We start from the raw sequence: 144,179 nt of genomic DNA on the forward strand, positions 1-144,179 counted from the left end.
ATTTCCTGGCCTTGTTTTAGCTGAAAATAAAGAGCTTCTCCATTTTTTATATTTCATCTGGAGAAGTCCACATACATACTCATCATTTACACTGTTGAAAAGAGATAACGAAGTTATTGGACCTACGAAATTCTTTCCTGAAATCTCCAGCTTTGTCTCTATCACCAATCCCATGGTTTCCAAATATTGTTTATTCCTCTTTGTTTCCAACTTTTGCATTCCAATCACCAATAATTATCAATATATCTTGATTGAATACTTAACCATTTTTAGACCTACGAAGTTGTGTAGTCCATCCATCGTCTTTTTTTCCCATCCATCATCTTTTGATGCTTCCTGAATCATTCAGTATTTTGCTCATAGAATCTTTTAGTATTACAACTAGAACCTTGCATTTTTTTCATTCCCTCCCAACTCAATGGATGCTGAACATGTTTTTATGATATCAGAAGTTATATTACATATATTTTGAAGATCAGGAGGGTTTCAGTCGAGCTTTCAGACTAAAAGCAAACTACAAAGACGGAATAGGCCACTGAAAACCTTATGAATAGCATTGGAGCATTGTCAAATACTGAAACCCCCCAGACTAGCAGGGGAGCACTGGTGGATACAGTGCTGAAGATGAGCCCCTCAAGTTTGAAGGCACTCAGAACCGGGCTCTGCCGAGCTTCCTCCTAAAGTAGAGTCAACCATGACGATGCGGTTAAGGAAAGCTTGCAGGACAGCCTTTGGCTGATGGCACATGACTCAAAATGGCAACAAACAGTTATAAACATCTACAAATAACTGGAACATGGAATGTATGAAGTATGAATCTAGGAAAAATGAAAGTCATAAAAAATGAAGTGGATCTCATAGGATGAATACCATAGGTAGTAGTGAGCTGACATGGATTGGCATTGGCCATTTAATTCAAACATGGTTTACAACACTTGGAATGACAAATCTGACATTTATCATCAAAAAGGACATTTCAAGATCTGTCTTGAAGGATACTGCTGCCTGTGTTAGGATAATACTGAAATGCATACAATGAAATCTAGTCAATACAAATATTATTCCATTTGTTTCACCAACCACTAATTCTGTGATGAAGGATTCTACCAACAACTTCAGTCTTCAAAATGCAAAGAGGAAGGAATAGGAGTTAAAAATTGTTGGTCTTGCAAATTCTATCATTCAATCTCCAGCATTGTTTCTATCACCAAGGCCATAACTTCTGCATCACAAATACCTTTTTTTAATATATATTTTTAAATTTTATTTTTATTTTGTTTTAAATAATTTTATTGGGGGCTCATATCACAATCTATCCATCAATCCATTGTGTCAAGCACGTTTGTACGTATGTTGCCATCATCATTTCAAAACAGCTTCTACTTTCATTTCCCCCCTCCCTTTCCTACTCTGCCTCCCTTGATAATGTATAAATTAGTATTTTTTTTTCATGTCTTACACTAACTAATGTCTCACTTCACCCACTTTTGTGTTGTTCACCCCCCAGGGAGGGTGCTATATGTAGATCATTGTGATCTGTTCCCCCTTTCTATCACTACCTTTCCCTTCCCCTCCTATGGCTACTCGCAATATTGGTCCTGAGGGGTTCATCTGTCCTGGATTCTCTGTGTTTCCAGCTCTTATCTGCACCAGTGTACATGCTCTGGTCTAGCTGCATTTATAAGGTAGAATTGGAGTCATGATCGTGAGATGGGGGCGAAGCATTAAAGAACTAGAGGAAAGTTGTATGTTTCTTTGGTGCTATACTTCACCCTGACTGGTTCTACTCCTCCCCACGACCCTTCTGTCAGGGACGTCTGTACAGATGGGCTTTGGATCTCCACTCCACATTCCCCCTTATTCACAATGAAATGTTTATTGTTCTTTGATGCTATACCTAATCCTATCGACACCTCATGATCACACAGGCTGGGATGCTTCTTCCATGTGAACTTTGTGTCTCAGCTAGAGGACTGCTTGTTTATCTTCAAGCCTTTAAGACCCCAGACACTCTATGTTTTGATAGTACCATCAGATTTCTTCACCACATTAGCTTATGCACCTATTATACCTTCAGCAATTGTGTAGGGAGGGTGAGCATCACAGAACACCAGGTTGTTAGAACAATGTTCTTGCATTGAGGTAGGGCTTGAGCAGAGGCCCAAAGTCCATCCACTTCCTCAATGTATTGCCATATAAATATATGTACCTAGACCAATACCTCTATTTTTATGAATTAATACATTTACATAAGTGCACACCTATGTTTATATCTGTATCCGTAGCTTTGCTTTCTAGATCTTTCCTGTTTCCTTTTACCTTCCTCCTGCTCCACCATCATGCTTGCTCTTCTTCTGGCTCTTAGTAATTCCTCTCAGCTACATGGCTGTTGCTCCAACACCGTGGGAATCTCTACCTCCTCCTCATTGTTGTTTTTAATTCCCTAGTTGTTCCCCTGTCTATGGCGTTGTTTCCTGGCGGCTCCTGTCCGCCTCCTACCCCCAGATCCCTCCAGATCTGTCAGTCCCTTTGCTCTCTTCCCACACCTAGGGAAGTAGAAAGCCCGTCTTTCTCCCTCTGAGCAGCTTTTGCTTTGAATGGCTGATCTTGCTGTCAGGCCCCCTGATGCTGCATAACCAGATGCCTCCAGGGTTCCCAGCACCGCCCTGGAACCCTTAAGGAATGAGTAAGTGCTTGGTCATGATGGGAAAAATGAAAAATCCTTAGCACAATCTTCTAGTCCTTTGTATCCCTCATCAATGCAGTTTCCCAATTTTCTTAAAATGTCTTCATTGTATTCTCCACTCGCCATTGTATGACCCCATGATCATCCTCTTTCCTTCGACTGATCACACTCACCTTTTGAAATCCCAAACAGACACCACAACTTTCTGAGCTGACTTCTTTGCTTTGAGCTTAACGATCCAGCAGAGTCCTCCTGAAACCAGTTTTACTGGACTTAAAAGTAACACAACAAAAAACAGCATCCTAATGCGACTAAGCGGAACTGAAAATGTATTATTGACGGATTTGTCTGCTGCCATCTGCCGATCAGAGACATGTTTAAACACATTTTGTTTGGAATAAGGTTATGCATGTATGAACCGGAACCCCAGTAGCAACACTGTTTGACTATATTGGGAGAGGTGGTGCATAATTGGTGTTATTTCTTCCTTCAGTGTGTGTTGCACTATTTTAAAACTTTCCAAATAAGAAATCTCCAGGACTAGATGGTTTTGGTGCCAAATTCAAATGCTTTAATGATTACAGAAATACTCTGTTTACTACATCTTGGCTGCATATTGATAGTTTTTTTTATTTTTGTGGAATTGATCCACTTTATCTAAGTTGCCAAATATATATGCTGAGCACTTTTTAAAATTTGGTTTTAGAATATTTAATGACAGCCCCTACTTCATCCCTGTTATAAGGATTTTGTGTCTTCTCTCTTATTTCATTTGTTAGGCTTGCTGGATGTTTATCAACTGTAGTGATTTTAAAAAATACTAACCTTTTTGTTTCATTGGTTTTCTTATTGTTTTTCTGTTCCAATTTTATTGACTTTTGCTCTTATCTTTATTATTTTCATCTAATTGTCTTGTGTTCACTTCTTCTTGTTTTTCAAAGTGGAAACTTAGATAATTGGTTTATCTGTATTCTGATACAAGCTGTAAAATGAAATGTTTTTTCATGGCTCCTGGGAGCAATACGCTGCTGGTGCAGACAGTGCTTGAGGCTGGCGGATCCTGTTGTAGCGCTTGAGTTCGAGATCCCCTGAGGGCCTGCCTCACTGAGCTCCCGAGCTACTGACTGTTGCTGCAGACTCTGGCTATCTTGCCTGAGGGACCACTCTGCCATCTGCTTCCTTGACCTTGACCTTGGCAGCCCTCATGAGTTGAAGGACTTACAGTTTATTAACTGTTCCATGAAAGTGATTTGAACTGATCCCCCTGTACTGCTGTGTGGACTAATTAGCTGTTATCTTCCTTCTCACTGTTTCAACCTATCCACACACACACACACACACACACACATCAATCTGTCTATATCTATAATAACACCTTAAGTGCCCAGCACAGCACCTGACGGGGTTATCCAGAACATTGCCAGTAAGTACACTGTGGCCACTTCTAAGAAGCTAAGTCAAAAGTACTAGGGTTCCAGGTCATATCTGCATGGGCTTATTCAGAATAAAACATGCTTCATCATGTCTCTGCGAGCCGTGGATAGCTGCAAACAAGTTCTCTAGGTAATACACTGGCGCCAGTCTCATTGGGGTGCTCTAAAAAAAGTCCAATCAAACCGTGGGAAAAGAGAGGAGCTGATGCCAAGGGCTCAAGCAGAAAGAAAATGTTCTGACAGATAGCAACTGGAAACACAGGGAATCCAGGAGAGATGACTCCTTTAGGACCAGTGATGAGAGTGGCGATGCCTTGAGGGTGGAGAGAATGTGGGGTAGAAAGGGGGAACTGATTACAGGAATCTACGTATAGCGTCCTACCTGGGGGAGGGACAGCAGGGAAGAAGGTGGGGGGAGACATCGGACAGTGTAATATATGACAAAATAATAATAATTTATTAATGATGTAGGTAGGGGGGAGTTGGGAGGGAGGGGCAAATGAGCAGCAGATATTAAGGGCTCAAGTAGAAGGCACATGTTTTAAGAATGATGATGGCAACAAATGTACATATGTTCTTGACACAATGGATGGATGGATGGATGGATGGACTGTGGTAAGAATTGTATGAGCCCTCAATAAAATGACAAAAAAGAGAAAATGTTCTGAAAACGGTGATGGCAACATATGTACAACTGTGCTTGACACAATGGATGTATGGATTGTTATAAGAGCTGTAAGATGCCCCTAATTAAATGATGTATTAATAATAAAAAAAGATAGAAAGAAAACAGTGGCTTTCAAGGGGATCTGCTCCTCCGCTTAAAATCAAGTCAGCCCAGAAGGCTATGGGGACTGTTTCGAGGATTCTCAAGGTCTTTTTTTGATACACTTTTTTTTCAAACGACATAGTATGATCAGGTGGAGTTACTAGGAAGAATTTTAAGATAATGGAAATCTGCACCTGTCAGCAAAAGGCCAGGAAAGTTGTGCCAAGGAATTCTTTCCAACACGGCACCTGCTCATTCTTTAGGAGGAGTAAAGGCTGTGTTGTGAATGTCACAGGGAGATGTCACTACCGTGCAGCCCTTGATGTTGCCCTTTCAGACCTCCTTTGGTTCCCCCAACTCCAAGAACACAGTTTGGGTCCTTCAAGAATGCCCAGACTGCCATGTGGGATATGGAAATCTTCCGAGTCCTGTGGAAACACCATTTTCAGAGTTATCTAAACAGATGGAGGCTCTGTTGAGAAACAATTGCTTCACGTTTTTAATATTTTTGCTTAATGAAGGCTTTTGGATTTGATTTTGTAGCTGTCCCTCTTGGCTCACGATCTCTGTCTCCTGGAAAATTTAAGGGTAAAAATTTTAGTCATTTAGACAAGTGAAGCAAAGTAATATTTGGAAAAAATCACCTGCATGGGTTTTTTCTAATTTAGTCTTTACTTATTTTGATAACGGCTGTTTTCCATCGGCAGAGTCCCAGCCTTCCTTTCCTTGTCCTGCCTCTTGCTGGACCCCTGAAACCATGATTTAAGCATCCAGAGACTCAGGCCAGGGGTTTCCTGGTTCACGTTGTTGCTGTGGTTAGGTGCCATTGAGTCGATTCTGACTCATAGCGAATCTATTTACGACTGAAGGAAACACTGCCTAGCCCTGCACCATCCTCACAATTGTTCTTATGTTTGACCCAATCAATGCAACTGGCTGTGTCAATTCATCTCGTCAAAGGGCTTCCTCTTTTGCGCTGCTCCTCTGCTTTACCAAGCATGATGTCCTTCTCCAGGGCCTTGTCTCTCCTAACGTATCTAAAGGGCACGAGACAAAAGTTCACCATCCTACAGAGAAGAGCTGGAAACACAGGGAAAGAGGACCGATAAAGAAAGCCCTCAGGACCAATAACGATACCAGGAGGGTACGATGAAGGTAGGGAGAGAAAGGTGGAGCTGATCACAATGATCTACAGATAACCACATCCCAGGGGAACGGAAAACAGAAAAGTGGGTGAAGGGAGACATAGGGCAGTGTAAGACATGAAAAATTTTAAAATAATTTATCAAGGGTTCATGAGGGAGGGAAGATGGGGGAGGGGAAATGAGCTGATTCAAAGGGCTCAAGTAGAAAGAAAATGTTTTCAAAATTATCATGGAAACATATATACAAACATGCTTGACACAATGGATGGATGTATGGATTGTGATAAGAGGTGTAAGAGCCCCCAATAAAATGATTATTTTTTTTCCCACCATTCTTGCCTCTAAAGAGAATTTTGACTTTACTCTTGCCAAGTCAGAATTGTTTGGTCTTTGACAGTCCATGGTACTTCCAATATTCTCCACTAGCACCAGAGTTCACATGCATCCGTTCCTTTTCAATGCCCAACTTTTACAGGCATGTGAGGCGATTGAAAGCACCCTGGTTTGGCCAGGTTCACCTTAGTCCTCAAAATAACATCCTTTCTTTTCAACATGGTAAAGATACCCTGTGCAGCAGATTTCCCGACTACTTTGAGTCTTTTGATCTTTTGACTGCTGCTTCCATGACCATTGGTTATGGATCCAAGCAAGATGGAATCCTCGACAACTTCAATCTTTTCTCACCATGATGTCACCCACCAGTCCAGTTGAGAGGACTTTTATTTTCCCTACATTGAGCTGTAATCCTTGACCTTCATCCTAGCTCCTACTTCTCCATAGAAGTAAAGCATCTGCTTTAATTTTCAATGGTTGCTATAACAAGTAACCACCAACTTGGTGGCTTGAAATGACAAAAATTTATTTTCTCATAGTTCTAGAGGCCACTGGTCCAAAACTAACATCAAGGTAGGGGCAGGGCCACACACTCTGAAGATTCTTGAGGAAATCCATGTTTGTCTCTCTCCACTTCCTCTGGCGTGTCTTTGTCTTTCTTGGTAAGGAGCGGTTTCTTTTGAGATAAATGTAGGTTCACATGCACCTGTAGTCTTTCTGTAGTTTCCCCACAGTAACATGTTTCAAAACTCTCTTTTATTGCTCATTCCCTTCCTCTTCACCCATGTCAACCCACGTTTACCCTCCAGTAAGTAATTCCCAGTCCCTTTCCCCTCCCACTAAAAGGATGTTTCTTGTAGTGTTAAGATAGTTAAGGTTTATTGTGTCAACCTGGCTAATAAATTCATGTGGACTTTATTGAAAGGCAGAGCAATAAATGGCTCGGTGAGCCTTGCCTTTTGAGTTCTCGGGTCTCTTGCTTTCTGATGGTCGGACCAGGGTGCAGCTGCCTTAGCTAGTTCCCTGCTTTAGCTGGCAAGGCTCACTTCCTGCAAGACATCCCTGAGGAGAAGCCACATGGACCTACCCTGATGCAGTCCTGGATGCTAGAGAAGCTGTGTGGAGACATGTTTACATGCTCACTGATTCGACTTTCCTCCTACAGTCAGCATCATTGCGTGTGTTTTGTGAGATAGAGGAGGACTTTGTAGATAAGTGTCGGACATATGGGCTAATGTTGACCTTGTGGGCTTGGGCAGCACTGGGTTGGGATGCTTTCTTAATGTACACTTACCCTTTATATAAAACTCATATATATATACATATATATATATGTGTGTGTATGTGTGTGTGTGTGTGTGTTTCTGTGGATTTGTTTCCCTAGCTTACCCAGACTAACACAAGTGTGAACATCTTACCTTGACTTTTGAAAATAGTGGTCTCATACCTTATCTGACCTTTTATGAGTCACTTATTTCACTCAGCATAATGTCGTCTAGGCTTTCCCATGTCATGAGGTGTTTCACAGATTCATTGCTAATTTTCCCGTGTTGCACAGTATTCCCTGGTGTGTGTGTACCATAGTTTGCTTATCCATTCTTCCACAGGTGAGCATCTCAGTTGTTTCATCTTTTTGCTATGTGCAGTGCTGCGGTGAGGACTGGTATGCATGTACCTGTTCATGTCGTGGCTCTTATGTCTTTAGGGTGTGTACCAAGTAGCGGGAACACTGGGTCCTATGGTATTCTTCTTCCCACTTGTTTAAGGAAGCACCATGCTGCTTTCCACAGGGGTTGAACTATTTTCAGCCCTACCAGCGGTGTAAAAGGTTTCTAGACTCTTCAAACTTCTGCCAGCACTTGTAGATTATATTTTTAACTTTAACATTAATGTTGGGATGAGAAGTTATCTCATTGTTTAGATTTGCCTCTCTCTAATCATTAATGATCATGAGTATTTCTTCATTTGTTGGCTGATTGAATGTCTTTTTGGCAAAGTATCTGTTCATGTTTTCTGTCCATTTTCTGGTGGAGATGATGAGGCTCTTTATAAAATTGAGAAATTAGTCCCTTGTCTGATCCTAGCCCCACCCCAGCTAGGCTATGGGATCTCTTGTGATAAAATCTTTGATATGCAATGGTGTCTTGACTTTTAGTTGTCTTCTGTTGTTTGTGTGTCGTCATTTACAGTTGAGGTCCCCTAAGTAATGAGGTTCTCACTTACACATGTAGATCCCCTAAGTTTATTCCTATTTTTTCATTGATGATATTTATAATTCTATGTTTTACCTTTAGGTCTTTGATCCATCTTGAGTTTGTTTGGGAAGATGGTGTGAGATACGAATCCTGCTTCATTTTTCTGCAAATTGTAATCCAGTTTGGGGCAGCTGGTATTTCTTAGCTTCTAATTCTCTGCCTCAATGGCCCCATCGCTTTCTCCTCTCTCTTGTGGTCAATTTACTTTTCACCCCCCTCTTGTAAGGTCACGTATGCACAGGGAGGGCCCATGTGAAAAATCTAGTCTCATCCTCCCAGCTCAAGATAATTAACTTAGCCAGATCTGCAAAGTCCTTTTTGGTCATATAGGGTAACCATGTTAATTTATAGTTTACTGGGATTCAGACATGGATATCTTTGGTGGACATTATTCAGCTACTATAGCATCTACCAAAGAATCTAGGACACCGATGAAATGGGATAACAGAGACATTCCTTATCTTGTGAAAAACGTCCTTTTTGATCTATATTTTTAAAAATCTTATCTTTTTGCCACTTAAAAATTAATATTTTGCATATCAAGTATTCATATGAATGAATTCAGACTGATATTCTTTATAGAAGATTTAAAAAATGAAGACTAAAGAAAAGGTCTAATTTATCATCTATCAATCCTTTTTACATATCATCTTATGAATAGCCACCACACTGAACCATGGTTCTGAAACTATTATTATTTTGTCATAGGAACAAAACTTAATTTCAGCATCACATCCTCTAGATGTACATTAAGTTTTATTCAAATAAAAGTTTTAAACACCTGAATAACTTATGGACACAAATAGAATAGATATTGAAAGGCTTTATGTTGCTTTCATATATAGGGCCTAGACATTTCAGCAAATGACAAATAAATCAAAATTTAACATAAGGAACTAAATCTACAACCAGGAAAAATCTATGATTTAGGCTTAACAAATGGGCTAAATGACATTTGCAGTATTTGTCAGCATTCATTTGTATGGATTCATGTGGAATCATCAATTAGTTATTTGGCAGCCACAGATAATTGAACATTCCTGTAGGAGATTATCTACAATTGACCTCTTTTGTCAGAGTTGTCTTAACGGTGAGCCTGTCTTTCAGGCCTGACAGAATCTGGGGGTTAAGTAGGGCATTTGGTTGAGAGGAAGACCTTCAATGAGCTGGATTGACACGGTGGCTGCAACAATGGGCTCAACCCTAACAATTGTGAGGATGGGGTCCGACTGGCGAATGGTTCCTTCTGTTTCCTTGTGATTCCTTCTGTTTCCTTGTGAGCTGTAACCCACTCGACAGCACCTAAGACAAGAAGCAGCTATGTTTGGGGGACCATTCTAACTCTAAATTGAGGGCAACTGAAATCTTCCTCAGTGTGATTGATTACTCGACAACTTGATATCACCGGACAGAAAACGCACCAACACAGAATTGTGTTTCTTTAGCAGGAAGGTGATTCATGCTGTGGTGGTTAGATTTTATGCCAACTTGATGCTACCTGTGTAGAGGTAGGGATGGAGTCCAACCTGGCAATCAGGTGAGAGCCTAGGGATGCCTTCTTGAGGGGTGGGGCGGCCTTTTAATAAAAGAGACAGTGAGAACATCTTTTCTCTTGCCCTTCACCTTTCTCCTGGGTTGGATTCTGCTTCCAGGGTAGCCCAAGTAGGCGCCAGGTTTCACTGATCTTGGATCTACATGATTCTGCATCCACTGGCCCGTGACCTCCCTGCTTCCAGCTTCTGCTTCTTTGGTCTGCAGCTATGGAGTCCGCAGAGGCCTCTGGGTAGCATTGGACCCGCAGGCTTGAGTTGGACAGGGTTGGTTCACCTTCTTGATTTATAACCACTTCTTGACATAAAGTTCCTTCTCATACATGTGTCACTGGTTTTATTTCTTTAGACAACCCGGTCTAATATACTTTTTTTCATTGAATGCTATACAAGTGCTTTCTAAGCTTTGAGCATATGCTGTAAATGAACTACTTTTCAATTATCTTCAGTTATCTTATTATGACAATCAGTTTTTGTATGAGCTACATAACTAGTCCAGATCAAATCCTTAAATCTAATACTAGTCCATAAATTCGATACTAGTCTATCAGTTGCTCTTCAGATTCATGCAGCCGCAATCAATGATGCAGGAAGGTCACAGGCCGGTGGGTGCAAAGTCGTGTGGATCCAATGACTGTGGCCACAACACAGGGCTAGCAGCAACCAGGCTCAGCCAGTAGGAAGACAGAGAGAGGTGGGGAGGCTCCAGGACCCTCCTTATGAGAAGGCCACTCCCATAGGGAGGCCTCTTCAGATTGTGACCTGACAGGTTGAATACCCCCCCTATACTTTTATAAATCTTTAAGTTGACATGAAGTTACGTAACTACCACAGAATCTCTGCTGCGCTAGTAGAATAGAGACTTAAAAACATTAAGTGTTTATAGGGGAAGTTTGTTTTTCTTGAACACTTAGATTATGGTGAGATTTGTATCCTTTCCATCTATTTTCTAATTCGTTTGTTACATAGTTATACAAAATATCTACTTTAATAAATCTTTTTATTGGGGGCCTTAAAAATTGCATGGTTACTTTTATTCACTCCCACAGTATTGAATTTAGTGTTGCATACCCTTATTTTGATCATGTCAGAGTAATTATTAATCCACTAGAATGAACCATTTGAAATAATTTTTAAATCATTTTATTGGGGGTTCGTACAATTCTTATCACAATCCATACATACATCTATTGTGTCAAGCACATTTGTTGCCATCTTCATTCTCAAAAAGTTTGCCTTCTACTTGAGCCCTTAATATTGACTCCTCATTTTTATCCCTCCCTCCTCACTCCCTCATGAACACTTCATAATGCATGAATTATTATTATTATTTTGTCATGTTACACTGTTCAACATCTCCCTTACTGGGGGCTTTTACAGCTCTTATAACACTCCATACATCAATTGTATCAAACATATGTGTACATATGTTGCCATCATCATTTTCTAAACATTTACTTTCTATTGGAACCCTTGGTATCAGCTCCTAGAATATTTTATTAATTACTCCTAATAAGAATCTAACATTCATTCAAATATTTATGAAAAAAATACTCACTCAATGTCTTATAATATGGGCACAAGTAAACAGTGCAATATAAATGTTATACTGCCCCACTTGTGATTTTTTGGGGGTCTTATTTTGGAAACACACACACACACACACACACACACACACAGGATTGGAAAGAAACATACCAAGACATGTGCAGAAAGGCGGACCTCCTGTGGCTTCAGCAGGGAGGAGAATCCATCTCTACACCAGCCAAAGGCCAATTGCCACACGGAGGAGTCAAACCTGCCTCTACCCTCCATGTTTCTTTACACCAGCTGTTCCCCCACCCCAACACTCCACTTTTCTGCTACGTTTGATAGTTCCTTGAAACGATCACAGAGAACTCATAAACAACACGTAAGATATGAGGGTTTGGTAAGGACGTTAACGGGTTGCTGTTAAGTCAGGATTATCAAACATGAAGGACTCAGTCTTTCGTTCACAGCAGCACCTCTCAGCCAGCAGGCAAGTCTCTGTGGTCCTCAGCCTCTCAGCAACTTTGCTCAGAGATCTCTGCTTTGGTTGGTGGGCTGGTTGAGCCTGCCTGCTGCTTTGCCTCAGTCTCTTGGTCTCTGGTCTTGGGGATCCGGCTCTGCTGCCTCCGTCATTTCAGGCAGGGATGGTGAGCAGGCTCCACTGGGGCTTCCTCTTCCCTCATGTACCCCCCTTCTGCGCATGGTCTCACCCAGGCCTTCAGTGGGACACACAGAGACGTGTATGTTGTTACTGGGGTTAGGTGTCATCCAGTCGCTTCGGACGCATAGCGATCCTAGGTACGACAGAAGGAAACGCCGTCTGGTCCGCTGCCACCCTCAGCATTGTTGTTTGAGCCCATTGCTGAGGCCACGAGGTCACTCCATCTTCTCAAGGACCATCGTCTGTTTTGTCCCTGTCTAGGGACTGGTCTCTTCCAATAGCTGGTCCAAAGTATGTAAGACGACATCTTACCAACCTTGCTTCTCAGGAGCCTGCTGGTTGTTCTTCTTCCAAGACAAATGTGTTTGTTCTTTTGTCAGTCCCTACACGTTGAATAATTTTCACCATAATTCAAATGAATTGATCTTCTTTGGTATTCCTTATATAATATCCCACTTTCCATGTTTTTGAGTCCCCCAGAGACATGGGGAGAAGAGACCTGCTGAGCATTTTCACTTCAACACAATATGCACCAGGGTTACCTCTGCACGTTTCTTCTTTATGCGGGTTCCATTCCCCACTTGGACGCCAACCCTGGGGCTTCTCTCAACATTTCACTCTGGAAATGTCAAGCCTTTTGAGTGTGGATAGAATCTGTGCTTGTGGGATCACATCCTGACAATGCCCTGACTAGGCGACATAAAAAGGAAATTATCTGGGTAGGCCTCACTAATCACAAGACTCTTTTAAATGCGTAGTTTTCTTCAGTTTATGGCAGAAAAAGAGATTTAAGCATGAGCAGGCCTCAATGCAGATGGTGCCTAATGACATCAAGCAGGAAAGGAAGACCTCAGACCCCCAGCTACAAGGCACTAGCTCCTGCCAGCAATCTGAACGAGCTTGACGCAGATTCTTGCCAGTCTCTAGACAGGGGCCCAGCCTGGCCAGTACTTTGATTTTAGCCTTGTTATATGTCCTGAAAAGCGCTGGTAGTGAGGTGAGTTACATGTTGGGCTGCTAACCGCAAGTTATCAGTTTGAATCCTCTGGCCACTTCATGGAAGAAAGCTGAGGTTTTCTGCTCCCACAAACATTTCCGCCTTGGCAACACAAAGGGGGAAGTTTTACTCTGTCCTTCAGGGCCCCTCTGAGTTGGAATTGCCTTGATGACAGCGAGTTATGCGTCCTAAGCACAGAATCCACTCCAACTTGCCTCGACTTCTGACCTACAGAGTTGTGAGGGATTTTAAGCTACTAAGTTCATGGTCATTTGATGCACCCAATAGAAAACTCAGGCAAGGGGACTATGGATGGACATGATGTCCAGGAGGTGGGACTCCCGGGTGCTGCCTTAGAGCCTTTCTGCCACAGAGCCCAGAGATTAGCTGTCTTACCTGGATCTAACAAATTCCTATTATCAATCAATAGTAAGCAATGGTTGTCTAGGTTGCTGAGTTTTACAGTGGACTGCTATGTGTTACAGCTTGTTGTGAGCACTTGTGAGACGAGAGAGAAACCAAGCAAGCCTTGTTAAGCGAAATGTCTAAATGCAAAGAGAATGAAGACTTAGAAAGAACAGAGGGTCGGAGTACGAGTGCATCTTATATAATAACGAGGTACCACTTACTGCGCACGTAGGAGCTCTCTGTTCAGTCTCTAAACTAACCCTCTGAGGTAGTTTCTAAGATCCAGTCATTCCACGCTCTATTTCCTAGAGACAGGTAGCCTTGATTGCAGTAACCCTCTTATCCTCAACTGTTTTCATCTATAAAGTGATGTTGATCATACTACTCAAGTCACAAGATTAAATTACCCTGTAAACTGGGAACTCCAGTGTGAGTAATAGAAATCATTACTAGGAGCTAATGAAACTCATTTATAGTGAACTTTACTGTATTAACATTTGGCTTGTGAGAGCGGGCAGTCTATGGCAGTGTCAGCCTTCCTATTTGATCAAGACAGAGCAATTGGCCACACACACACACACACACACACACACACACATGAATCTAACTTTATGCTATATTAAACTCTGGCTTTGGAATTAGGGGAGGGGAGCTAATGTTTTTGAGGGCCTCTAAGGCTGGTGGAGGAGCCCTGGTAGGATGGTAGGCTACAAATTGAGCTACTAATCACCAGGTCAGCAGCTCAAATCTACCAGCTGCTCTGTGGGAGAAAGATGAGGCTGTCTAGCTCTGTAAAGATTTAAAATCTTGGAAACCCCACAGGGACAATTCTACCCTTGTCTTCTATGAATCAGAATCAACTTGATGGCAGTGAGTTTCATTTGATTTGATTTAAGACCAGTGGTTCTTGAACAAACTCACCATCTGCTCCGTGGAAGAGAGATGAGACTATTTGTTCCTGTAGAGATTCACGGTCTCTATCTAGGGTTGAAAGGAGCCCTGATAGTGTAGTGGTTAAGAGTTGGGGTTGCTTACACAAAGTCATTAGTTCAAACCTATCACCTGCTCTGTGGAAGAAAAATTAGGCTTCCTAATCTTGGAACGCCGTAGGACAGTCCTACAATGTCATACAGAGCCATCACGAGTCAGACTCATGGGGTGCTGTGAGTTGGAATTCCCTCTATGGCAGTGGGTTTAGGTTGGTTTGGCTGTGTTTCAGGTACCTACCATGCTAGGTGAATTGCTTACATCATCGAATTTCGGGTTATTTGGACTGGGCTGGAGCTTGGGTGGTTTAAAAGCGTCCTAGGTGAGTCTCCTGTGTACTCATGATTGAGAACTCTTGATATACGGACCTTACTGTTTCTAAATCTAAAGGAAACCTTCTCAGACAGGTTTTGTTTATTTTATAATGAAATGGTGGCCTATAAATATTAACTAACTTCCCCAAGGCTATAAACAGTACTGTAAGTGGAGGGAGCGAGGGAAGGCACATTGAGCCGAGGAGGAGATAAATGCTCTCACCGAATCAAGGGAGATGGGAAACTGAGGGGGAAAGCTGATGATGTGCACTTCATGACCGATTTCTTTTCATACCCCTGTATCTTCAGGAACTTTGTTTTTTGCCTACTTCAGTCTCTCCTGAGCACTGGATTTCAACTACAGGGATAGTTAGCCTATTATGATGGTTATCAGAGTTAGCCCTACCATATCTTTGTATCTACAAGTTATCAAGACTCCTGGCACATTCCCGAGTGGTCAAAGTTGGTGGCACGGCAGCCAAATCCTGGTAAGGGTTCTGGCTTTGGGTCAAATCCACCTGAATTGGATTTTGCTTGAATTTAACTGTGTGACCTGATAAGGCATCTTATTCTTTGATCTCAGTTCTGTAAACAGAGTATAGGGGATTTGAAACCTTTCAATCAATCACTAGTCTATGCACTCTCAGAAGACAGATGAGGAGTCTACTCCTGTAAATGTCTACAGTCTCGGAAACACCACGGGTTGGCCTGGATTCGAAAAGCAGTGTTTGTTTTCTTTATTTTTTTAAAAATATGTACCCTGGAAAATGGGCAGATGAAAAGTCCTATCAGAATTCTGGAATTGACCCCTTTTCCTAACACAAATGGAGACATGAAATCTAGTTGAGCCTGGCACTTCTGTCCTTCCATAGGTTCCCAGACAGTTATGTTTCTTGACCCACAGGCCGGCCGCAGGAAATCATTTTGCTCTACTTCCCGGGACAGACGGGCCTCAAGCACTAGCCCTGGACCTGGGTCTGTACTCCCAACCCCGCCCGTCCAGTTTGGGGGAGGAGTTGCGGATTTCATATGACACGGGATTGGTTCACGGTCAATCAGTGCGGCTCCGCCCATCTCACCGGAGGCGCGAAGGTGGGTGCTGCCCGTCCCCGTCCCGCAGCCCCGACCGAGTAGACGGGGCGCAGGTGGTGGGGACGGAGGGCGGGCCCTTTAAGGGGAGGGCCGAGGACGGCCTGAGCGTGGCCGCTCCCCCCGCCCGTCGGGGTCCGCCTCCAGAGCAGCTGCGGCCACGGCCCGGTCACCCCGAGGGAGCAGCAGAGTGTGTTCCGGCCCCGGGCAGCGCAGCGAGCGGCCACCATGGTGAAGATCGTGACCGTCAAGACCCAGGCGTATCCCGACCAGAAGCCCGGCACTAGCGGGCTGCGCAAGCGGGTGAAGGTGTTCCAGAGCAGCGCCCACTACGCGGAGAACTTCATCCAGAGCATCGTCTCCACGGTGGAGCCGGCGCGGCGGCCCGAGGCCACCCTGGTGGTGGGCGGGGACGGCAGGTTCTACATGCAGGAAGTCATTCAGCTGATCGTCCGCATCGCCGCCGCCAACGGGGTAAGGGACACGCCGGCGGCTCGGCGACGTGCGCGACGTGCGGGGCCGCGCGCTCCCCGCCCTCCCCGCCGCGCGCTCCTCCGCCCGGGGCCCGCGGAGGTCGCCGAGGAGGCCGAAGCGGCCTCCGCACGGGCCGATGGGCTGGCGAGGTTCGCGGAGGGCCGGGGGCGAGGCCAGGGCCGCCGGCGCGACCGTAGGAGGACCGCCCCCCGCCTCCACGCTCCTCTGTCCCCGCCTCCGCCGCCTCCTCCTCCCCCCGGGTCCCCTGACATTTGCTCCCCCCCTCCCTCCTCCTCCTCCCGGGTCCCCTGACATTTGCTCCCCCACCCTCCTCCTCCTCCTCCTCCCGGGCCCGCTGACATTTGCTCCCCCCCCTCCTCCTCCTCCCGGGCCCCCTGACATTTGCCGCCCCCTTTCTGCTGGGGGTTTGGTTACCGCGCTCCCCCGCTGCCATGCAGGCTCAGCGGCCGCTGCCTTGCTCAGCACCCCTCCAGGTTGGCAGCCATGCCCGCCAGAAACTGGCGCTTCTCGCGGGCTCCGAGCCCGTCGCTTGGGGGCAGGGGTGGTGGGGCACCCACCCCCGCGTGCGATTGGCCCGCAGGAGTGAGCCGATCGGAGCCGAGCCCACCTCCCCACCCGGGAGCTGGCCTTACGCGGCGGGGTGGCCCGGGCGCGGGCTTCTGAAAAGGCTGCTCTTTGCCCCGGGGCGCGTCTGGATGTGGTCGGCCGAGGGGCCCGAGCGGAATTTTCATGAACAGAAACATACCCAGGAGCACTCTTGGGCAAGCTCTAGAGGCTGGCCTGGAAATGAGTGCAACACCTTGTTCCGGCCCACGCCTCCCCTGCTGAGAGACGTTAACCGAGACTTCCTTGGGCAGGTCCGCTGAACTATGTGAAACTTGGAACACAGGTTTTGCAGGAACCTGAAATGGGAATATTTGCAAATTGGGACCAATTAATTTACTCACGTTTATAAGGCATTTCAACGAGTTCTAAGTAGCATGTTTTCTTTCCCTGTTTACAAAAATACAGGATAACACCCAACTCTTCTAGAACTTATTCCCCTTCCTAATATTTTTATTCATTTTGGTAGCTGTTATATATTATATATTATTTTAACTTAGTACATAAACCCTCCTCCCAGCCTCTAGTCAATTCTGATGGATAGTGACCCTAAAGGAGAGGGTAGAACTTCCCCTTTGGGTTTCTGAGACAGTAAATCTTTACTGGCCTAGAAAGCCTCATCTTTCTCTTGTGGAGTGACTCCTCGTTTTGGTCTGCTGACCTTGTAGCTAGCAGACGCATGGGTAACCCACAGTTTACCACACAGTAAGTGCTTTATTCTCCTGCAGCCCTGTACTAGAAATGCTATATTTCTAAAAATGCATTTATACTAATGAATTTGTGAAACCATGCTATAGAGCATCTCCAAATGCATGTAAATCCAGTTCTGCTCAGCCAATTCTAGTGGAGCAACTTCAGGGAATGAATGGATTCGTGGAGTTAAAGACCTATTTTCCACTTTCTGTACATCTAAACTAGGCCCTTACTATCCCTCCCTGACTGGGGTAAACACTTATAAGGATCAGCCCGTGCCATTGAGTCATGTTGTTGTTCAGGCCCATAGCCACTCTATGTACAAACAGGGCAAAACACTGCCTGGTCCTGCAGCCCTCTCACAGTTGTTCCTATGCCCAGGCCCATTGTTGCAGCCACGGCGCTAATCCGTTTCGTCCAGGGCCTTCCCAGTAGAGGTTTCGCGAAACTAGATCTTTAAGGGAGCTGACGGGATTGTCTTTCTTTCAGAGTGGTTGGTAGTTTTGAACTGCTGACTCTGCAGTTAGCCCATTTGCTAAGTATCCAAGAGGGAAGGCTACCTGGGCTTGCTTTCAGACAGCCACCAATTCCCGTGAAAGAAGACAAGCAACACCTGCATCTCAATTGTGCGTGCCATCCAGTCCATTTCGAGTCCCTGTTACTGCCTGTGCTGAGTCTGTGTTTCCTTCCTTCATTCTTTCCGCAGATACCACGCCCAGACCACATACAGAATAGTCTGTGAAATAAAGTTACAGCAGAGTGGGAGTTTTAGATGTCCACGTGGAATACTGTCCACGTGAAAATGGTATGCCTGGGGGAGGAAGGAGTTAGTTTAGAAGACTAAAAAAAAATGTTCTCAAAGTTCATCACCTTTTAGCCACTGCCCTTTTGCTCTTCCCACTTTGGGCCAAACTTTGTGAAGGTTATCTGTGTTCCCTGCCTATTTCCTCCCCCCCAATTCCCCTTCTCGGTTCACGTACCTCTCCCTAGGATTCAGCATTGACTCCATGGCAGTGGTTTTGGTGTTACATGCTGTAATCTGCCCCCCTCCCACCATGCCCCTAAAGTAGTTCTCCACTACATTACGAAGAACTCTCTGGTTCCTGGGTCCACTGAACACAATTTTTTTTAGGTTTTACTACATAAAATTTCTTTATTTTTAATTAAAATTGTATATCACCAACATTCTTTAAATTTATGAAACCATTCTCTGCTGTTCAGTACACATTGGCATGGAAACAATTTATAGAAAGATAATGGCTACCTACAAAAAATTAGTTTTGATTGTTGTCTCCAACCATCCCCTCATACTTTGGGTCTGCACCCAATGTAAAAGAAAATTTAACTTCTCAAAAATTTTATATTCAGTCTTTTAAAAAAAGTACTCTCACTTCACTGGCGTAGCCTTTTATAAAGGACTTGAAGTTTCAAATTTAAAAAATTTTTTAAGATAATAGGATAACTTTGGAGTCCTCCTGTTGTTGTTACACATTGGGCTGCTAAGTGTAAGATCAGTAGTTCGAAACCACTAGCCCCTCCATGGGAGAAAGACAGGGTTTTCTACTCCCACAAAGAGTTACTGTCTCAGAAGTCAATAGGGGCAGTTCTCCCTGTCCTATAGGGTCTGTGGGTCAGAATCGACTCCGTGGTGGTGGGTTTGGTTTTTTTTAGAAGATCACTTTGCTGCCTCGTTTGTCATCCTTGAGCAGGGACCGTGTTACTCTTTCCTATATTGTTTCAATCTTAGTTTGGATGCTGCCCAAGCTAGCACCTCCATTGAGTCCGTCTTCAGCTTTCTCTCCCTTGACTTTCCAGGGAGAAGACAAACTGCGTTCGGCACTGCTGCTTTTACACTCAACTCCCTGGCCTCGATCACTCTCTCCTAATGCCACTCACGTCTCTGAGAGTTCCTCATGGTTGGCTTGTGCTGCTCACAACAGCTGTTCCCTTCTGTCCTCAGCTCTGATTTTATTTCTCTCTCTCTCTCTCTCTCTCTCTCTCTCTCTCTCTCTCTCTCTCTCTCTCTCTCTCTCTCTCTCTCTCTCTCCTCATCAGGGATTTCCATGTGCAGCTCCTTAGATAGGGCTCTGTGAGATACGCACTTGGCTGGTAAACACAAGATTAGTGAGATGAGGCTTTTTGCTCTCATTAAAGTTACAGTCTGGAAGGAGGGTGAAACGTGGAGCTGATACTAAGGGTTCAAATAGAAAGTAACTGTTTAGAAAATAATGATGGCAAAATATATACAAATGTGCTCGATACAATTGATGTGTGGATTGTTATAAGAGCTGTAAGAACCCCCAGTAAAATGATCTTAAGAAAAAAATTACAGTCTCAGAAATCCTAAGAAACAATTTTACTCTGTCCTGTGGGGTCGCCATGAATCAGGTTTGATCCAATGGCGTTGCGTTTTTACTTTTTATTCTTTATCGGATATCATTCAGGGCAGATATACCTTCAGAAGCTGTCCCCTCACAACTCTCTTCCTGCTATTTTCTGACAAACTTTGAAGGCCCTTTGTACAATCTGTATCAGGCTCTGAGGAAGTGTACTACGTTACTACGTAGGATTTAAGTAATCTAAAGACGATTTAAATTTGTAAGAGGACGTTGGAGGTTATCTGCAAATCCTATGCCACTTATAGGAAAAGGACTTATGTATGTGCTGTAGAGGTTGAGGTCGTGGAATTAATATTCACCTTCTCCTCTCACCCTACCATCCCAAGGGGTGACTAGTAGGCACAAGTGTGCGGTTCTGACTTAAAGCAACCCGCTGTGTGGCAGGAGGACACTGCCGGTCCTGCACCATCTTCAGTCATTGCTGTCATTGAGTCCATTGTCACAGTCACTGTGCCACGCCATTTCCTGAGGATTGTCCTCATTCTCACTGACCAGGATCCCTGCCCTTCTCCAGGGACTAGTCTCTCCGGATAATCTGTCCACAGTATGTCAGCTGCCATCTCACCGTCCTCACTTCGGAGGAGTGTTCTGGTTGTCATACTTCCAAGACAAATATGTTTGTTCTTTCGGCAGTCCACGGCACTCTCAGTATTTTCCCCCAGCACTGTCAATCAAAAGCGGCATTTTTTCTTAGTCTTCTTATTCATTGCCCAGCTTTAGCATGCAGAGGAGGCAGTTGGAAACCCCTTGGCTTGGCTAGGGTGCACCTCAGGCCTCAAAGCGAGATCCTTCCTCTTCAATAGTTGAAAGAGGTTTTGTGCAGCAGATTTGCTCAAGGCAGTGTGTGACGTCTTGACTGCCGCTCCCAGGGGTGTTGGTTGTGGATCCCAAGTAAAATAAAATCCTTGATAACTTCAACCTTTTCTCTGTGTATCTTGATGCTATTTGTTGGTCCAGTTGTGAGGATGTGGGCTTCCTTTATATTGAATTACAATCCATATGGAAGGCCGCAGTCTTTGTTCTTCATCAGAAAGTGCGTCAAGTCCTCTTGACCTTCAGCAGGCAAGGCTGTGTCATCTGCAGATGATGCGGGTTGCTCATGAGATTACTTCTCACCCTGGCGCGTCATTCTTCTTTATGTAGTCTAGATTGAATAAATATAAGGAAAGGCTACAACCCTGTTCACATCTCCTCTGAGTCTGAGCCATGCAGAATCCCCTTGCTCTTTAGCAATGATTGTCTCTTGGTCTGTACAGTTTCTGCATGATGCACAATTAAGTGTTCTGGAGTTCCCATTTTTTACGATGTTAGCTATAATGTTCTGTTGTTCACACAGCTGAATGCCTGTAGACGTTGATGGTTTGGCTTCAGACAACATTGCCAGTGATATTTCTTGTTGTTGCTGTCGGTGAGGCCATTGAGTCAGTCCGGGCTCATAGTAACAGTGTGCAAGAGAACAAAACACCCCCAGCTGCTGTGCCATCCTCACCATTGTTATGTCTGAACCCATTGTTGCAGCCCCCCCCCACACCCCACCCCGGACAGGACAGTCCATCTTGTTGAAGACCTTCTGCTTGGTCACTGCCCCTCTACTTTACCAAGCAGGTGTCCTTCTCCAGGGACTGGTGTCTCCTGAGTGAGATGTCCAGTGTACGTGAGTTGAAGTCTTGTCACCCTGGCTTCCATGAAGCATTCTAGCTGTGCTTTTTCAGAGACAGAATTGCTTGTTCTTTTGCCAGGCCGGATATTCTCAATACTCTTCTCCAGCACTGCCGCTCACACGCACTGATTCTTCTCGGTCTTCCTTACTCAGTGTCCAGCTTCTACTTGCATCTGAGGTGCTTGAAAAGACCATGGCTTGGGTCAGGTGCACCTTAGTCCTTAAAATACCCCCTGGCTTTTCAACACTTTAAAGAGCTCCTGTGCATATATTTACTCAATGCACTTGACCGCTGCTTCTGTGAGCATTGAGTATGGGCCCAACCAAAATGATACCCTGGAAAGTTTCAATACTTCCTCCATTTATCATGATGTTACCCATGGACCAATTCGAAGGATTTTTGTTTTGTTTGCATTGGGTTGTAATCCAATCCTTGACTTTAGAAGCAAACACTTCAAGTCCTCCGCATGCCAGCAAGCAAGGTTGTGTCACTTGCATATGGCAGGCTGTGAACAAGCCTTCCTCCAGGCCTGATGCCACATCCTTCTTCACATAACGCAGCTTCTTTGATGATGTGCTCATTAGACATATTGACTAAGTATGGCGAAAGGATACAACTCTCTGACTCACACCTTTCCTGATTTTATACCCTGCAGTCTTGTTTTGTTTGTACAACTGCGGCTTCATCTGTGTCCAGGTCCAGCATGAGCACCAGGAAGTGGTGTGGAATTCCTGTTCTTCTCCAGGCTATCCATACTTGGTTAGGTCCACACGGTTAAGTGCCTTGGGATAATTAGTAAAACACAAGTAAACATCTTTATGGTGTTTTCTTCTTTCAGCCAAGGTCCCATCTGATATCAGCAATGATATCCCTTGTTCCACATCCAGAAGACTGAATCCAATTGGAATCTCTGGCAGCTCCTTGTCAATGTACTGCTACAGCTCTTGTTGGATGATCTCTACAATTTTTACTTGCATGTGATATCAAGATACTTTTTCATCATTTGCGCATTCTCTAAATTGCTCTGTAAGTAGCACCTATCACTCATCGGTGACTATTAAATGTATTCTCATCAGTCATTTATTATGTGCTTGCACTTACTCTGATTTAGGTATTGTACTTAGCAATTGGATACACAGTATTTCTTCTTTTCGTTAGGAAACACTAGTCTACAAAAGTCGTAGACTAGACAACACAACATGTTCGATGTTAAAATAGGGGTGTGTCCAGGATTGATGGACCTATAGGCGCAGCAAGTAGAATAAGGGGTTCAGGAGGAGGGAGTACAGTGGTGGGGGGAGGGGGTAAAGGGAGACGGTGTCAAGCAGTCCATGTAGAAAAAGAATGGTTGGAAACCGTGGGAGCCACTGTACAATCATACTTGACATGATTGAAATATGGAATGATATGTTATATGTATCAAATCCCAACTAATAAAAAAAAAAGGAAAATAAAAAAAAAATAGGGATGTGTGCCAGGTAATGAAGAGGCCAAGAGCTTGCGGGGGTGGGGGAGGTATTTTGTATGAAAATCGAGGAAGGATTCACAGAGGAAGTGGTAGATCTGAACCTTCAAGGATGAGTTGAGCTTCCCAAGGTAAAGTTCTTAGGAGGCAGGACCTTTTAGGTGGAACAAATAAAAGTGGTGATTGGGGATTATATTCTTGGCCAAATTGATTTCTGATTCTCTGCATCTCGTATGTAAACATCAGGAATGACTATACACCCAGAGAGGTCGTTGTGAGAACACTGGCCTTCCTACCTGACTGCTGCTTGAATGGCCCTTTGAAGAACCCTCCGCAGACCAGGTCAGGGCTATTTGTAACTAGTGCTCAGCTGATGACGAGCCACTTCAGTTTATCTAAATACTCAACTTGATGTTAGCCATTTGTCACCAAAATAGCTTCATTATCAACCCCCCCTGCCCCCACTGTATTTCTTTAGTCCCCAATGACCCTGGCCAATATATGAGCAGACTTTGACCAGTGTGTGGGAAAATGGGATTAAAAAATAATGGATTTCTGTAGCCAGCTCGTAAGTCAGGAGTGCTGGTGGCATGGAAGCTTATGCATCGGGCTGTGTGTTTGGCTGGGATTTCTAGAGAAACAAAACCAGTGACCGGTATATATAAGGAAGGACTTTATATCAAGAAAGAAATCTATATCAAGGAAGTGTGCCAATCTAGTCTAACTCAAGTCCGTGGGTCAGAGGCTCGCTGGAGGCCCGCAGGCTCATGCAGCTGCCGGCCGATGAAGCAGGAAGGAGAAGCGGGCAGGCAGCTGGGAGATCACAGGTTGGTGGGTGCCGAGTGGCAGGGATCCACGGCAGGGTACTGACAGCTCCTAGGGTTGGCAGGGCCCACAGGCCACTGGTCCTAGACGTGAGACAAGGGACCCGATCAAGCAGCAAAGAGGGGCAAGAGAGGAAGAAGTTCTCCACAGCATATCTCATAAAAAGGCCACACCCCCAGGAGGTGTCATCAGGTTGTGATATGATTAATAGGTTGGACCCCACCCCTCTCTTCACTGAAGTGCAGCAAGTTGGCACAAAACCTTACCATTACAGGCTGCTAACCACAAGGTCAGCAGTTCAAAATCTCCCGCTGCTCCCCAGGAGGGAGATGAAACTATCCACTACAGTATGGAGTAAGAGTCTCAGAAGCCCACGGGCTGTTCTCTGTCATAGGGTCGCTGTGACTCTGGAGGGACTGGCTTAGTGGTGAGCTGAGTTAAGTGATTCCATGATAGGACCCACTTGAGTGCAGGGGACAAAAAACGTAACTCAGATTAGCTTCCAAAGCACTTACTGACCCATGTAAATGTAAAATGCATGTGAAGTTGGACGCTGAATAAGGAAGAATGAAGAAACATTAATGCATTTGAATCATGGTGTTTCCCAAGCACATTGGAAGTTCGACACTGTCAAAAGAACAAACAAGTCTATCTTGGAAGAAGTACAGCCACAAAGCTCCTAGGAACTGGATGGCGAGACTTGTTGCAGACCTTGGACATGCTATCAGTAGAGACCAGTCCCTGCAAAAGGACATCATGCTTGATGAAAGAGAGGGCCGTGAAAAAGAGGACGGCTGAGACAAGATGGATGGACAGAGTGGCTGCCAACAACCTTGTAACGTTCTAGGGAGGACATTCCTGGTCTCTCAAAATCACCCCCGCGTTCAGTATTAGGAATTGAGGCGGCAAGACGGCATAAAAGATAAGTGAGGATTTTGTTGCTTTGAAGGATAATTTATCATTCATCCTAAAGAAACGAAGATCAGTCTCGTCATTAGACCTTGTGAAGAAGCAGTTTTTTTGTTTATAAATCAGTTCACAGGGGACGGTAACAGTGGTGCTGTGGATCCTTTGGCCACACCGAGGAGACTGAGATCTTTAAAAATTTATTCGCAGCAGCGGGCTCAACTGTAAGACCAAGTGTGAGGATGGTGCGGGCAGGTGTTGCTTCATTTTGTTGTAAGAGCATCTCTGTGAGTCGGAACCGACCCGATGCCACCCAATAGCAACAACAGTTTATTTCAGGTTTTTAAATGACTAACAAATATGCAAAGGAATACAAATAAAACCCAAATTATATTGGAACACAGTGACCAAAATATTCATAAAATGAACTTGTGATCTGGCCGTGTATGTGCTTCTAGCAAGTTATATGTTGGGCTACGAACCACAGGGTCAGCTGTTCGAACCCACCAGCCTCTCAGAAGGAGAGACTTTCTGCTCCTAGGAAGCTTTACGGCTTTGGGAAGCCACGAGGGCACTTCTCAGCCCTACAGGGTTGCTGCGAATTAGATCCACCCAATGGCCTTGAGTTTGTTTGGGTTTTTATTGTGTTGAATAACAAGATGTCTTACCTTAATGAAATAATACGGTGCTGAGTTAAGGAGCTCAATATGATGCTGAGTTAAGGAGCCCTGCATTCAACACATGATCCCCTTCTATTTCCAGAATGGGCCTCAAATATAGTGCCCACAGATTAAGGGTCTCCTGTTCTCAGACCAAGCCAGCTGGGCTCTGAGAATTTCACTTTACACTGAATGAAGTTCTCTTTCCTCTGGGAAAAGCCACATGTTGAATGTTCTTGAGAGGCCAGCTATAAATGCTGTTGACAGGATGTGTTTTTGGCTATCCACGGTGTTTACTTTGAAGGAAATGAAAGAGCAATAGGGAGGAAGACGGAAGGTCTTGTGCAGGTCAATGCTTTCCGTGTGGAGGTACCTTGCTCCCCTTTCAGACGACCTTGTGTCCTTGAAGCAGGGATGACTTGTCTTTGGTTCACCTTTTAATATGCTGTCACGTGCACATTACCAAAAGCTCTTTAAATTGTGACAGATGTTAAGAGAGTTATTCCTTTGTTTACTCTGCCCAGTTTTGAATGATCACGAAACAGATAAGAATCAAATGACTGCTCTTTCCCATCTAGGATCATGTATTCCTGTGGAGGACGAGATAAAACCCAAGAAATGCATACACATACAAGAGCACTGACTTAGAAACAACGCCAAGTTCGGAGAAGAGAGAGCCCGTTCCGGACTGGGGAAGGAGAGGCAGAACTGGCATCTTGTGACTTGACGAGCTCAGATAGTGTGCGAACAGATAAGAGGGGGTTCTGCTTGCAGCTGAGGAGAGCAGTGGGGAGTGGAAAGGAAGAGAAATAGACAGGGCTTTAAAAAAATTATTTTTCTTTTAGAGCTGAGTACTTAACCACTTAACAATCTCTGTTACATAAAATATTTAAATCACATTGGTCAGGAGAGAATATTCTTGCTAAGAATAAAGCCATCTCGTCGTTCTTCATCAAATCAAATGAGCGCAGCACTGAGGACTAAAAAGGAACGCGGTCTCCTTCTCACAGTAAGGCTTCTTCTGAGAAACGAGCTGAGACCCAGAAGTGCGAAACACTGTCTGGAAAATATTTCTTGAGTCACTTACTAGACATCGTGCTTGGTAAAGTGGAGAGGCAGCTAAGTGTTGAAGACCCTCGACAAGATGGATGGACACAGTGGCTGCAACAGGGAGCTTAGACACAAGAACAGTTGTGAGACACAGCCCACGTCGTGGGGTGTTTCATCCTGCTGGATGAGTTGGAACCGACTCGAGGCACCCGACAACAGATGAGGTGCTGGGCCCCATTCGAGGGACTAGATTCAGCAGTGAGCAGAACAGAGGTTCTGTTCGCACTGAACCTGTCTCTTATTGGCGGGAGACAAACAACAAAGCCCTATTTTCCAACTGCTGTTTCTTCCTCTCTGTTTTAATAAACTTTATTGAGATATAGTTAATATAGCCATATAATTCACCTATTGAAAGTGTGCAACACTTGTTCGTATATCGCCAGAGCTGTGCAAGCACCCCCGGGATCTAATTTTAGAATACTCGTGTCCTCCTGAACGAAACCCCATACTTCCAAACAGGCTGTCCTCCTTCCTCACCTACCTCTCCAAGGCTAAGCCACCGCGGATCTATTTTCAGACTGTCTTAATGCCTGCGTGGACTTTACATGGACTGCATGTCCAGGTTTGGTTTCCAGACAGCACTTAGATTTAGCAGATGAGGCCCCAGAGCCCGGAGAGGCAAAGGTTAAAGGGTTCTGCTAAGAGCAGTGGACTTAGGGCTCAGTGCGTCTGTGTGTACTGTCCTGGGTACTGGTCAAGAAGCGATGCCTTTGAATGGCGGTGTGTGAAGAATTATGCTATTTAAAGAATGTGAACTATACTATGGACTGTCAGCAGACTGAACAAATCTGCCTTGAAAGAAGTACAGCCAGAATGCTCCTTAGCATCGAGGATAGTGAGACTCCATCTCAGGTACTTTAGAGATGTCATCAGGAGAGACCAGTCCCTGGAGAAGGATGTCATGCTTGGGAAAACAGAGGGGCAGCAAAATCCAGGAAGCATCTTAGTGAATGGTCTGAGACAGTGGCTGTAGCACTCAGCTCAATCACGGCAGTTCATTGTGAGGACAGTACACACGGATCCATCAGTGTTGTCTTCTTTGTTATGTAGGATCGACTCCCAGGCACCCAACAACAGAATTTAGATTAGAAAACCTAACAAAGCACATTGCTCTGTCATCTTTCAACTCAAGACAACCCCGTGTGGGTCAAACAAGACAGGTGCTCCGCAGGTTCTCCACGACTGTATTTCAGAAATAGATCAACACACTTCTCCGTGGTGACTCTGCCGGGACTCAGACCTCCAACTTTCAGTCAGCAGCTGGTAACCATGTGCACCGCCCAGGAGAACGATGACCGTGGGAGTGCAGAACAGGAGCCCCTGCCCCAGCCTGCAGTGGACGGGCCGGGGAGTAGGGCTACAGGGGCCTCCTGCAGTGGACAGGCTGTGGAGTAGGGCTACAGGGGCCTCCTGCAGTGGACGGGCCGCGGAGTAGGGCTACAGGGGCTTCCTGAAGTGGACGGGCCACGGAGTAGGGCTACAGGGGCTTCCTGAAGTGGACGGGCCACGGAGTAGGGCTTCTGCAGTGGACGGGCCGGGGAGTAGGGCTACAGGGGCCTCCTGCAGTGGACAGGCCGTGGAGTAGGGCTACAGGGGCCTCCTGCAGTGGACGGGCTGCGGAGTAGGGCTACAGGGGCTTCCTGCAGTGGACGGGCTGCGGAGTAGGGCTACAGGGACTTCCTGCAGTGGACGGGCCGGGGAGTAGGGCTTCTGCAGTGGACGGGCCGGGGAGTAGGGCTTCTGCAGTTGACAGGCCGGGGAGTAGGGCTACAGGGGCTTCCTGCAGTGGACGGGCCGGAGAGTAGGGCTTCTGCAGTGGATGGGCCGGGGAGTAGGGCTACAGGGGCTTCCTGCAGTGGACGGGCCGGGGAGTAGGGCTACAGGGGCTTCCTGCAGTGGACGGGCCGGGGAGTAGGGCTACAGGGGCTTCCTGCAGTGGACGGGCCGGGGAGTAGGGCTACAGAGGCTTCCTGCAACGGGCCTTCGTTTTGCAACAGCCTCCCCATTCCAAAGAGGACTGAGCTGTCAAAAAAAAACGGAGGCTAAATCTCTCCAGAAGGATAGGTTCTTCATTTTCATGAGTGTAAGCAATCAGGCTTCTTTCTTTTTTTAACAAACACATTTGAACTTATATATCCAAATTATTTTCACACTTTGCCAAATCGACACTCTGGGCACCAAGCGCACACTGACTGCAGCGATGCGTCTCGCGCTCAGAGCGTTCTGTACCTCCTCTAGGGGAATTGCATTTCAGCCAGTCAGTTTATGGGTCACCTGGGAACACCAGTCACATTATTTTATAGTCATGCCTCATTTTTCACCTGAAACCACAGAACAAGGTCTGATCACCCAATTCATTCATTAGACGTGGCTCCCACCAATTTTTTTTCTCTTTCCAAAGTTCAAATCCATTCTCAAAGGATGAATTTCAAAGAATATGCCACAGACCGTAAGGACAGTTGCCCCACAAAGAGTGCTAGAAGTGTTAGTGTGAGGACCGCATTGTTTGAATGGGGATGAAGGAAGGCGCGGGAGTGGAGATGAGTGTACTCTGGCATGTCTGCTTAAGGTTATTTGCAGATTGCCACCAATGTCACGGAGCAATCTATGTATCAGTTGTTGAATAAGGGACGTATTTGCTTTGTAAACTTGCTTTTAAAAAAATCATTTTATTAGGGGCTCATACAACTCTTATCACAATCCATACGTACATCAATTGTGTAAAGCACATTTGTATATTCATTGCCCTCATCATTGTGATAACATTTGCTCTCCACTTGAGCCCCTGGCATCAGCTCCTCATTTTCCCCCCTCCCTCCCTCCCTGCTCCCTTCTCCCTCATGAACCCTTGATAATTTATAAATTATTATTTTGTCATATCTTACACTGTCCGATGTCTCCCTTCACCCACTCTTCTGTTGTCCATCCCCCAGGGAGGAGGTTATATGTAGATCCTTGTCATTGGTTCCCCCTTTCCACCCCACCCTTGCTTTGTAAACTTTCACTTAAACCACCATGGCACATTAAAAAAGAAGGTAAAATTAGTTTCAATGTTTGATATTGTTAAAAGCACTCTGCCCCTTAAAAAAGATCTTGGGAGACCGTTCATGCTGAGGGAGATTTGAGGGCTCTGATTTATACAATCAAAATCAAACCAAACCTCACTGCCATGAGTCGATTCTGACTCACAGGGAACTGGTAGAACTGCCCCTGTGGGTTTCTGAGACGAAATCTTTACAAAGTAGATAGCTTGGCTTTCTCACACAAAGCAGCAGGTTCTTCTGAACTTCCGACCTTGCAGTTAGCAGCCCAACGTGTGCCCCCCCCCCCCATGCCACCAGGGCTCCTAAAGCAAACCCACTGCCACGCGCCCATTCTTGTTCCTGGAGACCCTACAGGAGTGGGTGGAACTTGGCCTGTGGCTTTCTGAGACTGTCACTCCATATGGGGGTAGAGAGCCTAGTTTTTCTCCCATGGAGTGGCTGGGGGCTTGGGGCTACTGAGCTTATGCTTAGCAGGCCAACACGTACCAACAGGAACCAAACACCCACACCCACACCCACAATACACTGCCATCAAGTCAGTCGTTTCTAATACTTTAAGTATATCTGGGAGCGGACAGCCTCACCTTTCTCCAGCGGAGAAATTGGTGGGTTTGAATCACTGATGTATAGCCTACTAGGTGGCCAGGACTCTTCAAACAATGGGAAGGATTCTTAAAAGACAAGTTGATCAAAAGATGACTAACTATCTGACCTTGGCCGAGGAAGTGAATCCCACTGGCTCTATGCAATAGAAATCTAGAACCTAAACCCTAAGCCCACAACACATGTACAAGTATGCCTGATACAATTGATGTATGGATTGTAGTAAGCAGTTTAAGAGCCCTCAATAAGGTAACTAAGAAAAGTTTAGGCAGATCATAGTGCCTGCCATTGTCAGGGGTTAGTAATGATTCGGAGAACTATTATGATTATGATTATTCCAAACATTGCGGTCATTGGAAGGCAGAGGAAGGGAGCAAAGAGATGGGTCAAGGGAAGGGCCCTATTGTGTCTGCCATCACCAGTGCCCCCGCCTCCCGGATGTCTGATCCTGTCTGTGTCCACAGTGCCACCCCTTGGGTTTTATCTAGGTGTACATTGCAATTGCAGACCTGTTGATTCGCTTGGTTTGAGTCAGGTGCTGGCAGTGGAAGTGGACCATTCAGGATGGAGCTGTGGAACGGCTGTTGGGTCCAGGCCAGTGTCATGCGGCACGCAGGGAGCCATAAGAAATGTATACTGGCATTGCAGACGAGCTGGGATGCATGGTTTTGGAACCGCCTGCGTGCCAGGCTCTGTACCAGATGGTTGGGCATACAAAGGTGAAGGGCCAAGGTCCTCGATCTCAGGATATTTACACTAGCAGATGAGATAGGCATGCCACGGATAATTACAGAAATATCCATGTGTGACTAATAATGAAAAATTTGCTCTGGCCGCTGTAACAAGTTACCAAGATCTAGGTGGCTTAAAGCAACGGGAATGAATGTTCTCACATTTTCAGAGGTCAGAAACCTGAGGTTAAGGTGACTGCAGGGCCCTGCACCCTCTGGAGAGGCAAAGGGAGAATCTCTCCTTGCCTCCAAGAGTTCCGTGGTCTGCAGATGCCTACCTCTAGTCTTTGCCTCTGTCTCTACTTGGCCTTCTCTCTGGGTCTGGTCTTCTCTTTTGTCTCTGATTAGGATACTTGTTACCGTATTGGGGATCTGGGTAATGCAAAATGATCTTATTTTATGCAAAATGATCTTATTTTAAGGGCCTTAACTTAATTAGATGTGCAAAGACCCTTTGTGTAGTTAGGTTTTTTGTGCCAACATGGCACCTGTAAGAAGACATGGATAGAGTTTAGCCTATCAATCAGGTCACAGCTTGATGACCTCATTTGGAGGTGCCAACAAGATAACTTGCCCTCTGGAGGCAGAGCACTCTCCCTGCCTTCACCTTCCTGTTGACGAGATGCTGAGACCTGTGTGAGCCCCGGAGATGCATCCACAGCCATTGGCTGCACATGACTTTGCACCCACCAGCTGGTGATGTTCCTGTATTCTGCATCACTGCATGTGGCTTTGTGAGTCTGAAGAGGGCCTTACATTATCGGCTTGATCTGCACTGGGCTGGGATATTTTCCTGATATAAAATTACTTCTTGATATAAAGCTCTTTCTTACACGTATATAGTGTCTCTGGACAGCCTTTTATAAAACAAGGTCTTGTTACCAGCTTCTGGGTGGCCATGTGTCTGGGGGACTTCATTCTACTCATTTCAACTAGCATAAGAGGAGAAAGTTGGGGGATTCTGGAAACCCAGGGCAGGGTCTCTCATCCACGCATTGAGGAGAAGGGTCAGAGCAAGGATATCTTCCCAGATCAAGTAATTTTCTAGGCCAGCGCAGAAAAATAAAGAGGAGGCAGGCATAGATAAGGGTGAAGTAAGGGTTTGGGCGCAAGGTGACCGCTAAGTTAATGCATAGAACCAAATACCTGCCCCATTAAAGGTATAAGGATGGTCATCACTGACAGGAAAATTTCAGAGCACCACAAACCACAGGGCTTCTGTAGACACCCTCTGACATAAGGCCGAATGGAAAACGCCACTGGTCAGCTCCCTGGATTTTACCCAATTACCCACTTCTAAATGTTGTTAGCTGCGGTTGAGTTGGCCCTCCACTCATGGCGATCCCATGCATCGTGGAACTAAATGCTGCCAAGCCTGCGTCCTCCCCGTGATTGGGTGTAGATTGGATCGTAGTGATCCACAGACTTTTCATTGGCTGATTTTTGGAAGTAGATCGCCAGGTGGTGGATCTGGTGCTGGAAGCTCTGCTAAACGAGTGCAGCACTATAGCCTCACACCAGCCTCCACGGCAGATTACAGGTGTGGCTACACATGAGGGGCATGGGCCAGAAAGTGAACCTGGGCCTCCACCTGTGTGGAAGATGTGAATTCCACCACTGAAACAAACCACTATTCCTCCCTGGAATTGAACACTTTAATCCAAATCTCAGTGTTTACTGTGAAATACCATGTCTTCTGCTTCATTTATATGAAGCTTAGTATCCTAGAGACTTGAATAGTTTTGGGAATTCTAATGCACAACCGTGACTTAATCATGGTCACTCACTGCCATCGAGTCAATGCTGACTCACAGTTACCCCCTGTGGGTTTCTGAGACTACAATTGTTGACAGGAGTAGAAAGTTCAGTCTTTCTCCCTTGGAGCTGCTGGTGGTTTCAAACTGCTGACCACATGGATTGCAGTTCAGTGCATCACCACTGCACCACCAGGGCTCCTACCTAGTAGGTTAGTTTTAGAATTCTGCTGTTGCTATGGGAACATATCATCCGTGAAATAAGCCTCCTGCCCAAACAAATCTTTACCTGTGTGTTTTTTTCTTTCTAGCATCTCAAAGTCCAAAACTCAAATGTGCTAAAGAATAACCCAAAGGACACAGGCGCGATGCCATTGTGGGGCTCGGAGTGAACCCGACTCTTATTGCATCACTTAGAAGTGTGTGACCCTAGGCAGATGGCTCGAACTCTGTTTTCTTATTTGCGAACTTAGAAGACTATGTCACAGCAGTGTATCTAGGAAATAGGAAGAGCCTGCATAAGACATTACCCACCGCAACACCTTACATACAGTTGGGTGTGTTCAGATTGCTACACTGGTGTGGCAGTCACCTAATCTGGTGTCAGTTTAAGGATTACGAGTGTAGGGGTGGAGGCTAGGCTGTCAACGTGGAGATAGCCAATGAGACTTCTGTGTGGGCATGGCCTTCTGAGAATTCTGGGAAATCTGCGATTCTTAGAGGCGGAAGACACCTCTCTCTCTCTCTCTCTCTCTCTCTCTCTCTCTCTCTCTCTCTCTCTCTCTCTCTCTCTCTCTCCCTCCCTCCCTCTCCCTCTCTCTCTCTCCCTCTCTCCCTCTCTCCCTCTCTCCCTCTCTCTGCTACTCCCTGGGAGACATTGCAGATAAGCCACATGGACACAACCAGACCTCGGAAGCTAGAGAAACAACAGAGAGACCCCTGCCAGCACTGAGATGCTTACAACGCCACTGGACCCCAAAACTTTCTACCCACTGGCTTGTGATCATCCTGCATTTGGCTTCATTGCATGTGTTTTGTGACTCTGAAGAGGACTTTATAGATTGATATTGGACATGTGGGCTAATATCTGACTTATGGACTTGATCTGGACTGGACTGGGATGCTTTCTCCATGTCCAATTGCTCTTGTATATAAACCTCTTTCTTATACACATATGTGTGTCCATGGATTTGTTTCTCTAGTCTACCCAGACTAACACAACTGGGCAGATGGGGTTTTGATGGAAGACGTAGGCATTTTAAACCTCTTGCTACTTGACTCCCAGCCAGCTCTCACATTCTCAGTTGGCCCTTCTCTTCTTCCCAGCTTGTTAATGACCTAGCAGGGTGTTCCTTACCGATACCCCAGAACATTCCAGAAACAAATATCTTTCACATAGTTTGTGCTCTGCCCCTGATGAGGGACACCAACTCTGTGGTTTCAGTCTGATGTCGTTTGCCTGCTAATTGGCCTTCTCATCTCAAAGGAACACATTGAGCACCCAGAGTAGGCCAGACTGCCCCCAGCAGCTCAAGTGCAGCTTACCCAGGGTCAGTCAGTGTTCAGTCTTTGCATAGCAGGACCGATACCAATCTATGTATTCCTCTTCAGACTCACGAAGCACATGCATTGACACCACACGCAGGAAGATCACAGGCCAGTGGGTGGGAAGTCTTGTGGATCCAGTGGCAGTGTAAGCATCTCACCACTGGCAGGGGTCTCTACTTGGCTCCTCCAGCTCCAGGGATCTAGCATAGCTCCATTGAGTCTTGTCAACAGGAATGTCTCCCAGGGAGTCTGTATCTGGCTTCCAGTGGGCTGTTTATCTCCGTGGCGCCTCCAAGTCAGGTCATCAAGCTGCAACCTGATTGAAAGGCTAGACTCCACCCCTTCAAAGTTGACAGCAGATTATGTAAATACCACAGGCTCTCCAGTATTGGTGAAAGGGCTGGGTACTGGCTCACCTAGCACCCTCTTTGCCTTGAATGTTCTTTGGTCTACATCTCTCTGGCTCTCAGTCAACACCTTTCCCTCCCACAGTGAAATTCACCTTCTGGTTTGAGCGCCGTAAAGGGGCTCACGGGCTTTTGCCCACAATTTTCCAGTGTATCCCCTTGAATGTGCAGGCTTCGGGCGTCAGCCACCGTGACCCTGCTCTCCTTCCATTGCTAACTCTGCATTCTAGCCCGCATTGGTAGCGCGCTCCTGTGTTCTGTAGAAACTTGCTCCGAGGCTGCTTTTCAGACCGAGTGCCCCCTCTTGCTTTGCTGGGGTAGAGTGGGGATGGTGATTTTATGTAGCCTTTGAGGTTGGTTTCAGGAGGGGAATCTGGCCTGCCTGGGAAATATCACCACCTCTGTTCATTAGAAAATTCTAGTCACTTAACTCTCTCTGCATGTTAGTTACACAGTCTTCATAGACTGCCCACTGTGTGCAGAGGTGTAGCTAAGGAATGGCAGGTGTGGCATGTATGTTGGGTGTCATTGGACGTGTGTGTGGGGGTGGGGACCACGGAACAGTTTTTATTCCCCACCGCCATTTCTACCGTGAGAATGCATTCACCAAGTTAAAATGAATACTTTAGTATTGGCGAGCCCTTCCAGGCTTCAGGAGCCTGGTGCCCGAGTGGTTTATGTGCTTAGTCACTAACCCAAAGGTTGGGAGTTTGAACGTACCAGCTGCACTGCGGGAGAAAGCTGTGGATGTCTGGCCTTGGTAAAGACTCATAGCCCCCATGGGGCAATTCTGTTTGGTACCCTAGTGTCAGTATGGGTCCAGATTTGCACTGGCGCTGGGCTTTCTGACTTCAGGTCCTACCTGGTTCACACCTTCCATCCACATCCGGACAGCAAACACTGCCTCCTGGAAAGTCCCTAGGGGTTAGGGGCTATTTTCTAATGTGACCTTCCACCCACCTGAAGGGGCCCTGATGACTGCGGTGTTGGAGTGGTGCTGAGAGCAGGTTTTAAAAGGTATATAGTCTCTCTTTCATGGAAATGGATAATTTGGGCCCCCAAGGCAGTGCTGATTGTTAGGTGAATTGTCCAAAGTTGTTTTAACCGAATCCCATAAAACACAGAGAGACATCACATTGACTTTGAAGTGATTAGGCTTTGTTCACTAAAATCAATAGTTATACCTGTATCTTGGTTCAAAGGGAAGCATAAAAACGTTTGGCTCCGTCTTCAAACAGGCAATTAGTGGAGATACCTCACGGAGGAGGGGCTCCATACACTCCCAAAGGAAAGAGTCACATCTTCAAGTGTCGTAAGTAATAAAGCAAATATTCACCCAAAGAGTCAAGGTTACCAGTCTAGGGTAGATGCTGTGTCAGTGTCTTTCAAGGATGATGGGCGTCTTCCAAGGAAGGTCATTGGCTCTGGGACTGTGGTCAGGGGCACTTCCTTCGGCGAGAGAACACCACTAACTAGTGTGCCTGTGGGCCTCTGAAACTCTACAGCCGCCATGTGCAGGGAGAGGCCAGTGTGACCAGCTCAAGCTGAGACAGTGATGTCCTGTCGTCTTGCTTTGCTGCTTATAAATCTATTTTTTAATCATTTTATTAGGGGCTCATCCATCCATTGTGTCAAGCACACTTGTACATCTGTCACCCTCATCATTCTCAAAATATTTGCCTTCTACTTGAGCCCTTGGTATCAGCTCATTTTTCCCTTCCCTTGCTCCACGCCCCCCTCCCTAAATGAACCCTTGATCATTTATAACTTATTTTATTTTGTCATGTCTTACTATAAATCTGTTTTATCAGTCTTTCTCTTCTAACACGTGTGCCTCGTTTGCTGGTAAGTTTTGGGTGTTTTCCCCTTACATCTTGTGGGTCTGTCGCACCTGGGTCATGACTTGTCTGTTCTTGTCAGACTCACAATCTAGTAATGTTCAATTTTCAATTTACCGTACATTCTCGTGTATAAGCTGTTTTTGTGGTATAATTAGGTGCCCCGGCTAATATTCAGGTTGGCTTATACTCGAGTATGTACTGTATGCTTGCAGCAAACGTGCGTGAGATGCTAAATATTTAAATTTGGTGTCAGATGTTTGCACAAGGACATGATTTCACTGTTTGCCATTTGCTTCTGACTATGTGAAACCCCATTCCAGGTACTGAGGGTCCAGAATAGTAAGGTCCAGTCACTCCTCACCACTGACACGGGAAGAGGCTTTATATTGTGTCGGTGAGAAGAACCAAGTACATTGGGGCCAAGGCGTGTGTGTGTGTGTGTGTGTGTGTGTGTGTGTGTGAGAGAGAGAGAGAGAGAGAGAGAGAGAGAGAGAGAGAGAGAGAGAGAGAGAGAGAATGCCTGCTGAGTATCTCTGAGTACCTTTCATTCTACTAGCCGCCCTGCTATAAAGGGACCAACTGCCTTTGGAGCTGGACTTGAGATTTTCCCATCAAATGCAGGTGGGTTATACTCAAGCTCATGTACTTTTCACTTGAATAATACCCCTTAGTAGCCACCGATTTCCCCTTATTTTGTGCCAAGAGCAACTACGTGTGGTTAACACAGGGAGCCACATTCTAACCCCGAGAAGCATGAACATTATCCTTAAAACTGGCATCGAAGTCTGCCTCTTCCACTTATTAGCCCTGAGTCACTTCGCTTCTCTAAGCCTCGGTCTCTGCATCTCTAGAACTACGGTAGTGAGGGCATCTACATGGCTGAGTCGCGTCTATGCCTGCTGGAACCGCCATGTAATGGTAGGAAGGATCTTGCTGTTGTAGGTGCTGCTGAGTCTATTTTTGACTCATGGAGACCCCAGGTGACAGAGCAAACAACCCAAAGGGTCCCGAGGTTGAAATCTTCACACAAGCAGATCTCCAAGGTGCTGAGTGGGTTTGAACAGCCATCCTTTTGGTTAGCAGCCACACCCTTAACTGATGTGTTACCAGGGATTCTGCTAAGGATGTTACATGATCACATTTAATCTTGGGAAAAAACGTGCTGGGGATATTTTAAACGGAAAAAACTCAAGAAAAATTCAAGCCTCAAGTTACAATATCAAAAGATTCTGTGGGACAAATACTGAGTGATGCAGCAAGCATCCAAAGAAGATGGGAAGAATACAGAGCCACTGGACCAGAAAGAACTCCCTGACATCCCACCACTTCAGGAGGTAACATATGGGAGAGAACCAGTGGTGCTGGAGGAAGACGTTCAAGCTGCACTGAGTCCAGCAGTTGACGGAACACCAATGGAAATATTCCAACAAGCTGACGAAGCACTGGAAGCACTCACTCGTCTATGTCAGGACATTTGGAAGACTTGGGTAATTGTTAGGAAGAGATCCCTATTAGTAACCATCCCAAAGAAAGGCGGCCCAAAAGAATGCCCCAGCTATAGAAGAGTATCATTGATATCACGTGCAAGTGAAATTTACTGAAGATCGTCCACAGTGGTTGCAGGAGCACATTGACAGGGAGCTGCCGAGGTTCAAGGCAGATTCAGAAGAGGCAGTGGGACAAAGGTTATCATTGCTGGTGTCAGATTGATCTTGGCTGAAAGCAAGGACATAATGGGTCATAACCAACAGGGATAACCTTGAGAAGAATGGTAATTCCAGACCACTTGACTGTGCTCATATGAACTTGTCCATGAATCAATGGGGCTGTTGTGAGAATAGAGCATGTAAATACTGCATACTTTAAAACCAGGAAAGGCGTGGGACAAGGTTGCATCCTCTCACCATATTCATTTAGTATATATGTAGAGCAAATCATCAGAGAAGCTGGATTATATGAAGAAGCATGTGGCATCAGGATTGGAGGAAGGCTTATGAACAAGCTGTCTTATGCAGATGACACAACCTTTCTTGCTTAAAGTGTGGACTAGAAGCACTTGCTGATGGAGATCAAGGATTGCAGTCTTCAGTATGGATGACAGCTCAATGTAAAGAAGACCAACATTCTCACATCTGGACCAATAGGTAAGATCATGATAAATGGAGAAAAGGTTGAAGTTGTCAAGGTTTATCTTACTTGGATCCACAATCAATGCTCATGGAAGCAGCAGCCAAGAGATACAAAAATGAGTTGCATTAGGTAAACATGGTTCACAAGACCTCGATAGAGTACGGAAAAGCAAGGATGTTACTTTGAGGATGTGCCTGACCCAAGCCATGGTATTTTCAATTACCTCAGAGGCATTGAAAGTTGGGCATTGAATAAGGCAGACCGATGAAGAATTGATGCATTTAAATTGTGGTGCTGGAGAAGTTTATTGAAAGTACCATGGACTGCTAAAAGGGCAAACCAATTTATCTTGGATGAAATATGGCAGAGTGCTCCTTAGAGCAGGGGTCCTCAAACTGCGGCCCGCGGGCCACATGCAGCCCGCCGAGGACATTGATCTGACCCGCCAGGTGTTTTTGCCCCGTTTGTTTTTATACTTCAAAATAAGATATGTGCAGTGTGCAAAGGAATTTGTTCATAGTTTTTTTTTAAACTATAGTCCGGCCCTCCAATGAGTCTGAGGGACAGTGAACTGTCCCCCTGTTTAAAAAGTTTGAGGAAAGGATAGTGCGACTTCATCCTCCCTACCTTGGGCATGTTATCAGGAGAGACCAGCCGTGGAGAAGCACATCATGTTTGGGGGAGGGGCAGCCAAACAGGAAGGCCACTGAGGGAAGGCGCTGACACCGTGGCTGCAACACTGGGCTTGAGCATGGGAACACTTGTGAGGCCGGCCGGCCGGGGCAGGGTTTCCGGCGTGCGGTGTGCGTAAGGCCGCTGTGGGTCAGAGCTGACGACGGCGCCTAACAGCAACAGCACCATGTGTTCTCTTTCTTCAACAGCTCCTAGGTTTTTGGATCCAGGTTTTACTGGGAAGGAAACAGACTGCTAAGTGACTTGCCCATGATCGCTACTACACCCAAAGCACCCAGAGTTGGGGTTTAAATCCCGGATCCCACTTAACCAATTTCCTCGAGGCAAGCACTTCAATAGCATTTTCTGCGGCTAGAGCTCAGGAGTCCCTACGCATTTTACGTACAGTTCCATCCTTTTAGTTTTCTGTTTTCCCAGTGCCTCGATGTGATTTAAGCCTTAAGATCCACAGAGCGTGCCATCTATCTGCCGGTCCTTGGGGCCACCAGTGGCGATGTGGGAGTCGAGAGTGTTCATTTATTTTTTTTCAAAAAAGTTTCTTTTTCCTTAAAATTAAAAAAAATTAAATGGATACATTGACTGCAAAGGTGTAAGTCCTACTTACTCAGCCTGTGTGACTCTCCATGTATCTACACCAGTGGTTCTCAACCTTCCTAATGCCATGGCCCTTTCATGCAGTTCCTCATGTGGTGGTGACCCCCCAACCATAAAGTTATTCTCGTTGCTACTTCATCACTGTGATTTTGCTACTGTTATGAATCGAGCGACCCCTGTGAAAGGGTTGTTCGACCTCTAAAGGGGTTGAGGCCCACAGGTTGAGAACCGCTGATCTACGCAGTCTGTAAGGAGACTTAACCTCTTTTGCCTTTAAGGCCTGAAAAAGTGCCCACTATTCTTGAGGCCAGTGCTCTAAAATCTGTTGCTGGTTATTTTGCTGTTCAGTTGCTATGTGCACCAAAATACGAAATGACAACACAGCATGACGGTCAAGAGACAGGTTCAGGAACCTAATTGTGAGGTGCTGTGGAGCCGGTTCCGAACCATAGCGACCGTATGTGCCACAGAACAAAACACGACCTGGCTTTTTGTTGCTATCTTCACAAGTGTTGTGCTTGAGCCCATTGTTGGCCCCAGTGGGTCAATCCGTTGTGTTGAGAGTCTTCCTTTTTTTTTTTTAATAGCCTCTTCTTTACCAAACATGATGTCCATCTGCAAGGCTTGGTCCTGCCTGATACATGTCCAAAGCAGGTGAGACACAGTCTCGCCATACTTGCTTCTAAAGAGCATTCAGGCTGTTCTTCCTCCAAGACAGAAGGTTCTGACCTGGGCCCATATTAAAGATCACCTCTGGATGCTCCCAGTTTCCTCATCCCGAAGATGGGGAACATAAGTAACAGGATCAGCCTCCTAGGGTTGTCGTTCGAGTGAAAGGATTTCGTGTTTAGGGAGTACTTTGTTGTGTTGTTAGGTGCCATTGTGTTGCTTCTAATTCTGTATAACAAAACGGAACACTTCCCTGTCCTGCCCAATCCCATATCTGTGGTTACGTTTGAGCCCATAGTTTCAGAACACTCGGGCTACGGTAATTATCTCCTTCAAGTCAGGCATTGTTGTCCTGCTTCTACAGATTCAGAAACAGAGGTCAGAAAGAGCCAAAAATCAGACTTAAGCCGCAACCCCAAGATTCAGATAAGCCCTCTGCTGGGCGCAGGGACTGTGCTCCGTTCATCTCCAGCCCTCTCCTTCCCATCACCTATTCCTTCTTCCTAGGGCCTGGCCCACGGAAAAAAGCTTAGTCAGTGTTCACAGCACACAGACCAACCCCTACAGTGGGCTCAAGGAATCCTGGCGACTGTTGAGCAAGTGTTGGACTGCTAACGGAAAGGTGAGCGTGGTTCCAATCCACCAGCAGCTTCACGGAGGAAGTGAGGCTGTCTGCTCCCTTAAGGACTTACAGCCTCCCAAACCCTCAGTCACTAGGATTTAGGATTGACTCAATGGCAATGGGTCATTTGGTTATCAATTTTTTCCTCCTGTGTAGATAACATTGATTGAGTGGCTGCTTTATCACCAGGCATGCCTTTCCTCCCATTTATTTATAGAGCCTCGTCAGGGAGATTTTATTATTCTCATCTTCCTGAAACTCAAGGTCATAGAGATTCCATAGAAAAGGCCCTCTTTGTGGCCACTCTCATTAAGTTCCTTTATAGGCGATGTTCTACTGGACCAGACTGTGTTCTGGCAAAATTCCTGAATAATGAGGGACAGAAAGTAACCCCTCCCCCACTCCTCTCTTCTTAAAAGCCCAGAAATCTCGCCATACTGTAAGTCTGTGATGCAGGGGCACTAACACTGCCCACTGACAAGCTCCAGATGACAGCACCCCCATTGTATTCCAGGCCTGCAGTGTCCTCTAGAATTGAGCAGTGTAGTAGCTGGGAGAAGGAGGTGTCCTTGAGGAATAAGCCACAGCTGCTGCCTTGAGAAACTCAAAAACCAAACTCACTGCCATCGGGTCAATGCAGGCTCGTCGTGACCCTATGGGACAGGGCAGAACTGCCCCTGTGGGTTTCTGAGACTGTCACTCTTGGTGGGGGTAGAAAGCCTCATGCATCTCCTGTAGAGTGGCTGGTGGCTTTGCACTGCTGATCTTGCTGTTAGCTGCCTAATGTGTAACCACCACTTGCCACCAGGACTCCTTGTAAAGTTGCTTACAAGTTCTGCTTGTTTTTCTAATTTCTACCACAAGGGGGAAACATACAACCACGAATGATTTGGAAGTCAAGCCTTTGTTTTGTTTTTGACATTTTAACTTTCCTCCCTCCCCTGATTTTTAAAAATCATTTTGTTGGGGGCTCGTACAACTCTTATCACACACACTCCATCCATCCATCCATCCATCCATCCATCCATCCATCCATCCATCCATCCATCCATCCATCCATCCATCCATCCATCCAGTCAAGCACATTTTTACATTTGTTGCCATCATCATTCTCAGAACATTTTCTTTCTACTTGATCCCTTGGTATCAGTTCCTCATTTTTCCCCTCTATTTTCCCGACCCTACCTCCCTCATGAACCCTTGATAATTTAGAAATTATTATTATTTTTATGTCTTACACTGACCATGTCTCCCTTCACCCACTTCTCTGTGTCTCTCCCCCTGGGAGAGGGGGTTATATGTATTTCATTGTGATCAGTTGCCCCTTTCTCCTCCCACCTTCCCCTTCCCCTCCTGGTATGGCTACTCTCAATATGGGTCCTGAGGGGTTTATAGGTTCTGTATTCCCTGTGTTTCCAGCTTTCATCTGTGTTCGTATATATGCTCTGGTCTAGCCGGATTTGTGAGGTAGAATTGGGGTAATGATAGTGGTGAGGGAGCCTTCCCCAATTCAGTGGTTTCTGATGCACAGTGGCCTCATAGCCAGGGCAGAACTGCACTATGGGGTTCCAGGGCAATGCATTGGTATAAAGCCAATGACTACATCTTTCTTGGGTAGAGTGGCTGGCAGGCTTAAACATCAACATTTCAATTTGCAGCCAAATGCTTAACCCATGTTCCACCAGGGTTTATCGACAATTTAAAAACTTAACCCTAGCTATAGTCAAGCTATGAGAAAGTTTTCCAGTGCCACCAAAAGAAGATTCTTAAGGGCGTTCGGTGACCATTTACTCGAGAATGGCCCAATAGGAAACAAGATACAGACAGGGATAAAGAGTTTGGTCTTTATCCAGATGAAGAGCTGATGTGGTAGGGCACTGAGGTTGGACCCAGAAGAGTCAGAAGAAAGCAGACGTCTCTTCATATGCAACCCGAGTGGAAGGGGTGCCCGAGCTCTGTGCATCTGGAAATTGGGAGAGTGTTTCTAGACTCAGTTTCACTTACCCCTCTGGTTACAGAAGGATAGAATTTGGAGGTGGGGGAATGCCTTGCCTACTTCTCCCTCTCCTCTGTGCTCCCACAGCTCTTCTGCGAGCCCTGGGCAGATCCCCCTAAACTCCATTGTGTAATGAAGGTTGATTTATCTGCCTCTACTCGACAGCGAGCTTCAGGAGAGCTTGAGCCATCTTGCTCTTTTTGTGGCGCACAGTGCCTGGTGGTTTATGCAGAGAATCAACTCGTGCAGCCAAGATCACAGAGATAGATAGATAATAGATAGATAGATAATAGGCTGACAAATGCTGAGCAACATATGGGGCCAGAGACAATGGGTTTAAAACAAAAAAAAATTGTTAAACCAGATTTCTTTTTGAACCTGGATTTTGTGCAGCTGAGAGACATGGGACTCCTTGTATGAAGGGGAGCAGTGCACACCCACCCCGTGACCTGTCAGACAGGCCGGGGTGTGCTTCCATCTGGGGACCAGTGGGAGCAGTGCTCCTCTGCGCGCTGACACAGGGACCATTGCCTGGATGGGCTTGACTCCTGTTTGTTCTGAACCGTGGAGCTTTTGTCACGCTTCTGGCCTGGCATGCCATCAGAGTTGAGTGGAACTCTATTTCTAATTCATGGGAAACGAGGGAGCTTCAAACGTGTCGTGGAAATTGAATGGAAAGATAAATGGAATCTAGCTCTCACAACACAAAGACATGAGAAACCCTGCCTTTGGCATTCAGGGTACTCATAAGAGCCAGTGTTCACCTCCAGACTCACTTGGCCCCGTTCCATGGTATCCTTACCCAATGAGCCTCTGTGGTGAACAACAGCTTTTTAACCCTGTTCTAGAAAGAGGAAATGGAGGCAGCAAGAGGTTATACCTTGCCCAGGACTCGACAAACAAAAACCAAAGCTCACTGCCATTGAGCCGGTGCTGACGCATAGTAAGTAACCCCATAACAGACTGCCCCTGTGGATTTGTGGGGCTATGGCTCTTTAGTAGAAAGAGTAGAAAGCCCCATGCTTCTTTTGCGGAGTGGCTAGAGGTTTTGAACTGCTGTGCTTGTGAATCACAGCCCAACGTGTAACCGCAGCACCACCAGGGCTCCTGCCTTGTCCCAAATCACCCAGCTAATTATACCCCACCTGGGCGCTTGCTGTCGAAGAAGGCTCAAGCATAAAAGTGAGGCGGTGTTCCCTCTTCCTCCTCTTGCCTCTATGGGACAGCAGGTAGAGCCTGGCATTCAGGACCCAGGCATTCTAGAGCTCCGACCAAGAGAGAAAAGAGGTGTAGGTGGTTGGAAGTCACAGTCACCAAATCAAACAGGAGTGAGCCATCGAGAACACCGTATCCTGGGGCTGTCACCCGGAAACCAAGGGCAGGATGAGAGGAGCCTGAGACAGTAGGATCCCAGGCTGCTTCTTTTGGTGGTATCTCTATTTATTGTATGTAGCACACCTAGGTCAGGGTCTCCTCCTTCTGCTGAGCCATGTGTCCCTGTTTGTTTGATTTTTAGACTTGTCTATAAACTCATTTACTTAAGCTCATGAATATCCTGAATTCTTTTCTGAGTCTTCCCATACAGCTAGGACCCATCTTTCAGACATGCATAAATGACAAGGCTGCCTGGCATATATCAGCTGGCTCTCCATCACGTCCACCTGCTGTCCGCAGGCCCCACTGTCCCTGCCCCACAGCTCCCGTGTTTTACCCTTCTTTCCCGGTCAAGTGCTCATTCAGTCTGACTAGTGTACTTTTGAGCCCTGCTTCCAGATCATGGCCTGGAACCAAGGTCCTGCCCTGAAGACATGGACCCAGACTTCGGGGAGTTCTTTGTGAAGAGGAGGAATGAAGATAGTGTCTAGAGAAGGGGTCAGAGGAAAGAGAGGGAGTGGCTTCCATGTTGGAGGGCAACAAAACCAAACCACTGGCCCAAGGAATCGAAACTGAAGTTATGTGTTGGAGGGCCGGCAGAACATTGGACAAGATCCCATTGACCAGATTTTCAAAGCCCCAGGAAGGATTCCTTTTAGTCAGGTTGAGTTATCTGTCTTCTGGTCTGTCCTTGTACAAGCTATTCCATATTGCCACCACTAGTCAATTTTGTAAGATCTCATTGGCTTATATCCTGCTTAAAATTTCTCTTAAAAATTTTTTTTTCATGCTTAAAATTTTTCATGGCTCCCCATTGCCTGCAAAGTAATTCGTATGATTCATGAGACTTGGTAATCTTGCCCCAACTCATTCTCCAGCCTCTTGTTGGCACCCTAACCTTTCCAGAGCTCAGCTCTGTCAACATACCCCTGTGTCGGCACCAGCGCCTTTGCCTGAGGAGGGAGTCCTGCCAACTTTGTTTCTGTCTCTGCCCACACCGAAAAGACTAGTTCTGTGTGCCTGTCTATCACTTTCTAGTTTCCAAAGACTTTCTTAGCTGCTAAACCCAAAACAACAGCAACAAAAACGGACAAACTCACTCGCATTGAGTCAGCAACACTAAAGAACGGAGAGGAACTGCCTGCATGGGCTTCCGAGACTGCCTCGACCGTCTCTGGGGAGCAGCTGGTGGCTTCAAATCGCTAACCTTGTGGTGATTAGCTCGCTGTGTAACCACTCCGCACCAGGCGTAGGTGAATCACTTTCCACAAGGACCTCCTGTTTGGTAAAATGAGGGCGAACACAAATGAAGGGCACCTTTAATGGGTGGGCTCAAGCACACCCATGATTCGGAAGCTGTCGCAGACAGTGCTTTGTTTGGTTCCATATATGTGGTCACCATGAGTGCTGGTCTCCCTGACCACAGCAACAACAGCGACCAGCACAAAACTTGTGTGAGGTGCATATTATTGCCCCCCACAAAGTAAACTACCCCCCAAACCAAACTCCTGCCATCGAGTCTAGAGAGAGTCATCGAGAGCCTGGGTGTCCGAGGCTGTCATTGTGTGGGAGTAGAAAGCCCCACTTTCTCCTGAGGAGCAGCTGGTAGTTTCAAGCCGTTGAGCTTGAAGATCGCAACCCAGAGCATAGCCGCTACACCACCAGGCTCAGAGGGGAGGAGGGATCAATATTTATTAATACCTGGCTGTGTGTCAGACACACCTCTACATATTGCCACATATGCTATCTGTTTTGATTCTCACAGCCACCTCAGAAGCTATGCCTCTTTGGTAAGCTCAGTCAGGATAAGTAACTTGCTCAAGTTTGCACCTCTAGTGTGTTTTATCAAAGATTTTAATCAAAGATTTGAGACCTAGTTGTATCTGTGGTCTTGCTCTTCTGTTGCAATGCCTAGCTGGGGCTGACATTGGTTAAATGCTCAGGGAATATTGTTAGAGAAACGAAGAACTCTTTCTTAGCGTGTTCTTCCCACCCCTGGGGACACATGCCCTGTCCTCCCTAGTTTAAGGGCAGGCACCTCAGGCCGGAGGTCTGAGTACCCCTGAAGATCTGAGCAGAATTGGAAGCTGTCTTCCTAGTGTATGCATCTAGGGACAGGGTGGCAGTACCGACTCCTATGGCATTTGTTACAGAAGAATTCTTAGTCTGGCAAGGTGAACCTGCTCAGGCTCTGGGCCCAGCCTTTGCCTGATGCCTGGGACGTAGCTGCCCATGTGAAAAAGCTTTGACTGAAAGAATAAATGAAGTGTGGGCAAGTTTGCAGTTTGTGCTACATTCAATCAGGGCGGTATCACTTCCATCAGAACAGGAGCGGGGAAACTCTGCCAGGCCGGGAGCGAAGGGGTTCATAACTGCAGTGGTGAAATTGATGGGACCCGAGACCAGTATGCAAGTGCCTTGTCTGAAGGGAGCCATCCTTAAATCCCCCATATGGTTGAAATGTAATTTGTGTCATTGTGAAGGAGTGCTGGCAATGCAGGCAGATTCATTAGGCCAAATTGGGTCCGCTCTGCTCGACAGTAACGTTTCTGAAGATGAAGTTCAACCTTTGCTGGGGACCTAAAACAAATGAGTTTCTTAATAACGGCCCCACTTAGTCTGTGCGTCTTAGGAAGCTTAATGTTTTTAATGCCTCTTCCCTTTTTCCCACACTTCACAGTCCATGTAACATCGCTGCATCTGGTAATATTTTTATATGGAGTTGAGTTCCGTTGTGTTCGTAAAATCCCGACTCCGGTCCATTGTTAGACGAGAGCTGTTCTCAGGCCAGGGGAGGTTCTTTGTTGGTTGTTTCGCTGTGTGCACTGACAAACACCGCGCCAGGCACATGCAGTGCTCCCGCTTTAGTCTCCTAGCCCCACAGCATGGGAAAGGTGCCGAGAGAAGCAGAGCCCATGCTGCAGGGGGCTGCACTGGTGGGCAGAGACGCTGGGGCTGGAGATGTAGGGGAACCCTTGTACTGAGCGCCCCGAATCTACCTGGGCACTATCAGTCATGTGGTTGGCAGCTCTGTTATTCCCCATGAAGAGATTATTGTGTTGATATTACATAAACCTGGAACTGTTATTGACTATGTCAAGACACATATGCAGGCCCAGCTTGCAGGCTTGTCTAAAAACAAACTCTGGTGTGGAAGCTTCAAAATCTGATTAAGAAAGCATCTGTTGTGGCAAGTTGAAAAACAAAACAACAAGTTGAAGCAAACTCCTCTTAATACCATTAAATTTTTTAAATTTTAAAATGAAATCAGAGCCCAAACAAGCTATATAAAGTCATTGTCTTTTAGCTCACTGGTGCTCAGTTGCGTAGTCCTGCGTTACGCAGTGTCTTACTGTTTAAACATGGGGCTGCTAATTGCAAGGCTGGTGGTTCGAAGATGAGGCTATTTGCTTCTATAAAGATGTACAGCCTCAGGGACTCTGCTTAGCAGCCACCATGAGTCAGCATAAATGGCAGTGGTTTGGGTTTTTTGGTTCCCTTGGTGTTGGCCTGCTTTCTGCTTAGCTCTCTTGCCAACATGTTTAGTTTCCTAGCACTGCCGTAATAAAGCACCACAAATCGAGCGGCTTATGAAAACAGATTTATTGTCTGTTCTGGAGACTAGAAGTCAAATTCCGGGTGTGAGGGGGGTGGCGGTGGCAGGGGCAGGCAAATTTTCTCCAAGGCTCTGAGGGCAAGTGCCTTCCTTGTCTTTTCCGGTGTCCCCAGGAGCCCTGGCATCCCCACAGTTGTTTTCTTTTTGTTTTTTGGCTTACCGCTGCTGCACAGAACTCCACGGTCGCAAGCCATCCCCCTCTGTAGGGATCTTTAATTCTGCATAAGGGCACCGATGAACCCGCTTTCTCCAGCACGGGTTCCACTCAACTTAGCGGATACCATCTTCAAAGATCCTCTTTCTGTACACGGTCATCTTCACAGACCAGGAGTTGGGGCATAGTTTTGAGGGGTGGGAGTAGGGGTGGGGAGACACAAGCCCATCTGTAACGGCTCCTGGAAAACAGGACATTCTTCCCTCCCAGAAAACCGTTGGTTGCTTAGGATGCTTGTTTACATGACAAAACTAAACCCTCGGCCCTCACGTGGCTTCTCACTCATGACTGCCGCGTGTAGCTGCTCCCTGGCGTGGCTTTCTCCCACGGCTGCTCAGTTTGGACTGCTGACCTGCGACTAGCAGCACAAAGCTAACCAACCGTGCCTGACTGACAAGTTCGTATAGAAATACCTAACATTTGTGCTTCTCGAATGGCTATGCTTTTAAAAAAAACTGACTCCTTCAAAAGAAAAGCAAATTCACTGCCATTAAGTTGATTCCAACTCAGGGTGAGCCTACGCCCTGGCGGCATAGTGGTTACTATACTATATAATTGCGCTACTAACCACAAGGTCAGCAGTTTGAAACCACCAGTTTCTATTTGGGAGAAAGATGAGGCTTCCTGCTTTTGTAACTCTTTTCAGTCTCAGAAACCCACAGGGCAATTCTGCCCTGCCCTATAGGGTCTCTATGAGTCAGCACCGACTCAATGGCAGTGAGATTTTTTTTTAAAACATGTTTACCAAAACATTGACCATAGAGGCACTTAATTAGGTGCCTTCTGCTGAGCTGGAGAAAGATCACACTTATTTGCATGTCAGCAGAAAGCCGAGGGATCACATGGGATTGGATGGTGAACTCATGCAGGGAAGACACTTTCAAACCTCTGAGGCTCTCTCAGTGCGAAGCACTTCCAGTATTTTACTAAAAAAAACAAAAACAAAACAAGTTTCCTAAAAGCCAAGTCTATCTGAGACAGAGAAAATGGAAAAGCAAAATTTCATCTTATGATCATACTATTTTTCTCTAATTCATAAATCGATCAAATCTCACAAACTTGGCTGGGGGGGGTGGTGGGGGTGGTGGTGGTGGCGGGAAACAGCTGTGTTTCTTTCTGTTCTTCCCTTGTCAAGATTTGGGGCACTCCCTCCTTCCTTTCCTCCAGAGTTCAAGAACCAGAGTGCGACTGGTCACGTGGAGCCCTGTGGGGCAAACCCCTAAGCCCCGTTGGTGGTTGAAGGGTCATTCAGAGGTTTCTCGGGAAATAAGCCGGATGGTCTGCTTCCTAAAAGCCCTGGCCTTGAAAGCCCTGCAGAGTGGCCTGATTGTGGACACGTGGGGCCGCCATGAGTCAGGGTTCACTCAACAACAGCTACCACCCCACCCACCACTCAGGCATGTTTGTCAGAATCTAGGCTTCTAGACGTTGAGCATGGCGAGTTGGTCTTTGGTGGCCAGGACATACATCTGTCCTGTTAGCTGAGTGTTTTTTGCCCCTCCAACCTGGATTGCATGTGAGATGGTAAAAATCCTCACAGATTTCCAAATACCAGTGATGCCAAGAAACCAGAAGTAACTGAGCTCCCTAACTCCCATTTAAAGATTGACCTTTTAACGTGCTAGATGGCATGGCACAGCTTCAGCTGCAGACGGCCTTCTCCATCATGAATGCCGAGTCTCCTCTGGAAGAAGTGGCAGGGGCAGTGAGAGCCACACCAGGGTGTCCTGTTCACAAATGTGCTCTCAGGACACGGCTCAGAGCTCTGCCTCTGCTGGGGCTCCCGGAGCAGAACCTGGCAGCCGTCTGGTGTTGGTAACCGAAGGAGCTGCCTGCAACACCCTGCGGAGTGCGCTCCACCCCACGGGGAAGCGAAGCAAAAATAATTGAGGGGTATTTGGCTTGGTTATGTGGGCAGAAGTGTTCTCATCAAAACAGCTTTGAAGACCTGCCGTGTGGGGGTCTGGGTAGGGGCGTGGCTCTTCGGTGTTTTTTTTTTTTTTAACCAACCAGGGACAACAACAGGAAAGGAACGAAAGGTGTCTGTTGAGGATGATCCGCTAGGGAAAATCTGTATTTCCAGTTTCTCAGCCGGCACCATCGCAGCCTCAGGCTTAACAGACTCCTTGGGGGATACGCACCTTTGACTGCATTGTGGATGTCCTCACTGAGTCGAGTGGTGGAAATGAAAGATGAGTGATCTTGATGCCTGGATTTCTGGGAAACATGGGAAAATGGAAGAAGGCCCTCTCCCTCTGTTGACTTTTACGACGGCTCCCTACAGCGACCAGAAGCCAGGAACTAGTGGATTACGGCAGAGAACCTATTATTTTGAGGAAAAGCCATGCTATCTGGAGAATTTCATCCAGAGTATATTCTTTTCCATAGACCTCAAAGAGCGCCAGGGAGCGTCACTGGTGGCTGGTGGAGATGGGAGGTACTTCAATAAATCGGCAATAGAGACAATAGTGCAGATGGCTGCAGCCAATGGGGTTGGTATATTTATTGTTACATTTCTGACTCCCCAAACGATCTCTTAATCTTGCAGGCAAATACCCAAAAGTGCTGGATTTAGAGTGGGGTGTGCACTCAAATGTATGAACAGCCAGCTACACTTCGGAGGTTGTGCGTTGTGAAAACACCTCTGGGAGCGCCGTAGTTTGATCAGCAGACTTGGGAGAGTGTGGGCTTACCTTCTTAAATGTTGTGTACCGTCCCTGCGGTTAGAAGAAACACCTGTTGCTTTTTGTTTACATGCAGTCAGAACACACGCGCAACTTGAAGCTGTCTTACCTATATTCTAACCAGTTTCCAGGGGCACCGGGTCCCATGTACAGGCTCTAATGAGTGGCGGAGAGCGGAGGGTTTTTGTTTCTTTCAATGGCTTCCTCTGCTGAATTTCAGTCACTTGTCAACCAAGAAAGCAAAAGCCAGGGCATGCTGCTGTTTACAGTCTGCGGTCACCACGAGGAGATGCTGGCCAGGGGCAGCAGACATGAGGTGTGAGCCTTCCAGGAAGACTTGGGATGGGGGGGGGGGGGCTGCTGATGACGACCGCCCCTCGGTGTGGTGAACTTGGCAACAGGGCTGAGATAATTGTTCCTGTGAGCCTTAAGGAGGGCCGGCTGGGGCTCTGCAGCATGGCTGGATGTGCCAAGTCAGAGAGGCTTCTGCACCTGAAAGCACTGGTCTTGCTCCTCCAAGCTCCTGCAGAGCCCCCTGCATTACAGAAAGGCAGGCTAAATCAGAACATAGCTGGGTTTGTTCTGGCAATTTCGTCTCGGGATCCGAAATCTAAGACTTTGCAATTATTTGGGCCACACAGCACTTCAGCACCCAGGGAAAAAACCCTGATGTGTTTCCTTTCCAAAAGGGATTCTAATTCTGGGAACATCGAATTTAGCATTGCAGCTGAATGTGCTGGGCTCACAGCCTCTTTTCAATAACATAACCAAGCAGGTGTGTTGGCAAAAGCCCAATGAGAATGGAACCAAACCTAACCCGCACCACCAAACCAAGTTCAAAAGTGTTTGTAGATCCTGTTGTTTAAAGGAGCTACTTCTTTTGATACCGGGTTTCAGAATTTGAATGCCTCTCATGTAAAAACTGCTGATAAAGCACTCAACTGTGAAATTATTATGAAGCACACACATTTTTAAGACAAAATGTGATGTGCTGTAAATTTCATGTTTGAGGTGAGCTGTAGGGGAATGGCATTAAGATGCTTTTAATCTTGGGAGAGGGAATGAGTGGAGCATTATTTTCTCCGCATATATCTGGACTGTTGAGTGGATCTGGTGCACTGTCCCCTTTGCTGTGTGATATATTTGGCTTCATTTCATTTTTGTGGCGCGCTGAAGGATGTGGAAGAGGTGGTGGGAATGTGTAATTCCGGCAGATCCTTTGGCTTTTTTCAGATTTACGGCCCGAGGTTTGCTAAATAATACATGGGAGTGCTAATAATTGACTGCATATGGTGGCTGCCTGTTCGTTAGCGTTGTGGCGGCCCGAGCAGTACTCCAATTCTTTTCAAGGACATGACTTATTAAAAGGAGCTTTGCATTTAAAGCGGCCATACCACCCAAGGAAATTACTTAAAACATTTAGTCTACTGGTACAGCACTTTAATCTGATTAAAACACACACACACACAGCAACCACAACCAGTGGTTCTTATCTGGTTTGCTATTTTCTCGTTCTGGGGTATCTTCGATCCTCACTCTTTGGGCACCCCTTTGACACTTACTCACAGCTGGAAGATAGGACAATGGGGAGAAATAGCTTTCTGCCACAGATTTTGGTAGAAAGCAATGGTCCTTCTTCAACGTAGTCTGTACCCTCTCCAGCCACGAGAAGATCTTTGAAGGACTTAAGAGCCTAGTGATCTGAATAGAAATCATTTTATTTTATTTTCCCCAATAGTATATCTTTGTCTGTTGCATGTGTGGATTACAGATGGCACTCTGCTTTCACTTAGAAGCGCTCTGTTTTTACTCTCATGGAGCTTTGTGCATTCCCAAGAAGTTCTAATGCATACAGTGAGATGTTGGTGGGGCCCACCCGGAATGTTGATCCCTCAGTCGTCCCCTGAGCTGTTAGACATAACTCACACCGGAGAGCAGCATTAGGGTGCATGACTTGTAGGACAAAGAAAAGGAAACGCAGTGTGTTGGGGTGTAAAAAAGCTGCAGCCCCCAGTTTCAGATGTAAGGGAAACGGGAACATTTGCTTCCTGCCATGCTTGACTGTAAAAATCCGTTGTATTAGGGTGACTAAGTCCCTTGGGAGTTGTGGGAGAGGAGGGAAGGCAAGTGAGGCTGTTTGGTGAAGGACTCTGTGCCAGGCTGAGAGGGACTTGTCTGTGTCAGGGGCGCTTGGGAGCTGCTGCTGCTGCTACTGCTGTTAGGGGCCTGGGCCTCGGCCATCCTCACAGTCCTTGTTGTGTTTGAACCCATGGCGGCAGCCACTGTGTCAATCCATTGCCTTACCGTTCTTCTTTCTAGCTGAGCTGCTTTACCAAGCACAATGGCCTTGTCCAGGGCCTGGGAGAGAGTTTCAGTCTCGCAGACCCACAGGCGTAGTGCTACCCTGTCCTACAGGCTTGCTGTGAGTTGGAATTGACTCGATGGCAGTGAGTTTGTTAGTGTGTTTTGGTTGGTCTCCCCTGATAACTTGTCCAAAGTATTTAAGATGAAATACTTCTAAGGAGCATTCTGGCTGTACTACTCTCAAGACAGATTTTTTTATTTTCTGGAAGTTCTCAGAATATTCTTTGCTTACTCCATACTTGTTCTTTGGTCTTCTTTGTTCGTTGTCCAACTTGCACGTGCATTTGAGGCCATTGAAAATACCCTGGCTTGGGCCAGGCACAGGTTGGCCCTCCAAGTGACATCCTTAGGTTTCACATTAAAGAGGTCATGTTCAGCAACTTTGCCCAATGTATTGGGTTGTTTGCTTCTGTGACCATTGACTGTGGATCCAAGCAAAATGAAAGCATGGACAACTTTGATCTTTTCTCCATTGATCATGATGTTTTCTCTTGACCCAGTTGTGAGAATGTTGGTCTTTCTTTACATTGAGTTGTAGTCCATATAGAAGGCGTCAACAAACCAAAGGCACTGACATCAAGTCTAATCTGATTCATAACAAGCCTGTAGGACAGGGCGGCCTAGCCCCTGTCCATTTCTGAGAGTGTCATTCTTGGCGGAGGAGAGAGCCTCATCTTCATTCCGAGAAGAGGCTGCTCATTTCAGGCTGCTGAGCATGTGGTTAGCAGCCCAACGCAAAACCAAGGCTCCTGAGGAAGGCTGCACTCCTTGATCTTCATCAGCAAATGTTCCAAGTCCTTCTAGCTTTCAGCAAGGAAGCTAGGAGAGGTTTTTGAATAGACGAGGGACCCAGCCAGAACCTTGTCTGAGAACGTTGAGCTGGGTGGATCTGAACAGGTAGGATGGGTTTCACATGAGTAGAGCTAGAGAGGTACAGATGAAAGACGCACAGGTGAACTTGAGTCGGTAGCTTCGCACGCATCTTTAAGGAAAGGACGCCTGTCTGCACTCTTCAGTCCTCTGCCATCCTCACAGTTGTGGTGTTCTCTAGCCCATTGTCGCAGCCACGCTGTCAGTCCCTATCATTGAGCGTCTTTCTCTGTTTTGCTGCCCTTCTGCTTTTCCAGAGACTGGCCTCTCCTGATAACCTGTCCAGAGTACGTAGGGTCAAGTTGTACCCTCCTTGATGCCAAGGAACATCCTTGGTATACTTCCTCCAAGACATGTTTGTGTGTTCTTCTGGCGGTCCATGGTACTCGCAACATAGCCCTCCCAACATTGGGTTACAGTTGCTAGTCCACCGAGTGATTCACAGGAGAGGGGCCACAGGGGAAGGGGAGTACTTTGGCCAAGTGCAACTCTTTGGGGGCACAAGACAGAGAAGGTGCCCTTGAATTCTCTTGCTTCTATTTCTTGCCTTTCCTTCTTACTCTTATCCTTTGGTTTAATCCTGCCTGCCTGCGACAAGATCTCACCACTAGGAAGGGTGGTGGAACTAAGGAGTAACTTGGAGGATGCAGCTTAATATTCATCCACCTCCTCTTTCACGCAAACATGTAAAACCTAAGGGATAGTGAGTGTATAATTTGCTGTGCAAATACAATGACCATATAATTCCACCTGTTACTTTGGCTACTAAAACTGCCTCACCCCCTAAACACTGTCTATGAAATTCTGGAGCTGCCTGATCCGACTTTTGGTCTGATCAGGACTACACTTGGGTCCTGCCAGATTGAGCCAGGAGAGTTCAGTGCTTTCCTTCCCAGCTGTTACCATAGACTTGTCACATGACCTCGCCAGGTCATCTATCTCCACGCCTTTCTATAACTGTTTGGTTCGATTGTTGTTGGATAGATGTCAGAATGAATAGATGGACAGGATTTTGACAACTCTGAACCTCAACTGCCCTTTCCATCCAGTGGGCATGAGAATGGACTGAGCCCCCTGTGGTTCGTTTCTGCGTGATGGCTCTGTGGATTTATTGCTAGTCAAGTGTGCTCTGGATGTCTGTTCCTAGATTGGTCGCTTGGTCATTGGACAGAATGGGATCCTCTCCACCCCAGCTGTATCCTGTATCATTAGGAAAATCCAAGCCATCGGTGGAATCATTCTCACGGCCAGCCACAATCCAGGAGGACCCAATGGAGATTTTGGAATCAAATTCAATACTTCTAATGGAGGCAAGTCCACTTTATGTCATTTCAGGGTGGTGGTGGGGATAAATGCTTTTGTACGAGGTCCTGATGCATAATAAACACTTGGCTGCTAGCCAAAGGTGGGTCCAACCACCAGTGGCTGAGTTGGGGAAAGACCTAGAAATCTGCTCCTATAGAGACTATGGTTTAGGGTGCTCCTCTCACAACACACAAGTGATGAAAGCAACCGAAGGCTCCGAGGAGAGCTGCGTCCCCAGGTGGAACCGGCCGTACACACCACAGCCTTCCCTTAGCCCCAGAGCAGAAGGACTACATGGTGCCTGGCCACCATGCACACAATGGCACGGCTCACATAGGATTGGAGGAAACGCAGAACAAAGCCCACATTCCTTAGAAAAAGAAAGAAAGGACAGACTTACTGGACCGATGGAGATGAGAATTCCGAATCAACCATCCTAAGATAACCTTTGAGCTTGTCTTTGAAACTGTATCTGTAGGTTACCTTTCAGCCAAACAGTAGATGGGCTTAGAAGTTAACTATCACCAGCGAGGAAAGGGCTTCCTTAAACAACCGCTTTTGAGACCCAATGGTTGACATTTACTCAAAAGCAAAGAAGCAAGGGTGAAGGGGGCCGGGAGGCTGCCTCAATGGAAGTAGAACAGTCAGAAGGGCAGCAGGGCGCATGCAGACACCGTGAAAATATTGACACACCAGCGGCACCAAACGACTGTGTCAGAAAGCTATCCCCTAGAACACAGTAAAGTGTTATTTTAAAAGATTAAATAAGCGTGTTCATATAATTAAATAAAAAGATTCCAAAACAACTCAGCGCCAGTGAGGCGATTCCAACTCATGGGGACCCTGTAGGACAGAGCAGAACTGCTCTTGGGGGATTCTGAGACTGTGAGCCTTTACGAAAGTAGAAAGTCTCCTCTTTCTCCCATGGAGCGACTCGTGGTTTCAAACTGCTGACCTTGCAGTTAGCAGCCCAAGCACGTAATCCACTGCACCTCCAGGGCTCCTGTGGTACAGTTGTTCCCTGTCGCACCACGTCTCTATGAGGCAGACGTGACCTGACAGCTCTTAGCAATGACAACGGTAAATAAAGGTCGGCAGACGGACTCCCCCCCGGCTCTCATGTTCTTGGCTGTGTAAAAGGATCACAGGACACAATTATCATTTTTTTAGTGTCTTTTGCACAATATTTCTGAGCTGTTAGTTTGGGGACAATCTATTCCTGAAGCTAAACCAGTGGTGGAGGTTGTGGTTCTAGCCTCGAGTGTGGGTGTCCCTGTTGCCTCTCTGTGGGAGAGAAACCAGTCTTACCCGACTACACGCGGAGACGAGCTGTACACCACGAGCGGTCGTGAGACGTGGGGTTTTCTTTGAGAAAATGCAGATACTTGGCTGCCTGGTGGTGGAGTGGGGGCCTTGTGGGTGAACAGGAAATGGGGAGCTTAGAAGTCTTCATCTTTTCATGTCAGTGGCACAAAATGACCCCCTGTTTGCTATTGGGTTCCTAGGTCCTGCTCCAGAAGCAATAACTGATAAGATTTTCCAAATCAGCAAGACCATTGAGGAGTATGCCATTTGCCCCGACCTGAAAGTGGACCTGGCCGTCCTGGGAAAGCAGCAGTTTGACCTGGAGAACAAATTCAAACCCTTCACAGGCATGTTTGCTTTCTTTCTTTCCCCTCTTGTCCACTTCCATTTCCAATGGGAGGAATTTTCCTTTCAAGGTAATCATAAGGCCCTTGATCGTTGGAAAGATTGTGGTCACTAAGCTTTGCGTCGTTGAATTAGCACGCCTAGAATTGGGGCTGGGCGTCTAGAGTCCCGGACTCTCCCAGGGTGGCAAGACTAACTGTGTGACCATGGATAAGTCATTTCCAACTCAGTTTCTCTACTTGTAAAGCAAATGACCTTGACTAGAGAACCTCTGCGATGATATCCACCGCTCACATTTATTAAGCTCTTATTCTGTGCCGAGTTCTGCACAGTAGCCTTGTGAAGACAGCAAGCACTGTGAGCATGCATGGTTTTGTAGCCGAGGAAACACAGGCCCAGGGAGGTTAAGTAACAGTTCATGGTCACAAGTCAGGAAGTAGTACAAATCAGGAGGGTTGTGTGAATGACTCTGGAGCCTGGATTGCTGTAGGTGGAGTCCATTTGTACTGCGCGAATCCCTATATAGGTTTTCCAAGACCTCACCTTCCTCCCACGGGATGGCTGGTGTGTTTGAACCACCAACCTTGTGGCTAACAGTCCAACACAACGGGAGGGTGCCACCAGGGCTCGGTAATTCAGTAATTTGTCTTACTGCATATTAATTTGTTTAACCGAGTGCACGCTATTAGGCTTCACTTTGAGGACTAAGGCGTACCTGACCCAAGCCTTGGTATTTTCCCATCGCCTTATATGCATGTGAAAGTTGGAGACTGACTAAGGCAGGCTAAGGAGAGTCGATGCGTTTGAATTATGGCGCGGATGACGGTTCTTGAAAGTACCGTGGACTGCCAGAAGAACCAGCACAGCTGCCTTGGAAGAAGTGCAGCCAAAATGCTCCTCAGAGGCGAGGACAGTGAGACGTCACCTCACCTCCTTTGGACATGTGGTCAGGAGAGACAGTCCCCGCAGAAGGACAGCGTCCTTGCTAAAGGAGAGGGGCAGCAAAAAAGAGGAAGGCCCTGGATGAGACGGACACAGTGGTCGTGCCGTAAGAGCGATCGTGAAGCTGGCGCGGGACTGGGCAGTGTTTCGTTCTGTGGTCCATTGCATCACTGTGAGTCAGAGCCGACGCTGCAGCACCTAACAGCAACAGCGTTGCATTTAGTAATCAGTGAAACAGATGACTGAGGAGCAACCTTTCGTTCGTTTGCTTTCTTTTAGGGGGATGGGGAAACAGAAAAAGAGTACAAGCCCCCTACCTAGTCATGGCTAACATTCTGTTGTTGCTTGACAACGTGCGACAATACTTGAAAGACTAAATGTTTACGTTCATAACGAATGAAATGAGCAGGAGGGGCTTGGCGATGCGATTTGCATCTTGACTTTGTCTGAACACATACCCTTTGCTCTGGACCGCAGCTGCAGAGAATGCTTTATTTTGCTTGAACCTGTCATCGGCGCTGGCAATTCTGTGTGAACAGGCTTACAGTGGCACTTCGCTGCGGCTCAGAGACATGCTTGGGATTAGACACACCAGTGTGTCTCCTTAACATGTCATGTTCTGCACATAGTCAAGAACCCTGAAAAATCTAACAATGACAATTAAAAAAAATTTTGTGGACAGTGATTTATTAATCCCTCTTCAAGGCCCCCTACCCCGATTTTGGCCATTAAGTCCTGATGGCCATGAGCTTGGGAAAAGGAAGGGGAAGAAAAGTAGGCATTGGCTTTTCTCTTCAGTGTGACATAAAACCCACCTCTCCGGTGATGGGTAAGGAGCAGTTTTACAGCCAGACAAAACTCAGTGGGTGGGCAAGTGACTTAACCTCTTGGGCCTTGAGTTTCCTCATCTATAAAATAGGACTTCTTACGGCAATTGTATTGACTAAGATAGCATGTTAACAGCTCCGGGATAGTGAAGCTGCTCTCTAACGACCCTCTTAAAGTAGCCATCACAAGTTTGCAAGTAATAGGATCATTCCCCACTCCAGTATTTCGAAAGATGTCTAGCTCTTCCTTCATTCGATGTTGCTTGTTCTCATAGTGGAAATTGTGGATTCGGTGGAGGCTTACGCCACGATGCTGAGGAGCATCTTTGATTTCAGTGCACTGAAAGAACTGCTCTCTGGGCCTAACCGACTCAAGATCCGCATTGACGCCATGCATGGAGGTAATGGGGCTATTTCCGATTGCATTCCGCTCTCTACTGCATGCATCGTGATGCTGGGACCAGCCTTTCCCCAGACTGCTGTCTGGTAACCTTGAAGAATGTGCAGTTAAGCATCTGAAGCAGATAAACTTCTGTGGCAACAATATTAGAGACCTCTCTTCTGCCCAGCTAGTCTGAAGGTTGATGTTTCCACATTAAGCACCAGGATGTAAGTTTTGAGTGACATGCATCTGTTGTGGCTTTTCCCTCCCCCACAGAAGATACCTGTCATTCTTCCAAAACCCCAAACACCCCCTTCCTACCCATGTATTCCTGCCATATGGTAAACAGGATCCTGAGTACCGCCCCCATGCGTCCTCTCCCACGCCCTCCACATACACACTCCTTTTCTTAGGAGAGGGGAGGAGCACCCTGAGGATCAAATTCAGGAACAACAGGATGGCTGTCTCCCCCACATCTTCCTCTGTTGGTTGTGTGGTCAGATCAGCGTATGTGGCAGTGGGTCTTGTGAGGCTGAGCCACTGAGGTTTCACACATGTACGGCATGGGATTTCCTGGGCCCGTAGTTGGTTGCTTGTTTTTGTTTAGTACTTTAGGAATTTAGAGTCATTGGCTGGCAAGGATTTTCCTTGATGGAGTTCAACCTCTTGCCTAATCAGGGACATTTGTTTCCTATCTGTGTTTGAACGACTTTTGAGAATCTCATTGAGGGCATTTGGTTACACTGTCAAAACATTGGGTGTTTTGTTGTTGTTTTGCTGTTTTATTAACCATTTAAAAAATTTTTAGATTATTTTATTGGGGGCTCTTACAAATCTTATTCCAATCCGTACATCAATTGTATCTGACATATTTGTACATATATTCCATCATTCTTTTGTAGACATTTACTTTTCATTGAGCCCTGGGGATCTGCTCCTCCCCCGTGGCCCCTTGATAGATCATACAGATTGTTAATTATTTTCAAATCTCGCTTCCCCTCCGGTTTCTGTTGTTCTTCACCCTGGATGGGTATGTGTGCCATTCATTGGGATCGGTAACCCCCTTCCTCCCCACCTCTCTCCCCATTCACCTACCCTTTTGGTATCTCTATTCCCATTCCCGTTCATGGGTTCCATGTGTCTTGTCGTGAGTTTTCTCTCTTGCCTATACCTGTGTACATGCTCCCATCAAGTCCAGAGTGGGAAGCGGCACTGGGATCATGATAGTTGTAGGTGAGGAGGCTTCAAGGGATCAGAGGTATATTGCGTGATCCCAAAACATTGTTAAGAAGCCTTTTCATGGGCCAACATCGCCTGTCCCTGGAACTTGTCCCCTGGGGCAAGCTTATAGCTTGACTTCTGGAGTCACACAGGATGGGTCTGTTTCCTTATTCAGAAAGAAGCTCTCCTGTCATTCAACAAATCATTCAGCAGTCACGTGTTGAATCACTGCCACACGTACCCCTAAGGCTAGGCAAGAACTCAGTAGATGGCTTCCCTCAGAGAGCTTGCAGCCTTGTGGAGAGATGGCATGACTCACAGCTACCCCCCCTGTACGGCCAACCAAAGGAGAGTTGAGTGGATTTTCTAGTCTCTCTGGTGGCTGCAAGAAGGTGCGGTTTGACTAGGGTTATCAAGAAAGGTTCCCTGGAAGAAGGGGCAGCAAGCCCAGCCTTTATGAACAAAGGTCTAGAGTGTGGACATCAAGAGACAGGGGCTGTCCTATTGGAATCAAGGCTGAAGAGCAGATGTCACATCCGTGGAACGAGAACAGAGGTCATGATGGGCCTTTGGGTAGGAGGGGCGAGCCACAAGTCGACTTCCTTGGTCCAGCCATGTCTAATCCTGTGGTTTCCGTGTTCCTCACAGCTCTGACTGCCTTGGCCTCCTTCTGTGGTGTGTCAACACCCTTCTTAACATGTGGCTCCGCTTAGGAGACAGTCTGCTCTGCTTTGACCTCTGTGGTGTGTGGGGTGGGCCATGCCTTCTCTGATGCGAATGTCTTCCCCGCATTTTAGAGGTGAATGTTAGTAGTTAGACCCAGCGTCACCATGAAAATAAATGACTGATTTTGTTCTTTTAATTTCCTTTCTCTTCTTTCCCATTGCCTTTTCCTTTTTCCCTAACTGGATTTGTTGGTTTGTTTTGAACCAGTTTGTCAGGACAGACGGCTTGGTCTAGTAGGAAGATCACAGCTTTGACTTCCAGTTGCCACTCATCCGAGCTATGCAAATTGGGTCAGCTCTTCACCTCAGAACCTCCGTTTCCTTCTCCACATCTGTCAGTTGGAGATGTTCGCAGGGTTCTACATTCATTCATTCATCAGCCCTGTGAGGTTCCACATTCATTCATTCACCTATCCCTGTGAGGTTCCACATTCATTCATTCACCTATCCCTGTGAGGTTCCACATTCATTCATTCATCTATCCCTGTGAGGTTCCACGTTCATTCATTCATCTATCCCTGTGAGGTTCCACGTTCATTCATTCACCTATCCCTGTGAGGTTCCACGTTCATTCATTCATCTAGCCCTGTGAGGTTCCACGTTCATTCATTCATCTATCCCTGTGAGGTTCCACGTTCATTCATTCACCTATCCCTGTGAGGTTCCACATTCATTCATTCACCTAGCCCTGTGAGGTTCCACATTCATTCATTCATCTATTCCTGTGAGGTTCCACGTTCATTCATTCATCTATCCCTGTGAGGTTCCACGTTCATTCATTCACCTAGCCCTGTGAGGTTCCACATTCATTCATTCACTTAGCCCTGTGAGGTTCCACGTTCATTCATTCATCTAGCTACTAGCACTATCCTGGCTTTAGAAATGGGAAAGCTGGGGCACAGAGAGTGAGTGAGTGACTGACCTACAGCCAGTGGCTGGCAGACGGGATTTGAACTCAGATAGTTTGTAAGCACTGAGTGTAAGCGCTTCCCGAGTTGTTTGGGGACTGAATGGTAAAATGAAAAGCACAGTTGTGTAGGAGAGTCCCTGTGAGAGTTCACTTCCATCTGGCCTTTCCCTGCCCCCATTCCTTACAAACTGCCCCCCACCCCCGCTTTCCCCACGAATTCCTCAGTATTCCCTAATGCAGAACCTTTTATCCGGTTTCTGCTGGCCCCTGAATGCCGCCTGCGCGTTATCATCTTGTTCGTACCACCCCCCCCCCCACCCGGATGCTTCGGCCTCCACCCCATCCTCTCTTGCTTTAGTGCCGTGTGCTTTCTGCTTCTTCATGCTTTGTCTCATGCTTCATGCAGTGGTGGGACCGTACGTAAAGAAGATCCTCTGTGAAGAACTGGGAGCCCCTGCGAATTCGGCTGTCAACTGCGTTCCTCTGGAGGACTTTGGAGGTCACCACCCGGACCCCAACCTCACCTATGCGGCAGACCTGGTGGAGACCATGAAGACAGGAGAGCATGATTTTGGGGCCGCCTTTGATGGTGATGGGGTGGGTACAAGGGAATTAACTTGAACTCTGACACCGACCAGGCCTGACTTTGCAGGGAAAGGTGGGTTGCTTCTGCCGGGCCCTGGGAGACTGGTGGGTGACATCCGAGGGATCCTCCTGTGCCAGGCGTCAGAAATAATGTGTAACCCAGATGCTTAACTTTAGAGATTCAAGCTTGCTAAGTGCGGCAAGGTGGTTCCGTCCCGAACTGGTTGGAGTCTAGTTACTTGTTTCTGCTCTCAACCAGCAGTTTCCGTAATTTTATGGAAAGGGCTTGGCCTTACATTATGCCCATTCTCTCTTTGTTCACAGTAGCTGAATGATGAAGCAATAACTTAATAGCTCCTGTCAGGACTCTAGTGAAAAATTAACTTCTTACCTCTCCTTTACAATCGATTCTTAGAAGTAAACAGCCGTATTATTTCTCTTGGTACGTATGCATTAGGTAGGAAAGGGACAATGTCTCATTCAGGTCTGCATTACTGGTGTCTGGCAGACCGTAAGCACCGACTGTGCCTGTGGTTGGAAATGTGCCTTGCATGTTGTTGTTTCATAGCACCAGTTAGAAGCCGCTAGTTCCAGAAAGTGGACTTCTCTAATTGTAAAATTTGGGGCAATGAAAGGGATGCCCAGTAGATACCATTTTATATCATAATGCCATGCATGATGGGAGCTTTCCCTCCGTCTCCTCAGTTACTCGAGATCCTCCCTGTACCAGACACCCAGGAAACAGGTAGGCTGGCAGCCTGTGTTGTTGGGAGGAGCACTGAGTGGACGGGTCCTGACACAGCAGCCTCTCCTGGAAGCAATCTGTCTGCCTTTGGTCCTCAGCGGATGCCTGGTAGCTAACAGTTCCCCCGCTCTCGCAGTGAGGGAGAGGCGACTGGCTGTGGAGTGTGGAAAAGGGCGAGGAGGGTAAAGTTGGCAGGCTTCTGGGGGCAGTGTAGAAGATCAGCTCAAAAGGAGCTGGAGCCTGCACTTGTAATGGAAAGCGCCCAAGGCCCAGATGGTGCTATAGACATGCATGAAAAAGAAAATGTAGTGTTTAAAACGCAGTGTAAAGAAAAGCAGCCCTTTCCCATTCTGTTGTCAGAAAGCCCTCCTGTAAAGAGTTTGGCGTCTCCAGCAGTTGCGTTGAAAGTTCTCCCTTTTCACCCCCCTTTTCCCCAAGGATCGGAACATGATTCTGGGCAAGCATGGCTTCTTCGTGAACCCCTCTGACTCTGTGGCTGTCATCGCTGCCAACACCTTCAGCATTCCGTATTTCCAGCAGACTGGGGTTCGAGGCCTGGCACGCAGCATGCCCACCAGTGGTGCCCTGGACCGGTACGTCTCTTTCTTCCCTTGGCCCTCCTTGTTGTTGACCATGCTGATCCATACTGTGCGGTCCATTCCCCGGGCCTGAACACCTCACTTCCCCTAAGCTCAGGCGTCTGGTACAGCGCATGTGCTAAATAAATATTAATTGTACGAGGGAGTGGGTGAAGCTGTCCCCTCTCTGTGCTTCCGGAGCACCCTGCACGGCCTCCATCCAAGCATTTACCATACTGTGTTCTGACAGCCTGCTCGTTTTCCTTTCCTCTCTGCTAGATTATACACTAGGCTGTGCATTTCTAAATACAAGGGACTATCTTATCTGCCGTCCTAAATTCTGCTTTACCAGAGGATCTGGCCTGTAGTAGGATACACATGTGCACACATAGGTGTGTGTGTTTGCCAAGAAAAGGGATGAATGAATGGTTATTGGATGGATGGCATTTCCATCCCCCCCAAGGGATCATTCTAGAAGCTTATTTACCTTTAGCAGTATGCACAGAGTTAGAAAGAAAGGAGTTTTAAGTAATTTCAGTGTTTCGACAAAACTTTCACAGGGAAATCCAGGCCCACCTTCATCATACACACATACACATGCAAACATAGCAAACATTCATTTGGTCTCAAATAAAAGAACAGGTCAGATAGAAAACACATGCATGGAACCCCCCTACTCCCCACGCTCTCAGCTTTTATAAGCAAGGAGGAAACCAATGAAAATAAGTGGTTGCCATCTCAGATGTGTTTGCTTGCCTCTTATTATCACCTCATTATACAAGGACTGTAAGGTAGTTTTCCAGACTATATGTAAAACAATTGAAAATATAAGTAATAAAGCCAATGAGCCTCGGACAATACTAATGATATCATATGCCCAGTGTTTGCTGAACGACTGTAGAGAGAGACGCAGGAAAGAAGGAAGGAAAGGACAGAGGGAAGGAGGAAGGGAGGAAGTAAGGTGAAGTAGAGACATGAAACATTTAAATCTGGACTCTTCAAATAATAGTTAATATTTAGTAAATATTACTTGAACCAGATACTACGTGCATTTCATGATTTAAGGCCCTTACTTCTCAAACTAACCCCCCAAAGCAGATGCTATTCATAACTTAATTTCACAAGAAGGAGAAGAGTTGACTTTTACGAGTCACCTTTTATTGGTAAGTGACTAAGTCAGAATTTGAACCAGAACCTTTGCTCCCTGCCACTGGCCATGCGATGGCCTGCATGGGACTGCAGGGTTAGTGCGGCAGCTGCGTACTGTCTTGAGAACATAGTGACTACTATCAACATAGAACCAGCTGAACAAAAGCTGTCACGTCAATCCTGGCTCATCACAATTCGCATGCAGGTTTTTTACGACAGCAAACTTTTATGGGGGCAGACAGCCTCATCTTTCTCCTGCAGTGCACCTGGGGGATTTGAACTGCTGACCTGGTTGTTAGCAGCCCAATGCCTAACCCTCAGTTCCACCAGAGTCCCTCATATTTATGTTTATAAATATAAGACTTTAAATTCATAAGATTAGAGTACACTTTTATCTTTGGAGGTGCCCTGGTGGTATAGTTGTGTGCATTAGGCTACAATCCACAAGGCCAGCAGTTTGAAACCAACGGCAGCGCCACCAGAAAAAGACGGGGCTTTCTGTTCCCGTCAATAGTTACAGTCTCGGAAACCCACAGGGGTCTCCATGAGTCAGCGTCAACTCCATGGCAGTGAGTTTTTGTTTTTGTACCGTTACCATCCCACCTGACACTCACTCACCCTGTTGTTGTGTGTGCTGTGGAGACAGTCCGAGGGCCAGAGAAGGAGGTAGCCCAGAGCCCATTCAGAACTGGAATTGGTTCCCAGGCATCTGCCTGCAGCTCCTTGGAGCCATGCCCTAACTGTGGTCCCACCACTGCATGTAGACCCAACAGGCCCTCTTAACAAATTCTCTACCATTCAGGAACAGTGCAATTCCAATTTTTAGAAAAATTACTCAGCTGCATATAGAATCTCAATGGATTAAAGTTTATCCAGATTAAAGTTTAATGTACTTTCACACTTTTCAAAACATGTTGTGAGGGAGTTGCCACAAATTGAATTTTCCTGAAAGCTTAGAACCGAAACACGGCATTGCTTTGCTAGGAATAAAGCAAATTCCTTTAGAACACTGAATGGAATGTACCAGGTACATTCTCCTGTTCAAAGGAGAAGAACTCTTAAAAAAGAAGAACAAAGTTCTCAAGGCACTTTTCAAGAATCGGACGCTACATGAACCACGCCTGTTACCACTGGGTCAGTTTCCAGGCATGTTGGCTCCTGCCTTGCCGAGGAGAACTGAACTCCTTACGGTTTTGTGGGGGGCGGGGGAGGGGGGGCTGTCATCTTTATGGAAGCAGGTCCCCAGGCCTTTATCCTGTGTTGCTTGCTGCCGGGTAGGTTTGAACCCCTAGCTGCTTGGTGAGCACAAACCATAGGTGCCACGCAGGGCCATTGGTGCTGTACAGGGAGACGTGAACGATGCGCAGGAGGGAAATGGGACCACCGAGCAGGGCATGTGAAGCCATTGTGAGTTGGTGACCCCTTTGGGTGACTCCTCCGTTGGCTCTTCTGGTGCTGAAAGGAGTGCCGATGGGTCAGCCCTGCTTGGGTGGCCTCGGCTGATCACAGAGCGTTCTTGGCCTCCTTTCCCTCTCTATAACATGAAGCCTTCCCCAAAGCAATATTCTCTGATATTCTAATAATTGTCTGTAATTAGAAGCGCTTTCACGCATCATTCTTTGGTTCTTTATGGAATGGGTGTAGAGGTAATTGGTATCCAACACACAGCCTTAGATTGGCTGAAATATGTACAAACACATGATATGACTGTTACTTCTGAAATACTAGACTCAGTGACCTGAATTCATCTTTCCTCTTCTCTCGCCCGCCCTCCTCTCCCAAAGCCCCATATAACAGCCCAGTGTGCACAAGTTTTCTCTGACAGCCCTCCACCCATCTTAGAATGATGTGTACCTCTGAGTCAGGCTCAGCGGGACCCTCGGTTACAATAATTGTTGCTGTTTTCCATCCCCCACATGGCCCTGCTGACGGTCCTGCTGTGATGTCACTTTGATCTCATTCCTCTGAAGCGTGGCGAATGCTACAAAGATCTCTTTGTATGAGACCCCAACTGGCTGGAAGTTTTTTGGGAATTTGATGGATGCGAGCAAACTGTCCCTTTGTGGGGAGGAAAGTTTCGGCACTGGTAAGTGATGTGCTCCGCACTAACGTTGTCTAGCCTGTGAACACTGCTGAGGTGAACGCTTAGCCTGGGAGGCAGCACTGAAAGAGCAACAGGAGCGGATGTGCCCTGAATGAAGACAGCATTCATTTATTCATAGCAGCCCTGCTGAAGTGGACACATGTGAAGAGCCGAGGGCCCTGCCGCCCGGCCCGCGCGGCAAACGTTACTGTCAGGGGCTCACATCCACCGCGGCCGGAGGTTTGGGCCTCCGCGGGGACACGGCCGTGGAGTCCACAGGGATTAAACAGAGAGAGACATGTGGTTTCCCCTTCCCTTTCTCTCAGTAACCCCGAGAAAGAGTTTTCCTTCTGAGCAGAAACGTGCTAGAAAGAGATCGTTTTTCATTTCAAGGGAGGGTTTCAACCGAGCTTTGTGGTCTCTTTCACTGGCCCAAGTTTTCTATGGCAACAAGTTATGATTTCTCGAGGCTAAGTGAAGGGTCGGGGAATGAGGGAGCCTCCAGGAGATGGATGGACACAGTGGCAGCAACGCTGGGCTCACACGTGGCAGCGATGGTGTGGTGGCACCGGACCGGGGAGAGTTTGGGTCTCTTGTACGCAGGGTGGCTTCGAGTTGGAACTAACTTACCCAACACCTGACACCCCCCCCCCCCCAGAACAGCAACACATGAAGGGGGTTAGTGGGGTGAAATTAAGATGCTAGGTTATCAAACCACTAAAAACATATATATTCTTGTCTGTGAGTGGTACATGGGAGAGAGTGGAGCACACTGTGTTTTGGGGATGCCCCCACCCCAAGACTTTCATGGCCTATGCTGTGTCTTCTCCTTCCTCCTCCTGGTGGCCTGTATATTGACTTGAAGTCCCACTTCCCTCATGACTGTCTGCCGCCACTCACTCTACCCATCCATTCAGCGCTGTGCTTCTTTCCCAGCTGTTGGTCTCCGGACAGGTCGTCAGGGACTTCAGTAGCCACATCTTTTCTCCTCTCTCGTTGCGCTACATGATGAAATGCAAGGTCCTATAGCACACCACACTGTCACCCTTTAGCAAAGAGAAGGAAATCAACATCAAGCGTTCTATCAGTCGTGCAATTGAATGACAATTTATGTTCAGTTCAGTGGGGGAAAATGTTAATTTTGTTTATTTTCCTACACCTCTGAGGGTGGGACGAGTAGAATGAGCTGGTAATATTGAGACTCAGATTTACAAAATTCTAAGCAATTTGATATCCTTGAAGGAGTGGCATTTACTCCTTGGCAATGGATAGATGGAGGGTGTTAATTAAGAAAGATGGAGGAATCTTGGGGTTGGGTTGGACCATGTCCACAAAGACAGCTGGACAGTTTCCCAAGATTATAGCCTTTGGGTTATAGATTCCAACGGCATTATTTAGTCCCTTACTGTCTCATAAAATATGTATGAAATAAAAAAAATACGTACAAAATCAATAACCTTTCCAGCTTATATTGATGGATTCCGACTTAGGACTGTGATGCTGCTCCATAGGATACTAGATAAATGACCAGCAAACCTGTGAGCTGCTTTATCTCTAGAAGATTCTTCTAGAATTATCCAATTTCAGTCTTGGTGTCCTGTCTTCCCTGTGAAGGCAGGTACCATACCTAAACCTTGGTCCTCGCTCCCCTGTGCCGTCTAGAACAGGATGTGTGGAAGAGCACTCATCCTCGGAGAGAATTCGAGGATAGAGAGAGTTGGGAACCTTGAAATAAACCTCTCCACCGTGTGTGTTCATAATTAGCATTGAAGATCCCAGAGCGTCTTAGGTAAGGCGTCCCAGGGTTTTGCATAGACATGGTTAATCACAGCATCTTTATCTCTGTGTGTGGTACACACGATAACACCTTGTCCCACACGCCCATGGGGGGGGCGGGCACTGGCAAGATGAGCCAGGGTCCCAGAGTCAAGTAGGAGGCCCTGGTGTTGACTGGTGGGAACAGGGATGGAGGCAGAACAATACAAGCGACTTCTTTCTCATGTGAGAGCCTTCAAATACTGGAAGGCAGCCCTCGGAGCCTTTCTGCTTCAGATTCACCACCCTTAGTTTGTGTCCACTTCCTAATGCCTCAAAACACATCAGTGGTCCTCTTAGGAGGTCCTTCCCATAACTGAGCTCATATCTTCCAGGGTTGATCTGACTAGGGAAGAGTAGGGGAGGGGAGTATTTCTCCTGGCCTTGACATTATTGCTTTTCTTGACATAATTTTTACCTGTGTTACCTTCTAGAACATTCCATAATTCCACTGCACTACGTAAGATTGTGGATAATTAAACCCTTTAAAGATTTCACTCATTTGTTTAGAAAAATGCTCCATATTGTATTTCCAGAAGTGATTTATTTGAACCTCGGTAATAGACTGGATGACTCCCTGTTAAAGTCTGTTCGCACTTGGTTGCTAATGCATTCTACAGGTACTACACGCCAACGATAGTTCCATCTTTCCTTTGTTTTATCTAGTGAGAGAAGACTTCATGAAAATAATTCATAAGCTTTCTGGGGGAAAAGGATATCTATTCTGTAATGTTCTGAGACCAACATTTTAAAATTAGGCTAGGTTATCTATGCTCTTACTTAACTGTCTGTGGCTGATGCAGTGATTTAGCTGGATGTAGGATCTCTTGGTTTATGGAGGAGCTAGTGCCCATCTACAAATTCCCTGTTGGTGTAGTCCTTCCAACAGTCCCTTCACAGAGTGTCTGTCTCTGTGTGGTCTTCATCGAAATCTGTGAGCTTGGCAGATTTGAATTCTGTACCTTAGTGAAGCATTGTACATTTTGCTTCTGGACTTTCCCAGGGCAGAGGAGGATCAATTTCTTCACAAAAGCCTCTATGTATTTTCAGTTCATTTGGGTCAGCTCCCCTTTGTATTGGCTCCCATGGTACACCTACCTCTCCTTTATACCTGTTTTTGCAGCTGTAATCTTTTCATCATTTCTGACTAATTAATTACAGCGTGGGGGCTTCACTCAAGCGTAAACCCCATGAGGCCAGGAATCACATCGGTTTTATTCTCCATTGTTCTCCGGAGTTTCCCAGAGTGCCCAGGAGATGCTCAGTCACTGCTTGTTGGAACCAGTATTCATGTAGGTAAACTGTAGCTTGGCACTGGCAAGGAAATGGCCTTTCTGTTATCCAGTGTAATTTCATTCTGGATCACACCGCCCTCCCTCCCCCCCACCACCACTAGGGGCTTTTCTTGAATAGAAATCCCCTCCTGAATAGAGAACCCACACCTCAGCTACTGCAGCAGTCTGGGACTCCCGGAAGCACTCAACTCCATTTCACAGTCTACAGTCAGGGGCCCCAAGGCATGTTTTAGAAACGAAACGGAGTTGAACCGTAGAGAGGTGCAAAGAAATCAGACTTCAGAAGAATTAGGTCATCATATTACAGCAAACCATTGATATTTAGAAGAAAAGAAAAACATAACACCCCAAACCCCATATGTAAAATTACTGAGGTTACCAAGTGTACAGCAGTCTGCTCCTGGTGGAGCGGCAGCAGCTTTCCTACGTGATCACCAAACCACAGAGGAGACTTTCTTCGTCATCAGCACCACAGAAGCCAAGGATAACGACGTGCTTGCCAGGCAGTCAGAAAGCATCCGGATTTCCTAGCATTTGGGGCATCAGCACTAGACCAGGGGAACCTGTTCTTTCTGGTTGATCTCTTGCTGGTTGTTTTTCCTTCTGACTGAGATGCATAGTGTACACATTTATACATTGTGGTGTCAGGGCCAAGCGTCCCCTTGACCCTGATGGGAAATTGGGAGGACAGTCCAAAGTGAAGTAAGTCACTGAGGAGAGTGAATTATGGTCAGGGCAGGGCTGGTTGTTGGCAACGCCCTTCTCCATGGTTAGGAGGTGCTAGTGAGGTCCGGCAGGAGTTCCTGGGCGGTGGAGGTGGTTGAGCACTGGGCTTCTTCCTGAAAACCTGCTGGTTCTCACAAATCCAGAGGTACCTTGGAAAGAAAGGCCTGAATATCTGCCTTCACTTAGTAAACACTTGGTCTTACTATGAGTTGGATACAACCTGATGAAAACTGGAGGCTGTTTGCTTAATATTTTATTGTGCCATAGGTGAATGTTTCCAGAGAAAATTAGGTCCTGTTTTCACATATGTTTTAGAAATTGTTCCTTGCCCATGGGAGTGTCAGCATTCACAATGTGTCAGCATTCTCATTATTTCTTCCTGTTTATTCTGTTTCCCTTGAGCTGACTGCTCTTCCCCTCGTTGCTGTCTCATCTTTACTTTTGCTGAATTTTTTGGGAGGAAGCAGTGTTGGATTTTAACAAATGCCTTTTCTGCATTGATTGAGATGACCATATGAATGTTTTCCTTTGTTTTATCTCTATAGTGAATTATATCGACTTATTTTCTAACATTGATCTTCGGTATTATTAGCTATTTGATTATTTACCAAGTCAATCCAAAGTTGCTGCCATCAAGAGAGTGCTCACTCACAGCGACCCCCTGTGGGTTTCTAGACTGTACCTGTTGTCGTGAGTAGAAAGCCCAGTTTTCTCCCGGGAACTGCTGGTGGTTTCAGTCTGCCAGCCGGGCGATTACAGCCCAGTGCTGAACCACCACACCGCCAGACTCTTGATTATTTAAGGGAGCACATTACTAGCAAGTGATCCTGTTTCTTGTATAAAGCAGTCTGCCATTTGGCTGCAAGGTGACCTGCAGAAATAGCTCTACTTCCAAGTTCAAAGGACTTAGGGCAACAGTCTCGAGGGTTCTTCTAGTGTTTGTTGGTTAGGGGATCCCGCTCCTCTCCCCCCTCCTTTTAGGAGTTCTAGTCTACATTTTAGGACCTTCTATTTTGCTCCTGGTCAGAACAGTCGCTGGGAACCATCTATTTCTTCTGGCCTCAGGTTTGAAGAGTTGGCCCCTGTTTTACTTAAGCTAGCCCATAACCTAAGAAAGAAATACCCTCTACTTTACTCTATGAGGTCACATAACCTTGATATCAAAGCCAGACAAAGACTACTAAAAAGGAAGATTATAGGCCAGCATCCCTCATGAACCCAGGAGCAAAAATTCAGGCAATAGAGTCTAACATTCTATTAAAAACTATATGTCATGATTAAGGAAAATTCATACCATAGATGGTTCAGTGTCAGAAAATTAATTAACATAATTAATCACACAAGTAAAGCAAAGGAAAACATTCATGATCATCCCGATTAATGCACAAAAGACATTTGTTACAATCTGACACCATTTCCTCACAAAACGTTTCAGTCAGTCGTGTTGTACTGCCATCCATTTCACTTCAGATTTTGATGATTTCCATCTTTAGGTTTTTTTCTTTCTCAACGTGACCAGTGGCTTTACCAATTTGCTTTTATCCTTGCAAAGAACCAATTTCTCGTCTCCTTGCTCTTTTCTATTGATGTGCTGTTTTCTCTTTCATTTAACTCTGCTCCGGTAGTGGTTCCTTTTTGCTGGTGACTGGACTTCTGCTGCTACTCCTTTTCCGTGTGGCGTGTAGGAGTCCGCTCTTGGTGTGGTCCTTTCTTCTTTCGGTGTGTACACTGAGTGCTACAAACGCTCCTCGGTGTACTGTTCTTGCTGTGTCCCAGCGGTTTGGGTTTGTTGTATTTTCATTCCCATTTGAATTGTTTCTTCCATTTTTAATTTCGTCTTTTACCCAGTAGTTACAAAGTGGAGGCTTATTCGGTTTCCTTCTATTGTTTGCTTTCCTTCTTCTTTCTGCTAGTGATTTCTAGTTTAGGACATTATGATCAGAGAAGCTGCTGGTGCTTATGGCTGGTGTTGAATTTATTGAGACTTGTTTTGTGGTCTGAGTCTTGAAAGTGAGCCTTGTACATTGCGGATGATGCTGAGTATGTGTTTTGTATATGGCGATGCTTGATTGCATTATTTAGATGTTCTGCATCTTTGTTGAAGTTTTTAGCTCTGTTGTCCATCATTGAAAGTGGTATGTTAAAGCCTTCTATCCTGTCTTATTTCTCTTGTGAGTTAGTTCTATGTATTTTGGAGACTTATCATTGGTTGTGTAAATACTTGATATGATTATGCCTTCTTGGTGGGTTGGCTCTTTAATCATTATATGAGGGATGGTCTTTTTTAATAGAGAAATATGAAAGCATCGATGCCTTTTTTCAGTTAGTTAAGTTTTTAAAAAATTAAAAATCTTATCCTTGGCAAAAGTTTTTTGGCAGTCAGTGAAGATATACTAACTAGAGAGCATCTCGAGCATATCCACCAAACTTGAGTAAAGTACTCAGACATTTAAGAGTCAAAATACCCCTTGCCATCATATTAGTTCTGACTCAGGTGTGTCAGAGTAGAACTGAATGCCACTGGGTTTTCAGAGACTGATTTTTTTTTTTTAATTAGAGTGCCAGATCTTACTTCCACATGCCTCTGGGTGACTTTGAATCTCCAAACTTTCTGTTATTAGCTGGTTATGTTAGCTGTTGCACCACCCAGAATTCATTAAAAGCAAGTTCTCTTAAATTATAGCTTGGCAAGAAATAGAAGAATCAGACTGATTCTGTGTAGATTCAAAATTTGAATCCTGTAGATTCAACGATTTTATTTCTTAGAAGATAAAACTGATACTAGAGACTAGTAGCTTTTACTTTCATCTTTTTTTTTAAGTTGGGAAAGGGGGGCATGTTTTAATCGCATTGCCACATCATTGCGGGCATTTGCGGGACTGAAAGAGGTCACAGTGATCATTTGAAAATAAAGACAGGCTCCCTGGAAGGGTCTGTGAGACCTGCGGGGGTTCCCACAGCACAGCTGTTACCTGTAACACACAACAGACAGGTCAGGGACTCTTGATGCACACTGACGCGGCTGAGCAGCGGGAGCAGTCCCTTCTACCACCTCAGCGCTGCTCCCACCAAGTCAAGAACTTTGTATGTTAGAATTGTCTGAGTACTGCCTTCTCTTAGGCACTAAACTGCTGGTTAAATACACACACAAACACACACACACATGTATATATATTATTTGACCATATAATTCTTTAGTGCCCTGATTTCAAAATCTTTTAAAAAATCATTTTATTCAAGGCTCATACAACTCTTATCACAATCCATACATACATCCGTTGTGTCAAGCACATTTGTGCATTTGTTGCTCTCGTCATTCCCAAAACATTTTCTTTCTACTTGAGCTCTTGGTATCAGCTCCTCATTCCTCCTCTCCCTCCCTGCTCCCCACTCCCTCATGAACCCTTGATTTATAAATTATTATTTTATACTCTCTGATGTCTTCCTTCACCCTCTTTTCTGTTGTCCATCCCCAGGGAGGAAGTTATATGTAGATCCTTTTAATTGGTTCCCCCCCTTTCTACCCCACCTTCCTTCCACCCTCCACTCTCACCACTGGTCCTGAAGGGAACATCTGTCCTGGATTCCCTGTGTTTCCGGCTCCTATATGTACCAGTGTACATCCTCTGGTCTAAGTGAATTTGTGAGATAGAATTAGGATCATGATAGTGGGGTGGGGTGGGGGGGAAGCATTAAAGAACTAGAGGAAAGTTGTATGTTTCATTGGTGCTACACTGCACCCTGAGTGTCTCATTTCCTCCCTGCGACCCTTCTGTAAGGGGATGTTCAGTTTCCTACAGATGGGCTTTGGGACCCCAATCTGCACTCCCCCTCATTCACAATGATATGATTTTTTGTTCTTTGATGTCTGGTCCCTGATCCCTTCGACACCTCATGATCACACAGGCTGGTGTTCTTCTTCCATATGGGCTTTGTTGCTTCTGAGCTAGATGGCTGCTTGTTTACCTTCAAACTTTTAAGGCCCCAGATGCTGTATCTTTTGATAGCCGGGCACCATGAGCTTTCTTCACCACATTTGCTTATACACACATATGTCTTCAGCAATCGTGTGGGGAAGGTGAGCGTCATGGAATGCCAATTTAATAGAACAAAGTGTTCTTACATTGAGGGAGTACTTGAGTGGAGGCCCAATGTCCGTCTGCTACCTTTATACTAAACCTATAAATATATGCATGTAGATTTATTTTCTCATCATCATATATAAGTATATTTACCTATGTACATACCTGTATTTAGACCTCTATAAATGTCCTTTATGTCCTAGTTCTTTCCTCTATTTCCTTTTATTTTCCTCTTGTTCCACTATCATGCTCAGCCTTCATTTGGGTTTCAGTAATTTCTCTAGGTTACATTGCCCTTGATTAATCCCTACCAGACCTCTTAGACCCTCCTTGCCACTGATTTTCGATCACTTGTTATTCCCTTGTCCCTAGGTTGTGGGGTCAACCCAGGTGGAGTCAATACCACCTCCTTTCCCCCACCTCCCATTCTCCCACGCTCCCGCATTGAGTCTTAGGGATAATTTCATTCCCAGAGGGTTAAAACTGAAGTAGTAGTTGAATCAAAAGTTATATTGAGCAGACCCTATTTCATTGAGCAAAGGCAGAGAGCAACTCATCAAATCTAAGGAAGTTAGATATGAAAAATATGTGGAATTTAATGCACACAGATATATTTTCTTATGGAATTAGTTGCTCTACAGTGAGGTATGCCTCACTGTAGGTAATTGCAAAAAGAATAGAGTGGACTGTTAAGTATTCTTTTGCAAACAAAGTATTGATTCAGAGATCTGGTATTTTAAAGCTTTATGCAGAAATGTGCAAATAATAAGGAACCATATTTTTCCAAGTGATATTTATTCAGAAACTATTCAGCCTGTTATTGCATGACAAGTAATTTTTTATACTTGTCAATGCTACATACAAAATTAAAACCCCTTTTCCATTTTCTAAATCAATCAATAATTTACATTCAATGTGATTATCAAGAGATGTGAATTTATTACTGTCGTTTTGTGTGAGTGTGTGTTAATTCCTTCCTATCATTTAATTTTCTGTGCTGAGTATTTTTGTGTATGAATTTTCTTTTCATATCCTTTGTTGTTAATTTTGTATTCTAAATCATCTTCGCTTCTCTTTGTTTTGGTGAGTAGAATTATTAATTTTTCTTGGCAGTTACCCTGAAATTTACCTTTATCATATGTATAGAACAACATGTTATATCTTGTTATCTCTTTGACTCCTCCCCATATGGAAGTTCTATAACTACACTCTTAAATTTCTCTTCCTATTTTGAAGCTGTCATCTATAGATTGACATCTCTGGTTCTTTGTTTTTTGTTTTGAAGCTTTACTTAACTTTCAGGAATTCTTTATCTGGGCTGATATGTGGGTCCTGGTGTTAGGTGTCTTCATCTCAGGTTGTTGTCTGATATTGCTGGTTCTTTGTCTGAAGTACTCCATTTAATATTTCTGTGAGGTTGGTTTGGATTTTACAGAATTACTTTACTTTGGTTTATCTGGGCATGTTATAGTTTCACCATTGTATTTGAAGAACAGTCATGTGGGTAACTAATTCTTGGTTGGCAATTCTTCTCTCGGTGTTTTATATATGTCATGCTGTTGCCTTCTCGCTTAGTGGTTTCTGCCAGTAAATGAAAGCTTAGTCGTATTGGTGCCCCCTTTTTTGCTGAGATTTCGTTTTTTAAGGGCTGCTTTCAGAATGTTTTGTCTTTTGTTTTGGAAAGTTTGATTATGATGTGTCTTAATGACTTTCTTGGAAGTCTATCTTTGTGAGGTTCATTGAACTTTTTGGATGGAAACCTTTTTGTCTTTTATGGTATTTAATGAAGTTTAGTGCCAGTAAATCTTCAGTCCTATATTCTCTCCACTCTTTCTGTTCTGGAATACCTATTACTTGTAATTCATTTCTCCTGACTCGGTTCCATATAGCTCTCTAGCTTTATTCATTTTTCTTAATTCTTTAAAACAAATTAACATAAAAGATTTGACCTCTATTTCACTGATTTTTTTTCTTCTATCAATTTAATTCTACCTCGATGCCCTTCCATTTAGTTATATAGTCCTGTTCTTTTAGTCCTAATTTTCTAGATTTTTAGCTTCTGTTTTTTTGTGCTTTCTAATTGTCTCTTTATCTTGTCATTTTCTTCTTGTATTGTTTTTCAGATTTCTTCCAGAGTTTTGTCGGCGCTTCCCTTTTTTCATTTTTCCCTGAATGTTTTATTGTCAATTAGGTGATGGTTTGCAGGGCAGATGACTGCTTCCCTTGATCTCTCTCTAAGCATCCTGTACGTAAGATAGCATGTGTCCAGACGGGACCGGCATTGCTGATGAGACGATCTGTCCTGCTAGTCACTGACATGTGAGAGCAGGGAACATTCATGCTGGTCCCTGGGTTGGTGCTGTGTGTGCACACCGCTGGCTTCCAGGTGGTCAAAGTGAAAGTACACTGGTCTCCTGTCACCAGTAGGTGATATGAGAACCTATACTTCTGGTTGCTGGGCAAGATGGCTGGAGGGGCCCAGGGCAGGGAGTCATGCAGCTCTGGTTGCCAGCTTGGTAGTGGCAGGAGCCCACTTTTGTGATTGCTGGGTGGAACTGCTCAGGGATAGTGAAGCGGGCTTGGGTCTCCTGAACTTCGGGGGTGGTGGTGAGTGTGACTAGGCTTGTGCCATTCAGATGGGACTTCTTGAACCTTGAGTAGGGTATGGTGGGTATGATCAGTCTTGCACACATCCTGGCTCCACCCAACTGTCTCAGGGCACATGGTCATGCAGATGGCAGGCAGGGTGACGGCTAACTTTGGACCAGTTGTTTTGGGGTGAGGAATACGCTAGTTGTTATTTTTTGGGTTGACATTTCACTGTGTGGCTCCTGGATAAGAAGCCAGGTTCCTCCTCTTACAAGCAGTATCTGCACTAAATCATAGCTCCCTTCCTGCTTGCATTCAATACAGGCCTGGAGTGTTCATCCACCCCTGTGTTCTCCTACTCAACTCCCCTGCAATGTGCACCCCCTGTCCACATGCTCTGCTTCTCTAAGGCTCGCAGGAGCTAGTCTGTTTCATTTGCTCTACAGGCACTTCCCTGTGGCTCCCTGGCTTCAGAGCCAAACACTCCGGCACTCTCCCTCACTGAGGCGTGCGTGCCCTCTACCTGGCCGCATACTGCCCACCTTGTCATTTTCCCCGAGGTTGTTTGCTTACCATATCTGCTACCAGCTGCACTCTCTTTGTTGTTGTCTCCCAGGTTCCTCACTCCGGGTTGTTGGGATTGTGGTTTGATGCAGTCCCCGAAGGGGATGTGGCTCCATGCTGGAACCCTGGCCACGGTGGCGCTAACCGTCTGTTTTTCCACTGACTTCATTCTGACTATCCTTCCTGTTGGTGCTCAGCCTGTTTATTCACCTCTCTGCTTGATTTTCTGGGATCTGATGTCATTATTTTTGAGATAATTTTACTTAGTTTCTTGAGCTACATGTGCCATATTGCCTGGAGTCTGTTTTGTTGTTGTTTGTTTTGTGATAAAACATCACACAGGAGGCTTGAAGCATAGCATCAATACTTGACCATTTGCTTTTATTTTATCAAAGATCCTTCCATTGTGTGGATTGGCCTGCTCCACAAAGGTTTGAAGTTCCATTATCTTTACATTCTGTTTTTTCACAAACCTTTCAAAGCCCCTTCATATACATGTGCTCAGTTATGAGGACAAAGGATCTATCTTCTTCTTCTCCATATTTGCCTACCTATTTGGAACACGATAGTCACTGGTCCGTTCTGTTGAAGATAAAGTAGAGTGTATATGAAGGACACAGCTCCTGTCCCATCGGGCACCCACGCCCTTCCTCTACAGGCACCTGATGGGAAGGAAACAGTCTCAGAGCAATGCCGGAGTGGTTGCTAAGTGGATATCTGGCGGAGCCCCAGAGGGAGCCACGGCAGAGCTGGAGTAGTCTGAAAAGGATTCCCGTGGAGCTCACCCTTCGGTTCACACTGAAGCCGTCACCCGTGCCAGGAAGGCACGGAGAGCAGGGCTGTAGAAAGAGCAGGTCTGCCGAGTCACCCTGCCAGGCAGCTGGGGTCCTGGCCATGCTTTGGGGAAAAACTCGTATTGAAAACTGGCTGTGTGCCAGGCACAGGCTTGGAATACAACTCAGAGTTTTGGGTGGGGTCAGACACGTAATGATAGAATAGGGGTTAAGTACAGGGTGCTGTACTAGGACCTAGAAAAGAGAGACAAAGAAGGCTAATGTGTGGGGTGGAAATTTCCAGACAGAAAGAACAGCATGTGTGAGGGTCTGGAGAACAGGGGGACAGCGCGTCAGAGACAGGCAGCAGACACGCATGTGTATAGAGCACTCTCTGTTGGTGTGTTGAGCTTCCATGTCCCAACCTCATGGCCACCAGGCAGGGGCAGGAGCCAGGGCATCTCCTGAGGTGCTCCTACTAGTAACTGCAACTCAATCCCTAAGCTGCTAGCTCTTCACTCCCTCAGCAAGGGCTGACATTTTTCTTGGCGGAGACCCAGAATGTGCCCTGGCTGAGCCGAGTTTGTACTTATCACAAGGTGCTGATGAGGCCAAAGTGAAGTGACAGGTGTTTGAAGATGCTGAAAGGGCGGAATTTGCATGTACTCAGATGGTCCCCGGGCCGGGCAAGTCTGAAGAGACCCAGGGCAAAGCCCGCCGCTGCCTCTGTGTCAGCTGGGCCCTCTGCTCCTTGCTGACTGCGCTCTCGCATTCCTCACCGCTTACTCGTCTTACTGCCTTTGCCTTTTCTTGAAGAAAGGGGAAATGATCCATGTTAGTTATGGGAAGTTTCGAAAAGGAAGCAAAAAATACAAAATAAACTGACAGCTCTCAGGTTGATGGGACTCACGGTGACCTTATAGGATAGGGTGGAACTGCCCTCTCAGAGTTTCCAAGAAGGTAACGTTTATAGGAGTAGAAAGCCTCTTCTCCCTCCCAGAGACGGACGACGGATAGAAAAAGCAACAGCTGTGATTCTGTTCTACAATGAAAAGAGCCTCACGGGCTACATTCTTGCCGGTTCCTTCCCAATATGTACGGTTAGGGAGCATTATTTTAAAACTTTTAAGATCATGGTCTTTTGTGGTTCTATAACTTCCAAACCAAGACCAACCACATGCGTTGATTTTGTCTCATAGCAGTCCTCTCTAGGCTTGCCAAGACCATGCATCCTTATAGGAGCAGCCGGTGGGTTTGAACTGCCAACCTTTTCCTGGAAGCCCATCACCTAAACCACAGCACCCCAAGGCTCTAGCATTTATATAGTACATAGGAATTTATAAAATACTTCTCCTTAACCACAGTAAATTCTCACAACTGTATCAAATATGTGATTTTATCCCTATTTTACAGTTAAAGAAACTGAGGCTCAGATAAATTAACTCTGAAGCACTCTCCATGGAAGCACATCTGCCAAAATGGTAGCTTTAAAACACCTGCACACCATTGCCTTTTGCCCACAGGAAATACATTACTGATCATCAGAAAGAACACAGAATGATAGGAAATTTGCCCAACAGTTTTGAATATTAATCTTAACCACTTAGAGTCTTGACGCATACCATGTGATTAAAAAAACAAACTCCAAACTCAATGCTGTTGAGTCAGTGCTTACTCATATCCACCCTATAGGATGGGGAGAACCGACCCCCATGAGTTTCCAAGATTGTAGCTCTTTACAAGAATAGATAGAGGAATGGTATTAATCAGAATTTCTGAAGCCACTAGTGATCTTGCAAATGCACTAGGATATTTGTGTATGTTACTCAGGGTATGAATTTGCCTTATACGATTTGGGTGAGTGATTTAGCTTTATCCAAGTATGTTGGTCAGATTTTTAAATTTGTTTTCATTTCCACAGAAAAGAAAAGGCTAGATCCTTCATGCAGAGTAGGAAATGCATAGATGAACACTACCCTGTATACTTTGCTTTGGCCTAGCCTTAAAGAAAGAAAGGGGAAAAAGGCAAGAAGGAAGGGAGAAGAAAGCCCAGAGGATCACAGACAAATAATTCCAAGCTGTATAGTGCTGCCGCGGATTCTCCATATATTGGGGATGCTGCCAAATTCTTGTTTCTCAGGATGAACTGTTGCCAAAACATGTCATCATTTGCAAAAGCTGTAAGAGGGAGAAAGCTAACTTTTTATTCCTTAAAATGCAGTAAGGGAAAAAGAAAACACTTCCAGAATTTGTCATAAAATGCTAAAAGTGTCGCCCCAGTTTTCCGGTTGTGCCCGCTTCCTTTAAGGGTTGTTGCTCCTAAAAGCAGTGGCGGATTGACGAGAGTATCTTGTTGAAGAAAAAGTTAAAATGTTTTTCTCAAACACAACGGGATAGATTCATTCACGAGTTCATTTGTGCACTCTTTCACGATTAGGTAACCACCAGGCTTAGTTAGGAGGATAATTAAGTGAGTGTCTCTGCCCTCAAGAGGCTGATGGTTGGTTGGGAGACAGATTGAGGATCCAGTGGTGCAGGCTGCAGGAGACTGGAGCCACACCACAGGTCATGGGCAGGTTGCTTGCTGCAGGAAAAGAGAAAGAAGCTCTCAATTGTTTGGAGAAGCAGGGAGCTAGTCTTGCAGAGAGGTGAGGACATTGGAGCTGGGTCTAAAAGGGTGAAGTGGGGCTGAAAGAACAGATTTACTACAAGCCGACAATGTAACCAGCAAATAGCTGTTCTCATATGGTTTCAACCTTATTTTCTTAAAAAAATATTGCCAGCTTTTGATTCTGTTAATTGATTATCAATTTGTGTTGACTATCCTTTGGGCCTGTTTTTCTTTTGAGATCTGGCCTTTTAATATTGAAGTGTTTGTTGTTGTTGTTTTTTGTGGATAAGCTTGGTGGAGAAAGATCTGCAGGAGAAAGACGTGGCAGTCGGCTGCCATGAAGATTCTCCTCCTCACTGCCATTGAGTGGATTCCGACTCTGTGATTCTCTGGGACAGGGACACCTGCACCTGTGTGTTTCCAAGACTGTAACTCTTTACAAGAATACAAAGCTTCATCTTTTTCCCTCCATAAAGGTTCCAGCCTTGGAAATTCTGTGGGAGCAGTTCTACTCTCTCCTGTAGTTGTGATGAGTCTGAATTAACTTGACAGCAATGGGTTTATTTTTATTTCATTTTATTGGACTTACTTATAAGTGTGTTGGAGACATTGTGTTGACCACAGCTACTTGCTTTCCTCGCCAGGTTCTGACCACATCCGTGAGAAAGACGGGCTCTGGGCTGTCCTTGCCTGGCTGTCCATCCTCGCCACCCGCAAGCAGAGTGTGGAGGACATCCTGAAAGACCACTGGCAGAAGTATGGCCGGAATTTTTTTACCAGGTGAGTCGCAGCCTGGCTGGGTGCCAGGTAGGATGGGAAATTTGGCAGGGAGAATGTCCTAAGTGGTCATGAAACCCGAATTTTTCCAACCTCTGCCAGTCACAGCTTCTTAAATTAATTCTGGATGGGGTTCAGTCAACTTTTATGTCAGCCAGAAAGAAATATTGAGGCTTAAAAAATTAGTTTAACATATTCAGTGGTAGGGGCCTCACCTTGTCCATGTTGGGTTCAAATCCCAGTCCATCAACCTCGTTTTGCAGCCACCATTATGCTGAACAGGTTTCTGGGCTGAGAGAAAAAAGGCCGATGGGCAAAAAAACCCCAGCCATGTGCAATTTGCATTGTGCCTGGGCTGGCTGTGCGTCAGGGCCAACTCAATGACAGCTAACAACAAGGACAGGGACCATACAGGAGGCCTGGGCACCAGGCAAGCACCTCTGTTGTTGACGAGCTGGAAAACCCGTGTAACTGAGAGCAGCAGTCACGGATGCTCTTTGAGTGTATCACAAAAGCAGGGCCACGCCTGGGTTTGCTCTCCATGGTCTCGTCCAAGGCCTAACTCATAGTCAATATTTTCCGAATTGACAACTGACTCGGTAACTAAATGAGTGGTAGAACCCAAATGGAGTAGGCTCAGACAGGTTGTTCAAAGGCTCATTCTTGAAATGACGTTTCCATTTGAAAACCATTTAAATACGTCTATCAGTTTCAAATATAACTGCTAAACAAGTATGGCAGATGAAGCCCTTAAAGCCCGGCCTTCATGACTAGTTAAGACTCCAGGGAATCCTCTACTTATTGAACAAATGCCCCTTTGCATGATTATTTTAAAACAGGTACTGATGAAGCAACTGGCATTCTGGGAGTTGACGCGACCTGCCCATAGTCGCGTAGTTAGTGACCGAGAGTGGCTGGTGTGTGTCATGGTGATTCCGAAGCCCGGAGTCTGTCCATTAAGCCCTCTGTGCCTAGGACTTATAAGAGCACTTCTTGGGAACGCCCAAAGGTCACGGATGTACGGTGCCAACACCTGGTTGTAATTTCTTGCTGTTTATCATTTTAACTTGGGTGGAAAAGAGCTGACATCAAGATTAAGGGGACTGTTTTGTCCTTGATGCATAGAATCCTGGAGCCAGAAGAGGCCGGCCTTCATTCTTGGTATTTCTCATGTCTCAGAGGTGTCATCTTGCACATATCATATTTGTTTCATGATTGCAAATAAATATAGACTCTGCTATCTTGAGCCTCTTAAAAAAATAAAATAACTCACTTGGGAGGGTGTGCATGAAAAGCCACTTGTGAGGGTATTTAACCTCGTAAGAAAGAAATCAAGAGAATTCTTCAAGGGAAAAAATATATTTGTAGGATTAATTTGTGATGCGTACCCCTCCCCCCACCCCCGGAGCCCCCAGCCCCTGCTTGGCTCTTTCTCAGGAGATCTTGCTTGTTGGGGTGAATCCATAGCTCATGACCAGAGTTCACTCTCACTGAAATGATGGAGACACTGCAGATGTAACGAGTTAGGCTTCGGCCCCCTCATCTGCTCAGTGAAAACCTGGCCTGGTTTTCCAAAGCTCCTATGGAGGTCGTTACTCTCCCAGGCCAACTTCCCAGCAGCCTCAGTCAGGTCCCACCGCGGGGAGCAGCCCCAGCCGTCACTGCAAAGGGCTCCGGGGCCTTTTTGGAAGAGAGGCAGGTCGCTTACATGTTTATGTGGAGCTCTCTAGAGATAGTGGTGCTTTCCATGCTCGCTCCTCAGGAGGTGGGATTCACTATTAGATAGTGTCTCTCAAAAGCCTGTGAAGCTCCTTAGGGCTTTTATCCCACAGAGAAGTCAAAATGGGGCGGGGGGGGGTGGTTCTGCTTACTCAGACGCTCTTCACTTCCCCTGGACTCCACGCTAGTGATTTTTCAGCTCTTCCTTCCCTGGTGGGCTGCTAGCAACCAGGTCAGCGAGGTCAGCAGGTCGAAACCACCAGCCCCTCCGAGGGAGGAAGATGAGACTTGGTAGTCCATCAAAAGGTAGTCTCAGAAAGCCACAGGGGCAGCTCCTCTGTGCTGTCAGATCGCCATGAGTCAGAATTGACTTTGAGGATTTGTTTTTTCCATTTCTGTCCTGATCTGTCCCCGGACCGAAAAGGCCATTCATTTATTTTCCAGCTTCTTCTGAAGTTGGGGGTTGACATACCTTTGTAAGATGTGAATTCAGACCGTGGCCTCAACTTGGTGGCTTCTTCCAGGTACGACTACGAGGAGGTGGAAGCCGAGGGCGCCAACAAAATGATGAAAGACTTGGAGGCCCGGATGTCCGACCGCTCTTTTGTGGGGGAACAGTTTTCCGTGGGTGACAAAGTTTACACGGTGGAGAAAGCAGATAACTTTGAATACAGCGACCCAGTGGATGGAAGCATTTCCAGAAATCAGGTAAGAAAGGATGAATGGATGTGTATATGGGAGCGAGGCCTGAGAAAGGGCTTCATCTCTGATGGCTGAAAGACCCTTTTCGGACTTATGTCCCTAGGGGAGCTGTTCTCAACTGCCCTTCTACGGAGTCCCGTATGACTCACTCAGGTACAAGTAGTGCAATTCCCTACGCCCTCATTCTGGAATTATGAGCCTCAACGCCAGAGGGATTTTAACACCTCCAGAACTGTATGCGATCCTGTGGAAGACATGGTGTACCGTGTGACATATGTAGTGTAAAATGGAGTATCACATGTCTGTGCAGAAAAGAGCTCCGGGATCTAAACGGCAAAAGAGAGCATCTGCTTGATGCGGCAGCCCCTCCTTTTCCCTCGGGAGATTGTATCAGAGAGCCAGAAGGGAGAGCGACAGTGCTGTAGAGATTCTGTTGACAGTCTCTCTAAAATGAGGGCAAGACAGATAAGCCACTCATAAGTTTTGGCATGTTGACTCTTATTGCAATACAATTTACAAGAGCAGTGCAGAGCAAGACACTGCATTTCCAGAACCCTCTGCTCACCTGAGGACCGTGGGTGCTATCAGTGAGGGAATTAATAAAGGCAGGTGGGCATAGGATTTGGGAAGTTAGGGTTGAGGAAAGGGCCCTGGATTAGCCACCAGACAATCTGGATTCTGTCTGGATTCCCTGTGACCTTGAGCAAGACTCTTCACTAAGCTTCAGTTTCCTCATTGGAAAAAGGCAAATAATAATACTTGTTTCGATTTTACACATCATGAAACTCAAACGAGGGAAAACTGGCTGTGCAAGTTCTTTGGGGATTTCTTCTAGAGCTAGAATTCAACATGGAAAGAGGGGAAACAAGTAGCATAGTGTACTTATGAAAATGCCTGGAGGGGTGAGGAGGCATGCTTGATAAAAGTGTATACTGTGCATATAATTTGTGTGAAAGTGTAGTGCCTGTTGTTTGAACGCCCACTGTACTTGGTTCTGTGCTAGAAATGGGGCATACAGAGCTGAATAAGCAAACCCTCCCAACTGTGGTGCGTGTGGTGATGGCCATCAGAATCTGACCTCGACATACCCCTCCCGCCTGCTCTCTCCATGCTCTCCTCTTGCCCTTACCCACACCCATTTGGAGCCATTAGGAGACCCTTGACCAGGCCGCATGCTCTCACTTCTGGCATCAAATTTGATGGACACGAAGCGCATGCTTTCCTCTCCGGGCGCACCCGCCCTGTGCTGGCTAAGTTCCCCATGGCAGTTCTGACAGCTCTGCGTAGACATCTTCCCCCCCACCCGTCCCCCAGACAAGCCTGGACTAGTTGCCCCTCTTATGTATTCATATGGTATTCTGTGCTCATTCCAATGGAAGCACTCACCACTCAAGCACTGTTTTTCCTGCTGAACTTTGGCAAATCAAGGGCAAGATCTCCTTTTTGTTCCTCAGGAAAACTTCGGGATAGTGCCCAATGTGCCAAAGGCACTCAGTAAGTATTTGTGGGTGGATGGATGGGTGGGTAGGTGAAAGGAAGAAAGAGAGGAGGGGGATTCCGTAGGAATCCTTTGAAAGACCCTTGGGTTAAAGACCTAAACTAGAGAATTTTCATAGTAGAAAGGTCTGCTCAATAAGACCCATTTCTTTATGTTCAGTCATCAAGAGGTATAGCGGTGGAGGCTGTGAGATCGACGGCACTAGATCTCAAGTCTAGTACATGCCTCTCCTTTTAGAGATTTACAGATGAGGGATTCAAGACGCAGGGAGGTCACCGGCTTTCCCAGCTAGTTATTGACTGGGTAGAGTTCAGCGACGAGCACCAGATGGGGAGTCGTGCCTTTCCTGCTCACCAGTTATTTGAGTTCCGTAGTTTCACCCTGTGAGGCCCCTTTAGTCATCAGCCGTTGGTGGGAGATGGACCGCGAGCCACAGTTCATAGATGGAAAGTAGTTTGTGCCTGCCCTGTGAGACCTGGGGTCACCTGTTCTCTTTGTGAAGTGATCGTTGCTTCACAAACAGTTCTCTCTCCTGTCTACCTGCACTCGCTTCTGCTTTGATTCCAGTCCATTCTGTCGTGGGCCTCCTGAGCTGGAAGGTACTGATGGGCACCCTCCGTTACTCTCCTGATCTGAAAATGGAGTTTCTGCATCTCGAGGCATTGCTTATGAGTTTATTGTGCTTCAAGCAGAAATGGCGAGTCCATAAATCACAGAAAAGTGAGGAGGGGAGGGAAAGGCTCGTGCCAAAGAACATCACAGGGATCGGGTCTCCCACCTGACCCTGGGAATGCTCCTCCCAACTTAGCTAAGTCTCCATTATCTGGATGCAGTGCCAGGTTGACAAAAGGCAGATTCACGAGGCTCAATTGCTGCCTTTTATCAAGGATCTAATCCTGCGATTGATCCAGTATGGATGGAATTAGGTCTTCAGACAGACCTCTTGTGATTTGCCAGCTTTCTGGCTCCCTGCAGCCTGTGGGAAAGGTCTCTCCTTATCTTCTCCAGGGCTTGCGGCTCATCTTTGCAGACGGTTCTCGAATCATCTTTCGACTGAGTGGGACTGGCAGTGCAGGGGCAACCATCCGACTATACATCGACAGCTATGAGAAGGACCTCACCAAGATCTACCAGGACCCTCAGGTAATGCCCAAGACCTGGAGGATGCAGAAGGACTGATTGTGAGTCCATTGAACCCAGGTGGAGCAATCCCTGACTCCTGGCATCAGACTTGCATCCACTACCCTCACCTTCTCCCATATCTCTTTCAAGACTTCAGAACAACATAGAACTAACAAATAGCTGAGGTTTTCTGTTTGCCAAGCCATTTGCCAGGTAAGCCCCTTACCTGAATATACCAACTTCATCCCCAAAGAAGGTAAAATCTATTATCCCTACTACATACATGTGAGGAACCCGAGGCAGAGCAAGGTTAAAGAGTGGATAAGTTCACACCCCTGACTGGTGGCCGATTCAGGATTTGCTGTTTTGGCCTGATCACGGGCCCTCTGGTGTAGACTTGGTAGTAGGGGAGAGAAATTCCCCCTGAAAAACTGAAGGACTTGCAACCCAGGGGAGAGTCCTTTGTCCCCATTCAAGGACTCTTTAGAATTCAGAGAACAGCCAGCAAATTGGAGGAGACAAGGGGAGGGCAAAGACACAGGGAGAGAGCCTTCCAAGCTATATCCTCACAACACGTCTCTTGGAAGATGCTCCTGAACCAGTTTTATGGCCCAAGAGAAAGTGTTAAGGAAATGTTGGATGTCACACTAGCCCCTTCTTGGCAATTCACAAATAACAAATGCACAAAAAAACCTAATCCATTGCCATCATCAAATTCATGCTGAGCTCAGGTGACTCCATGTGTGTCAGACCAGAACTGTTCTCCCCAGAGTTTGCAGTGCTTGACTGTTTTTTCAATTAGAAAATACTGGGAAGTAGATCACCCAGCTTTTCTCTCCAGCTTCTCTGAGTGGACTCCAACTGCCAACTTCTCTTTGCGCTCAGCAAGCAAGCCGGTGCCATCTGCATATTGCAGGTTGTTAACGAGTCTTCCTCCAACCCTGCTGCTGAGTTCTTTGTTTGCTTGGCACAGGGCGGGGAGAAGCATGGTGAGAGGGTACAGCCCTGACACACACCTCTCCTGATTTTAAGCCACACGGCACCAGCCTGTTGTACCGGAACGACCCTGTTGTACCGGAACGACGACCTCTTGGTCCACATACAGGTTCTACATGAGCTCAAGACGTGTTCTGGAATGCCCCTTCTTCTCATTGCTGTCCATGGTTTGTTATGATCCACAGATGAATGTCTTTGTCTAGTCAGTGAAACACAGGTAAACATCTTTCTGATCATCTCTGCTTCCAGCCAAGTTCCGTCTGATGTCAGCGACGTGATCCATCATTCAAAAAAGAACCAGTCGACATTCGTAACACGTAGCACATGTTTAAAGACTCTGCGGAGACTTACAGCAAAGCACCTGCTGTTTCCCTGCAAAGATTTTTTCACTTCACACCTGATTAAAATCCTGTGAAACTCACTTGGAACCCCCAGGCGTAATGGCTTAAGGGGGGGGGGGAGGGTGTTTGGAGGCAGAGAACCTATCTCAAATTCGGTTCCTGTCCCTGACTAGCCCTGCCCTGGGAAGTCATTCCAAATTAGGCTTCCCTTGCCGATAAAACGGGCAGAATAGTGCCCACCACACAGACGAGCGCTGGGATTTAAGGAAACAGGAGGTGTAAAATGCTAAATATAGCATCTGCCACAGAGGAGTGTCTTTAGGGAAGGCCATGAGTGTTATCACGATAAGTGTCCTGAGAGGGTAACAACCCCGGTGCACACTTTTCCTGATTTTAAACCACGCAGCGGTCCCTTGCTCTGTTCCCACAACTGCCTCTCGACCCATGTGTAAGTTTCCGCACGAGCACAATGAAATGCTCTCAATTCACATTCTTCTCAAGGCTTTCCAGAGTTTGTTAGGATCCCCACAGTCAAATGCCTTGGCATAGTCAGTAAAACATTTTAAAGAACAGTGAATCATTCTCTTTAAGATAATTAATAGTATGTTCTGTGAATTTCGCCACGATTAAAAGGCACGGGGATGTGCATCCTAGTTTACTAGCTTTGTCGCATGGACTGTGAAATCAGCTCACTGACATGGGATATGCTGGCGCGGCCATTGCGGGAGAGAGCAGATGTTTCTTTGGAGGTTTAGCGTTTGAGGAGCCCTGGCAGCGTAGTGGTCACGTGCTCAGCCCCTTAGTGAGTACCGATCGAGAACACCGTGGCAATCGGTTCCTGTAAAGAAGTACAGCCCTGGCAACCCTCTGGGGCAGCTATGCTCTGTCCTGTGAGGTCACTGTGAGGCAGAAACAACAGGACCTAGAGTGGCCTTGGTTTGGTTTTGAGTCTGAGACATCAGAGCAGAGTGGTGGTAGAGTTGGGAGCTCAGAAGTGAGGTCAGGCTGGGACAATGGATCCCTGAGTAGAGAAAGTGATGGAAGGGTTCTTCTCATTGTGTCTCCCTCAGGTCATGTTGGCCCCCCTGATTTCCATTGCTCTGAAGGTGTCCCAACTTCAGGAAAGGACGGGACGCACGGCCCCCACGGTCATCACCTAAGAAGACAGCCTGGCTGTAGTACGTCCCTCCACTTCAGGACCCCGCTGATTGAAGAGCATGGACAGAAAACCCAAGTGTGTTCACCCAGCCTTTTAGGATTCAGAGTTTCCACTAGTCAGCTGTTGAAGAATGGGGGCGACGCAGGAAAGAGAACCCAGGAACTTATGCTAATGTCAGTTCCTTATCATGCCCTTATGCACTGTTAGCATGCCCTTATGCGGCTCTTTGTACCAGGTACTGTTTGCACTGCAATGTGAGATGGAGCTCGACCATCAGGGACAGAGGCCAGCTTTCATCCTTCGGGTTGTACCGTCATAATGACACTGCAAGTCCCTTTGTCTGTGGTGAATCTATATCTTCCTTTACTGTTTACCGATAATCCATCAATTCAGTGTCTGGTGCCTTCTCTACAGTCAGTTCGTTCCTCAGAGTGTGACGTACACATGGCTGTCTTGTTTTGCACATGTTCCCATTCAGTATTTTGGGATTAAAGCAAAAGAAGCTGCTCATTCTTCATGTCTTTCTTCTCCCACCACCCCTGAACTGAAAAATGCTACTGATTTCAGAAAGACAACATAAGGTTTGGGTGGGGGATGGGGGGGACAGTGGGCTGGGGAGTGGGCTCTAGTATTGTGTTTTGATGGCCTACCTAGAGAACAGACCTTCTCTGGGCGAGGTTTAGAATCCTTAGACTCAGGAGTGTGGTTGTCAAGTTGTAGCAGTGTCCGCTGAGCACTGGATCCTCCTGAGATGGCTATAGACTAACCTTGACGTGGTCGATGTGGGAAGTGGGGAAGGGAGGTGATTTTTAGGAGATGAAGTAGCCCCACTGTACCATTGCCCTGTGATGTCAAGATGCCGTGATGCCTGTGAGAAGACTCCAAGAGCAGGCTGACTGGTCATTTGGCTGGAACTCAAACCCACATTCGTGTTATTCCTCTTAGAACACTGGCATCTGGTCCATGAGTCTTGTAGTACAGAACATGGACTTTGGAACCAACAGACCTAGTTGGAATCCCACTTGAGACCTGGAGCGACTTTGACTCTCATTCCCCTCATCTTCACAATGCAGATGAGAGTAACTCCATCTTTACAGGGTGTTGAGGACATGGAGTGAGCAGAACTTTGAAAAGCAGTGGGCACAGTACTTGGCTTGTGGCATATTGTCAAAGACGTGGGATCGCGGATTATCATGCATAGATTTTAAGGCACTGTCCTTAAAATAACTTTTTAAAATTAATCATTTTATTATGGGCTCTTACAGATATTGTAAAAACCCATAATTCAATTAGATCAAGCATAATTGTACAATTGTGGCTACCCTGTTTCAAAACATTGTCTTTCTTCTTGAACTCTTTGATGTCAGTTCTCCTCCTTCACCACCCTACCAGGACCCCTTATTATTGTGGTGAGGCTGGAAGAAAGGAAAAAGAAAAATAGGAAAAAATAAGAAAGTAAAAATTGTGGTTAGGTATAAATATAGATAGGTATATATGTAAATATATAAAATATAAAGAAAGGTGTGTGTGTGTGTGTGTGTGTAAATACAACAAGGAAGCAGATGGACTTTGGGCCTCTAGTTAAATCTGACCTCAGTACAAGAACGGTTCTAATAATGAGATATTGTATGATGCTCATTGTCCCAACATGACTCCTAAAGACGGTGTCTGGCTATTAAAAGATATAGTGCCTGGGGTTTTAAAAGCTTGAAGCTAAATAAGGAGCCATCTAGCAGGGAAGCAACAATGGCCACATGCAAGAAGTATACCACCCTGTGTGATCATGTGGTGTCAATTGGAATAAGTATCAGAAGTTCAAAAACAAGCAATGAAATTGACGTGAAGGAGCATAGACAAAGTTGACCCTCAAAACCCAACTGTAAGCTAATTGGACAGTCCCTCACAAAAGGGCCACATGGAAGGGGTGATATATCTAGGTTGCAGTATAGCACTGATAAACCCTTCAGACACAGTAACAGGAGTAATGATTCCCTGAGGGTACAGGAAAAGTGGTGAGGTGGAGGGCAGAGTTGGGGAAAGGGAGAACCGAGAGCAACAATGACTGTGTAGCCCCACTTGAGGGGAATGAATAACAGAATTGCAGGTGTATGGGTACATTGGATGGTGTAAGATAACAGGGAAAACAAGACTTGTCATGAAGAACTATGATGTAAATATTTGGCTTATTCTAGAGAGGCAGCCCAGCTGCTCCATTTCAGGAGTGGGATCTTTAGTAAGGATGTTTGCCAGTGTTGCTGTGTAAAGGGAGAGTCTAACGCCCCAGCTCAGCAAACAGAACTGAGCTTTGATGCTAATGAGGAGGAGGTGTGTTTCCTGAGCATTATCCCTATGCCATGCCAGTGGTGCTATGAGGAGGCAGCCTGCTTTGCTGGGTCACCTCAATGGATCCCCAGGCAGTGGGACTCCAGCCTGCTTATTTCACCACCACTTCAAATGACCTCCACTGTTGCTTGGCTGCTTCAAACATGTAGAACAGAGGTGTGAAAATGCCCTGTGGGTCTTTAAGGTCCCTGGGCTCCATGAACAGTTTGCCTTTGACTGGGAACTGCCAGGTTTGAGATCTGAGCCACACAGTGGCGCTGCAGAAGGAAGACATGGAGAACTACTGTGTAAAGGTGGTGATGGTTATGTGTCATTGAATCTATTTCAATTCATAGCTGCTCAGAGTGACAGAAGAGAACTGCCCCATAGGGATTTGGGGGTGGAGTGGGGTGGGGCTGTAAGTTTTACAGAAGTAGCTAACCAAGGCTTCCTCCTGTGTGCCCACTGGGTGTTCTATCTTTATTGACTCAAATTAAGTGTGAGATGCCATGGAGGAAAGGATATATATGTGTATAGTGTCTGCCCTCAAGGTGCCCATTACACTAGCTAGAGCAATCCAACATCTGTTGTCAAAACTCACACTTTCCAAAACCTGTGCTGTTTCAGACATAAGAGCTAATTTGCTTTTTGGGAACCCTATAAGTAAGACATTATTTTTTTCATGTTGGAGTCAAGGCTACTGAAGTTCAACTGAAGCTGAAGTAACCTGCAGCAGATCCCTCAGCTGCCAGGAGCGGGAATTGGAATTCTGACCCAGAATCTCATTTGCTTTCCACAACCCTTCGCTGCACCCCCCTCTATGAATCAGCTGCACACACGCCCAGGTCTGTGGCCCCTGGAATCTCTCCAATAAAGTGCCTCCTCATCTTAACCATAAGTCAACTGCTTTCCTTGACCCCACTTGGCTGTTGCTTTGGGAGTCCAAAACCTCAAGGAGGCCCAGGGAGGCGGCTCTGGCCAGGGCGCAGTAGACTGAGGCGGGTGAGACCATCCTCGCTCTCTCAGTAGCCTCCGGAGAGGCTGTCCTAAACTAGTTGCCCTGGGGAATGCAGGGAGGCAGCAGGGAGAGGCTGGCCTGAAGCACACAGCCCCGCTCCCCGCTGGCACACTGGGCCTGTGAGTCAGCTCATTTTCTTTAGGGCGTGGTGAGAATTGCAGTGAGAAAACTAGGCTGGAATTGTGTGCAGCCCAACTCTGAAAGCTCACTTTCCCTGCTCCCCCTGACATCTCGAGAACCAGTTTCCTGTTCATGGACATGCCCCTGCCTGGAAATGGCCAGCCTCCTGCAGCGCACAAAGAGGGAGACTGCTCGGTGGGAAAGCAAGCAAGGCCCAGCTCACTGCAGTCTAGAGAGGGCAGGCTGTGGAGCTGGGTGCTCTGCCGCTTCTGCTCCGGGGTTCACTCCCATTTCTTACTGACTCGCTCCACAGCTGCTGGCTTGTTTTGTAAGAATCTTGCAGAAAAGAATTGACTGTGTGTGACAGACATACACCCTGTGTCTTTAAATCCTGACCCTCACAGAGGGTCTTTATACTCAGCAGTCTTTATACTCAGAGTCGAGGCATCCCTGGCAGAGTTTCCCCTTGGTCACCTGACTTTCACTCTTGCCCCCTCTGATCCATTCTTTGCTCCACAGTCTAAGTCCTCTTTCTGTCACCCTGGAGAGTCCCATATGACCTGCCTACTGCTTGCCCCCAGCAGCTCATCTTCCTCTCCTTTCCTCCTGACACTCAATGCTTCAGCACATGGAGCCAGCAGTAGTTCGCAGGAAATACCACGCTCCCTTGCCTCACAGCCTTGGCACATGCTATTCCCCTTGCCTGGCACTCTGATTTCACCTGCCGTATTCACTCAGCTCCTGCTCACTTGCAGCGAGTCTCAATGGAAGCACCATTTCATTCACAAGACTCTTTCTGAGGCTCCAATGCCTGGGAGCCTTTTCTAGTGCTTCTCACAGCACACTGTGATCCCACTAGCCTCGTACCCACCAGGGTGAATGTTCCCAACCTCTTGATTGCTCTTTCTTTAACAAAAGATCAAAAGCCAAACGCACTGCCATCGAGTTGATGCTGGCTCATAGTGACTCTATAGGACAGGGTAAAACTGCCCTTGTGAGTTTATGAGACTGAAACTCTTTATGGGAGTAGAAAGCCCCATCTTTCTCCTGAGGAGCAGCTGGTGGTTTCAAACTGCTGGCCTTATGGCTAGCAGCCCAATTCATAGGCACTACAGTGCCAGGATTTCTTATTCTCCTACTGCCTAGAAACTCTTGGAGAGGGTGGGGACTGCCTTTTCACCAGTGTGTACCCAGGGCCCTGTGCCAGGCACTTAAAAGGGTAATACGTATTTTGGAATACGTGAATGAAATCTACTAGTTACTAGGCAGAATGTTTAATTTGCTGTGACCTCCTTTAAGAAAAAAAGAATTTTAATTTATTTAAAAGTAATGCATCACCCATTGCTACAAAAATTAATTGGAGGTGGAGTCAAGGGAAACCAAACCCAAACCGAACTCACAGCGATTCCATCAATGCTGGCTCGAAGGGAGCCTGGCGCACAGGGTGGAACTGTCCCTGAGAGTTTCCGAGACTGTCACTCTTTTCAGGAGTAGAAAGTCCCATCTTTCTTCCATAGACTGACTGGTGATTTCGAACTGCTGACCTTGCACTTGGCAGCCCACTGTGTGACCACTATACCACCAGTGCTCCTTGGAGTCAGGGAAAGGCTCTACAAAATAGCCGGAAAGTCCCTGAGTGGTGCCGATAATTAACGCACTCAGCTGCTAGCCCAAGATTGGAGACTCAAGTCCCTCCTTGGAAGGAAGGCTTGGTGGTCTTCTTCTAAAGATGCAACCAGGAAGAGCCCTCTAGCAAAGTCTACTCTGATGCCCCACACGTTGGAGGTGGGGCCAACGAGGCAATGACTGGTTTAGCTGAGAAAGTCAGTTTTTCATCAAGGAAGCTACAAAGCCAGGTCCCCAGCTGCAGGCAGACTCACTGTAACGCCGGGATGGGATGAGGCAGGTTTGCTGGCCCTGGGTCACCCGTGGCAGGGAATGCGGGTGTACTCCTGGAAAAACCAAAGGGCTCCGAGCAAGAAGCACTCTTACACCAGGGCACATAAACAAGAAGTGAGGTCACTGTCGGGCCGAGCGTGTCTCGTGTCTGTCTGAGCGTCCTTGAGAATGTTTGAGGGCACTGGTTTGCTTTTCACCCAATGTGAACGCGCCCCCTAGATGCACGGTGTTGGGTTTGTGGGTGTGGGCTAATGACTGTTTTCCAGAAAGCGTGTCTCCTGTGATTTGCTGAGCACTGCTCTCTGGGACACAGAAAGGCCCATTCAGAGGAGCGCTCCCTCAAGGCTGTCTCCTTTGGTTTGGGCGTCGTTTGTCGTGGCTTAGGAGGGCTGTTATTACCCCAGATACGCAAACAGCGCTTGTCGGAGTGTGGGTGAGCTGTGCAGTCTCACAGCCCTGAAGCAAAAGGCAGACCTACCACCCCCCCACCACCCAACTGCGGGCTATGGGAACTGGTTTCTCCTGGCTATCCATTGCTGTCGAACAAAGCAGACCCAAATCTCGCAAACTAGCACCATTTTATTAGGCTCACAGATTCCGAGGGCCAGGAAATCAGAGGGGCACCGTGGAGATAGCGAGTTTCTGCCCCACACTGCCCAGGCCTCACCTGGGGAGACAGGGATAGTGGGAACAGCGCAAATGGCCGGCAGCTGGAAACATTGGGGGATCCCTAGCCCCCAGGCTGGGTCAGAAGGACTGTCAACTACTGTGCATACACACGGCCTGTGTGAGTAGTTTGGGTTTATCACAGCACAGTGTTGAGCTCCCAGAGAGAGCTTCTCGGGGCAGGTGTTCTGCGTGACCCAGACAGAAGCTGTGTGCTCTTCTCTGACCCAGCCTTGGGGGTTGGTTGTACAGACACTTCAGCCACATCCCACAGCCACTAAGCAAGTCAGTCAGCCCAGCCCAGATTCAAGGGGGTGGGGCAGTAGGCTCGGGCCCTGGGTGGGAGAGTGGCAAGGTCAGATGAGGACTAATGTTGTAGCCACCTCTGGAAGGCGGTTGGCAGGAGGAAGATTATCCCAGATAAGGAAACATCTGCCACAGTGTCAGATGAGTCCTCTCCCTACCTCCCCCAGTAAATAGATCATTGAGTCACAGAGAAATGAATTTTATTCAGACATTATTTTCACCAAGAGCTTCCACAGACCATTTATTGAGGTATGGGTGGGTATGCCTACCGTCTCGTACTTCCATGCCCGTGGCAGACATCACTAATTGACGCACCACTCTTTCTACTAAGCCTAGATGTTTGTTAGGTGCTGTTGAGTTGGTTCCAGCACATAGGGACCTTCTCATAGAATGAAACACTGCCCAGTCCTGCACTATCCTCATGATGGTTATGTTGGCAGCACTCTCTCAATCTATCTTGTTGACAGTCTTTTGTCTTCTTCCATTGGCCCTCTATTTTACCAAGAATGGTGGCCTTTTCTTGGGGCTGGTCTCTCTGAGAGGACATCTTGCCATCTTTGCTTCTATGGAGTCTTCTGGCTGCACTTCTTCCAGGATAGATTATTTGTTCTGGCAGCCTCTGGTACTGTCAATGTCCTTCACCAACACCATAATTCAAATGCATCAGATAGGGCTCCAGAAATTCTAGTCCAATGTGGGAATGTGAATGAAAACCTAGTAGCCATGTCTGAGGATTATTGCTACTGCCTTATTTTTACTAATACCTAACTATCTTTTGAGAATACTAAAGTGTATTTGAAAATTGACCAGACAACCAAGAATATCCTAACAATCAGAACTTCTAGTTCGCCAAATAGCCTGTACTTTTTCACACGGGCCTGATTTTGCATATGGGGTTCCGTCTTTTGGATTCCCCCTCCCCGATCCTCCCACCCCCACCCTGATGGACTAATAGGAGTGTCTGCTCCAGCCACTCGTCCTAGCTTCTGCTCAGGGGCGCTGTGGCCATGCTCTGTACCACGAGCCACCACCACGTGGACTGACACAGTGGCTGCAGCGTAATCACAGTAGTCAGGACCTAGCAATGTTTGTTCCCTTGTAAAGAGGGTCCCTATGAGTTGGAACAGACTCAAGGGAACCGACAATAAAAATATTTCATACTCCCACTAGATACGGTATGATTTTTATTCCCATTTTCCACATAAAACAGGTGAGAGAGGTTAGAGAACACCCTCCTGATCACATTAGTATTCGTGACGGAGGGGACTCAAATAAGGCACGGGAGACCAAGCCTGCCGTCTTGGTCACAGCCCTCATTACTGTGGACTCCTCTTAGAGCACTGGGAAGGTCTGTGGTGCTCTAACAACTGGAATGCCAAGGAGTCCCTCAGGTCACTGGTCCACATTAGCCCCCGCTGAGCATCCCGCCAGCCCCTCCCCAGAGTCAATGCCTCTGTTCCATTGCTGTGCCAAGCTTGTTGAATGGTATCCTTGTAGAATCGGGATTGTCTGGAGCAGTGGTTCTCAACCTTCCTCATGCCGTGGCCCTTTAATACAGCTCCTCATGTTGTGACCCCCCCCAACCATAAAATTATTTTCGTTGCTACTTCATAACTGTAATTTTGCTACTCTTATGAATTGGGCGACCCCTGGGAAAGGGTGTTGTTTGATCCCCAAAGGGGTCGGGACCCACAGGTTGAGAACTACTGGTCTAAAGTCTTTATGCAACATACAACAAAAATTGGACCATTAGATAATATGATAAATGGAGAAAAGATTGAAGGTGGGAAGGATTTCATTTTGCTTGGATACACAAAGCAGTCAGGAAATCAAACAAACATTGGGCAAACCTATTGCATAAGACCGCTTTAAAGTGTGGAAAAACAAGGCACCGTGCTTGGTAAAGCAGAGGGTCAGAGAAAGGAAGACCCTCAGTGGGATGGGCTGACATAGTGGATGCAACAATGGGCACAAGCATAAAGGTGAGGAACATGTCACAGGTCCGGTCAGTGTTTCATTCTGTTGAACACAGAGTTGCCTTGAGTCTGAACTTAACTTTGCACCTATCAACAACCACAGAACCCTGGTGGTATAGTGGGTTAAGTGTTGGGGTGCTAACTATAAGGTCAACGGTTCAAACCCATAGCCAATCTGAGAAAGAAAGATGAGGCTGTCTGCTCCCATAAAGGTTTTTTTTTGGGTATCTTTTCCTGTATGTGAAATCCAGGATAGGTAAATCTACAGAGACAGTAACTGGATGAGTGGTTTCTTAGGAATATGACAAGGAGGGAAATGGGGGGAAATGAGTACAAGAAAGAAAAAAATGTTCTAAAATGGATTACATTTCTGATTAATTATTAAAACATTTTAATATTGAATTATCATATGATATATGAATGATATGCCAATAAAAGTGTTAAAAACAAAAATGATTGTAATTTACACTGTTAGTACAGTATTCTGTATATAAGGGGGCCTCAAAATCTCATGAAAAAATCCATTGTCTTATAATTCCAGCTTTTCTATGAACTTCGTGAAACTTCCTTGTATATGTTCAGTTGGTCAACTGTGTTCATCACATTATTCAAATCATTTATTTACACTTTAGCAATTCTGATTGTGAATTAGGATGTTCCAATCATGTATATTCCTTGTGATTTTTTGTCTCTACTTTATCAGTGAGTGTAAGACGTGTCTTAAAATCTAAAGTGATTTTTAAAGAGAGAGAGTTACAGTCTCAGAAACCCCAAGGAAAAGTCCTGATCTGCCCTAGAGGGTGATTTTGAGCCCGGATCGACTCAATGGCTGCAGCTTTGTTGTTGTTTAGTCCTACCACACTGTAGGGCCAGGCTCTCTAAGGGACTGCTGTATCCTGGGTGGCTGTTGGGGTGCAGAGCCCAGGTCTCAACTCATATTTCTTTCTGGGTCTCTGAAATTTCTTCTCTCATTGCTTCTACCACCCCTCTATTCCCTATGCCACTAGGACACTTAACATCCTCTACTCAGTGAACCTGAACTTTGACAAGGCCAGAAAAACCAAGGCAAGAACCTCTGATGATGTGGCAGAAAATGAAAGGCAGCTAACCCATCACAGGTGCTTGCTGAATGAATGCTATGTTTCTCTAACCAAGACTTTCTTTTCCTCACTAATTGGTCTGCCCCTTTCCTCTTCCTTCAGCAGTTACTTCATTCACATTTAATGTATCCTCATGTTTGGCAGAGAACACCCCTAGTGTAATAATTAGTGCTCATACAGGGTGCTTGCCTATGCCAGATATACTCTAGAAGATACAGATAAAAAATAAGCATGGTCGCATAGTACATATTTTGAAATACTAATTCAAGTGACTTTTAGTTCTACCCTGCACCCTGCACTATAGGCTCACGGGAATCAAAATCGACTCAATGACAGTGAGCAAAGTAGTAGTATGCCTCTGGTGTATTTTTATTTTAGTGAATTTTACTGACTTTTCCTAGACCCTGCCTACTGATTAGGGATTGTCTTGTGACAGTACAGATTAAAATCATACAGACTGGGAAATCCAGCATGGATTGATTCATTTCCTCCTTGTTCTACAACCTTCTTCTTCTCCTGCTCCTCCTTCGCCTGCTGAGGAAAGTGGTACAGAGAGGTCGTGTAACTTGTCCAAGATCAGCTGGCCAGACTCTATTGTTGTTATGGATGGAATTGTGCAACCCCTCAAAAAAGTACGCGTTGACGTCTCCGCCTACCTCTTTTAAAGAATGACCTGGATCCATAAGTAGACAACAGTAACCCTGAAGCATAGCTAAACAGAGGATGGGGCAATGAGTCTAAGTCCATGGTGAAACAATATGGGGAGAACCAGCAAGAATATCACCTGTGTCATTGAATGGGGCATGTTGAAATTGTTGATCTGAGGAGGTTCTCAGGTGTTTCTTTTCATCAAAACATATTAAAAACAAAACAAAAAATTACTATGTTCTATATCATACTTTGGTGAGTAACAACTGGGGTCTTCAGAGCTTTGGGCAGCCATCTAAGGAACAACTATTGGTCTCTCCTCATCCAGAGGGAAGAAGAGTAATGGAAACAGACCTATAGAAACCATCAGCCCTGTGGAATAGGGGACCAACCAAAGAGTCTGCATACCTCTGAGACCATAAGAACTAGATGGTGCCCCAATGGAGTGATTCTGAATAGTGTAGAGAAAAAATTCTGTTCTTCTTTCATAAAATAGACCTGACGTGCTTTTCAGGTGGAGACTGGTGGGACCCTGAGGACTATGGTCCTGAGTCATCTTTCAGGTCTGGAACTGATTTCACTTCTGTGCTAGAACAATCCACTGTTAAGGGCAAAAGGGAAGCATTTACCCAGTGACCCAAAGTTCAGAGGATTAGGAAGAAGAAAGGAATGGAAACAGGAAACATAAGCAGGAAGGAAGCAGGTTAAGTGATGATACATTTAAAGGCTTGCAATGGATGCATTGTGCAAAATATGTATGAATTATTGAATGCAAAACTGATGATCTGCTCTCGAAATCTTCACTTGATTCACAATAAAAAGTATAAAAACAAAAATTCATGTACAAGTCTAAAGGTTGACATTTCAAACTTACCCTTAGGTACCATGAAGACGGCCTGGTAATCTGGTTTTGAAAGGCCTTGAAAATTGTTTAATTGCCTTCCGCCGCGGCACCCACCGAAGAGTCGCAGCCATGGCTGTGCGCTCCCCTATGGCCGTGGGCCTCGACAAGGGCCACAGATGACTAAGAACGTGAGCAAGCCGAGGCACAGCCGCCGCCGCGGGCGCCTCACCAAGCACACCAAGTTCGTGTGGGACATGATCCGGGAGGTGTGCGGCTTCGCACCCTACGAGCGAAGGGCCATGGAGCTGCTCAAGGTCTCCAAGGACAAGCAGGCACTGAAGTTCATCAAGAAGCGGGTGGGCACACATATCCGGGCCAAGAGGAAGAGAGAGGAGCTGAGCAACGTGCTGGCCGCCATGAGGAAGGCCACTGCCAAGAAGGACTGAGTGCCATGCCCCCCTCTCTCCACCACCAAATTAAAGTCTTTCCAGAAAAAAAAGGAAAAAAAGAAAATTGTTTAATTCTATTTTATATGCACTGGATTGTCCTGAGTTGGAATGGACTCAACAGCAATTAACAACAATGTATCTGCATAATGCAAATGGTTTATTGTTCAACTAACCCAAAGGTTAACGGATGCAGGAAGCATTAAAAGAAGATGGAACAACTACAGAGAGTCACTGTAGCAAAAAGAATTAGTCGACATTCCATCATTTCAGGAGGTAGCATATGAGCAAGAACCAATGGTGCTGAAGGAAAATGTTCAAGCTGCACTGGAAGCAGCAGCCCAAACCAAGATTCCAGGCATTGACGGAATACCAGTTGTTGCAACAAGCTGATGAAGCACTGGAAGCGCTCATCAAGAAATTTGGAAGACAGAAGAGGACATGGAACAAGGGATGTCATTGCTGATATCACAGAGATCTGAAAATAGAGAATACCAGAAAGAGGTTTGCTTTTGTTTCCTTGACTGTGCCAAGGCACTGGACTGTGGATCAAAACCTTGAGAAGAGTGGGAATTCCAGAACACTTCATCGTGCTCGCATGTCCATGGCCAAGAAGCAGTTATGACAACAGAACAAGGATGCACTGCCTGGCTTAAAATCAGGGAAAGTGTTCACCAGGCTTGTAACCTGTCACTGTACTTAATTCAGAGAAACTGATAATCAGAGAAACTGCATTACAGGAAGAAGTCTGCCATCAGGATTGGAGGAAGGTTTATTAACAACCTGCAATATGCAGGTGATACAACCTTGCTTGCTGAGAGTGAGGAGGACTTGAAGCACTTGCTGATGAAGATCAAGGGTGGCAGCCTTCAATATGATGACAAGTCAATGTAAAGAAGACCAAGAAGATTGGTCCTCATAACTCGACCAATCATTAAGTAACATCATGAATAAATGGTGAAAAGCTTGACATGGGCAAGGAATTTGTCTCGCTTAGATCCACCAGCAGTGCTCACGATGTAGCAAGTGAGTGGATTGCATTGGGCAAATCTGCTGCACAAGACCTCTTTAAAGTGTTGCTACTTTGAGAACGAAGGTGCACCTGACTGAAGCCATGGTATTTTCAATCACCAGCGCATGTGACAGTTGGACACTGAAGAAGGATGACTGGAGAAGAATTGACACACTTGAATTAATGGTGCTGGCAAAGAATGACAAAAGTACCACTGACTGGCAAAAGAATGAACAGATCTGTCTTGGAAGAAGTACAACCAGAATGCTCTTCAGAAGAAAGGATGTCCAGGCACATCAAGGAATACCAACGATGGCTTGCAGAAACCAGGAGAGATTTTCTCAAAAGAAATGGAAATGCCTGATTTTGACTTTTAGTCTTCAGAATTATAAGAAAATAAATGTTGGTTCTTTAAAGCCTGTCACTTACGGTGCTTCTGTTAGAGCAATTCTAAGTAGCTAAGGCAAGAACCTATTCCCCTACCTTGTTGCCCTTAATTAAAGTATAATTCACACACCATAAAATTCCCCTGTCTGAAAAGTACAGCTCAGTGGTTTCCAGTATATTCACAATATTGTACAGCCTTTACCACTATCAAGTTCTAGACACATTATGACTCCCCCAGCCTCTAAAAACAAACAAACAAACAAACAAACACCCTGTTCCCACCAGTCATCACTCCTCACTCCCCCTTTCCTTCAGCCCTGGACAACTCCTAATCTACTCTCTGGCTCAAAGGATTTCCCCCATGTGGACATTTCATATGGATGGGATTGTAGCTATGGACTTGCGTGTCTGTTGAGTTTCATTGCAGCACGAGGCAGGCGCTTTGTGCTGCCTCGTTTGACAGATGGCGATCCTCTCACTGGCTGACCGAAGTGACCCTGGAGGAGGGAACAGAGCTGGCCCTGTGTGTTTCTGCGGCTGCGCCTCTGTAAGGAAGCAGACGGGCTCATCCTTCCTCCATGCAGCAGCTGATCCGGTGAATGGCTGATCTTACGGTTAGCCGCTCAGTGTCTAACCCAGCACAGCACCAGAGCGCATGCGAAGGAAAACAGGCCGTTAGCTGCTATCCAGCCCATGCTGACTCAGAACGACCCTGTGCACAACAGAACGAGACACTGCCTGGTCATGTGCCAGCCTCACACTTGTGCTCACGTTGGAGCCTGTTGTTGTCGTCCTGGTGCCAATCCATCTTGTCGAAGCTCTTCTTCTTTGCTGCCCCTCCGTTGTTGCAAGCATGGATGTGCTTTTCCAGGCGCTGCCGCAGAGGGAGGTGAAGGAACTGGTTTCCAGTCCCGGGGAGTGAGTGGCGGAACGAGACTGAACCCTTGGGGCCTGGCCTTGGAGCCTGCACTTCCGAGTGGTACACAGTTCTAAGCCTGCAGCGATACTGCCCACAACCCTCAGCCTTGCATGAGAAAATGCCATCTCTGAGGCAGTCACAGGAAGGCACCGTGGTTCAGTGGCAGGAGTCATGCCCTCCATGAGAGAGACCTGGGCTCAGTGTTTGACTGATGGGCCACCACCCGTCAGTCAGTGGTGAGGACTTGTGTTCTGTTATGATGCCCAACGGGTTTCAGCCGAGCTTTCTGACGAAGACGGAGTAGGCTAAAACGCCTGGCCATCTGCCTTCCAAACTCAGCCAGGGGCAGCCCTGGGGATCACAACAGCCCCAGTTAGCAAGCGGCCATGGGGTCTAGCAGGACTGGTCAGTGTTTCCGACCGGTGTGCATGGGATTACCAGGAGTTGAGGCCAACTGGACAGCAGCTAATAACAACACCAGAATCTGTTCACAACTATCAATTAGTTCCTCAATGTACCAGCTGCTGTTCTTTCTCTGGGGACACCAATCAGTCAAGAACAAAGGTGATTAACGCAACCATGACCCCCCCTGGCACCCCGTTGGAGGTGCTTGTCAAAGCTGTGGGAGGGGAAGGGCAGAGTCCCCGTGTAGGCCGCACAGCCCAGGCCCAGAGCAAGGCCCATCTCCCTGCGTGAGTTCACAGGGCTCCTTGCCACCCTCACACCCTGGGGGACTGCCTGGGAAGGATGCCCCAACTTGCTTGTTTTCTTTGGCCTGCCAGAGTTCAGGAAGAGCATCCAGCCCTGGAGATGGCTGTCAAGGCCTTGCCTGTGCCTCTCTCTGGAGAGTGAACAGGCCCTTCCTCTCGGCTGCAGGGCAGGGCGGAGCTGCCAAGCCGACTTCCCCGGTGTTTCTGGCTTGCGCATGGCTTTTCTCTTCTCACAAAGACGGCTGTGTTGGATCTGTTTTTATAAGGCAGATAGTTATTTGATTTCCACCTCAGAACTCAGTGCCAGCGTTCGTTTTTGCCAGCCTCGCCGCCTCCAGCCGTGGTGTGAGCAGGAATCCAAGTTCCGAGAGCCTCCTCCCACAGCACTCCGAGACCCAGGTGGGGGAGGACGGGAGGATGGGGGGTGACTCCCCGCAGACCCGGGGGGCTGGTCAGCGAGGGCCACCTGCGCTCAGCGGCTTGCACACTCCACTGAAGGCCAACCAGACCAGCTCTCCTCTCCCTCCCCTCCCACCCTGTTTCCTATGTCCTGATTCAGCACAGTAGTGGCAGGACAAAGGAGCCAGGAACTTGGATGTCAAGATCAGGCTGACCAAAGTGATGGAGAGGTTGTTGTTCAGGGCAACCAGAGATCTCACAGCTAAAGGAACCCCCGATGTGGCTGACCAGGAGGCGGTACTGGTTCTGCTGTAGAAGTCTTGCCTTTTGTGCAGTTGGCTGGGGTTGTGTGTTGCTATAATGCTGACAGGTCTCAGCAGAGCTTTTGGACTTAGACAGACTAGGAAGAAGCAGTGGCTTCACTCTGGTTGGTGTCCTCCAGTGGGATAGCTCATGATGTCACTGCCCCTCCTGTAGTAGGGCCAGCTGGGTAAACTCCCCGTCCCATTCGTGTGTGTGTGTGTGTGTATGAGCACACTCACATACACACACACACACACTGGCTATACTTCTTCTGAGATAGATTTATTTGTTCTTCTGGCAGTGTGTGGTGTACTGAGTCACAAGCCATCTATCCCAGAATCAACCATAGGGCCACAGATTCGACTGTGTTGATTGGCCAGGTCAGTCTCCGTGCTCACTGTTTACTTCTGCCTTTCAGCATGAATTTACACAGTTACACTAGAAATAAATGTAAGATCTTAAGGCCATCATAATTCAACTCTCAGCCCAGGACTTTCTACTATACCAAGTAGCTTCCTGTCGAGCAGGAAGAGATTAAGCAGGATGGCTATCTGGAAGACCAATGGAGGGAGCCTCGGAGAAGTGGTGGGTGGAAGCATGCATGGCCCCATTAGAACGTCCCTAGTGTATGGAGGGAAGAGTTCTTGGGTGGAATAGATAACTAACTCTCAGCCGCTGACTGAAAGGTTGGAGGTTCAAGCTTACCCCCGGAGGTGCTTTGGAAGAAAGGCCGGATGATCTCCTCTTGGAAAAACAGCCATGGAAAACCGCGTGGAGCCCAGCTCTGCTCTCCCGCAAGGGCCACCAGATGTCAGGGTCAACTTAACAACAACGGCTGGTGCCAGGAGGAAGAGAAGCCAGGCTAGCAAGTGGAAAATTCATTCCTTGGGGAGCAGAAGTCTCTGCCGTCATCTATACGAGAGACAGAAGTGGCAGGTGAAGGGGATTAATATTTGTTGTTTCAGGAGTTGTGAGGAGCTCCTATCATCTCGTTACGTATCACAAGAGCCATATACAGAGTGCGACAACAACTCAAGCCACTGCCATCGGGTTGATGCTGACTCATAGACACTTTCTGTGGGATTTCCAAGGCAAGCCATCTTTATGTAGCAGGATAGCCTCAGTTTTCTTCCTAGGCATAGCTGGTGGATTTGAACTGCTGACCATGTGGTTAGCAGTCCAATGCTTACCCAATAATAGCACTGCCAGGTTCCTCAGTACAGAAGTATACCCAACCTAAACTCACAGAAATTGAGTCGATTTTGAGTCATAGTGACCCTGTGTAAAGTTTCCAAGCCTGTAGATTTTATGGGAGCAAATGGCCTCATATTTCTCCCTCAGAGGACCTGGTAGGTTTGAAAAACCAACTTTTGGTTAGCAGCCCGGTGCTTAGCCCACCATGCTACTGGCGCTCCTTATAAAGTACTGTGGTTAAATCCCTATCTTACAGTTAATGAAACAGAACTACTGCACAGGCAGTGCCAGACTGACCACTCAAGACAGTCTGAATCTCTATTCTTTCCTGACCACTGAATGCCCTTATGCCCAGCACATGCCTCATGCATAAAAGGTACTCAGTGGGTGTTTGTTAAGAGAATTTGTTTCCGCCACATCTGGCTATCTTTAGAGAGAAGCTGTTGGATGAGGATTTGATAGGCTTTCAAAAAATGGAAATGTTGCTCCAAATCCCACGCAGGAAGAGTTTAGAGAAGAGAATGCGGAGTCTACATCTCTTAAAGATCCTTTTCTTTCTTCCCTTAAGGATCATTTTATTGGGGCTCTTACAACTCTTCAAACAATCCATACATCAATTGTGTCAAGCATATTTGTGCAAATGTTGCCGTCATCATTTTCTAAACATTTACTTTCTACTTGAGCCCTTGGTGTCAACTTGACCTGCTTCTAAAACATTAAACTCCAAACCAAACCCATTGCCATCAAGTCAATTCTGACTCATAGCGACCTGCTGTGAGTTTCTGAGACTATAACTGTTTATAGGAGTAGAAAGCCCAATCTTTCTCACTCAGAACTGCTGGTGGGTTTGAACTGTCGATCACGTGGACCATAGCCCAATGTATAACCACTGCACCACGAGGACTCCTTCTCTAAACTACCAGTCATTGACAACCCTGAGGAGCTCAGTTCTACTTTGACACACATTGTGTCCCTAATGAGTCAGAATCAATTTAACAGCACCTGAGTGGGGAGCGAGGGGTAGTTTGCTCAGCCAGTAAGGACAAAATTCTTAGCAAGGTATTTAACAGACCTGTGTCATCTTGTACCTTAATCTCTCCACCCTCAGCTGACCATACCCCCTTTTCTCTCAATGGTCCATTCAATACAGAACTGCTTCCAATTCCTCAGATGCGACAGGCTCCTTCCTGTCCTCAACACCTCTATGTCTCTGATGTTCCTAAGTCACTTAGCCTGGCTAATTCTTACTCATACTCCGATAGGTCAGGTATGTCCTCCGGGAAGCCTTTCTTGACTGTCTGATGAGGCCAAGGGCCCCCTCCCCCGGTTCCCCCTCCAGTATGTACTCCACGTGAACAGTTATCCCAGTAATCATGAAGTATTTCTACCAATCTTGGTTTACAGCCCGTTGTTTACTCTCACACATGAACTCCATGCAGCGCTCACCGTCTCGGATCATCATGATGCACTCCCGTCTGCGCGCAGTGCTTGGCACATAGTAAGTGATGAAAGAGAGAGCGAGAGGGAAAAGAGCACGTGTATGGATGAACGACTGGCGATGAAGCACCTGCTTTTGATCTTCTTGAGTTTTATTAACCAATAAACAAGCACTGGCAGGGCTGGTTTATAATCTGACCACGGAAGATTCCCAGGGAAGTAGACTCAGGAGTAATCTAGGCACTCGGAGCTGACCAGGGCCTCGTGGACCTGGCTCCCAGGAGATGGCAGTGTTGTACAGTCTCAGGCTCCCCAGGATTCCCGGCCCCCACGGCTCTGAGCCCTCTGAGTGATCAGGCTGGACCTTGACACTTGACGCCATGGAGGCCAGAATCTAATTTTCTGAAAGAGCAGCATGTTCACAACGCAGAGTACTGACCACTATACGATCACGGCCAAGAGCAGCATGTTCAAAACAGCTTGGAGGTAGAATATGTGTTCTGGCGACCCACCGCCTCCCAATCGAAAATAAATCCTCAGGGGATCTGCTTGGCCTCTGGTGACAAGGGACCATCTTTCGGAGGGTGATTTGCGCAGGCCCTGATTCATCTTTGTGCTAAACAGTCTTCTAGGAGAGAGAGAGACCCTGCCTTCGCGCTTCCTGGGATCGTGTGTGTAAGGTTCTTTCTGCTCACTCTTCACTCTCAAACCCTGCCAGGCTGCGGCTGCACCTCCCACGTGCAAACCTCCACAACCACCAGCCTGGGTCCCGGGAGGCAGTTCAGATCCTGGCTCTCTCACTTACATGGTGCCCCTGGGTGCCGTGGGTAAAAGAATGGTAATACTCGTTTCTCAGGCTGGTGCTGATGGAGGAAGCCGACAGGTGGGAGGCTGCCTGGAACACAACAGGGATCGGTACCATCAGTTCCCTCCCCTCCCACTCGCCCCCCCCCCCCACAGGGCCACACGCACAGGGGAAGAAAATGGGAGGGTTTTCACTGGCAAATGCCTTAAACACAAAACCCCCGTGTCCTTCTCCCCATGCGCCTTCCTGTCCCCGGTGTGACTGCAAGGGCCCCCTGGTCACGAGAGCATGGCCCAGTTCAGTTCTTCCACACCACGAGGGCCATCCTCGTGAGAACCAGGTGCTCCTGGGAATGCAGAGCCTTCGCCTGGCCCAGAGGCCTTGGCTCCTTTCAGCTCATTTCTTTCTGTTGTGGTGAAGCATCTGGGCCACAGTGCTGGAAGCGTTTTGGCCTGATGCGGGGGCCTTATCTCTGTGCGTGCAAGCCCCATTCTTGCCGTGTCAGAGTCTATTAGCGACCACTCTGCTGACGCTGGGGAAGGAGTAATCGGTTCGGAGAGGGAAGGGGCCTTGCCAAGCCAGGCCAGATGGAGTAAGTAATGAAGGCCCCAGATTAATCTAGCTCCTCTCTCCTTTCTTTCCTCCCTCCCCTTTTCCCCCCAATATGAAGGCTCGATCCCAGAGCTTGGCAGTCTCAAGACAAATTGTACTTGTCAGCTTCAGAGAATAAGTTCCCTTCTGAGCCAGCACATTTACTCTTTCTCTTCCCCTCTCCTTTTCTCTCTTTCTTGAAGCCAACAACAACAACAACAAAACTACAGGACCAGTGGGGTGCGTATCCAAGGCTATGGCAGTGTCGTACCACTGTCATAACAAGAGCATCTGTGGGCAATGCTGTGTATTAGGCAGCATACGAAGGAGCCCTGGTGGCACAGTGGTTGTGTTCTGGCTGCCAACCACAAGGGCAGCAGTTTGAAACCAGCAGCTGCTCTGAGGAAAAAATACAAGAAACCACAGTCTCAGAACCCCACAGAGGCAGTTCTACCCTGTCCTATAGGGTCGCTGTGGGTTAGAATCAGCGGAATCGCAATGATTTTGGTTTTTCTGGAGGCAGCAGAGTAAGACATGCATTGAACTGCTTGTTTTCTCTCGCGGTCATCCTATGAACATTCAGAGTACTTGTACAGAGAATGAAACAAACAGGTCGAGGGAGGATGACAGGTTCCAGACACACAGTCAGTAATTGGCGGAGCCAGGATTCAAAACCATCTGTGCATTACCCTGTAGATTTACTATGCCATGCACACCCATCAGCGTTCAGAGTTAATCTCTCCAATTTAAGGCACTGCCTGCCTGGGATTCTGGCCCAGATGCCAGGAAGCACAGTTCCCAGTCTTCCCAGAGTCTTGGACTGATAGCAAGGGGTAAGGATTGCCTTCCCGGAAAAGTGTTTCCCAAGGTGGACTATTTCCAACCTTAATACCTGAGAGGATCACCATCGTTGGTTTGTTCGTTTATCATTCTTGGTGGCTCGTGTGTTGCTTTGCTGCTGGAAGCTGTGCCGCCGCGATGTCAAATACCAGCAGAGCCACTCACAGTGGACACGTGTCTTCGGAGGTAATCTCCGAGCTAAGTTTGGGAATCTATATATCTATATAGATAATAATTTCCCCCTAGAATCTTACAAGGCATGTGAGCATGCCAAAAGCTTAAAGAAGTCCTGAGATGAAAGAAATTTGATGAATTTTGTCTAACCCTAAATTATATGTCCCAGTTATGTTTTTCAAGGCACACCTAGGAACACCCTCCACAACCTATCTACTCTCCACACATCAAACTCATTGCCATCGAGTCGATGCTGACTCATCACGACGCATAGGGCAGGCTAGAACTGCCCCAAGACTGTAACTTTTTACTAGAGTCGACAGCGCTAGCTGGCTCCCTTGGAACAGCTGTTGGTTTTAAACTGTTGATCGCAGCTAGACCCCTGACCATGATGCCATCAGGGCTGTGCCGTCCTTGGATCAGGACCAGAGACAGCAGCTGGGAGCTTCTTAAGAATAGCACCCAGCTCACTGAATTGCCAGGTAAGTGAAATGTGGTAGCATTTGAAAGGGGACCTGGTGTAGATTCCCAGGCCAACGTACCTCATGAGCAGAGAGCCTGGTGTGTTGCTCTGCTGCGGACTGGGCTTTGACAGAGCTTCCGGCTACAGACTAGCCAGAGCGGCCTGGTGATCTACTTCCAAAAATTAGCCAATGAAAACTTGTGGGTCACAACAATCCCATTCATAACCCATGCTGAAGATGGTACAGGAGGGACATCTCCATGGCAGCTGACAACAAAGCATGAGAAGCCCTGCTCTGGGTCCGAGGGGAACTAGACTACAGCGGGTGACCCACCTGGTAGATGACTAAGCAGGCAGGCCTCATCCAGGTACTTACTCCCTTTCTGAATGGCATCAGTCTGGGTGTTGTACTTTTAGGAAACTCAATTAGAAACAAAGGAGCAATTTCTCCCTTGCCCAGACAATCCCAACCCCACACCTAAACATGAACATCAATGTGACATACACAAGGAGAACAGAATGCCGTATTTGACTGGAATACCGGCCCACCTAGGATTTGTCGGTAATTTCTCATTAAGAAGCGTTTGCTGTGCCAACAACTTCATCTCCGTTATCGATCTCATTTTCCCTCTGAACTTAGACATCCCCACATAGGTGTGCAGCACTTTGTGCTCATCATTTGCCTGCTTCCCGAATTCCTATCATTCTTATTGAGAATTGCCAGACATTTGAGCTGAGCCAGGTCTAGCCATCTCACCCATGGCTCTGCCCAAGGAAGAAGCTGTCCTGTGGGCTTCATGACTCAATACACTGGAGCAACAGGATCACAGACAGACACTTGACTTAAGGGTAGCCAACTCAAAGACTGTCCAGAAAACTAAGGTGAACAAGGCAAGATTTGAACTATTAAAAAATAGAGTAAAGGCAGTGTATTAGGCAGGTCTCTCTCTCTCTCTCTCTCTCTCTCTCTCTCTCTCTCTCTCTCTCTCTCTATATATATATATATATATATATATATATATATATATATATATATATATATATATATGGAATATAACAACTAATTCGTCCACACAGCAGTATAGAGGGCTCATCTGAACTCACTTTCATGGAACAGTTAATATACTGGGAGGCCTTCAACTCGAGTAGGTTGCCAGGTCCAAGGTCAAGGAAGCAGACAGTGGAGTCCTCTTGAACAAGGTAAGCAGAGTCTGCCCACAGGCAGCAAACATCAGGGTGGGTCAACAGCAGTCAGTAGCTTGGGAGCTTAATGAAGCAGGCTCTGATGGGATATCAAACTCAAGCAATGCAAGGTAACAGGATCCAGCAGCCTCAAGCTCAAGCAGTGTATACACCAGCAGCATGGTGAAGCAGGTCTTGAAGGAGCCTCAAGCTCTAGCGCCAAGAGGCTCCACAATCCACAGGCTGGCTTGGCCCACAGGTAGTATAGCACACAGACTGAGGCAGGGAACTAGCTGAAGCAGCAGCATGCTGGTCTGATCATTAGAGAGCAAGAAAGACGGGGTGGCTTTTGCCCTCCAGTCAAACTGCGACCTGGTTCATCTCACATGTACCTATTGGCCAGGTTGGCACGATCAACCTACCTCTCACAGGCAGTGACTGCGGAAGCTCTCGTGGATGATGAGAGCGGGCCGAGAGTATAGAGAGGTGGCCACCTGCAGCCCAGGTTCTCGCTTTGGGTTTGCAACGGCCTTTCAGGGTGTGCTCATGTGGAACCCCAGGTCAGCTCTTCTTTTTTTCTCAAATTTTTATTGTGATTTAGAGGAGCAGATCATGTGATTTACAGAGCGGATCATACATTTTACATCCACCAGTTTATACCGAGTTTGTTTCAACTCATCCAGTTCATCCCTCTTCCTGTACTATCACTTATAGGATCCTCCTCCTCCCCTGTGTCCCCATGCTCACTGCTTCTCCTTGCCTAACCTTCTGCCCTCGGGAAGATGCTGCCCTTTTGATCTTCAATGGTCCATTGTTCTTAAGCAAGGATGAGTTCAGTTCCAGACTTAAAGGGTGACTAAGGACCATGATCTTGAGGGTCACGCCAGTCTCTATCTGGTCAATAAGCCTGGTCTTTTAAATTTTTTAAAACATTTTATTAGGGACTCATACAACTCTTATCACAATCCATACATATACATACATCAATTGTATAAAGCACATCTGTACATTCTTTGCCCTAATCACTCTCAAAGCATTTGCTCTCCACTTAAACCCTTTGCATCAAGTCCTCTTTTTTCCCCTCCCTCCCTGCTCCCCACTCCCTCATGAGCACTTGATAATTTATATATTATTATTTTGTCATATCTTGCCCTATCTGGCATCTCCCTTCACCCCCTTTACTATTGTCCATCCCCCATGGAGGAGGTCACATGTAGATCCTTGTAATCGGTCCCCCCTTTCAAACCCACTCACCCTCTACCCTCCCAGTATTGCCCCTCACATCCCTGGTCCTGAAGGTATCATCCATCCTGGATTCCCTGTGCCTCCAGCTCCTATCTGCACCATGTACAACCTCTGCTCTATCCAGACTTGCAAGGTAGAATTCAGATCATGTTAGTGGGGTGGGGGGCGGGGTGCCGGTGGAGGAAGCATTTAGGAACTGGAGGAAAGCTGTGTTCTTCATCGGTGCTACGTCGCACCCTGACTGACTCATCTCCTCCTCTAGACCCCTCTGTGAGGAGATCTAGTTCTGGTCCACATTCTCCTCTTGATTTCTTTTTTGTCCTGAAAATTCAGTTCTCCAGCATTAGATTTATGTGAAAAGTGTCTTTGCTCCTTGCAGTCCAAGAGTCCAATGGCATAAAAGATTCAAGCAGCTCCTCCAATGATGTGTTGTTATCAGAGGCCAACACCAAAACCAAGCAAGTCAATTGTCTTGGAATCAGTTCCAACTCGTAGTGATACTTCAGAGTAAAACCAGGATCCATAGAGTTCTCAAGGTCTCAATGCTCCTTTGAAAGTAAATCAGCAGGTGCTCCTTCTAAGGATCCTCTCAGTGCATTCTAACTGCCAAGCTCTCTGTTAGTAGCTGATTGCTTAATGGTACCACGGAGAGACTCCAGCACCCCCTAAGTTTCCCCTTTCCCCTAAAGTAAAATCCTGGTCATTTATTTCTATGCAATGCATATTGCCAACCACCTATATATATCCCTCTTTTGACATGGGCATACCCATAGGAAAGGTATTACATTGCGCCTGGATGAGTTGGTGTCCATTCAGGAAACAGATGACTTTAAATTGGGGAAGTAGTTACAGAGAGGTGTTGGAAAGGCTAAAAGTTCAAAGAGAGGATGGGGTGGTGACACAGAGATGCACGGTTTTAGGAAGAGACGGATTTGCTAGAGCCTGGGACTAGCGATTGAGTAAGGAAGGCCACAGGAGAATAGATGCACATGAATTATGGTGCTGGCAAAGGATATTGACAGTACCACGGACTGCCAAAAGAACAAACAAGTCTGCCTTGTAACAAGTCCAGTCAGGATACGCCTTACAGGCAAGGATAGTGAGACTTCATCTCATGTACTTTGGACATGTTATCAGGAGAGACCAGTCCCTGGGGAAAGACATCATGCTTGGAAAAGTAGAGGGGCAGGCTGTGCCTGAACTGCTACTTGGATCTGAGAAAGGATGTAAAATACTCTGTTTTATCCTCAACACTTACCCTCTACTTCCCATTAGTACCTCTTTTGGCCAAACTTGGCCAGAATCTTATAGACAACAGACATGAGAATGTTTGCAAGCATGGTTCATGAGCTTCAGAGCAGAGCAGGGGAAGTTTGGGGAGTGGAGCAAGCAGGCAAAGGACTGGCATGCGTATACCATATACCCATATACATTTCTTCACCTGAGGATGGGGCTGCAGCAGGAACAAAAGGAAGTGAATGGGAAGAGGAGGAGAAGCCTCCTGGAGTAGAACAGAACCACAGGAGAAGAGTGGGGAAATCCTCCTGATAAACAGAGAGAGAGTGCAGTAGTCTCCTGACATGCTATCAGGAGAGACAGTCCCTGGAGAAGGACATCATGCTTGACAAAATAGCGGGACAGAGCAAAAGAGGAAGGCCCTTGAGAAGATGAGTTGACACGGTGACTGCAACAATACATTTCAACATCGGAACACTTGCGAGAATGGCACAGGACCAGGCCGTGCTTCCTTCTGTTGTGTGTGCTGTTGCTCCGAGTTAGAACTCATTCAATGGCACCTAACAACCACCTCAACATATTTTTTCTTTTTTTCAGGTGCCCTGGTGGTGTAGTGGGTTTCGAGTAGGGTGCTACCTGCTAGGTCAGCAGTTTGAAACCACCAGCCACTTCTCAGGAGAGAGATGAGGGTTTGCACTCCTGTCATGTGATACCGTCTCAGAAACTCACAGAGACAGTGCTACTCGCTCCTACAGTGTCGTTGCAGGTTAGCTAGGGGTTGGAATCGATTCAATGGCAGTGCATTTGGTTTCGGTATATTTTACTCAACAACCATGGGACTATCCAGAGCAGCAGAAAAGGCTTGTAGAGCCGCGTGCCAGGCATAAAAGACCAAAGAACAGTGATCAAATCCTGACTTTTTAAAAAGAAAACTTTTTGTTGTGAATTAGGTGAAGATTTCCAGAACACATCATCAGCGTTCCATTCAACAGTGCATACACACTTGGTTTCAACTCATCCATTTCCATCCCCTCAGTGTGCCACCATGTATCCCATCCCTTCCCTCATTGTGCCACCACTTACCCCATTGATACCATTAGATAGCATTGATATTTTCACAATGTTAAGTCTTCCTATCTACAAGCATGGCATTTTCTTCCATTTATGTAGGTCTCTTGGGTTCTTATAGTAGTATTTTGTAGGGTTATTTTTATAGGTCTTGCTAAATTTATTCCTCAGTTTTTTTTCATTCTTTTGGGTGGATATCATAAATAACATTGTTTTCCTGATTTATTCTTACAGCTGGCATAAAAAGAATCTGACTGATTTTTGTATGTTGATCTTGTACCCTGCCTCTTTGCAGACTCCATTATTTCCAGCATTTTTGGGGGGCTGAGTCTTAGGATTTTTTTAAGTGTAGAGTCATCTCATCTGCAAATAGAGAGAATTTTAGTTTTTACTTAGCAGTTGGATGCCTTTAATTCCCCTTTCTTGCCTGATAGCTCTGGCTAAGACATCAGCAACATTGAATAGGACACTTGAATAGGAATGGTGATAAAGAGCATCCTTATCTGGTTCCTGTTTGCAAGAGGAATGCTTTCAGTTTTCTCCACTGAGGGGAATGTTGACCATTGATTTTGCATATATACCTATCTTACATCTTTGAAGGTCTTCTGCTTTCAGCTTTATTCCCTGCATCCATTTCCTTCATCAGGAATATCTGGAAGTTCCAAGGTCCTCTTAGAATCATGGAAGGTTTAGGAATGGAGAGACCTTAAATTTATCTTTGTAGTTCAAGATGTGTAAAGGGTGGTCAAGAAGAAGAAGCGGATTACATCTGACATGCCACCCAAGGCTCTTTCTTCTATATTCTCACTGAACTGTGTTTAATAAGGTCCTGCTTTGCACATTTTGTCTAAATCTCGGTTATGTCTTCATTGTTTCAGGAGAAAAGACAATCTACACAAACCTCATCTTATTAATTATTGATGACTGTTTTTTTCACCCTCACCAAGTTGTTAACTTCTTAAGGTAAAGTTTTACACATCTGGTGCATGCCACCTCTTTGAGAGAACCTTTCCCTGAGACAGGAGCTACCGAGCCACTTCCACCCTGCTGCAGTCAGGTGCCATGGCGTTGATGCTAATGTTTAGCATTCCCATGTGAAAGACTAGGACTGCCATGAAGATGTTCTTGGCTACAATCTTTATAGTCTCACAACTGAACTGATTGGTAACATCATAATAAATGGAGGAAAGGTGGACATTGTCAAGATTCATCTTGTTTGGATCCACAACCAATGCTCATAGAAACAGCAGTCATGAGACCAAATGACGCATTGCACTGGGGAAATCTGCTGCACAGACCTCTTTAAAGTGTTGAAAAGCAAGGCTGTGGCTTTGAGGACTAAGGTGTGTTTTACCCAATCCATAGTATTTTCAATAACCTCCTATACATGTGAAAGGTGGCTATTGAATAAGGAGGACCAAAGAAGAATCAATGCCTTTGAATTACGGTGCTGGCAAAGAATATTGGAAGTACCGTGAACTGCCAAAAGAACATACAAATCTATCTCGGAAGAAGTACGGCCAGAGTGCATCTAGTGGGACTTTGTCTCACGTACTTTGGACGTGTTGTCACGAGAGACCAGTCCCTGGGGGAGGACACCGTGCTTGGTAAAGAACAGCAAAAAGGAGCAAGGCCCCCAGCAAGCTGGACGGACAGACACAGTGGCTGTAGCAAACGGCTCAACCAGAAGAACAAATGTGAGGCCGCGCAGGGCCAGCAGTGCTTCCTTCTGTTGGCAATCGGGTCGTTGGGGGTCAGAACTGACCCGACGGCACCTAACAGCACCAAGTTTATGGAAGCAGATTGCCAGGCCTTTCTCCCACAGAACAGCTGGGAGGGTTTGTGTTGCTAACCTGAAAGGTCGTCTTTTTTTTCCCCCTAAAAGGTCATTAACCTCAAATGAGGAGCTTATCCATTTGCACCACCAAGGCTCCTGACTATCACATGACCATATTTCAATTGTTACTCTCAATAGCCTTGATCCCTACTAAGTAATTTCACTGGTTCTGTTTGCTCATGTCCTTACTGATTTATCACCTTCCCATCACAAGAGTATCAATTTCATGAGAAAGGTAAGGTCTTCCTTGTTCACCACTCTAGTTCTTTAAGTAACTTTAGGGCCATGATAGGCATGCAAAGAACTTTTGTTGAATGACTGACATGTAGCTTTGGGAGGCATGTTCACAGTTCCATAGACCATTCAGATGGATTAGTCTGGTTTAAAGAGATGGGGTTAGATATATCTTGGCTCCTGGTACATAGTTATGTGTGTAATGGATACACTTGGTGTCCTGTTGCACATCCCATCAGCTCACCTCTGATTTCAGCTGCAGCTATGGTGCGTAGTTCCTGGGCATGTTGTTCACGAAGGGATTCTGATGTAAGACTTTTCAGGAAGAGAGAAGAGGGAAGAGGTGAGGTAGTTAAAAGTTTATTGTGCCAACCTGGCTGATAAACACATGAGGGGTTAATTGAAGGACAGAGGGATAATTGGCTCAATGAGCCTCGCCTTTTCTGGAGTCTCTTGCTTTCTGATGGTCGGAACAGGTTGCAGCTGCCTTAGCCAGTTCCCTGCTTCAGCTGGCAAGGCTCACTTCCTGCAAGACACCCCTGACGAGAAGCCACATGGATCTACCCTGATGCAGACCTGAATGCTGGAGCAGCCGCATGGAAACTCCTGCCAGTGCTGAGATGCTTACATGTTCACTGATTTGGCTTTCCTCCTGCAGTCGGTGTCATGGTATGTATTTTGTGAGATGGAGGAGGACTTTGTGGATTGATGTCAGACATATGGTTTAATGTTGGACTTGTGGGTTTGGGCAGTACTGGGTTGGGATGTTTTCTTGATGTGCACTTAACCTTTATATAAAACTCTCCCATACATGAGTTTCTGTGGATTTGTTTCTCTAAAGCACCCAGACTTACACAAGAAGAGAGAAAAGAAAAAAAGGAGGCATGATGTGAAAGAGGAGATAAGAGTGGAGAGAAGAAGACACAGGAGAGGAGAGGAAAGAAAACAAGAGGAAAAAGAGAGACAAGGACAGAGCACAGCAGAGCACAGAGGAGTTCTTCCCTCGGGCAACCGTCAACCAACAAGTGCTGGGAGTGGATGGAGAAATGGTGCGGCCTCCAGTCTTCCGCAGGACTATCCTGAGACATATTCCACACCATCCTGAAGGGACACCTAGCAGGACTGGCCCACAGCTGCCCATCATCACCATTAGCTCCATTGGCATAACAGTCTCCATTGGCTTTTCTTCTTCTTCCTCTCCCTGCTCCCTCCCTGCTGCCTCCTGACACTCCTCCCAAATAAACTACCTGCATCCAAATCTTATCATAAGCTCTGTTTTTAGAAGTACCCAAACTAAGAGAATGAGTCATGTAGTAGAAAGTTTCAGCACATTTTAAGAACCATTGCTGGCCTCATGTGCACACTTGGGAAATAGTATTAAAAGTCATTGTCAAGAGTTATATGAGCCCCTAATAAAACAACTAAAATCAAAGTCATTGACTAGCCCCTAATAAAACAATTAAAATAAAAGTCATTGTCGGAGCATATAAATTTATGCATTTTTTTCTATTTCTATGCTGTTCATTTGGGGGGAAAGTTCTCATTTGTAAGGATAATATCCATTTGTTTTAAAAAGATAACTCCAATTGCATACTAAACTTTCCAAGGTATGTTCTCTCATGGAGCTCACTGGACTATTAGAGTCTAATTATTCCAGTCTGTGTGACCTTGACCAACATTTCACTTTTCAGTCTCCTCATATGTAAAAGGAGCCTTTTTTGACCCAGAGGTTCTGTGGGTGGATACTGCATGGAGGTTCTGTGAGTGTGAATGCAAGAGTGGGTAGCGTATACTGAGGACAAGCCCGGGGCTACTTCGGCAGGGGGACATCTCAGATGGCTAGAGGGACATACTTGCTGTTGTTCATTGGCGTCCTGTAGTCTCCAACTGGGGGTGACCCCGTGCAAAAACAACCAGTCAAACACTGCCCAGTCCTGCACCATCTTCACAAGCACTGAGTCCATGTGCTTGAGCTCATTGTGGTCACGAGCATGCTTAGTGCCACTCAACCTCAGACGCTCACTGCCTTTGAAACAATGGCAATGCACAGCGACACTATAGGACAAGGTGGGTTTGCAACATCAGAACTCTGTCTTGTTTCTTTTAAAATTGCTTTATTAGGACATAATCTGGACATCATACAATTCAATAATTCAGTTATATCAAGATGTGGTTACAATTGTTACCACTATCAGTTTTTCAACATTTTCTTCCTTCTTGTACTCCTTGTCATTAGCTCCCCAGTGCCCCGAACTCCCCCTGCCATACCCCCCAGGAACTCTTAATCTAGTTGTTATTATCTCACTAGATTCACTGATCCTGGGTTTCATGTACAGAAAATATGGAATAATACATAACAGAGAGTCAAAAGGGCTAATGCAACAGAGATAGACTCCCAGTTGAAAAAAAAACAGAAAAATATTAAAAACCAGAACAAATTCAAAATGTGTTCACAGGGAGATGAAATCTGAGATGATAAGTCTTTCTAGGGGAACAAAGTTTCCTCTTTTTCCTGAGGAGCGGCTGGTGGTTTTGAACGGCTGACCTTGCGGTTGGCAGCACAATCCATAAGCACTAGACCACCAGAGTTCCTAATGGGCTCATGTTACAGCATTGCACCAGATCATACTTTGTCAATGGCTAAGTTTTGGAAGTAGATCACCAAGCCTTTCTTCCTAGTCCGTCTGAAGCTGGAAGTACTGGTGAAACCTTCCACTGCAGGCGGCCTCGTTGGTATTTGAAATAGTGGCGGCATAGCTTCAGCATCATATTGACAGACAAGCCACCATAACATGACAAATTGCTCGGCAAGTGGTGGGAGACATGTGCACTGCAAGGTTAGTAATGAAATTTAGCTTTGGTTCCCCTCACTTGCAATAGACCCTCTAGGATCTAGGAAGGGTCTTAGCAATGTGCTCATACGTTTTTGTAAAATGTACAGTAGCAATAGAGTTTTTCATTGATTTTCTTAAAGATGCCATCTCCAAATTACTATGAGCTTGAGGCTATACAAGCATGGCTCTGCCTCTCACCCTATGCTCTGGCCCTGCGTCCTGACTAAGTCCAGCCGCCGCTTCCCCTTATAGTCACATAGGAGGCTCCGTGATTACACTCTGCCCTCTGCGGGGTCCTGGGGAGAGACGCGATTCTTTTTCACAGTCCACTGGTTTGCACGGTAGACAGACAATGGGTGCACTCAGACCTCCAAATGACTCTGGAATCATGTTTGAAGTCAGTGTGCTACTAACCTTCCTGTGGGTCCTAGAAGACTGGTGACTCTAAATTCTGATTCGACCTGACAGTGTGTTTGCTTAGAAGCCTTAACTTGAACCCTTTAAATAAGATTATTTCGGCCTCCTTGACTTTGGCACTATCGTTTGATAGCTCATGCTTGTTTGGAAAATTCTTGGCCACAAAAATGTCTGAGATGAATAAGTTCTATAGTATTTAGTTATATTTAAAATTAATTTAATTTTAAAAGTTCATTTAAAATTCACTTACTATTTATCAAAAGCCCAGGACTATTCTAAGAGCTTTGCTGGCTTCCATCCACTTATCCCTCTGAAAAATGCTAGAAGGTATTATCTTCCGTATGTAACTGAAGAAACAGGGTCCAGAGAGCTTAAGAAGCATGCCCAGGCCAGATGCTGTCGTAGAAACTCTACCTCAAGTGCCACTGTCGCATCCTCCACTGTGTCCTGTAAATGCTTGGAGTTGAAGACTTGCCTTTCAAGTAAAAATCTCAATATCTTTATTAAAAAGACACTCACTTTTGAATATTTAGGTTTGTGACTGCCATGCCATATATGCAGTGGTATTCATCCATCCATCCATGCTTCCATCCATCTGTCTGTCTGTCCACCCGCTCATTTGCCCTTCCCCCAGCCCCCATCATCCAAACTAGACTCAGTTCTAGGAGGACATCACAGACCCAGTCTGACACACATCACAGTTCATGGTATTTTCCATCCTTAGAAAAGCTTCCCTTGTCTTCTTGGCTCATCCCAACACCTCCCAGATTCTCACGTCCCGATTCAAATCCTACCTCCTCCCAGAATGCTTCTTCCATACACAGGTCCACATGAGTGTGGCCTAACTCTGGATTGGAAGTGATATGAAGAATACAAGTCCTAGCTCTTCCGCGTGTCTCCCATTAACGGCTCTTCCTGCGTTTTAGTGTCCTCATTTGTAAGACGGAAACAACAACAATAACGAAAGTAATATTGATAACAGAGACCTCATAAAGCAGCTTAAAGCAAAAGGCGAAGCTGAAGGTAAAGAGGGGTGTATGGTAGATACTTAATAACAGTTCTGTCCTCCTCTCTCTTCGTCACATCCACCTCCTCCACATTGATTCAGATTCTGGTTCTTAGCGAGCTAGTCAGTGTTTGAAAATCTTATTTCCCTGGTAAGTAACTTGCAAATACCTCAGATGCATAAACCTCATAATATGCATCTTTAGCAGTAGGTGCATAGTAGATGCTCTATACGTGCTTGTCAAGTTTGATTCAATGTCTGTGCAATTCCCTAAGGTGTCAGGGGATAAAAGAGTCAAGACGTTTTCCAAGACGTCCTTAAAGCCCTTGATGTAGACTAGAGCTTCCCAGGCCTGCCAGCTCCGAGGCTCCAGCAAGTCAGTGCATATCCCAGGGTCCTAGTCGTCCTTTGGGTTCTTCTCAGCTTCACGGTACATGCCGCCTGAGCTAGGGATGCCAGGCAGAGGCCTGAGTCCCATGAGGGCAGATGGATGTGATAGATGACAAATGGCTGCCCAGCATGCCAGCTCTGCCTCCCCTTACCTGTGTGACCAAAGTACTTTCTCTGAGTCTCTGGTTGCCTCACTTATAAGACGGAAATAAAGGCAATGAAAACAAGTTGCCTGTCAGGTTGACACTGACTCATGACAACCCTATCTGGGTCAGCGTGGAACTGCGCTCCTTACGGGTTCAAATGGCTGTTTTTTTTGGAAGCAGATTGCCAGGCCTTTCTTTTGGGGCACTGCTGGGTGGACTTGAACCTCAAGCCTTTCTAGTAGCAGCTGAGCATGTTAGTCATTTGCACCACCCAGCAACTCATGCTCATTGATACAGAAAAATGAGTACCTGAGTGGTGCAAAGAGTTAAGTGCTGGACCACCTGCCAAAACATCGGCAGGTTGACCCCATTCAGAGGTACCAAGGAAGACAGGCCTGGTGGTCTGCTTACAAAAGGTCACAGCTCTGGAAACCCTGTGCGCCTGGGATCACAGCAAGACGGAGTTGGCTTGATGGCTACTAACGTCAACATACTGGGAAGTAGTACCACGGCTCTAAATCAGCCCAGCTGCCAAGGGAGGTGGCATCTCTCCACAGGAATGAAAGCCAGCTCTTATTAACCCAGACTGATCTAATCTCTGCTGACTTGTGAGACCCGCAATTGGTTAGATGCTACTGAGCTTCTGAAAGCCTCTTGGTGCCTGGCTAACAGTCTCCCAGGGACTCCATCTATTTTACTTCCCAAATGCTAATATCCTGCAACGTTTCTCCTCAAGGGAAGTGCACTTCATTAAACCACCAAAGAAAACTGGAGAACCAGACTTTTAGAACATGGGGGAGACTGTCAAGTTTTCCTGAAGGTTGATTCTACTTCGGCCAATAGACAAGAGCTAGTGATTAAGTTGTTTCTGTAACTAGAACGGGTTCATAGAAAATCAATATTTATTCACAGGTCTCCCAATCGCTACTTCATAACTGTTGAATAAGTATTTAAAGAGTAATGATCTAAGGTGGCGACTGTCTGCATCTGACCCGAAGGGGGGACTAGGGTTAGAGCTTTGTACACTGCTTCCTTGTCTGGGGTTCCCCTCAGAAGCGGAGTGCAAGAGTAAGGTTCAATGGCAGAGCGTTTATTTAGGAGGGGATCTCAGGCAGCACCAGGAGGGCTGTGGGGAGGTGAGAGAGCAAAGCGAAGGCAGGCAATGGTGAACACATTTTTAAAAATCACCACCAGTATAAGGAACTGGGAGCTGAACCCAAGAGAGTACTCTGGGAGCTAACACTGGGCTTCTAATCAAATGGTTGGAGGTTCAAGTCCTCTCAGAGCCACCTTGGGAAGAAGACGAGGTGATGTACTTCTGAAATATCGGTGGTTGAGAAACATCCTGTACACTGACATCTATTGGAGTCACCTTGTGTCAGAATCGACTCAATAGGTTTGGGCTTGGGTTCTCAGTTAGGAACTGGTGTGGGAGTCAGGGTTTCATTAAAATAGGATGTCAGGAGAGATAATGCTGGGGCCAGAAGAAGCAAATGGATTGAGAGAGAGGACTTCTAAGTCCCCATGGCGTTCCAGAAAATGTCTGTGCTACCAGGTTGCTGAAGGCACATCTCGCAGAGGAGCACACTGAGAGCTCACCCTGTCTGGATTCTGAATGCAGTTCATCATCTACAAGCTCTGGGCCTTGGACAGGAGCTCACCTCTCAGCCTGCCATCTCTCATCCACTCTGGCGTTGATTTCCACTCCACGACTCTCTGTGAATGAAATAAGAGAAGATGTGTAGATGACCTTCCACTAGGTGATCCAATGCAGATACCCCAAACCCAAACTCACTGCCATCGAGCCGATTCTGACTCGTAGCGATCCAATAAACAGGGTAGAGCTGCCCCTGTCGGTTTCTGAGACTGTAGCTCTTTTCAGGAGTAGAACGTCTCATCTCAACTCAGAGTGGCTAGTGGTTTCAAACTGCTGAGTTTGCAGTTTGCAGCCCAATGCTCAGCCCATGACACCAGAGAGCCTGCTGACACCCAGTGGATGCTATTCTCTCCCAGGGGCACCCAGATCTTTCTCCCACAGAGGGGCTCTGTCTGCGTGGGCTCGTTCCCCCGCCTTCTGGTGAGCAGCTGAATGCTTAACCATTACGCTACGAGGGTTCCTTAGAGCTTCTTATTATTTTCATTGCACAGATGAAACAATCCTGGGTGAGGGCGGGTTAAGTAAGTGAGCCACGTTCTCATAGCAGTGTGTTGCTCAAATAATATTATGCATAAAAATCATTTGAGAACCTTCCTAAGATTTTGATTCTGTGGGTTCTTGGTGGCCCCGAGAGTCTGCAGTTCTACCTGCTCACTCGTGGTTCTGATTGGTCTGGGGACCACATCTTGCCTAGAAACCTCACTGCTGTTGAGTCCATTCGGACTCCTAGTGAGCCTCTAGCACAGGAGAACTGCGCCATGGGCTCCTGAGAAGGCCATCCTACAGGAGACTGCTTTCTCTCTCCCAGGGAGTGGCTGGTGGATTCAAATGCCAACCTGTTGGTGAGCAGCACAAACTTAACCCACTGGACCACCAGGGATCCTTTGCGTAGAAAATTTTTTTTTAATTTAAAAACCGAATTCGCTGCCATCAAGTCGCTGCCAACCCATCGAAACTCTATAGGGATGAATAGAAAGGCATGGATAATATCTGACTTGTGTTTCCCTGACTCTTAGAGGAAGAGATCCTGGTGTCGAAGGGGTTAAGCACACAGGCGCTATCTGCAAGGCCAGCAGTTCAAATCCCACTAGCTGCTCTGTGGGAGAAAGTTGAAGCAGTGTGCTTTACTAGAGATGTGCAACCTTGGAAGCCTCTAGAGTTGCCGTGCCTCAGAATCGGCTTCAGAGCAATGGGTTTGGTTTGGGCTGGAACTCCAAGAGAGGCCCCTAGGAAGGGTGCTGGGGCTCAGACGAGGTCATTTCAAGACAGCCACGCAAGCAGCCTATGCTGTACTGAATGACTTACACATATTCATAAAGAAATGTCTTTTAAAAAAATTAAGTAACTTTTCATTAAACTGCATTGAACACTGTGCTGGGAACACACTGGCCAACCAGAATAGGACCTTTTATCTTTTTTTCTGGCTTGTTCGTGTGTGTGTGTGTGTGTGTGTGTGTGTGTGTGTGATGTTGCATTAAATATATAGCTATTGTATTGCTTAAAATATTTTCAGTGTTACGTGCTCTAATCTTTTCAGATGGAGCAACATAAGCCACCTCTAGTTGCACTGAGCCAAAAGGATAATTGATGGAAAGACGACGCTGCCTCAGAGAATTGTCAGCGTTTACTGAGGACCTATTACATCTCCCAACATGCGCAAGGCATAGGAGAAGCAAAGATGAGCACAGCAGAATCCCGTGAGAGGCACTCAGAGAGAAAGAACTTGCTTTAGTGAAAGTAAGCCTTGGGGATAGGCAGCCCTGGGGAACATGATTGGTTTCACTCATTGGGTTTTACTCACTCAGGTGAGTTCATCCCAACTCATCACGACCCTTCTGGGCAGGGCAGATCTGCCTCTGTGAGTCTGTGAAACTGGAACTTCTTAAGGGAGTAGGAAGGCACATCTTTCTCCCAAGGAGTGGATGGTGAATTCCAAGAGTTGGGGCCCAGCTAGTCCTGGGGGAACATTTGTTTTCCTTGAGGTGAGTAGATTTTCCGATATTAATCCGAACAAAATGCATTTAGCTGCGAAGCCATTGAGGAGATTTCAATGCAAGAAGCACCCAGCCCGAACCTTCTGGAGGAAGTCCTTCTCCATCACAAAATGCAGCACCTCATAGTGATAGCCGTGCTCCCCGCCATGACCCTAGACCTCCTCTTTCGCCAGGCCAAGCAGAAGTCGTGGTAATATTTGTTATCAGTCTTAGGATAATACATGTTCAAGATAATTGGAAATTTCTTAGATTGCATGAACACGAAGAATAGACATGCTTTGTAAAATAGTTGTATATTGGTTTACATTATTAGTAACTGAAGTCTTTTTAAAATTGTTCCCTTTCTTTTCCTTTATTTACAACGTCATTCTCAAAGAAGTTACTGTGATAGATTCAATATAATCAAACAAATATAATCACTACAACATTGCAGCTAAAACATCAGAAATTGGGCCAAACCAGTGACTCTCCAAATCTAGCAGCAGTGAAAACAGTAGCATCCATGGTCCACAGAGATAAAGCCACGATCCGAAGCATCACTGCCATGGGGTGGCAGTGCCATCTCTGAGAAGAGCGCATTCGGAGGTTATGTGAAGTCTTAGGGTTCTCTCTCTTACTTCTCTCCTGGTTGTAATAATACCCATTGCAATGGGTACCAAGAGCTCACAGACAAAATGAACGACGAAAGGTTTAGTAAGGAAGTTAACAAGTTGTAACATGAATAAGAAATGCCCAGGGTGAGTTTTTCCATCAGGCCATGCTACAAAGTTCTGTCAAGTCTGTTAACAGATGCCCAAAGACATATCACTCTTCTGTAAGCCTCAACCAGAAGGTAAACCCAGTTCCCTTCCAAAAATGCCCAGAAGCACCCTCCTCCAGGACGCCTCAACACAAAGGTACTCAGGCCCACTTCCAAGGGTCAGCAAGTCCAGCTTCCCTAATTGAAGTGCCCAGAGGCACCTGACTCTGAAAGCCAGCCTCCTGCACAAAGCACTCCTCCTGACTGGCTCCATGAGTTGGGAAGTTCATGCTCAGATTCCCATGCCTGCGCTGGGGCTGCTGCTGCTGCCCCTCCTGGATCCAGGAGGCTCACTGCGCAAGGATCTCAGGACCTGAGGAGGCCCACCACTCCTGGCATTTGCCAATAATGAGATCCCTCTTCCTGCTTCTCAGGGACCTCCTTTTCCACACGGCAGGAGGGCACTCCGGGAAATCCTCTTTGAAATTACTCACAGATGAATCCTGTCAGTACCTTCCCCCACTTTCTGATCAGATCCATGCAGGAAAGGTCTTTTGGGGGAAGTTAGAGACACTGCCTAGAAGAGCCATATACAATAAATTCACTGCCCCTGAATATTCAAGTAAACTAGCATAGAGTCTTTTAGAAAAATATTTTTGTTGTTATAACAAAGGATAGTTTTATTTAAAATGGCTTTTTTTTTTTTTTTTTTTTTTGCTGAAACGATGCACAGGAAATTTATTTGACAGCCATTCTGGTGTCATTCTCTTTGGCAATGTCACCTGGTGCAGCGTGACTTCCCCCACCCTAACACCATTGTTCTCTTCTTAGTACCAGTTAGTACCAGTCAACATGGTGCTGGCTCCCAGTGACCCCATGCACCACAGAGATGCGCTGCTCAGTCTCTCCAGCCTGACCAGCGCCATGTTAGAGTCCTTTGTTGCTAACGGGAGGAGGAGTCTCGCCACCTTTTCCTCTAAGAGGAGCATTCTGGTTGTACGTCTCCAGGACAGGCTTTGTGGGCCTGGCAGACTCTGGAACTTTCAGTATTCTTTGCCAAGAACGCATCAACTGTCCCATCTGCCTTAATCATTGTTCAGCTTTTAGATGCACACGAGATGATTGACACACCACGACTTGGGACAGGAAACCCTCAGAGGTCCAGGCAGCAGATTTGCCCAGTACAGAGTATTTGATTTCTTGACTGATGCTCCCATGGGTGTTGGTGGTGGATCCAAGTACCATGACATCCTTGACAATTTGAATCTTTCCTCCGGTTATCGTACTGTCACTTGTGGGTCGGTGGTGATGACTTATGTTTTCTTTGTGTTGAGGTGTAATCTGTATTGAAGCTGCTGTTAATTGATCGGTGTTTTAAGTCCTCTTCACTTTCTCACCAGTAGGGGGCGACAGCAGACAGCATGATGGTTTAAAAGTGACCCTTGAAGAAGGAAGGAAGGAAGGCCACAAGCAACTTCTCACACTCCCTTGGAGACACTTGAAAAATAAAGCCTGGTAATAAAATATTTCTTCCCTCACCTCCCTGTAGAAAGATGGGCTTCACAACTTCACGTGTGCTTCCAGGGAATCACATAATCGGGTTCAAGGTGTAATTTCTCAAAAATCAGTGAGGTGTGGGCTATAATACCAAGATTCCAAACCTGTTGCTGTGGAGTCATTCTGACTTGCAGTGACCCTATGACACAGCCAGGTAGTGACCCTATAAGCCACAGGCAGGTTTCCATCTTTATGGAAGCTGACTGTAAAATCTTTCTCCCGTAGGATAGCTGGCGGTTTCAAATGGCCAACATTTCAATTAACAGCCAAGGGCTTACCCGCAATGCTGCCCCCATATTAAGATATAACTTGTCTGTATGGACCAACTTCGTAAACACTTGGGGGTGCTCTAGATAAGGTGAAGACATTCAAGGAGGACAAACTGCCTTCAAGGAAAATATGACTTCTGAGGGTTTTTTTTAATGGAGCATAACATGACATAACATGTACCCATTTTATTTTGGGGTGTACCATCTTAGGTGTGAAAAGAAAATAGAATCTGAAATGACTGCTTCTGAAGTGTAATTTTGGGGTGCTGATAAACACAAATTTCTCCACACTTAAGACAAGGAAATATTATTTCAAACGTGAGGTGTCTCATTTAGCAATCCATTAGTCGATACTGATTAAACCTCCTTGAGTTGGTGGCATTTTGTTGGGGTCCTGAGCTACAGGAAGGCACATTCTCTGTCTTGCAGGAACGCAGTCCAGCTGGAACTGAACTCATGGGATCAGAACACAGTACTTCATATGAACTCAAAAAGCTTACTGGGTGGTCTTGCCTTTGGGAGCAATTGAAGACTGTCCATCAGATCGGTTAAAGCTTGGACAGCTGGTCAGCTGGTACATTGGTCCTGCTTATGTTGGCTGCCGGATGGCAGGCAAGTTATCCTCACTAGAAGGCAATGGGTTAAGGATGCCGAGTTCTGAGTTTAACCCACGTGTCTCTGGAAACTTGTGCAAGTCACTGTTTGGAACCTTAATTTACTTATAAGTAAAGAAGAAATCATAGTAACGGCTGCTTTTATGGAATTGATGTAAATATAATATCTATAATGTATGAAAATGCTTAGCCTCACGTCTGGCACACTATGAGCGCTTACTGGATTGATGATGTCTCCATTTTCCTTTGTGTTAACTGAGGACGGTGGCCCGTGGGTCAGAAGGCTGTTCCAGAAGTAAGTATAAGAAAGGACAGACGAACCCTTCAACACCAGCGGTGGGAGTGGCGACACCAGGAGGGAAGGGCATGTAGAAAGGGAGAACCGATCTCGGAGATCTATGTGTAACCTCCTCTCTGGGAGATTGGCAAGGGGGAGGCGGGTGAGGGGAGACGCCGGGGAGTGTAAGATAAGATATAATAACTATTTATAAACTATCAAGGGACCAGGGGTGGGATCGGGGAGGGAGGGGGATGGGGGGAAAAAAAGGGAAACTGAGCTGATTCCAGGAACCCAAGTGGAAGGTGAATTATGAGAGTGACAAGTGCAACGAATGTATAAGGGTGCTTGGCTCAATTGATGTATGTACAGATTGTGATAAGAGCCTTATGAGCCCCAATAAAAAGATTTAAAAAAAAAGAAAATGATTAGGGCAAAGAATGTACGGATGTGCTTTATACAATTGATGTATGTATATGTATATGTATGAATTGTGAAAAGAGTTGTATGAGCCCCTAATAAAATGTTAATTAATTAATTAATTTAAAAAAAGAATTAAAAAGAAAATTTCCAACAAAAAAAAGAAAGAAAGCAAAGCACATTGTATTAAAAAAAAAAAGGATGTAAGCTGCTGTGCACAATTGTTGACACATAGTATCTACTCCAGAACAAGTTCAAGTTCCACTCCTTTTAGTGGAATACACGAAAACTCTGTGCCAGGGTAGTCAGTAAAAAATTCCTAAAGAAAGCTTGTTTGACGGATGAGTAATAATATATATACTTCTCTAGAAACAATCTAAAAGGGAGGTATTCCAGGCAGAGGCACAGCGGTCCATACACCCAGGCATGGTGATGGAAGATGAAACGTAAGCTCAAGGGAAGATGAGGCCCTTGAATGTGGCATGTGGTCAAGTGAGAAACTCAAAATGCCATAAGATTCAGGATGACCATACCAAGCCCTCAAAACGGTGACTGGCTCATGAGATGAATCACTTTAACTTGTTGTTTCTCTCTCTCTGGGCTCAACTCCCCAACTTGTCAATTGGAGAGGAATGATTCGTCTTCAGGGACCCTTCCTGGGCTAAGATTCTCTATCTCATTCCGAGTTCATTCCGTAGTGGCTTAAAGTAAATGGGTGACCACAGAATCTTACCCAACTCTAAAAACAAAACAAAATAGACAAACAAACCCAAGCTCACTGCCATAGAGTTGATGACAACTCGTAATGACCCTGTAAGATACAGCAGGACTTCCTGTAGAGTTTCAACACTCATCTTCATAGAAACAGACCACAGCATCTTTCTCCAGTTGAACTGCTGACCTGTCAGTGAGCAGCCAAGAGTTTAGCCGTTGTTACCCGGGGGTACCTACACAACTCTAGACCTAGAGGACTTTGATGTTCACATGAGATTATTGTCTCAGGGTTTCTACTAAGTCATTCATTCATCACCCATTCTTTCATTTTCCTGTCCATCTACCAACCCATTAAGCATTTGCTAAGTACCTACTCTATTAGTTATCTAGGACTGCTGTGATAGAAATGCCTCAAGTGCATGGCCTTAACCAGCAGAAATGTACTTGCTCAGAATTTAGGAACCTACAGGGCACTGGGTCTTATGGGAATCTTTTTGTTGGCTCTGGGCAAAGGTCCTAGTCTTTTTAGCTAGGTTCTTTGCAATCTTCATTTGTGGTTCTAGCTTCTGTGCCTAATCTTCTCTTACATCTCAAAAGGGATTGGTTTCTGGGATTTCCTCCATAGGTATAGAAGTTAGAAATTTTTATAACATATTTTGGGAGACATGATCCAATCCTTAATACATACTGTCTAGAACACCAGTCTAGATGTCAGGGCTCTGTTTGTAAAGCCAAAATCTGGCCACAACTCACAGCCCTACTTTGTTTTGTTTGTTAGGTGCCATTGAGGCAGCTCTGACTTGTAGCAACCCTCTGTACAGCAGCATGACACACTGCCCCATCCTCACAATTGTTATGTTTGAATCCATTGCTGCAGCCACTGTGTTAGTCCATCTCACCAAGTGTCTTCCTCTTTTTTCGATACCCGTTCACTTGACCAAGTATGAAGTCTTTCTACAGAGACTGCTCCTGATAATGTGTCCAAAGTAAGTGAGATGCAGTCTTGCCATTTTTGTTCTCATTCTGGCTGCACTCTTTCCAAGACAAATGTGTTTGTTCTCCTGAAAATCCATGATATTTTCAGTATTCTTTGTTAGCACCACAATTCACATGCATCGGTTCTTCCGTGATCATTTTTATTCGATGCCCAACTTTTACAAGTACATGAGGTGATTGAAAATACTACGGCTTGGGCCAGGTGCACCTCAATCTTCAAAGTGGCATCCTTGCCCTTCAACACTTGGAAGAGATCTCTTGTGGCAAATTTGCCCAATGCAATGCATCGATTGATTTCTTGTCTGCTGCTTCCATGAGCATTGACTGTGGATTCAAGCAAGATGAGATCCTTGACAACTGCGATCCTTTCTCCATATCATGATGTTGTTTATTGGTTCAGTTGTGAAGATTTCGGTTTTCATTATACTGAATTGCAATCATTAAATGAATAATAATTAAATACTAGATGCATACATTTGTTGAAATCTAATGACATGATTAATAATGATAAAATAGTAACTACTCATCTGTAGGCAATTGGAAATCCCTTTATAGAAGGGTTGCAGGGAGGAGATATGGCGGTCAGGGTGCAGTATAGCACTGATGAAGCACACAACTTTCTTCCAGTTCTTTAATGCTTTCTCCCACCTCTCCCCTCCACTACCATGACCCCAATTCTACCTTACAAATCTGGCTAGACCAGAGCAGTACAGATAAGAACTGGAAACACAGACAGATAAACCCCTCAGGACCAGTATTGAGAGTAACCATACCAGAAGGGTTGGGGGAGAGAGTGGGAACCGATCACAATGATCTATCTATAACCTCTTCCCAGGGGGGTGGAGAACAGAAAAATGGGTGAACTGAGACATCAATCAGCATAAGACATGAAAAATAATAATTTATAAATTATCCAGGGTTCATGATGGAAGAAGGATGAGGGAGGGAGGGGAAAATGAGAAGCTAATACCAGGGGCTCAAGTAGAGATAAAATGTTTTGAAAATGCAACAAATGTACAAATATGCTTGACACAATGAATGGCTGGATGGCTTGATTATGATAAGAGTTATATAGGTCCCCAATAAAATGATTTTAAAAAATAGTAACTACCTTTTCCATGTACTTTTTCATGGTGGAAGAGGTGTAGTGGCATAATGGTTATGCATTGGGCTGCTAACCACAAGGTCAGAGTTTGAAACCACCAGCTACTCTGAGGGAGAAAGATGAGGCTTTCTGTTTCCATGAAAGTTATAGTCTTTGAAACTTACAGGGGTATCCTATAGGGTCCTACAGTGTCCTATAAGGTCACCGAGTCAGTATTGATTTGATGGCAGTGAATTTGGGTTGGGTTCTACATGTAGGAATTTAGGTGATTCACATCCCTATAATTTAACCATCACATTGTGAGGTTCGGGGTGCAGCAGATTGGTAAGATATTGTGGTGTCTCTAGAGTCAGAGTGAATGGTGGTCAGATTCAGGCTATTTGAGTGACTGGTTCCTTTCTGCAGTTTGTGCCTTATAGGAAGATCTTGGCTAATCGTGCAACTGGGGCCAGACATTCCCTCTGTTTGCTAATCTGGGATTTTTTGAATGGTCTGGCATATGAGCTCAATAAATATTAATTAGTTACAAAAACAAACAATTTCCCATCACTATCAAGCCCATTCCAACTCATAATGACCCCATAGGACTGACTAGAACAGCTCACTAGAGTTTCTGAAAGGATAAATCTTTATGGGAACAGACAGCCTCATCTTTCTTCTGTGAAGAAGCTGCTGAGTCTGAACTACTGATTTTACAGTTAGTGCCTAACAAGTAACCCAATCATCAGTAGTAGTATCCCTGTTTCCCAAAGAATAGACTTTGAAGAGCAGATTTGCTGAGCGAAGAATATGGTACACGTCTGCATTTAGGAGCAACAGGAAGAACCAGGAGAGAGAAGCCCTGAGCAAATTGAGCAAGAGGGAGCTGGAGGAGAAAATGGTCAACTGTCAAGTGCTTCCAGGAGATGAAGTGGAAGAAACCTGAGAAAAATGTCCTGGACTTGACAACTAGGAGATGATTTGTGACCTTTGCCTTTAAAGTGTGAGGATGGCAGTGGGACAGGAAGCCAGGTGGCTGTGGGTTGAAGAGTCAATGAATGTAAAGCAACTATAGTAACTATGGCGTATTCATCAGGAATTGAGCAGTGGAGGGTGAGGGATAAATCGTTCCCTCGACTTAGGAAGGGGCATTCATAAACAACCTCTCCTCATCACTGTTTAAGGCCAGATCTGTGGAACTGTCGGGAAACGTGGGCTTTTGATATACCTGGAAAATCTAGCCATCTCTCCAGCTTCATTTGATGAGAAAGGTGATTTGCCTTAACTCCCCAGACCATACATGGACTACCTTTTATGTAAAGAGAGAAGAGAGTTGAACACAGTTTGTTGTTGTTGTTTTTAGGGTGCCAGTGAACAGGATGCAGGTATAAAACATCAAGAGATAGGATCAAGGATCCAGATGGATTGATTCATCCGGGTAGATGGTAGGGAATGGTAAAGGCACAGACAAATCACAGATGTATCAGAAAGAAGTTGAAAGGCTCTCTGAGCAGCCTCTCTTACTTGGAGCAGAAAGAGTCAGGGTCTGTTCAGAGAGCCCTGAGCAAACAGGTTAAATGCTGCAGCAACACTACATGAATTTAGAGGCTTAATATCATGAACATTTACTTCTCTCCACAAGAAACTCAGTCAGCATGTGGTTGCTCCAAGTAGTCATCCTGGGACCCAGGATCCACCATCCCCGTAAGACGGGAGTCCTTTCCTGTGCACCCACGGGAAAGGAGAGCATAGGATTGTGTAGAGATTGTAAAGATGACAAGTAGTATTACACATTCCTTTTACCCACATTCCATTGGCCAAACCTCCATCTGACAGCCACAGATACTTGCAGAGAAGACTGGAAAATATTGTCAAATTGAGAGCAACGGGAAAAACAGGCCAATGCTGCGAAGCCTTCAGGTCCTATCACAGTGTTTGGAGTAGTCTGAATGTTCTGTTATCATCACTGAATACATACATGGATGTTAGGTTTTTGCACCTGTTCCTCACCAGTATTCGCTCTACCCCATTCTTATTTGCCAGAGGGTCTAAAGTAACACCCAACGAATGTCCTGGATGGGAGCTAACAGTTGAATGTACGCTTTGAGATGCTCTTCCTCCGATGCTTCTATGCTGCGGGTACCCATTCATAGTCTCGGAACCTGAATAGTTCAGCCTGGTGTTGGGTCTGCAGTCATTGGTACTGAATTGCTCTCAGGAACATAAAGAAAGATCAGGGACTTTCTTCGGAAGCCCAGTAATACAACCAGGTGAACTAATAGGCCAACAGATATCCTGACCACTTCTAGACTACACTTTCCATTCCCCAGATGAACTAAGCAGCTCTTCAACTCCTTGCCAAATAAACCACTCATAGAAGTTGATGAGTCCCTGATTAAGCTAATGAACACCCAGTAGAATTAACTAGTTCCAAATCAAACCAGTTGGCCACGAGAAACCACCGGTTCCACTAGGTCCTACAGCAGATGGTTAAAAAACCAGGGTAAAGCTCTTGCGCTGCCTTTATAAAGGCCCCTTTGATGGTGCACATGAGCTCTAGGATGGGAAGGAGAGCTGGCGATGGGACTCATAACTCCCCAAAGGGCAAATCCAGGGCTCCTTATCAGGCTGGCAAAGCTTGCCTCAAGTGGAGCGTGGCCCAGAGCTGTGTCGGGCAGGGAATGCCAGGGTTATTTTTATAAACAGCTCCACAGATATCAACACGCCGAGCCTGGCGCCGAGATGCCCATATTTGCAGATGATATTTCTTGAACGAGGATGCCTGCGAATGAGGGTGAGTGCCAACGAGCCCAAGAAGAAGAAGGAAGCTGCGGCAGACCGCTGTGAAACAAGTCAGTGTTTCAGACTCGATGAGACAGAGGGATTAGGACCAACGGCTCTGACTCACTCAGCCTAGCAGAGAACAATTGGGAAAGAGGGTGCTGGATGGGTATGAAGAGGGCGAGGGTGTCCCAAAGCCAGAACTTAGCCCAGTCCAAAGAAGCAGCTAGATCCCTAAAGGTGAGGCCTCTGATGGCGCGGGGACGGGCCTCCCCCATCCAGGTGATCCACAGCGTTCATGAAGACCCTCCACAAACCTCGAGTCAGCCGGGAGAATTTGACCATATCTTCAGACTCCTAAGATGACGAGGAGGATGACTTGTCTCGACTTTCCAACCTCTAGACAGGACAATGCTGAGCTGCTCATGATCATAGAACTGACTTCAAAGCCACTGTTCTTGTATCACGCAAAGAGTCTGGGCCTTGGAGTCAGCAGATTCCAATTCCCCAATTACCATGTATCTTTGGGCAAACAATTAATCATCTCTGGGTCTCCATTCTCTGGTCTATAACACAGGATTTGATTTCACAACTTGCTGTTAGTTCCAGTGAGTCAGCCCTGACTCACGCAAGATTGGACTGTTACGGTCCATAGAGTTTTTGTTGGCTGAGTTTTGGGGAAGTGGATGCGCAGGCGCTTCTTCCTAGTCTGGTTGGTATGGATGCTTGGGAGGGTTTAATAAGACTGGGTGTGAAAGAGCCTAACACATAGCCTAGAAAGAAATAGGTGCTTAATATAAGTGTTGCTTTCCCTTTTGTCCAAGGTTTCCCACGACTCTTGGAGCCAGGCTTAAGCCTCCCCTCCTCATGGTGGACAGCTTCCTCCAGATTGCTTTAATTTATCCTACCGCTCAGACTCTATCCTGGCCAGCCTGCCCATCACGGGTTCTTCTTGCTCTGCTTCCCTGACTCCTATGGACCTGCTGATGGTACTAGCTTAACTGGTAGGAGATGTGAACCACGTCTACCTTATGAACAACATTTGGACCCGCTATGCTTATTTTTACCCCAGATTTTTGGAAAGTTCAGGCACACAAGAGATCAAAGTCGCGAGAAAGTCTGGTAGACAATGAGTAGGAGCTCTGCCGAGGAGGAAAGGCACAGTGATTGGCTTGCCCAGTGCCTGTAACAATGTCCAGTTTGACCAGTTTTACCGATGGAATGTTCTGGGGAAAAATGCTTTAGCCTACAGGAAACAGAACGTGGAGCACAGCTATTCCTTGTGAACTATGACAGGACTTGAGCTGACAGGAACAGAACATGCTTATGGGCAACCAGGAATGATCTGTGTCCACGAGTTAGGTTGGGGGAGTGTTTACTGTAGTCTAGGGAGTCCTTTGTACTCCAGGCCAGTGCTTACTACCAAGGGGGTGCGATGGGGCAGATTTCTAAATCACCTTTCACAACATCTCCAAAGTTACTTTGTTGTCATTGGCTGCCCTTCAGATTGATCCCCAGATTTGGGAGACCTCATGTGCAACACAGCAAAATGCTGCCTGATCCTTCACTATGCCTGTGATTAGTTGTGCATCAGACGATTGTGAGTCATTGGGTTTTCACTGAGTGATTTTCAAGATCATTGGTTTTTCTGTCTCAAACCAGGTCACTCTTCTGTCTTAGTCTGGCAGCGCTACTGAAACTTGTTCAGTGTCACAGTAACAAAACCTTCCACTGACACATGGGTAGCCACTGTGCATGAGATGCATTGGTTGGGAATCGAACCGTATGTTCAATTGAATCACCGTGTATACCAGAGTAGAACATCGGGTTGTTTAGGCCCATTATTATTATTATGTTTTTGGTGGAGGGAAGCTGGGTAGGCTAAAGAACCCTTTTTAAAAAAAAATCATTTTATTGGTAGCTCTTAAAGATATCATAACATTCCATCGTTCAATCACATCAAGCAGTATTGTACCATTGCTACCATAATCAGTTTCAAACCATTCTCTTTCTTCTGGACCTTCCTGATACCAGCTTTGCTTTTCTTTATCCCCTCCTTCCTCTCTCCTCCCTCCAGGAACCCTTATTTAGGAATTATTTATTTTTGCTGTATCTCACTTCATCCATTACATCCATTCACATACAATTCTGTTGTTCACTCCCCTGAGTGGGGATATACATGCTATCAGCTCTCCCCACCCCCTTCCTGTACCCTCAGAGCGGTAATTCTGATGTTTGGGGGTTGAAGGGGACGCCAGGGCTGGCAGTTTGACCACCTTGCTGCCATCGGCTGAGGTTGTCCTCAGAAACTGAGCTAGCTCAGTAGCCACAGGCAAGAGAAGATGAAAGCTCTGCTTGGGTTCTCAGGCCACCTCCAGATCGCCAGTCCTCGTCTTGCATCCATCAGCTTCAGCACATTGAAACTTGCCTCCACAAGTTCTTATTTTGATAGAAAATGGACACTGCTTGCTACAGAGCACCAGGTGGAGAGATCACCCGGGCTGGGGAGACACGGGGCAAAGGGGCACCACTGCGGCCCCCTGTGCCACCGCTGCGGCCTCGGTCCATTCAATTTTGAGAACTCCCATTCATCCCCCTATCTTCTCTCACTCATTTTCTCCAGCCACTGGTTCATACCTTTGTTCCCAATTCTCCTTCCTGCCTCCTCTCTAACAAGTTCATATGGCCTGCTCCCTTATTCCCCTCAGGATTCATCTTATAGTTGCTCACTGATGACCCTTTATAAAACAGCAGCCCATCCCTGACACTCTTCCCTGGCTTGAGCTTTGTTCTCAGAAATGAGCCTCAGATATACTATTTATTCGTGTTCACTGTCTGTCTACTTATCCGTCCCCCTCCTGGAATATGCTCCAGGGGACAGGCCTTCATGTTATTCTTTTCTTTCTTCTCAGGTCTTAGAGTAGCCATGCCCCAAACCGAAATCCAAACTCACTGCACGGAGTCCATTCCAGTTCAGAGGGGCAAGACATAAGGCAGAGAAGAACGCCTCCTTAGCATTTTCAAGATGGAATTCTTTACAGGATCAGACAGTCTCTTTTTTCTCCCATGGAGGAGCTGGTGGGTTTGATCCACTTACCTTGGGGTAGAAGCCCAACGCTTAACCCACTGCACCACCCAACCCAAACCCAAACCAAATTCCCATCATCTTAATTAGATAAAACTTAGATTATATAATTTTGTTCTCACTCTGAAACATTTGGATCCCTGGTCACACAGTGGATTGAGCATTGGGCTGCTAAGCTCAAGGCTGGTAATGTGAGTTCACCAACTATTCATGGGAGAACGATGAAGTCGTCTGCGTCTGTAGAGGTTTACAGCTTCAGAAACCCTATGGAAGAGTCCTATTCTGACCTGCAGTGCTCCTGTGAGTCTGGACAGCATAATAGCTTTGGGTTTTGAAGTGGTTGGACCAAAACCTACTCACAAAAAATTCTTCATCGTAATCTCCTTCACTTGTTGTATATGACAATTTCAAAATATTGGAAAGACGTTTAACCTTTTCTTTCACTAAAATAAGGCTATGTAAAACCATATGCACCTGTCTGTCTTACTTACAAGTTCAACTTATAGACAGCTGGCAATAGATCTCGTTTGTAACCTGGAGATTTCCTGTAATAGGCAGAAGCTAAGGTTTTCAGTAAGAACCACTTTTCAGCTTACCCAAATTCTACTTTGAATTCTGTTTATCCAGGTCTAATTCAGAAAATATATGCACTAAAAACAAATTTAAAATAAACGATAAGTAAGTTAGAAATTTCCCAGGGCTGTCAGGAACTTATGCTCCATGCTTTGTGGGTTTTAAGCAAATATTTGCTTCACCAGCCAAGAAGCAGTGCGTATTTAGTAAGGCAGACACTGGCAGAAGGACTGGGGTTTGGAGCACTTTCTACAGGGAAGTATGCACTCAGGCCTAACTACCATGGCATTCCAAAGAGGAAGAAACTTGACATCAAGAGGTCTGGGCTCTTGTTTGAGTCTGACACCCTCTTTGTGGGTAAATTTAGGCAACTTACTACCACCCTCTCAGACCCATTTTACCTTAGCATCCTGACTTCAATATATGTCCAAGAGAGAATGTTCATAGTTTCTGATCAGCAGATGACCCAGGTGAGAGTTAGGGGTTGGGGAGGCTTAAAGGTACTTTACCAGTTCTTTTCCTGTTCCATCTTTTCCACTGAGCAATTTTTTTCTTTCTTCATTCCACACCCTTTCTCTGTCAACTCAACCATCTATTTTTCCAAGATATTATAATCATTGTCAGAAACGTGGAGGCCTTTAGTTAAGCTTTTTTCCCTTTTAGTTTTATTTAAAAGATTGTAACAGTCTTATTGACCTATAATAAACATAGTGCACAATTCAGTGCCTTAAATATATTAAAGAGTTGTGCAATCATTACCACAATCAATTTTAGAACACTTCCTTTATTCTTGTACTCCTTGTTATTAACTCCATATTTCCCCCAGATCCTCTTCTGCCATAACCTTAAGAAATTATTTATCTAGTTACTGTTTCTATAGATTAACATGTCCTGGATTTCATATTAAGGAAAGCCTACCCCCCCAAATATCCCAATAACAATAAAACTACAGAAAACCCTCAGTCCAAAGGAAACAAAATAATAAAAACTAGAAAGATTTTAAATGAATGAAAAGGGGAAACAAATTAGAAAGTGTTAAATGTTAACCTAGCTGCATCTACATTAATCCACTTTCCAGTGCACTCTGTGTGATAGCAAGCCTGTTGACATCCTTGGTCGATGCTCAGAAGGGATTCGGTGGAGGTTTAATCCCTGTGGGATCTCTGCAAATGGCTTTGGTTGTTTTACTGTCATTCATAGCCTCCTATAAACCTCAGAATTTACGCTCTAGTACAGTTCTCTCCTCTCGTCTTGGATTTTATTATTTAAAATCCTAGGATCACACGGGCTGATATACTTCTTCCATATAGATTTAGATTACACCTCACTTAGATGGCTGCTTGTTTTAAGATAAGCTTTAAAAAAATCATTTTATTGGGGGCTCATACAACTCTCATCACAATCCATACATCCATCCATTATGTCAAACACATTTGTACATTTGTTGCCATCATCATTTTTAAAACCTTTTCTTTCTACTTGATCCCATGGTATCCTCTCCTCATTAAAAAAAAATCATTTTATGAGAGGCTCATACATACAACTCTTATCACAATCCATTCATACATCAATTGTGTAAAGCACATTTGTATATTCATTGCCCTCATCATTCTCAAAACATTTGCTCTCCACTTAAGGCCCTGGCATCAGCTCCTCATTTTCCCCCTCCCTCCCTGCTCCCTCCTCTCTCATGAACCCTTGACAATTTATAAATTATTATTTTGTCATATCTTACACTGTCCGACATCTCCCTTCACCCACATTTCTGTTGTCCGTCCCCCAGGGAGGAGGTTATATGTAGATTCGTGCAATCGGTTCCCCCTTCCACCCCACCCTCCCTCCACCCTCCTGGTTTAGCCACTCTCACCGCTGGTCCAGAAGGGATCATCCACCCTAGATTCCCTGTGTTTCCAGTTCCCTTCTGTACCAGTGTAAATCCTCTGGTCTAGCCAGATTTGTAATGTAGAATTGGGATCATGAAAGTGGGGGGTGGGGGTGGAGGAGGAGGAAGCATTTAGGAACTAGAGGAAAGTTGTATGTTTCATCTTTGCTACACTGCACCCTGACTGGCTCATCTCCTCCTTGCGACCCTTCCATAAGGGGATGTCCAGTGGCCTACAGATGGGTTTTGGATCTCCACTCCACACCCCACCACATTCACAATGATAAGATTCCTTATTCTGATGATGCCTAATACCTGATCCCCTCGATGCCTTGTGATTGCACAGGCTGGTGTGCTTCTTTCATGTGGGCTTTGCTGCCTCTGAGCTAGATGACTGCTTGTTTACCTTCAAGCCCTCAAGACCCCAGATGCTATATATTTTGATAGCTGGCGCCATCAGCCTTCTTCACCACATTTGCTTATGCACCCATTTGTCCTCAGCGATCGTATCAAGGAGATGCAGCTCCTCATTTTTTTCTTCCTTCTCACCCCTACTCTCCTTCCCTTATGAACACTTGATAATTTATAAATTATTTTTTCATGTCTTATGTTGACCGATCACTCTTTTCACCCACTTTTCTGTTATCTGTTCCCCTAGGAGGGGGTTATATGTAGATCATTGTGATCAGTTCCCCATCTTCCCCTTACCCTCCTGGTATGGCTACTCTCATTATTGGTCCTGAGGGGTTTACCTGTCCTGTATTCCCTGTGTTTCCAGATCTTAGCTGTACCAGTGTACATGCTCTGGTCTAGCCAGATTTGTAAGGTAGCATTGGGGTCATGATAGTGGAGGTGAGGAAGCATTAAAGAACTAGAGGAAAGTTGTATGTTTCATCGGTTCTATACTGCACCCTGACTGGCTTAAGTCTTCCTTTTGACTCCTCTGTAAGAGAGTGTCCAACTGTCTGCAGATGGGCTTTGGGTCTCCACTTTATACTCCCACTAATTCACATAGATATGACTTTTTGCTCTGGGTCTTTGATTCCTGATACCTGATCCTATCAACACCTCATGATCACACAGGCTGGTGTGCTTCTTCCATGTGGACATTGTTGCTTCTCAGCTTGATGGCTACTTGATTATCCTCAAGTTTTTAAGACCCCCAGCTATATCTTTTGATAGGTGGGCACCATCAGCCTTCTTCACCACATTTGCTTATGCACCCATTTTGTCTTCAGCAATCATGTTGGGAAGCTGAGCATTATGGAATTCAAGGTTATAAGATCAAAGTGTCCTTGGGTTGAGGGAGTACTTGAGTAGAGGTCCAATGTCCGTCTGCTACCTTAATACTTAACGTAAAAATACATGCACTTAGATCTACTTATCTATCTTTATATAAAAATATATGTCCATATTTACATGCCTTTATTTAGACATCTAAAAATGCCCTCTGCCTCCTAGTTCTTTCTTCTATTGCCTTATACTTTCCTCTTGTCCCACTATCATGTTCAGCCTTCATTTGGGTTTCAGTAATTCCTCTCAGTTACATTGCCCTTGATCAAGCCCTACCAGACTTCCTACACCCTCCTTGCCATTGATTTTCTGTCACTTGTTCCATCATCCCTGGGTTTGTTAATATCCACTTCCTTTCCCCCTCATTCCCCATTTCCATGTTCCCTTGGAACTGTCTTCCCATTGTTCTCTCTTCCAGTTTGTTTATCCCGCCTATCCCATCCAGATAGTCATGCAAAGACAACAATATGTACCAACACAAAACAGAGCAAAACAAAGCAACAATAGAAAATAAAACAATAGCTGCAACAACAAAAAAGAAATGCCTATAAATAGTTCAAGGTCTATTTGTTGTCCTTTACGAGTGTTTTGCAGTTGAGTATGATGGGACTCCACACCCTGGCCCCACCATCTATTTTGGTGTTCCCTGGGGACTTCATTGCTCTGTGCCCCTTGCTGCTCTGTTGCACGCCCCCAGTGTCTTGCCTCAGTATGGTGGGGTCAGGGAGGGCAAAATTCCTGCCGTGTATCTCCATTGTTGTCCCCGTGATGCTATGGGTCAGTGAAGAATGGTGTGTCTCATATTGGGGCTGGCCCTATGGTCCTCTCTGTGCATTGGCTGCTCTGAGCAGAAATATTGTCCTCAGGGCTTGGTGGGCCAGGATGTACTTCACTCTTTTTTCCTCCCCCCTTGTTTGCTCCTGTGTACTCTGATCCCTCTCCCTGAACTGTAGCTTCGGTGCTGTCCTCTGAAATGAATTCTTCTGGGGGGTGGGGGGAATGTCCACTTAGTTGGTAATGAGGCCAGCCCGTCAGGCCTATCTATTGGTTCCGTGCTTCATGCCAGTGTGTTGCATTCTTGTCTTGGAACACTGGGTTGAAGTCTAGTTCCTCTTTCCCTGTGGAGATATAAACAACACCCTCCCCTCAGGTGGGTTAGTGCCCTATCCCCCCAGATACCCATGTCTTTTTTCTCCCTCCCCCCTCCTTTTTATTTGGCTACCATACGTATCCCTGGGTTTACTATAATATGACCAGCCCCTGCCATATTACTTGGACCTCACCGCAGGAATGTATATATGCAGTAGCTTCTTCCCTATGCCCCTTTTGGATTTTTTAAGCTTACCTCAGTGGACTCATGTTGTACTTGTCCTTTAGAGCTCGGCTTACTTTGCTTAGCATAATTTCCTCCAGGTCTTCCCATGCGGCAATGTGCTTCCTGCGTTCATCACTGCTTTTTTAGGGATGCATAA

General features: G+C 46.1%; 1 protein-coding gene and 1 non-coding gene across 2 annotated transcripts; one reads left to right on the plus strand and one right to left on the minus strand.

Moving 5' to 3' along the window:
* Nucleotides 1-16,170: 16,170 nt before the first annotated feature.
* On the plus strand, nucleotides 16,171-91,108 carry PGM1 (phosphoglucomutase 1). Its single transcript, XM_075557134.1, has 11 exons — nucleotides 16,171-16,631; nucleotides 55,875-56,037; nucleotides 57,538-57,684; nucleotides 59,727-59,852; nucleotides 63,096-63,286; nucleotides 64,458-64,612; nucleotides 67,717-67,832; nucleotides 82,929-83,064; nucleotides 85,305-85,488; nucleotides 87,989-88,123; nucleotides 90,510-91,108. The coding sequence occupies exons 1-11, from the start codon at nucleotides 16,386-16,388 to the stop codon at nucleotides 90,597-90,599; spliced, it is 1,689 nt and encodes a 562-aa protein (XP_075413249.1). The 5' UTR covers nucleotides 16,171-16,385; the 3' UTR covers nucleotides 90,600-91,108.
* LOC142438287 (U6 spliceosomal RNA) lies at nucleotides 19,618-19,719 on the minus strand. The gene has a single exon (XR_012782690.1). It is a non-coding gene; the product is annotated as a U6 spliceosomal RNA (small nuclear RNA).
* Nucleotides 91,109-144,179: the final 53,071 nt, after the last annotated feature.

Source organism: Tenrec ecaudatus, chromosome 1 (assembly GCF_050624435.1).
Source record: "Tenrec ecaudatus isolate mTenEca1 chromosome 1, mTenEca1.hap1, whole genome shotgun sequence".
Taxonomy (NCBI): Eukaryota; Metazoa; Chordata; class Mammalia; order Afrosoricida; family Tenrecidae; genus Tenrec; species Tenrec ecaudatus.

Coding starts and splice junctions, on each gene's coding strand:
- PGM1 (XM_075557134.1), top strand. CDS start 16,386: ATGGTGAAGATCGTGACCGTCAAGACCCAGGCGTATCCCGACCAGAAG. Junction 64,613..67,716: donor ACCAGTGGTGCCCTGGACCG/GTACGTCTCTTT, acceptor ATTCCTCTGAAG/CGTGGCGAATGCTACAAAGA. Junction 85,489..87,988: donor GAAGCATTTCCAGAAATCAG/GTAAGAAAGGAT, acceptor TATCTTCTCCAG/GGCTTGCGGCTCATCTTTGC.